This window comes from Nyctereutes procyonoides, unplaced genomic scaffold (genome assembly GCF_905146905.1).
Source record: "Nyctereutes procyonoides isolate TBG_1078 unplaced genomic scaffold, NYPRO_anot_genome, whole genome shotgun sequence".
NCBI classification, from domain to species: domain Eukaryota; kingdom Metazoa; phylum Chordata; class Mammalia; order Carnivora; family Canidae; genus Nyctereutes; species Nyctereutes procyonoides.
In genome coordinates this window covers 54,656,328-54,770,174 of record NW_026575043.1, presented here as the reverse complement: position 1 = coordinate 54,770,174, position 113,847 = coordinate 54,656,328, and the positions used below count along the sequence as shown (strand labels likewise).

At 41.9% G+C, this 113,847-nt stretch overlaps 4 protein-coding genes and 1 long non-coding RNA gene across 6 annotated transcripts; 4 read left to right on the top strand and 1 right to left on the bottom strand.

Moving 5' to 3' along the window:
* Positions 1-18,513: 18,513 nt before the first annotated feature.
* On the bottom strand, positions 18,514-20,598 carry LOC129507710 (uncharacterized). The gene is made up of 3 exons (XR_008664061.1): positions 20,451-20,598; positions 19,962-20,296; positions 18,514-18,678 (listed from the first exon to the last, which is right to left on the bottom strand). It is a non-coding gene; the product is annotated as an uncharacterized LOC129507710 (long non-coding RNA).
* A 94-nt stretch (positions 20,599-20,692) lies between these two features.
* On the top strand, positions 20,693-61,109 carry MAPKAPK5 (MAPK activated protein kinase 5). Of its 2 annotated transcripts, none has more exons than XM_055322311.1 (14): positions 20,693-21,435; positions 34,481-34,554; positions 35,481-35,556; positions 36,114-36,211; positions 37,663-37,771; positions 39,446-39,535; positions 40,281-40,376; positions 50,411-50,491; positions 53,008-53,195; positions 55,207-55,327; positions 58,696-58,826; positions 59,086-59,201; positions 60,216-60,320; positions 60,658-61,109. In XM_055322311.1, the coding sequence occupies exons 1-14, from the start codon at positions 21,400-21,402 to the stop codon at positions 60,750-60,752; spliced, it is 1,416 nt and encodes a 471-aa protein (XP_055178286.1). In that variant the 5' UTR covers positions 20,693-21,399; the 3' UTR covers positions 60,753-61,109. The 2 variants fall into 2 exon arrangements, with proteins under 2 accessions (XP_055178286.1, XP_055178285.1); XM_055322310.1 differs by having other exon boundaries at positions 59,086-59,207.
* A 2,614-nt stretch (positions 61,110-63,723) lies between these two features.
* Positions 63,724-67,769, top strand: LOC129508325 (disintegrin and metalloproteinase domain-containing protein 1a-like). The gene has a single exon (XM_055323280.1). The coding sequence runs from the start codon at positions 65,022-65,024 to the stop codon at positions 67,767-67,769; it is 2,748 nt and encodes a 915-aa protein (XP_055179255.1). The 5' UTR covers positions 63,724-65,021.
* Positions 67,770-88,103: 20,334 nt separating this feature from the next.
* LOC129508083 (disintegrin and metalloproteinase domain-containing protein 1a-like) lies at positions 88,104-100,357 on the top strand. Its single transcript, XM_055322990.1, has 2 exons — positions 88,104-90,544; position 100,357. Coding segments are annotated over exons 1-2 (2,442 nt in total).
* A 10,680-nt stretch (positions 100,358-111,037) lies between these two features.
* On the top strand, positions 111,038-113,569 carry LOC129508324 (disintegrin and metalloproteinase domain-containing protein 1a-like). The gene is made up of 2 exons (XM_055323278.1): positions 111,038-113,437; positions 113,483-113,569. The coding sequence occupies exons 1-2, from the start codon at positions 111,038-111,040 to the stop codon at positions 113,567-113,569; spliced, it is 2,487 nt and encodes an 828-aa protein (XP_055179253.1).
* Positions 113,570-113,847: the final 278 nt, after the last annotated feature.

Here is a 113,847-nt window from a genome sequence, read left to right as displayed (position 1 = left end):
AAATAAAAATTAAAAAAAAAAAAGAAATAAAAGAAGATCCAGGGGGAACCCTGGGTGGCTCAGCGGTTTGGCACCTGCCTTTGGCCCAGGGCATGATCCTGGAGTCCGGTCAGTCCGGGATCGAGTCTCGCGTCGGGCTCCCGGCATGGAGCCTGCTTCTCCCTCTGCCTGTGTCTCTGCCTCTCTCTCTCTCTGTCTATCATAAATAAATAAATAAATCTTTAAAAAAAATAAAAATAAAAGAAGATCCAGGTGGAACATAATTCAGTATTTAAATAATTTTAAGTCTGTTGGTTTAATTAAGATAGATATGCCTCTAGAGTTACAGCATTAAATATGAAACTTTTATTCTACCAAGGTTTACTGAAGGTCAAATAAGCTCATGTTTTCTCTATTCAGGTTGCCAGCAAAAACATGACTTAATAGTTACTTTTGAGGTGTCTGGGTAGCTCGATCTGTTAAACTTCTGCCTTTTGGCTCAGGTCATGATCCCAGGGATTGACCTGGGATTGGCTTTGAGTCAGGCTCTCAGCTGACTCTCCCTCAGTGGGGAGTCTGCTTCTCCCCCTCCCTTTCCGCTCCCCACTGCTTGTGCACCCACGGGTGCTCTCTCTCTCTCTCTCTCTCTCTCTCAAATAAATAAATAAAATCTTAAACAAATAATGGTTAATTTTGTCTGTCTCAAAGTTTTCATGGGTCATTTTTAAGATAGATTTCAAAGTCTTTAGTAACCTGAAATTTTAAAGTTTTGCTTGGATGATAAATGGGATTAAAGTCACTGGACATCTAGGTCTTTTCTAAATAGAATAAAGTGCTAAAGCACTGATTATAGAAAGTAGATTTGAGCTTTTGACTTAGTACAGAGAAACAATATCTGAGTTTGTTGGAAAAAATGCTTTGTGCTTGATTTGCATCTAAAGAATTCTGGTGTACCAGTTTACAATCCGTTACTACTTAGTTTTCACTGGAGACTAAGTTTTCAAGACTTACAATTCTGCTACATATACTTAGGAGTGATGGAAATAAGGGAAGCAACTCTGTAGATAGGAAAGCAAGGGATATGTAAGAAAGATATAAGAAATTGGAATACTTTTTTGTTGACAATAAAAGGTAACTGGTTGTTGGGAGAGAAATGGCTTGGGATAAAATCTATATACAAAAGAAAGTTGGGGATCCCTGGGTGGCTCAGCGGTTTAGCGCCTGCCTTTGGCCCAGGGCGCAATCCTGGAGTCCCAGAATCGAGTCCCACGTCAGGCTCCCAGCATGGAGCCTGCTTCTTCCTTCTCCTGTGTCTCTGCCTCTCTCTCTCTCTCTCTCTCTCTCTCTCATAAATAAATAAATAAATCTTAAAAAAAAAACAAAAGAAAGTTGTAGAAGATTTGTGAAGGGAACTCTTTGGAAAGGAATTTTATGTGCATTCAGGACACAGTAAAGTTAATGGTTTTTAAAAAGTACACTGTGGGGTGCCTGGGTGTCTCAGTGGGGTGGCAGCTGTTCTCTGAGGTTAATATACATATACAGCTCAGCGGGGAGTCTGCTTAAGGTTTTCTCTCCCATTCTCCCACCCCACCACTCATGCATGTGTGCAAGCTCTCTTTCAAATAAATAAATCTTTTTTTTAAAAAGTACACTGGTAAGATTAAAAGTCTGCTTTTCTCTCTGTTCAAAAGACAAAGTTCTTGTATTATTGGTCTGCTTTCAAAAAGAAAATGTAAACAAAGGTGGCTTTTTTTTCCATTTATCTGCCCAGAAAAACCAGTTTCTATGTTTTGTCTTTATCAGGTCTTTGATTACTTAAAGTTTCTCAATATTAAAGGAGCTAAGCTTTGCTAACGACTATGTAATCCTACATATTTGCCTTTAGAATCTCTTATTGTCACCTTGGTTAAATAGATTTTTATAATGATCTGTAATCTTATTTAGGCATGTGCTATAAAACTTAAGGAGGGGTTTAATGGAACTTACCCAGGATTTAAACCATAAATGAAGTTTTGATCAACTGGGCTTGTTTATTTGGTATGTTATATTACTTGGAAAGTACTGTCAAACAACGATAAACCTTAGGTTACATTTGGGTAAATGCTGTAACTATTCTAGAGATTGTGTGCAATTTTCTAAAGTTTTTCATATGTTCTGGTCTTGAGGGGCACCTGGATGGCTCAGCAGTTGAGCATCTGCCTTAGGCTCAGGTTGTGATCCCAGAGTCCTGGGATGGAGTCCCGAACTGGGCTCCCTATGGGGAGCCTACTTCTCCCTCTGCCTATGTCTCTACCTCTCTCTCTGTGTGGTCTCTCATGGATAAATAAATAAAATCTTTTTTAAAAAGTCATCACTTGATACTCTGATTATTGAAGTATTGTGTGTCATAGAAATAGTTGGATTTCTTTGCCAGCTATATTATAACCGCTCATCAGATCTTTAACCATGTTCATTTTTGTTCTTATTCTCTTGTGAAACATATTTCATTTTCAAGGAGATTCATAAAAAAGGCCTCTGACAATTACAGGTATTAGGTATCTTTAAAATTATAAAACTGTTGGGCAGCCCAGGTAGCTCAGCAGTTTAGCGTTGCCTTCAGCTGAGGGTGTGATCCTGGAGACCCAGGATCAAGTCCCATGTTGGCTCCCTGCATGAAGTCTGCTTCTCCCTCTGCCTGTGTCTCTTCCTCTCTCTCTGTGTGTCTCTCATGAATGAATAAATAAAATCTTTAAAAAAATTATAAAACTGTTAAATTCTAGAACTAAACTGAGGACTATTATAATTTTTGACTTTTGTTTGAAACATTGTTGGTTCTCTAATGTTTGCTTTTCCATATTAAGGAAACTTTCTCCTAAGAATTCCATGATATACAAAAATAAGATAAAATAGTTCTCTGTGAACAAATTGAAGCCTTTAAGTTTTTTATCTACCTGAATCCTCTGAATTTCAAAAGGTCTCAGGAAGTATTCTTTCTTCTATGGCAATCATAGTCATTTGCATAAGTTCAATAATCTATTCTGCTTGTAACAGGACACCATTGGAAACACTGATTATTTTACCAGGCTTTGACTGGAATGTCATATTTGAGGGACATGCATACACTTAGATATGACCAAACAGCTTTAAGCAACTGAGGTTAACTTTATGAAACATAGAGCCACAAACTCCTTTGGAAAAGCTGGCCTGATATCTTGCTTACAGAGTTCCCAGGAGCCTTACCAGGTGAGTAAAGAATGTCACAACCTGGCCGGTTGCTGGGACCTCGAGAAGATGAATTCCCCAACATCTACAGGTTTATATATATATATATATATGTATATGTATGTATGTGTATATATGTATGTATTTAAACATTACATTTATTTATTTATTTATTTATTTATTTATTTATTTATTTATGAGAGACACAGAAAGAGAGAGGCAGAGACACAGGCAGAGGGAGAAGCAGGCTGCATGCAGGGATTCTATCCCGGGACTCCAGGATCATGCCCTGGGCTGAAGGCAGGAGTTAACCGCTGAGCCACCCACTTGTCCTCTATCAGAGATCTTTTATTCAGGCTTCTCTTTCTCATTATAACAATAGTCTTATTTTGTTGTCTTTCTGGTGTCTCCTTGGCTGCTGCCTGAACTCCTTCAGTGCCTTAACAATCCTTTCTAGTCAAGGAGAATTCATATATGTTGTCTGCTTTGGATTGGTGACCTTGGCCTTTGGCAACTCCTATATATAATGATCCCCCAATTGGCCAATGTGGACCCTTAGGTAGGGACTTCTCTATGCCCCTATTCTGCAGGAAGTTATAGAAGACCTTCCACCCTCAGCAACCTTGAAGATTTTATTTTTAAAAATATATTATTTATTTATTTTAGAGAGAGAGAGCACACAAGCAGAGGGGAGAGGCAGAGGAAGAAGCAGACTCCCCACTGAGCAGGGAGCCCAATGTGGGGTTCAACCCCAGGACCCTGGGATCATAACTTGCACCAAAGGCAGACGTTTAACTGACTAAACTACCTAGGTGCCCCAACCTGAAAGATTTAAGGGTAAAACTATTCACGGGGTAATGACGTGGGAAACAAACACAGAAGGAAATGCAGATACAAGTAAATGTCCTTATAACCTGCAGCCCACTGACAAAAAACAGGGCAGGCAAAGTGTAACATCCCTCCAGGAAGCTCCCTACTCTCTTAACGTTCAGTTGTCCCTCATAATCCCGGGGCAGCAGCTCTTCCTGCCCAGGGGTCCTGTCACTGTGCTTTGGTTTTTGCACCAAAGTTGTCTCAAGGATTCTTTGTTAGCCTTCAGCTCTGGACCCCAACAACACACTCCCAAAACTACATCAAAACTCTGATTTTCACAAGTTAAAAACATGACTCCTGAACAAATATAAATTAATATAGGTCAGCTTTAATGAAGGCACCAGTAAGATGAAGTTGGTTTGAGGAACTGGCTGTTTGTGGCATTTTACTACTAAAATGTGAGAGTGAATCTCACATTCACTACTAGGAATGTGAGAGTAAAATTGCTGGGTTAGATACAAACTTGGTAAAAAAAAAAAAAAAAAAAGAAAAAAGAAAGAAAGAAAAAGATACAAACCTGGTTAAAATCTTCCAGAGCAAGAAATAAGCAACCACAAACATTTTGGTTTTACCAGCTAGAAATTATCTGCATAAATCTACATGTTGCAGGTCACTTCACAGAGTATGAGCTCTTTTTAAAAAAATTTATTTGAGAGGGCAGCCCTGGGTGGCTGAGCGGTTTAGCACTACCTTCAGCCCAGGACCTGATCCTGAAGACCTGGGATCGAGTCCCATATCAGGCTCCCTGCATGGAACCTGCCTCTCCCTCTGCCTGTGTCTCTCTCTCTCTCTCTCTCTCTTTCTCTCTCTGTCTCTCATGAATAAATAAATAAAATCTTTAAAAAAATTTTTGAGAGAGAGAAAGCACAAGCAGGGGGAGAGGGAGAAGCTGACCCCCTGCTGAGCAAGGAGCCTGACATGGGTCTTGATCCCAGGACCCTGGGATTAGGACCCGAGCTGAGGGCAGACACCTAACTGACTGAGCCACTCAGGTGCCCCTAGAGTGTGAGCTTTTTTTTTTTTTTTTTAAGATTTTATTTATTTATTCATGAGAGATACAGAGAGAGAGACACACACAGAGAGAGGCAGAGACACAGGCAGAGAGAGAAGCAGGCTCCATGCAGGGAGCCGGACGTGGGACTCGATCTCAGGTCTCCAGCAGGACACCCTGGGCTGAAGGTGGCACTAAACCATTGGACGACCCGGGCTGCCCAGAGTGTGAGCTCTTAATTAGTAAAGAGCAAGTTTAAAAAATGCTATAATCTTCTAGAGCAGAGGTGGCAAGCTTTTTCTATAAAAGGCCAAGATGAACATGCTAGACTCTGCAGGCTATGTAATATCTTTGTTATATATTCTTTTATTTTTGTCTTTCACAAGCCTTTAAAAATGGAAAACTTGTTGTTAGCTTAAGGTCTCTACAAAACTTTTTTTTTTTAAGTAATATCAACTATGTATGTTTATTTGTAAAATTTCCCATAGTGAAACATGTTATAGTTACCTATAAACATTCATTTTCACTATTTACAATTTTGAATAATCATGGAATGTTTGTATAATGCAACCAGTTGTTATAGAAAAGTCACATAAACAATATAAATCTGATACCCAATCCTTTACACATACGAAATTACTTTCACTTGGTTTTCAAACTGTCAAGTATAAATAGGATAAGGTCAGCAATACTTAAGATGAGGCACTTTAACTATTACCCAAAAAGGTTAAGTGTACAAAAGTGTAAAACAAAACTCTTGATATTAATCATACCCCAAACTTCAGACGTGATTAATCTGAGATGGTCTATATTAAGGAATGTTATGAACTTTTATTTCTTGCCCTTCCCTCTCCATTTGACCCAAGGCAAGTAACTATGAAATACATAAGTATATAGACATCATCACAGGCCAGTTAATGTGCTCACATAGAAAGGAACTAAACACCATGTATTGACACTAAGGGTTTTAGAAAGTGACTATTTTAACACAAATACTTCTGCATAATTTTTCCCATAAACATGTACAAATATATTGGTCTCCCAAAGGCAAAAAGGCAAAAATGCTATCTCAACCATATTCCTAGACAAAAATGCCCTCAAAGGTGTTAAGTGAATCAAAACTAATAGTCTGTGTACTCTTTTCAAACAGGTTAGATTTGGCCCTTGGCCATAGTTTGCTAACCTTTGTCCTAGAGAATTAGAAGGTCTTTGGGTAAACCTATTAACAGTGTTTTGGCATGATGTTGGTGAAAGAATACGCATTGATCTTCTTGTCCACATTTGCAAGTTTTAGGTAATTTACAAATATGTAATCATCAAAACAAAGCTTGTCTTTATACCAACTGAAATTATCCCTGTGACCCCATTGCTGGGTGAAGCTTACTTTGGGAAACAGGATTACTTGCTACCCTGGGCTCCAAGAGTTTCCCTCCAGCAGTAATGAATCTTTGGTTCATTACTTTACTTATACCTACGATAAGATTTGAGACCTGCCCAAGCCAACGTGGATGGAGATACCTATCCCCTTGCAGGAATACTTTCACAAAGCATGTTGGCAGCTTAAGACCTTTTTTATTTTATAAAGATTTTTATTTATTTATTCATGAGAGACACAGAGAGAGGCAGAGAGCGAGAGGGAGAAGCAGGCTACATGCAAGGAGCCCAATATGGGACTTGATCCCGGAACTCTGGGATCGCGCTCTGAGCTGAAGGCAGATGCTCAACCACTGAGCCACCCAGACAGCCCTAAGATCTTTTTTAAAGTTTAATTTTTCCCATTCATTCATCTATTCCTTGTTTTAGTAAGTCTTCAGTAACACATTTCCTAGGCCAGGTACTGTGCTAGGCACTGCTTCTGCAGCAAGCGAGCTGGGCACATGATCGGGCCCCAGTGTGTACAGTCTAGCCGTGGTGATAATGAAACGAGTGAATGCAACTAAGTGAAGAGTGACAATAGGATGATAGACATCCCCAGATTATTGGATTATACTACATGGGACTTGCATCACCCTCCATGGACTAAACACTCTTAATGTTTGGTTTTACTGCTTAGAAAGAACAATGACTTAGGAACTATGGAAGCAAAGTTAATGTTTATTTAGCTACTTTGGTCTCTCACTGAGTTACAAAGCTCTGTCTCTTCCACTCCTTGTAATTTTGTTTCCAGTCCACATGTGTAGCAAAAATAGTTCAAACAAGGATAAAAGTTAATTTTCCTCTCAAGTAAAAAAAATGTAAATATAGGCAGTGAAGAGCTGTTAAAGCTAAACTCAGGAACCCTGGGCTCCTGCTATTGCAGTGTTCCATCATCCGTAGGGCATCCTCAAGGTTTAATGTGGCTCCTAAGCATTCTAGCCATCACATCAACATTCCAGGTAGCAGGATGGTGAAAAGGATAAAGAAAGAGGGTAGCCTCTTCCCTATAAGGAGAGTTCCCCGAGGTTACACACAATACTTTCATTTATATGTTTTTAGAGAAGATTTAGACATGTGGCCACATCTAGCTGTTTTTTAGCTGGGTATCTGTGTGCCTAGGTAAAATTGAAGTTTTTCATTCTAAAGAAGAAAAGGCGGATGGATTAGGGGCAAATAGCAGCCCCTACCCTGTCATGAAACACCACCCTATGATTTAACAGTCATCAAGATAATGTCTTTTCAATGTTCTCGAGGCTAAAGAAAATTCCTTTTTAGAGTGATTTCTCGAGGCCAAAGAAAATTCCTTTTTAGAGTGATACCTTCCAGTGCCTGAATTTACCACCAATTTACGCCAAATCTCATGATGTATGGTGAGATTACTTCTGGGAAGGTTTTCTGTACAGTATACAGTACACTATTTTCTGGATAATATTTAGTTGCAAGTGTCAGAAAACCAAATCCCAACTAGTGTAAAAAATATTCCAAATATTCCAAAATCTTGGAATCATGGCTTGATTCAGAAGTTTTTGAAAAGTTTCCACCTCTTGGCTCCACCTTTGCCACATGGGCTTCATTTTCAGGCCATACCCATTTTAGTTCTGGTGGGTCTGGATCCTTGGAGCCAAGTGCCCTCAAGAACTCTAGCCTCACACTGCCCGCTCAAATCCACTGGCTAGGAGAAAGCTCCTTTTTGCTAGCTCCTGCAAAGACCCTGAAGATCATGTTGATTGGTTCTACTGATTTGACATCCCAAATGTCTCCCCTGACCAAACCAATCTGTCGTCAGAAGGAGGAGATGCGGCGATTCACTGAGACCTGAGTCATAATAGTCCATCCTTTTAACATGGAGTAGACACCCTCCAGTCCAACCTGGGCTAAGAAGGAAAGACCTCCAAAAGAAATTTGTGTAAGTAGGGGACACAGAGACTGGCAAATTCCCTTCTGAGTTATCATCAACCTTTTATTATTCCAAACATTGCTGCCAAGAGCCCTTTTAGGAATATATTGAAAAAAGAGAAATGTAGAGTTTCTTGCCTCTGGGGTCCTGTGAATCAAACTTATTGTAATTTTAAGAGCATCTGCTCTTTAAACCAATGAAATACAAGGAAATGCTAACTATGAAAACCTGTCTATAATGATGAGGGAGCAGAAGGCAAGCTGAGGACAAAGCACAAGCTGACAACCCACACCTTTCCCCCCACTCCTGGGTAGGACCTGTGTGACCTTCCTCAGGCATACTTGGCTGCCTAAAGCTAAGGGAAGGAAAAACTAAGGAAAAGCTAAGGGAAGAAAAAAAAGGTTAACTATTAGAGATCACAGTCCTGCAAGACATGAGTCTCCCTCAGTTTACAAAATATCTTAGTAATTTAAAAGAACAAAACATTCTTATCAATAACTTAACTTCCAGAAGGAAATGTAGATAAATTTTAAAGTTCTTATAACCTGCAGCCCATTGACAAGTACTTGAGTCAGGGAGAGTATAATGTTCCTCCAAGAAGCTCCCAAGTGTCTTAATGTTAATGCCTTGCTAGAAGGAAAAACAATCTTAGCTTGACAATGGCAATGCCTCCAGTATCTTGCAGGTCCTCCTTAGCCTATGAAAGTTCTTTTGAAAATCTCCCTTTTCCTTACCTCCCCTAACTCCCAATTATAGAATCAATCATCCCTCACAACCCTGGGACAGCAGCTCTTTCTGCCCACCGTCTAGTTCCCATGCTTTAATAAAACCACCATTTTGGGTTTGTTGTTGTTGTTGTTGTTTATTTTTTTTAAAGATTTTATTTATTTATTCATGAGAGAGAGAGAGGCAGAGACACAGGCAGAGACAGAAACAGGCTCCATGCAGGGAGCCTGACGTGGGACTGGATCTCTGGACTCCAGGATCACGATCTGAGCCAAAGGCCTATGCTCAACCACTGAGCCATCCAGGTGCCCCCAAGAATTCTTTCTTGGTAGTTGGCTCTGGGCCTCCCCCTGCCAAACCTCACCTATGTTCCAAAACTATATCATATAATGTTGATTTTGATATCCTAGACACTTATCTCCTTGTGTTTTCAGTGTCAGGAACCAATTAGAATTTTAAGTAGCTGTCTTATGAAAAAACAAAGTTCTCGGGTTATGAACAACCTAATCTCTACGGGTATCTGGATATGGGTCAGTCACAGGAGTATTGGGTGTAAAGCTGCTGTTTCTGCCTTTAGTTTTGCTGAGTGTCCAAGAGGAAATGCCCTGCTTTTGGCTAAAGGACACACGGAACTTTTCGGGTAGGCTGGAGAACTGGCTTGATGAGGCGGGTTTTTTTAAGTGTAGGCGCCGCCTCGTGGGCAATAAGTACAACTACAGCGCCATCCTCTCCTAGAGGGAATAGGAGAGACCCACCGGTCGGGGTCTTTCAAAGGTGTTACAAAGGTGTTTTTTTTTTTTTTTTTTTAAATGAAATGCTCAATTTTTATTTAATTCTGATTCCATATGATATGGTTGATTCTTTGTCCAGGCAACATTAGAAAGTACATCCGGAAAACACAAAATTGTGCTTAGCTGAATAGTAACAGTATCCTAAAAAATAAGGGCAATAAATTTGCAATGTTACTTATTCTTAGGAAGAAAAGTCACTGTTTTACAGACGAATGAAGCATTTGTTAACAATTTTGTCAAAGCCAGATCATTGATATTTTACCGGAGAGTTTGGTGCATGCAATGTTCACATGCACTGAAAAAGCAAAGGAGAATAGTATGGCCGTTCCTCAAAAAAAAAAAAAAAAAAAAAAAAAGAAACCTAGAATTACCACGTGGTGGAGCAATCCTATTTGTGGGTATATACTCAAAAGAACTGAAGTCAAGGCTTCAAACAGATATTTGTACATCCATGTTCATAGCGGCATGGGTCACACAACAGTCAAAAGTGGAGGCAAACGTTGGATGGAACAAGAGCACCGACAAGAATGGGTAAACAGAAGGCTGTATCATACAAGGGAATATTATTCTGACCTGCACACAAGGGGCCTGGAAGACACGCTGAGTGAATATGCTAGTCCCCAAACTCTACACCGCTTACATCCGGCAGGCAATGAATGCAATGAGGGAATCAAGAGTTCAGAGTCACATACCCCAAATAACTAAAAAGAGGGACTCTAGCAAAAACTGATACATGAAGGACGCCTGGGTGGCTCAGCTGTTGGGAGTCTGCCTTCCCCCCAGGGCATGATCCTGGGACCCCAGGATTGAGTCCCACATTGGGCTCCGTGCGTGGCGCCTGCTTCTCCCTCCGCCTGTCTCTGCCTCTCTCTCTCTCTCTCTGTGTCTCTCATGAATAAATAAATAAAATCTTAAAAAAAAAAACCCTGATACACGAATGTTCACAGCGGTAATATTCACAGTAGCCAAAAGGTGTAAACAATTCACATGTCCATCACCAGATAAAAGGGTAAACAGAATGTGGTCTATCCACATAATGGAATATATTCAACCATGAAAAGACGTGAAGCCACCGACCCATGGTGCAACATAGAAGAGCCTCAAAGACATGATACTGACAGAAAGAAGCCAGGCACAGAAGACCACATAGTGTATGATTCCATGTATATGAAATGTCCAGAACAGGCAAATCCACAGAGATGGAGAGTAGACTGGACATTACCAGAGGCTGGGGCTTGGAGGAATGCCTACTCAATGGGCATGGGGTTTCCTTTTGGGATGATAAAAATGTTTTGGAGCTAGACAGTGATGATTGCTGCACATCACTGTAATAAATGCTACAGAATTGTTTACCTTAAAAAGGCCAATTTATGTTATGTGAATTTCACATCAATTTAAAAAAATAAAGCAGCCAGAGTCACAGAGCTGTTTGGGGTAACTCAGGCAAGCCACATAACCCCTATAGTCATTTCCAGCTTTCATTCAGCAATTTGTGTGAAGGATAAAAGGGAACTAATATTTACTGATTCATATTGACTTTATTAACCTTTTTTTCAAAAGGAAATACACACATAGTAAAAAAAAAAAAACAGTGAAACATAAATCTGGCTCCCAATCTCATGACCCCAAGAAGAAATATTTAATGTGTACCTACTAAGTGCCAGGTGATGCTGCTAAATGCTGGTCTGGGGTTGCGCTTGATAAGAGAGGGGTTAGAACTTCCTTCACAAAGATTTGTGGGTTTTTAAAAAGATTTTATTTATTTATTCATGAGAGACAGAGAGAGACACACACAGAAAGAGGCAGAGACACAGGCAGAGGGAGAAGCAGGCTCCACGCAGGAAGCCTGACGTGGTACTCCATCCCGGGTCTCCAGGATCATGCCCTGGGCTGAAGGTGGCGCTAAACTGCTGGGCCACCGGGGCTGCCAAGAAAGATTTGTGTTTGCTTGTTTTTTTTTTTTTTGCTTTTTATTCTGAAGTTGTTTCAGACTCAGAAGTTTTAGCATAGTACAAGCTCCCGTATACTTTTTACCAAGATTCAACCACATGTAGCATTTTCACCATTTGCTCTACCTCTCCTCCTTAACTTCTCTCCTATATGTATTTCCTTTGTTACTGGATCTTCTAGGAGTAGGTTGCAGGCATCATGCCCATTTACCTATTAATACTTTTTGTGTTTGAATTTTTATCTTGGATATTCTCTTACATAACCACAGTTAAGTTATGTACTATTTGGGGAATTTAATTAGATGCTCATTGATACAACATTTGTGAGAGCTTATGACAATACACTGGAAACATCTGAGGATTATACTGGGGGAAGCAGATGACATTTCCTGATCCTGGTCTGCCTCCTTGGACACTCATATTCTAGCTATGAACCAAGAAGAGAGCCCTCATCCAACCATACTGGCTTCTCTGATCTCTTCCAACTTCCAGTACTATAAGAAATAAATTTCCATTGTTTGTAATCCACATAGTCTGTGGTATTTCGTTACAGCAGCCAGAACAGACTAAGAAAGCACATGACCACTCATTCTGACTCCTACTTATTTCTCTCTTTAATCCCATTGCTAGGGATGGGGGAAAGGATGTCAGTTCTGTATATTACCTGGTGATGATGATGACTGATGTAGTTCTGGAATATAGGTGAGGTTTGGTGGAGTGAGGTCCAGAGCCAATGACCAAGAAAGAATTCTTGGGACATCTTTGGTGCAAAATGGTTTTATTAAAGCATGGAGAAGGGACCATGGGCAGAAAGAACTGCTGTCCTGGGGTTGTGAGGGATGATTAATTATATACTTGGGAGTTGGAGGAGGTAAGGAAAAGAGGGAAAAGGGAGGTTTTCAAAAGAACTTTCACAGGCTAAAGGGGACCTACAAGATAGTGGAGGCATTGCTATTGTCAAGCTAAGATTGTTTTTCCTTCTAGCAAGGCATTAAGACATTTGGGAGTTGGGCAGCCTGGGTGGCTCAGCCGTTTAGCGCTGCCTTTGGCCCAGGGTGTGATCCTGGAGACCCGGGACCAAGTCCCATGTTGCATGGAGCTTGTTTGTGTCTCTGTCTCTGTGTCTCTCATGAATAAATAAAATCTTAAAAAAAATAAAATGCTTTCTTTTAAATTACTAAGACAGGGACGCCTGGGTTGCTCAGTGGTTGAGCGTCTGCCTTCGGCTCAGGGCGGGATCCCAGAGTTCCAGGATTGAGTCCCACATCAGGCTCCCTGCATGGAGCCTTCTTCTCCCTCTGCCTATGTTTGTGCCTTCTCTCTGTGTCTCTCATGAATAAATAAATAACATCATTAAAAAAATAAATAAATTACTAAGACATTTGTAAACTTGAGGGAGACTCATGTCTTGCGGGATTGTGATGTCTATGAGTTAACTATTTGTGTTTTCTTTCCTTAGCTTTAGGGCAGCCAGGAATGACGAAGGAATGTCACACAGGTCCCACCTGGGGGCCAAAGGGGGATGTTGCAGGGTATCAGCCTGTGCTCTGTCCTCAGCTAGCCTTCTGTTCCCTCATCAATGATGATGATAAAAATGGAGAGTTTAACTATTTTTAAGCAATATCAAAGTGTTATATACCTGCACTTTTGTTTTTTGTTTTTTTAAATTTTTATTTATTTATTCATGAGAGACACAGGGAGAGAGAGAGAGGCAGAGACACAGGCAGAGGGAGAAGCAGGCTTCACGCAGGGAGCCCAACGTGGGACTTGATCCGGGTCTCCAGGATCAGGCCCTGGGCTGAAGGTGGCGCTAAACTGCTGAGCCACCCGGGCTGCCCTATACTTGCACTTTTGAAGTAACCTCTATGTCTTGTTTCTCATCTGGAAAGTGGAAATCACAGCTGTCAAGTGAGATACTATAATTCTTTAGGAAGTGTGCCCTTTCCGAATCCACTTTTCCATTTGGGTTTCAAGAGGCTACCAAGTGAAGCTGTTATTTAATAAGTATGGAGTTTCTGTTTTGTGGGATGAGAAAGCTGTGAAGACTATACAACAATGCAAATATACTTAAATTTCCTAAACTATACACTTAGAAATGGTTATGGTGGTAGATTTTGTTATGTTTTTTTACGACAGTAAGAAAGTAGTTTTTTAAAAAGGCTACCAAGAGAGACATCTGAAAAGCTGTCCCAGGAGAGGGATGATGTTTCTGTAGCTCCTAAAGGAGAGACCCAGGCCATTGGCAAGCAGTGAGAGAAGCCAGTGGGAGTCCTCTTGCAATGGGCAGAAAAGGTTGCATAAGGGATGGTTCAGACCAGGTCAAGGGAAGAATTCCAGCAGGGACACTGTGGAAATGCAGGGGAGGACTATGGGCACAGGGCTGGCCTTGATGATTGCTAGGGTTCCTTCCAACTTTGAGAGGCTGGATTGGAGCTGAGTCAAGTTCAGCAAATGCTAGAATTTTCCATTCACAGACTATAAAATCTTATGATGATATATTTGAAGAACAGAAGTTTATAAAAACAACAACAACGGTGTGTGCTTTCACACTGTAGGAGAATATAACCTGGTCAACATTTCTGGTTGGAATCCACTGCTAAAAATGTATCCAAGAAAACATCTGGACAAGTGTAAAAAGCATGTCATTGCTCTTCGTAATAGCAGAAAACGTCAAACAACCTAAAATGTCCATTAAAAAAAGTGGCCACTTGATGACATTCAGAGGGAGGAGACACCACTACTCTAAGCAAAAGGGAGATGTCTGGGGAAGGATGTGAGACAGGAAGTGCAGTGAGCCGGAATACTGCTCCTTTCTGCTTCTCTCCACAGCTTTCTCCACTTTAAAATTCATGGGACAGACAATGACTGCCTCAGCCTAGACAACATGACCCCTGACTGGCTTCATGTTCCAGTCTCAATTCCCAGAAGCTGAGGGCTCAGCTTGGGTCAGATATCCATTCCTGAGCCAGTCAGCTCTGGGTGGAGGATGGGGTCACATGGCCCTTGCTTGTAGTTAGGCCCATCACCTACACAGGGGCTATTGAGTGATGGGCACCCTGGAGGTGTCTATACTCGCTTATCAGAGTCATCTAGGACCAGCTAGAAGCAACTACATCACCAGGCAGCTCTGAAGCTATGCAGAACCCACCCCACACCTAGGAATCATTTTAACAAGGTCTTCAGTGGTCGGTATGTTCATTAAAATTTGACAGACACTGGTTTATCACAAGAAAGGAAGGTTGGCTCTCTTTTGTTTGTTTCCTTCTTTCCTTCCTTCCCTCCCTTCTTCAAACAACTTTATCCCATACAGTTCACCTATTTAAAGTGCATAATTAGAATTTTTAGTTATGTTCACAGAATTGTGCATCTATCACCACAGCTGATTGTAGACACTTTCATTGTCCAAAAAAGAAACCACACTCTTTGGCTTTCATCTCCCAATTCTACCCCCCCAATCACCCGCCTTCCTGGCAATCATAATCCGGACATTTCAGATTTGCCTGTTCTGGACATTGCATGTAAGTGGAGTCATAGGGTATGTGGCCTCTTCTGTCCGGCTTCTTTCACTTAATGGAATATTTTCAAGATTTGTGCACAGTGTAGCATGTGTCAATACTTCATGCCTTTGTATGGCTAATACTATTCCAACATCAGGGCAGATCACATTTTGTTTATCCATTCATCTGCCTGTTCCACTTCTTGGCTATTATGAATCATGCTGCTAGGAGGATTCATGCACAATTCATGAGAGTGATCCCAAGCCACCATGGGAAAAGAAAAAGAACATGCTTTCCTGGCAATTACTCAAGCAGATTATCCAGTAAGTGAGATGACTAAACATGTCAGACTCACAAGTTCACTACCCTTATTCTAAGCACTTAGAAAATTCATCTAGTACCTTGGGTCTCTTCATATTCTAAGTGACCTTTTAGCTGTGTTATGAAATAATTCAGTTTAAAAAGGAAACATCCTTTTGAGAGTAATGGAACTAATTGTCACACTGGTTTTTAAATTAAGGTCAAATTCACAGAACATAAAATGGACTATTCTAAACTGTACAGCTCAGTATGCATTCAGCACATTCTCAGTGCTGTACAATCACTTTTATCTAATTTCAAAACATTTCCCTCACCCCAAAAGGGAATTCTGTGTCAATGAAACAGTTACTCTCAATTCCCTTCTCCACCTAGGTCCTGCCAATCACTGGTCTGCATTTTGTCTCTACGGTTTTGCCTATTCTGGAAATTTCATATAAATGAAATCCTACAAGAACCTTTTGTTCTTGTTCAACATAATGTCTTTGATGTTTATCCATGTGGTAGCATGAATCAGTGCTTCTTTCCTTTTTACGACTGAATAATATTCCATCATGTGGATATACCACATTTTGTTTATCCACTCACATGTTGATAGATGTATGGGATGTTTCCATCTTCTGCCGCTGTGAATGGTGCTGCTATGAACATCTGTTTACTAGTATTTGTTTGAATACCTATTTTTGATTCTTTAGGGTATATATCTAGGATAGAATTGCTGGAGTACATGGTAATTCTTTAGTGTCCTAAAAACATTTTTCAGTTTCCGTGTGTCAGGAATCTGGGCATAGCTTAGCTGAGTGCCTCTTCCTGGCATAGAAGGCTGCAATTATCTCAAGGTTCAACTGGGGGAGGATCTGTTCTAAGGTCATTTATGTGGCCTTGGCAGGCCTCAGGTTCTCACTGGCAGTTGGCAAGAGATCAGATCTTTGACATGTGGGCCCTTCTACTTGGCAACTAGAGTGGGCTGATTAGTATCCTTCCCTTCAAATTCACATCCACATGGAACTCAGAATGTGACCTTATTTAGAAACAGCATTTATAAAGATGTAATTAGGATAATATCATACTGGATGAGGGTGGGCCCTAAATACAATGATAGTGTCTTCATAAAAGGAGAGGACGCAGTGAAGAAGGCCATGTGAAGACAGAGGCAGAGATTGGAGTAATGCACTCCTTTGGGCTAAGGAATGCCAAGGACTGCTGGGAGCCACCAGAAGCTAGAAGAGGTAAGGAAGGATTCTCTCCTAGAGAGAATTCTCTTCTTCAGAAGGAGCAAAGCCCAGTAAACACTTGGATTTCAGACCTTTGGTCTCCAGATCAGTGAGAAAATAAATTTCTGTTGTTTTAAGTCACCCAGTTTATGATAATTTATTATGGTAGCCTCCAGGAAACTAACAAAGTACTTCACATTTGAATTGGCTTCCTTCACAGCAAATGAGGAAGAGAGTTAAGAGAGGTGCCCAAGATGGAAGACTAAGTCTTTCTGTCATGTAATTTCAGATATGACATCTCATCAAGCAAATCCCTAGATCAGCCCACCAGGTGGGTGAGGTGATTACATAAGATCATGAATACAAAGAGGTGGGCATCATCGATGGCTATCTTACAGGCTGCCTGCCACAGCCACCGCCCCAGCAAAAAACGGAGGAAACTTCTTCTCTGGGCTCTGCCTTCTCCATTCATCGATTCCATCAGCAAATATTAAACACGGGCAGTAGGCTGAGTGTTGAGGATATGGCCAATAATACAGATAAGATTCAGGGCACCTGGGTGGCTCAGTGGTTGAATGTCTGCCTTTGGCTCAAGTCTTGATCCCGGGATCGAGTCCCATGTTGGGCTCCCTGCGTGGAGCCTGCTTCTCCCTCTGCCTGTGTCTGCCTCTCTCTCTCATGAATAAATAAAACAAAAATCGTAAAAAATATATATATAGGCAAGATTCTTTCCCTTAAGATTAGTCTAGTTAGGGAGAGAACACTAAAGAATAATAAACAATATATAAATAAAAACTGTGATAAATACAAGAAAGTTAGTTATGAGACAATAGGAATATCTGACTTAGATTGGGGATAAGAATTAGGCAGGTTTTTTTTTTTTAAAGATTTTATTTATTTATTCATGAGACAGACACACACACACACACACACACACAGGCAGAGACACAGGCAGAGGGAGAAGCAGGCCCCATGCAGGGAGCCTGAGGTAGGACTCGATCCCAGGTCTCCATGATCAGGCCCAGGGCTGAAGGCAGGCGCCAAACTGCTGAGCCACGCGGGCTGCCCTAGGCATGTCTTTCTGATAAAATGTTGGTTTTTAAAATCTTTAAAAAAGATTTTATTTTTGAGATAAAGTGTGAGCTAGAGGAGACAGAATCTCAAGCCTAACACAGGGCTCCATCCCATGACCTTGAGATCATGACCTGAGCTGAAACCAAGAGTCAGCCACTCAACCGAGTCACTCAGGCACCCCTAAAATGGTATTTAGAGTGTGGTTGAAGAACATGTGGAAATTAGGTGGTGTGTGTGTGTGTGTGTGTGTGTGTGTGTGTGTGTTGGGAGGGGAGATTGTTTCTAGGTAAAGGGAAAGCACATGCAGATAACAATCAGTAAGTTGAGCTGCCAGACTCAGAGTGTAGGAGTTCTTCATCACTGCGTTTCTATTATATAACACAGTGCCTGGCACAGAGAGACACCTGATAAATTATTACTGAATTAGTGAATGGATACATCCAAGTCACCTTCTATTTCCTAATTGTTATGGATAATGTCAATTCATTTAGAAATTTTCTCCCAAAGTTCACTGCTGGATCACTGTTCTCATTTGTAGTAGACAGCACAGGCAAAGCTATTACAAAAAGACTCAAATACATAAAAGCTCAAAAACAATAAAGGTTTATTTTTTTCCTCAACAGTCCTGGGTGGATATACAGGCCAATGGAGCAGAGGTTCTCCTCTACTCAGGAGTCTTCTATCTTGAGGCCTTGCCTTTGCTAGAACCTTCTCATCGTCTTCCAGCCAGCTGGCAGAGTACATAAGAGCACCTGTTGACAATAGCATAGGCACGTGGCCACACCTACTTTAAGGGAGCTGAGGAACATACTGTAGGTGAACGGCCAACAAAGAGGATGAAAATGTCTGCAGCACAACATATATCCAATTACTTGACTTATCCTCTGGAATAGTGCACAAAATCCTCAAATTAACCTCGACAGAAAAAAGTTCTGGATTTCCCACCTTTACTTGCATCAAGGCTTTCATTCACTGAATGGCACCATCATCCCTCCAATTGCTGAGGCCAGACTCCTGGAAGTTACTCTTGATTCATTTCTCTTACCTTCCACATCGAATCCTTCAGGAAATAATGCCACCTGTACTCCCAAAACGTATCATAAATCCCTCTACTCCATCTTTGCTGCCACTTCCTTAGTTCAAGCATCAAAATAATCTCTCCTCTGGATTTTTCCTTTTTTTAAAAAAAAGGATTTTATTTATTTATTCATGAGAGACACAGAAAGAGAGGCAGAGACACAGGCAGAGAGAGAGGAGAAGCAGGCTCCATGCAAGGAGCCCGATGCGGGACCCAATCCCAGGAATCTGGGATCAGGCCCTGAGCCAAAGGCAGATGCTGAACCGCTGAACCACCCAGACATCCCTCTCATCTGGATTTTTCCAATAGCCTCTTAATAGCTCTCCGTGTCTCCACTCTTGGTTGCACATGTTTCTCTATCTAGCAGAATGAGCTTTCATTTTTTTTTAAACTTTTTTATTTATTTATGATAGTCACAGAGAGAGAGAGAGAGAGAGAGAGAGAGAGGCAGAGACACAGGCAGAGGGAGAAGCAGGCTCCATGCACCGGGAGCCCGACGTGGGATTCGATCCCGGGTCTCCAGGATCGCGCCCTGGGCCAAAGGCAGGCGCCAAATTGCTGTGCCACCCAGGGATCCCCAGAATGAGCTTTCAAAACATAACTTTGATCCCATCACTCTTTAGTCTAAAACCTTCCAATGACACAGAATAAAATCTAAAGTCATTACCATGACCCTAGGGTGTATGATACAGCCCCTCTCCAACCTCATTCTTTGTCATTATTTCCTACTTGCTCTGCTCCAGCTACACTGAACATCTTGCAGCTCCTTGAACATATTTAGCTTATTCCCACCTTGAGATTTTTTTTTTTTTTTTTTTTTTTTGTTCCATCCGCCCAGAAATCTCCTCCTCAGATTTCCAAAAGTCGGCTCGTTCTCTTTCCTCAGAGGTCTCCGCTTCAATGTTACCTCCCGGGAGCCCTTCCCTGAAAAGTCCCTGCATCCAGTTATTCTCTTACCTCATTATCCTGTTCGCGGTCTTCTTACCGTCTACAAACTCTGTGTTTCCTCCTATTTGCAGCTTAGCTTTCCTGAAAGCCAGCTCCACCGAGTAGGTACAGACTCCTGTCCTACTATTCCCCACGTGTCGAGTAGGCCTGGTACACGGTGGTGCCCACCACAGGATTGGACGAATGAAGCCCCACCAAGAGGCGATCTGCCCTAAGCTCCTTCGAGGTCCTCGCACAGGTTGTTGGTGTCGTGGAAGGAGCCCAAACGCGGGTTTCAACTCTGATTTGACCACGTCTCAGCTGTGCCCAACTGAGTTGGGCTCTCAGAGCCTTGATTACCTAATCTGTGAACGGGAGAATAAGAACATGCTCACCTCGCAGCGCCAAATGCCCCCTTTGTAAAGAAGAAACTGCTGCGGGGAAAGAGCCTCACGCAAAATCGACCCTCCTGATAGAGAATTACCGCTGCTGTTACTACACACAAGTCTGTTCTCTTACCGTTAGACCCGCCCGGGACCTCCGTTTCCTCTTCCTCATCACGAGCTGCAACCCCCGGGTCCTTCTCCCCCGGGTGTGTCTGGCGGCAGGAACCTCCCTCCGCGACCCCGGAGGAGAAAAGAGGCCCTCACCCCGCGGGAGCCGGGGAGCTTTAGTCCGGGGCCCCGCCCCGCCCCGCCCCCGCCCCCGCCCCGTCGGGGGCCGGACGCAGTACGTCATCAGCGCGGCGCCAGCACTGCGGAGGGCCCCGGGGCCTGTCCCGAGTGTGGCGCACCCTGAGGAGGCCCTGGCTTACGCCTGCCAACCAACCGCGTGGTTTGGGGGCGCTCGGAAACCCCAGCGGACGGCGGCGAGGGGCGCGTGGAGCCGTGGGGCCACGGAGTCGGGCGGCAGGAGGGGCGACCCGGCGCTCAGGCGGCACACAGCGCCGGCGGGCGGGCGGGCGGCCGGCGGGGCTGCCCCGCGCGGGTGTCCCGGCGATGTGTGGCGCTGAAGCGGCATCGGGAGCAGCAGCGGCGGTGGGTTCGGCCTCGGCTTCGCAGCGGTGCCGGCGGCGGAGACGGAGGCGCAGGTTCCTTATTAGGACCTGGCGAGCCCGGGCCTAATCGGCGGCCCCGCGAGGCCTCCGCATAGCGCCTTAGACAGGGACCCTCCCCGCCTCGCCCTGCCCCGGGAGCCTGCCTCCCCGGCCGGGGATGAAGCCGGGAGGCGGCCGCGCGGGGCCCAGCACAAAGGCTTGTCCCCGGGGGCCGCCGCCGCCAGCCTAGAGCTGCCCGCCGAAGCGCAGCCGGCGCCGGGGCCCCCATCCCCGGCGGTCCCAGGGGGCGGCTGCTGCCGGTCTCCCCGAGGCCCAGGGGCCCGAGCTCCGAGCCCCTTGCTCCCTCGGCTGCGGTGGGACCCGGCAGCTGCGCAGCCCCCGCCGCTCCCGGCCGTAGAGGCCCTACGGAGCATGTCCGAGGAGAGCGACATGGAGAAAGCCATCAAGGTAAGGGGGAGATGCCCCCTTCCTCCCCTCTTTGTCCCTGTGACATTCCTCTCGGCTCAGCCTCAGAAAGCGGAGAGAACTTGGAAGTGGGAGATTCCAGCGACTCCGGGTTTCGGGCTTCCCAGATTCGGTGGACTGCGTTGTACAGCCCTGGGGCGAATGGTGTGTGTCTGTGTAGGGAGGGATGTCCGAGTTCCTCTGACTCCCTCGGCTAAAGCAGGGATGTGATTTGTGCTCTTCTAAAACGGAAGGCGAGTGGCGTGGAGATAGGCTATGAGTGGGCCGGAGGGGGCCCGACTGCTCCACTCGCGATCACTGCCCCGGCGCCGCCAGTGTTTGCTCCCGGACGATCGGCAGCAGTACGTGGAGAGTTGGACTTTACCCATCGCTTTCCGTTTGAAACCAGCCTCCTGGAAACCTGCAGTTTCTGACGGAGTGGTTCGCCTTCTTACAAAACCTGTCTTTTGGCAAATGGTGTTCTTACTTTTGCACATGTTCCTCTTCCCCTTTTCCTTTTTCCTCTCCTAGGGAGCATTGAATTTATTGGGGAAGAGCTGATGGTGTTCTGTGACTTCTCTGTTAACAACCACAAAGCAAATATGTGTTCCAAAGTGACCCGAATAAAGTGAAAAGTTTTTAAAAGTCTGCTTTTTTGCCTTTTTTTTTTTTTTTAAACAGGCAAACTTTGAGCTTTACTAACAGAAAGTTGTCTAGCTGTGGCTAGCAGATTAGCGTCTTATGTAAGTTGAGCCCGAAATTTGATATGTATTATTTACTCATTTTGCAGTATTAAGTCAGTGCATTTAAGAATTTCATTTTCGCTTGCGGGGCAGGCATCCTTTGGCAACTTGGGCTTATTTTCCCCATCCAGGCATGGTTAAGAAGTTACGCTTCTAGGGATCCCTGGGTGGCGCAGCGGTTTGGCGCCTGCCTTTGGCCCAGGGCGCGATCCTGGAGACTCGGGATCGAGTCCCACATCGGGCTCCCGGTGCATGGAGCCTGGTTCTCCCTCTGCCTGTGTCTCTGCCTCTCTCTCTCTGTGACTATCATAAAAAAAAAAAAAAAAAAAAAAAAGTTACGCTTCTAACAATTTTTTGTATAGTAAAGTTTATAGAAATCATCAGTCATTCCAAAGAAACTTCACCTTTTAAAGGAGGCGTAAAAATACAACCTACATATTAAGGAAGATTAAATTTTAAATAATAGAAAGGTTCTAAAAGACTACTTGTTTTTTTTTTTTTTTCTTTTGGTTTGGATTTTATTGGTATGGGTCATGAATTGTTACCTAAAGTTTTATGACTGGGTTTTGAATCAGAGGATATGTGGCAGATTTTTAAGTTTAGGGATTGTCTGTGTTTTGCCAGGTGCTATCTTAGGCACTGAGGGTGCAAAGCCAAACTCCTAGATGTCCCTTCTCTCATGGAGCTTATATTCTAGATGGTGGAGTTAGGTAATAAACATTGCCAGGTGGTTACAATTAAGTATAAAAAGGATGAGTACTATTTTAGGAAGAGAGTCAGGGAAGGCCTCCCTGAACAGGTGACATATTGCAGAGGTCTGAAGAGAATGAGGGAGCAAACCACTGTCTCAGAGAAGAGAATTACAGGCAGTAGGAACAGCAGATACAAAGGCTCTGATGTAGGTACAAGTCTTGTGTGATCCAGGAACAGCAAAGTGAATGCAGTGGGTCCGTGTAGATTATGTTTTAGGGAGGTGATGAGAAGCTAGAGCACATAGGGACTTGTAGACTATTGTAGGAACTTTGGCTTTGACTTTGAGTAGCAGAGGAACTCTAGGGAGCTTTGAACAGAAGAGGGACAGTTTTTGTGGGTAAATATATGAATTGAGAGGCAATGTTACATTGTGGTTACCATAGTTTCTCCAGGTAGACTCTGGTTACAATCTCAGCCTTGCCATTCGTTAATTGTGTCCCTGAGTAAGTCACTTCACTTCTTTGCCCCGTAGTTTCCTCACTCATAGAAAGGAGAGAAAAACACTCCACAGCTCATAGGGTTTTTTGAGGATTTAATGAACAAATATATCTAAATGTGCTTACAATAATACCTAACATTTAATAAGAACTTGATGAATGTTAGCTCATAGCAACTGGAGAGTCATTTAAGAAAGTCATAATTTCTTCATTTGGTCATTATTGCCCAATCTGATTTACTTAAAATTTTTTTAGCTCTCCTTCATGTACTTGACAGGTGAGGCTTCCTCCTAGTTTGGGTGTGCTCAATCAGTACAAATTAGTGGAGTTGAAAATATCTGATCTGACAACCAGTACTGAATAGGCAGTGCTCCCTTGGAAGCAAACCAACATCATATCACATCGCATCGCATCACATCAAATAAAACTTCTCTTCTGTGGCATTGTATCGTATTCGTTATTTTGCTTTCTTGAGGATGTCCCTCCATGGAGAAGTCAGACCACTGGAGTTCAGCTGGAAAAGCTGTTTTCCTGGGCTCTAGTCAGCCCATTTAAACTTCTGTTGCCTGACTACCTAAGAACAACCTGATTAGACTTTAACATCTCATCCTACTACTCTTTAAAATTATTAGGATAGGGCCAAGGCAACAACCATAGGCTCTGTCTTCTCATTTCTGTCTCTTCTCCCATAGACCCATGACTTCACTATTCCTAAGGCACTTAGCTAAACATGGAGAGTGAGCATTTTGGGATTAGGGATTGTCTTACATATTCATCTTCTATTGTATATGCAGAGTTCTTAATATTTGATGAACTTAGTGAAACTTCATTTCCTTAGTTTTAAAAAATACTTTTAGAATTGCAGTATAATTTACATACCATAAAATTTACTCATAAGTGTATAAATATACAGAGTTGTGCAACTATCATCACAATCCAGTTTTAGAATATTTCCATCCTGGGCTTCTTTCTGCGTGGTTCAGTGGGCTGGGCATCCTATTCCAGGTTTCGGCTCAGGTTGTGATCTCAAGTTGTAAGGTTGAACTCCGCATTGGTCTCTGTGTTGGATGTGGAGCCTGCTTGAGATTCTCTCTCTCCTTTTTTTTTTAATAAATTAATTTTTTATTGGTCTTCAATTTACCAACATACAGAATAACACCCAGTGCTCATCCCATCAAGTGTCCCCCTCAGTGCCCGTCACCCATTCACCCCCACCCCCCGCCCTCCTCCCCTTCCACCACCCCTAGTTCATTTCCCAGAGTTAGGAGTCTTTATGTTCTGTCTCCCTTTCTGATATTTCCCCACACATTTTTTCTCCCTTCCCTTATATTCCCTTTCACTATTATTTATATTCCCCAAATGAATGAGAACATACACTGTTTGTCCTTCTCCGATTGACTTACTTCACTGCTTGAGATTCTCTATCTCTCTGCCCTCCCCCTCACATTCCATCTCTCTGTCTTAAATAAATAAATGGATAAAATCTTAAAAAATTTTTTTTCCATCCCCCCTAGAAAGTTCCTTTTGCTTCTTTGTCATCTGCCTTTATTCCCACTCCCCACTCCAGACAATCAGTGATCTGGTTTCTGTCACTAGTTTTGTCTCTGGAAATTCCAAATTAATGGAATTGTATAATACATAGTCATATGTGTTTGGCTTCTTTTGCTTATAATACTTTGAGGTTCATCTACGTTAGTGCATATATTAGGAGTTTATTTTTTATTGAGTAATGTTTTTATTGTTTATTCACCCCAGTTGATGGACATTTAGATGTTTCCAGTTTTTAATTATTATAAACAAAGTGATAAAACTTAACTGTAAAAAAAAAACTTGACTGTATAAGTTTTTGTAGAAATATTAATTTCTCCTGGATAAATACCTAGGTTTGGAATTACTGGGTATTACAGTAAGTTTGTGTTTAATTTTTTTTAAGAACCTACAAAACTTTCCAAAGTAGCTCTACCATTATTCAAACAAACCAGTAGTGTTTGAGGGGACTTTCTTTTGTTTTTTGCTTTTGTTTTTGTTTTCTCCTTTTTTTTTTTTTTTTAAAGATTTTCTTTATTTATTCATGAGAGAGACACAGAGAGAGAGAGGCAGAGACACAGGCAGAGGGAGAAGCAGGCTCCACGCAGGGAGCCTGACGTGGTACTCGATCTTGGGTCTCCAGGATCACACCCTGGGCCGAAGGCAGGCGCCAAACCGCTGAGCCACCCGGGCTGCCCTTGTTTTTGTTTTCTCCTGACAAATATTTGGTATTGTTAATCTTTCTATTTTAGCCGTCCTAGTGGCTGTGTAGTTTTATCTGATTGTGGTTTTAATGTGCATTTCCCTAAGGAGTAATATTGTTGGGCAACTTTTCATGTGCTTACTTGCCATTTGTGTATCTTTTCTGGTGAAATGTCTATTTGAATCATTTGCCCATTTTTAAGTTGGGTTATTTGTCTTATTGAGTTGTAAGGGTTTTTTTTATATACTCTGAGTAAAAACTGATTCTAATGCCATTGAGCATCTTTTCATGTATTTGCCATTCATGTATTTTTTTTCCTGGTATTTATTAAAATCTTTTACTCATTTTTAAATTGAGTTGTCTTATTGAGTTGTAAGGGTTCTCTCTAAACTCTGAATAAAAGTGATTTATCGGATATAAGATCTGCAAATGTTTTTCCCAGTCTGTGGCTTATCTTATCACTTTTTAATGGTTTTAATTTTGAAGAAGTCCAGTTGATCTTTCTTATTTTTCTTTTATGGATTATGCTTATGGTGTCATAGCTAAGAAATCTTTGCTTAGTCTCAGGTTATAAGATTTTTCAACTATATTTTCTTGTAGAAATTTTGCAGTTTTTAGTTCTTTATTTAGGTCTAATATCCATTTGGAGTTAACTTTTGCATATGGTGTTACATAAAGGTCTAAGGTTTTGTTTGTCTTTAATATGGATATCCAGTTGTTCAAGGACAGTTTGTTGAAAACACCATCTTTTGCCTATTGAATTACTTTGTTACCTTTTGTGAGAATCAGTCGATCATAAGAGTGTGAATTTATTTCTGGATTCTCTGTTCTGTTGATCAATATGACTATTCTTATACTAGTATCATAGTTTGATGACTGAAACTTTATAGTAAAATTTCAAAATTGAGTAGTATGAGAACAAACATGGTTTCTCTTTTTCAAAATTATATTGGCTCTTCAAGTTCTTTGTATTTCCAAATAAATTTTAGAATCAGCTGTCTATTTCTCCAAAAACTGTCCTGGAATTTTGACAGGGGTTCCATTGAATCTATAGGTCAATATGGGGACAGTTGCCATCTTAACAATATTGTCTTCTAATCCATGAACATGGTATAGCTCTCCATTTTGTTAGGGCTTTCCTGTTTCTCTTAGCAATGTATTTGTAGTTTTTAGTATATAGATCTTGTACTCTTTAAATTTATTCTTAATATTTTACTCCTTCTGATGCTATTAAGAATTGTTTAATTTCATTTTTGGGTTGTTTGTCACTAGTGTGTAGAAATACAGTTCATTTCTGTATTTTGATATTATGTTTTGCATCCTTATCACATTTGCTAAGTTCTAGATATTTTTGTTGTTTTGTAGGTTCTTTAGGATTTTCTACATATAAAAATCATGTCTTCAGTGAATAAATACCGTTTTACTTCTTCCTTTACAGGATGTATCTTCTTAATTTTGTTTTCTTGCCTTATTCCGTGGGTAGAACCTCAGGTACAATGTTGAGTGAAAGTGGCAAAAGTGGACATCTTGCCTTGTTCCTGATCTCAGGGGGAAAGCATTAAAGACTAAGTAAGTGGTTTTGTAGATGTCCTTTGTCCAATTGAGGAGTTTCTTTCTATTCCTTGTTTGCTGAGAGTTTTTATCAGGAATAGGTGTTGAATTTTTGTTACATGCTTTTTCTTTATTTATTGAGTTGATCATATAGTTTTTGTTCTTTAGTCTTAATGTGGTATACAGTAACATTAATTGATTTTCAGATATTAAACCAATCTTGCATTCTTGGTATAAAACCTATTTAGTCTGATGTAAAATTATTCCTATATGTTTCTGTATTCAGTTTGCTAATAATTTTGCTGAGGATTTTTGCATCTGTATTCATGAGAGATATATATCTGTAGTTTTCTTGTGATGCCATTGTCTAGCTATGATATGAAGGTAATATTTGCCTCAGAATGAGTTGGGAAGTATACCCGCCTTTATTTTCTGGAATTTGTGTGGAGGTTTGGTATTATTTCTTTAAATCAATAGCTCTCAATAGGGGTCAATTTTTGCCTCTCACAAGACATTTGGCAATGTTTGGAGACATAGTTATTCAGTGCAGGTAGGGGCCAGGAATGCTCCTGAACATCTTAATGCACAGGACAACCTCAAACAAAAAACTATCTGCTTCAAAATGTCAGTGATGCTGAGCTTGAGAAACTGCACTTTAAATGATTTGGTAGAATTTACCACTAAAGCTATGTGGGCCAAGGCTTTGCTTTGTGGGAAGATTTTGTTGTTGTTGTTATTAATTCAGTATCTTGCTATAGATTTACTCAGATTTTCTATTTCTTCATGAGTGAGTTTTGGTCATTTATATATCTTTCTAAAATTTGTCCATTTCATCCAGAAGTCTAATTCCTTGGCATAAAGTTGTTTGTAGTGATCCTTTATAATGCTTTGATTCCTCTAAGGTCACTTGTGATGCTCCCTCTCTAATTTCTTTTTCTTTCTTTCTTTCTTTCTTTCTTTCTTTCTTTCTTTCTTTCTTTCTTTCTAAGATTTTATGTATTTATTCATGAGACACAGACACACAGAGAGAGAGAGAGAGAGAGAGAGAGAGAGAGAGAGGCAGAGACACAGGCAGGGAGAAGCAGGCTCCATGCAGGGAGCCCAATGTGGGACTCAATCCTGGGTCCCCAGGATCAGGCCCTGGGCTGAAGTCGGCGCTAAACTGCTGAGCCACCTGGGCTGCCCTCTCTAATTTCTAATAATAATTTGTATCTTTTTTTCTGTCAGTCTAGCAAAGGTTGTTAATTTGGTTATTTTGAAGACTCAACTTTTGGTTTTGAGTTTTCTGTCTTGTATTTTATTGATTTCTGCTTTAGTGTTTATTATTTCTGCTTACCTTGAGTATTTCTTTTTTTCTCTAGTTTTTCAAGGTAGAAGCTTACGTTATTGATTTGTGATCTTCCTTATATTTATCATAGACATGTATATATAGGAAAAACAGTATATATAGGATTTGGTACTCTCTCTGGTTTCAGGCATCCCCTGGGAGTCTTGGGAGGTAGCCCCCACAGACAAGGGGGACTACTGTATTGAGTTTTTATTTTCATTCAGATCAAAATATTTTCTGTTAGTAATTTCCCTGTTTCTTCTTTGACCTGTTGGTTATTTAGAAGTATTATGCAATTTTTAAAAAGATTTTATTTTTATTTATTCATGAGAGAGACAGAGAGGCAGAGACATAGGCAGAGACATAGGCTCCCGCGGGGAGCCCAGTGCAGGACTCCATCCCTTAACCCTGGGATCCTGACTTGAGCTGAAGTCAGATAGATGCTCAACTGCTGAGCCACCATGAGCCACCAGGTGTCCTGTCCTGTATTATGTAATTTTTAAATTTTTGTTGATTTCTAGCTTAATTCAATTGGTTGAAGAACTATATATAATTTCAGTTTTTAAAAATTTGTTGAGACTTATGATCCAGCATATGGTTTATCCTAAAGAATATTCCATATTTACTTGGGAGGAATGTATATTCCTTTGTTGTTGGATATAGTGTTCTTTTTTTTTTTTTAAGATTTTACTTATTTATTCATGAGAGAGAGAGACAGAGAAAGAGAGAGGCAGAGACACTGGCAGAGGAAGGAGGCTCCATGCTGGAAACCCAACTTGGGACTCGATTCCGGGTCTCCAGGATCACGCCCCGGGACATAGGCAGTGCTAAACCACTGAGCCACCTAGGCTGTCCGATATAGTGTTCTATAGATGTCAAGTCAAGTTGACATGTTATCTTGACATGTTATCTTCTACATACAGTTGACAGTGTTATTGTCTACATCTTGCTGATTTTCTGTCTGGCTTTTCTATTATTGAGGGTGGCAGTATTGGAATCCATAAATAATAATAATAATAATGATAAATTATTTAGGATTCCAATAATATTAAATATTATTAATATTAATAATTATATTTATAATATTAATGTTATAGTTAATAACATTAAATTATTATTTAGGGATTCCAATATTATTAAATATTATTATTATTATTATTATTAGGATTTTACTTAATTTTTAGAGAGCACAAGCAGGCAGAGTGGCAGTCAGAAGGAGAGGGGGAAGTAGGCTACTTGCTGAGCAGGGAGCTGGATGTGGGCCTCAATCTCAGGATTTTGAGATTCTGACCTGAGTGGAAGGCAGACAACCGACTAAGTCACCCAGGTGCTCCTCCAACTATTATTATTATTTTTAAAGATTTTATTTATTCATGAGAGACAGAGAGAGAGAGAGGCAGAGACACAGGCAGAGGAAGAAGCAGGCTCCATGCAGGGAGCCTGACGTGGGACTTGATCCTGGGTCTCTAGGATCAGGCCCTGGGCTGAAGGCTGTGCTAAACCACTGAGTCACCCGGGCAGCTCCCAACTATTATTTTTGAATTATCTATTTTCCTCCTATATTCTGTTAATTTTTGCTTCATGTATTTTTGAACTCTGTTGTTTGGTACCTGCATATATGTTTATAATCATATCTTCCTGGTGAATTGACCTTATCTTTTTAAAAAGTGCCTCTCTATTAACATCTTTTTTTTTTTTTCAAGATTTTATTTATTTATTCATGAGAGATACACAGAGAGAGGCAGAGGGAGAAGCAGGCTCCGATGTGGGACTTGATCCCGGGACTGGGATCACACCCTGAGCTGAAGGCAGGCGCTCAAGTGCTGAGCCACCCCAGGTGTCCCAACAGTTTGTTTTAAAGTCTTATTTTGTGTATTGTCTGTATAGTTTCTTCAGCTCTCCTGTGGTTACTCATTGTATATCTTTTCCATCCTCTTCTTTTTCCATTTAATAAGTTGTAATAAAATTACTTGAAACAAAATTTACCATTTTAACCATTTTTATTTTTAATTTTTATTTTTTAAATTTATTCATGAGAGACAGAGAGAGAGAGAGAGAGGCAGAGACAGAGGCAGAGGGAGAAGCAGGCTTCATGCAGGGAGCCCGATGTGGGACACGATCCCGTGACTCTAGGATCACGCCCTGGGCCAAAGGCAGCACTAAACCGCTGAGCCATGGGGGCTGCCCAATTAACCATTTTTAAGTGTATGCTTCACTGGTATTAGATTTATTTATAATGTTGCACAACCATCCACCATCCATCCATATAATTTTTTTGATCTTGTAAAATTGAAACTCTGTACCCATTAAATGGTAACTCCCTTGGTCCCTTTCCCCCAGTCTCTACCAGCCACCTTTCTACTTTCTGTCTCTATAATACTGACTACTCTAAGCACCTTAGAAAAATGGAGTTATATAGTATTTGTCTTTTTGTGACTGAATTATTTCACTTAGCATAATATTCTCGAGATTCTTCCATATTATAGCATATTTCTGAATATCCTTACTTTTTAAGGCTGAATAATATTCCATCATATGTATACAGGCACTTAGGTCCTTTCCATGTTTTAGCTATTGTGAATAGTGTTGTTATGAATATAGATTTACAAATATCTTAAAGATGCTGTTTTCAGTTCTTTGGGGTATATACTCACAGTTAGAATTGCTGAATCATATGGTAATTCTATCTTTAATTTTTTTGAGGAACTGCCATACTGTTTTCTATGGCTTTGGAAATATACCATTGTATATTACCACCAGCAGTGCACAAGGGTTCCAATTTCTCCATATCCTCACCAACACTTGTTATTTTCTGTTTGTTTTTTAAGCAGTCTTCACACCTAGTGTGGAGCCCAGTGTGGGCCTTGAACACACAACGCTTGAGATCAAGACCTAAGCTGAGATCAAAATCTGATTCCTAACTGACTGAGCCACTCAGGCATCCCTGTTTGTTTTTTGATAGTAGCTATGCTAATGAGTGTGAGGTTGTATCTCATTGGAGTTTTGATTTGCATTTTCTTCACGATTAGTGATGCTGAACATCTTTTCCTGTGTTTATTGGCTGTTTGTATATTTTTGGGAAAATGTCTATTCAAGTTTTTTCTTTTTTAAGATTTTATTTATTTGAGAGAGAGTGAACAAGAGAGAGAGAAGGAACAGGGAGGGGGCAGAAGGAGAGGGAGAAACAGACTCCCCGCTCAGCACAGAGCCTGATGCGGGGCTTGATCCCAGGCTAGGTCATGACCTGAGCTGAAAGCAGATGCCCAACCAACTGAGCCACCCAGGTGCCCCTCTATTCAAGTTCTTTGGCCAGTTTTGAATCAGGTGGTTTGGGTTTTTTTGTTGAGTTTTAGGAATTCTTGTATATTCTGGGTATTAATCCCTTATTAGATACTTGATCTGCAAATATTTTCTTCCCATTATATGGGTTGCCTTTTTTACTGTTAATAGTGTTTTATGATGCACAAAATTTTTAAATTTTCATCTTCATCTTATCTGGTTTTTCTTTCATTTCCTGTTCCTTTGGTGTCTTATCCAAGAAATCATTGCCAAATACAATGTTATGAAACTTGTGTCTTATGTTTTCTTCTGAGAATTTTATTGTTTTAGGTCTTACAGTAAGGTCTTTGATCCATTTTCGGTTTTTGTATATAGGATTAAGGGTCCACCTTTGTTTTTTGCATGTGGATAGTCTACCCAGCACCATTTGTTGAAATCTTTTTAACTCGTTTGCTTGTCTGAATCTAAAGTATAAGTCTTACCGACAGCTGTAGTTGGACCTTTTTTGTATTTGTCACAAATATTCCTATTATTTGCAAAAACAGACAATGGATAGTTTTGTCTGTGGATCGTGATTTCCTGACCCTTGGAAGGATTCAGAAGAATTACTTCATTCCATGTATTTATATCCTTATTAATTTAAGGTAGTATTTGTATTTCTTTAGCAGAATTCAGTGTTTGTCTTTGCCGCCTTTGAAGTAGTATATAATTTACTTCAGTGAATTATGCCTTCCTACATTCTCCTTTGTCATTAAAATATGTGAGAAAATAGGCCATCTACACATATAAGAGTTGACAGATGTGAGAGTGTTACTTCTCCTCCCCAGTTGGGCTTCTTGAAGACTTAGATGGGTTAATGTTTATGGCACCATCACCAAAAGTGAGAACTAAACCTGGAAAAGAGGACAAGAGGTGTAAGGAAAACAGGGTTCAGAAATCAGAGCTGTAGGGAGGCCTGGTAGTGCCTCTCTTACTTCCCGTAAAGTCAAGTGTTAAAACTCTTGTCAGAACCTCTACAAGTTGAATAGTCTTGGCTGTGTATCAGGTAAAGTACCATCTGAATAAGCACCAGCACAGTGACTTTGGTCTAACATTATTTTCACATCCCAGGAACTGTGCAAATGAATAGTCCCTTGATCTGTTTATGACAGATAATTCCATGGAAAAAACCTCTCTTTCCCCTGAATCTCCTATGAATGTACGTATTCATTAGAGTTGAGAGGAAGGAGAGGTCTAGCAAATTATTTTACTCTACAATGAAACTTAGACTATACTCCCAACTCCCTCTTTCCCAATCCTTGTATTCCTCCTGTCTTCTCAAACAGTCCATTCATGGAAACATGAAGGAGGAGGCAAGTTAAGTGGGAAGGTTTGAATTCTGTTTAGGAGGTAGTGACTGGGGCAGAGCCTGGGACCTCCCTGAGTGGGCAAGATTTGTCCCTAATCTTCAGTGTAAAGCAGTTACCTTTAATAGCTAGAATGGTGCTAGGGAAGAAGCCAAAGCTTAGATTCTAGTCTTACTAGTGCTTGTAACTCACTGTGTGACCTTGACAAGCTCCTTAACCCTGAAGTACAGTTTTTCAGAAGGGAGTTTGTGTAATGATCTTACTGATCTTTCCCAAATTAATACCCCTCTCTCATTTGGCTTTAGTCTACCTTTCTGGTCTTTCATTCCAGTTATTGAGCATTTATTATATAATGAGAACTTTTATCAAGAACTGGGCATCAGAAAAGTGGAGATGATGACCAGTCCAAGCTTATTTTGTATTTTTGCATATTGAGCAGAAGTTCTGTTTTTGTCTCTGAACTTAGTCTGGTGTCTGGCACACACCAATTGCTCAATGAGTGTGTGTTACAGGGACAGATATCCTGTTCCCATATACTGGGAATCAGGATTCTACTAGATTTTGCAGGAAAACAATTTGAAAGTGTCATGAGTCCCAGTCTACTTTCTCAAGGTCTCCATTTGGTTTCCTTTTCTTCCTGTGGAACCCTGAAAAATGAATTTTAGCCTGTCACAACTTAAATATATGGATGGCTTTCATGCCTGAAAGCCTATGGCAACAGAAGTTCAACCTACAGTGTTTAGACAGGAATTCCATAAAAACTTCCACTAAACCATAGAGACAATACCTGGAACTATTGAAAGCTATTAAAATTGTAAATAAACAATTGAAAACTATAAAAAAAAACAGTTAATGAATACAGCACTTGAAAATTAGATAAACTTATTATATTCACTACTACCTTATTTGGACTTTTAAGATTAAAATCATTTAGTTATTCCAATAATTTGATCAGCTTGTTCAAGGGTTTAAGCCTCAGTATCATAGAAGCATGTATGAGACCAGTCTTTCTGGAACCTCAGAAAATATACTGACCATTTTAGTAAGTGAATATTCAGTAGTGAAGCATTTTAAAAGAATATCTTCCTCTCACACTCTGTACCCTCCCCGAAAAACACTGAGTATCTATTCAAATGGACCTGTAGATGAGCTGAAGAATTTCTTCTTTTCCGAAAGTGTTTGCTTTCTCTTGTGTTGGAAAACAGTGCCTAAGTCATTTAGACAAAATACCTAATTATAAAGCCAAAAGAATGCAAAACCCTAGTTATCAGTTTCTTTTAGAAGATGAGATATTGAGTGGTAAGGTTGTCTCACCCTGCTCAATTATTTGTTTTTTTAATTGGAGAATCATTGTCTGCCCCTCCCTTTTTTTGTTTTAATAGGAAACCTCTATTTTAGAGGAATACAATATCAATTGGACTCAGAAGCTGGGAGCTGGAATTAGTGGTCCAGTTAGGTAAGAGACCCACATGCAAACTATGGCAGAATTACTCTGCAAAGGGCCATTTGACGTACATTGTACATTAGAAGCATCAGCTGTGCCAGATTTGTGAAATAGCTTTAATTTTAACAAGTGGAGGTATTAATGTTAGGCTTTTTCTCATCCATTTAGAAATATATTTAAGTGACTGAGTCGCATGGTCTGTGACATAGGCTCATTTAAGATATCAAGACTGAGGCACCTGGGTGGCCAAGTTGGTTAAATGTTTGACTCTTGATTTCAGCTCAGGTCATGATCTCAGGGTTGTGAAATTGAGCCCTGTGTTGGGCTTGCACTAGGCATAGAGCCTGCTTAAGATTCTCTCCTCCCTCTGCGGTCCCACCCCCCTCATTCTCTCTCTCTCTCTCTCTTTTTTTTTAAGATTTCATTTATTTATTCATGAGAGACACAGAGAGAAGGCAGAGACATAGGGAGAGAGAAAAGCAGGCACCTCACAGGGAGCCCGATGTGGGACTCGATCCCAGAACCCTGGGATCATGCCCTGAGCCAAAGATAGACGCTCAACCGCTGAGCCACCCAGGAGTCCCGTCTCTCTCTCTTAAAAAAAACAGAAAAGAAAAGAAAAAAAAAAGTCTCACACACACATATACATAGTGAGACTGCAGAGCTACTGTGAGAGTCACCTGTCGTGAGTAGAGGCCATTCTTGGCCATCCATCCTCAGGATGCTTCCTCATGGCTCAGGAGCTGAGGCCTGTGCAGGGTGGGTGGGTAAAGATGGCTTTTCTGCCTCTCCACCTGCTAGCTCTAGGGGCAAATTTGTTTGGATGCACCTGGATATATTCTTGATTAGAAGTGCAATTCTAAAAGAACAAACTTGTTAAATTAGTTTGCACTGTAACATAGATGATTTCTGATTGAATTTTTTTCCTCCAAATCTAGAGTCTGTGTAAAGAAATCTACTCAAGAACGGTTTGCACTGAAAATTCTTTTTGATCGTCCAAAAGCTAGAAATGAGGTATGGCCCTTTATTGCCTTGATTTGCCTAAATATTGGAAGTGCCTAAGAATTATTTTTTTTACAAGGCAGCTTCCAGGAGGGAATACAGAGATGCATACAGAATTTTATTTACCCCTTTTCCTATTGCTTTATCATTATAAAGCAGTCCCACATCTACCAGTACCAAAGCCTGTCAATCTTACTTCTTTCAACCACCTCTTGTTCTTTAATTAATGTGGTTCTTATACCTTGAAGTATTTAGGTTTACCTCAGCTTATACTTATTGGACAGGGTCCTCGAAGAGCAGAGAATGGTGGCTAGTGTCCTGTAAGTGTGTGCAGGAGGGCTATAAGGATATGTTTCTAGTTCTAAAAAATATACATTTGTTTTAAATCATCTGAGTGTGGTGATGACATACTAGTGACATGTGCAATGGAAAATGTATTCTTTCGCTTAGGGGTATATGAAAATTTCTGAGACAAATGAGTTATTTGCCATATTTTTCATTTGCTAATGGGGGGGCAGCAGAAAGTAAATCTGTCGGTGAGGTGAAATGTTTCATCTGTTCTCTTTAAGGTACGTCTGCACATGATGTGTGCCACACACCCAAATATAGTCCAAATTATTGAAGTGTTTGCTAACAGTGTACAGTTTCCTCATGAGTCCAGCCCCAGGTAAGACCACATGGAGGTCAGCACCACATGTCCACCTCTCCACGTGTAGGCCAAGGTATAGTGGGGTTTTCCTCTCTTTTGTGCTCTTTTCCCCACCCCCTTTTCTCGCCATCCCTCCTTCCCTCCCTGCCTCCCTCCCTCTTTCTCTCTTCTTTTGATTTTGGAAAGTCTCAAACATTTGTAAAAGCAGACAGAATTATGAAATGAATTCTCAGGTACCCATCACTGAACCTCAATAGTTACCCACTCATTGCCAGTCTTGTTTCAGCTATGCCCCATGTACTCTCTGGGACCCTGATTATTGTGATTACTTTCTCTTTAAAGAAAAAAAAAGTATGTAATATGGAATTAAAACAGATTCTATTTCAAATTAGTGAAAGGGGACCAAATATTATTAGGCACTGGCTTAGGTTGATATGGCAAAAAGCCCTTATTTAGCCTGACATTCCTTTTAAAGAAGGAAATCAATATTATTCTTTTAGCTGCCAAATGGGTGGCATTCCAGGGAGTAATTCAAGGTTAAATAAGGTATGATTTCTATTGGGGACTGAGATGTAAATCTATCATCATAGCAATGTGATAGGCAGCAAGGAGAGGCATCCATAAAATATCTTGAGCTTATAAAGGAGAGGAGAGCTGCTCACTGTAGGCTGGGGAGACGAGGTACCTCACAGAGTGGTAATGTGGGTGCTAGGATTTGAAGGGGATGGGTAGGAGTCTTTGGGTGGAAAAAGAAGATGGATTTGTAAAAACAAATGGGAAATCAAATGACTGTTTCTTACAACTGTGCTCTGTTGGTGAAAGCATTTGGATAGAAACTGGAAGCATTTGTATAAAAGAATGATAACCAGAATTCTGATTTTTTTTTAAACAACATGAAAATTTTTGCTTTTCTTTAGTAGCTGTGTAACCCTGTCCGGCTGTCTTGCTGGGTATGCTGTGGCTTACATGGAAAACTAGTGTAGTGGGGGAAGGAGTGGAGAGAGACACACAGACATAGACACAGAAACAGACAGATGCGGAATGAGAGTGAATAACCAGGCTAGCCCAACACCAGCCAGCTGACTTGAAATTCGTATCCTGTACAGCCGTATTCCGTTTTCAATATACTTTCCATCTAGCTGCCCTAAATGCAGTACAAAACATCACTTAAAAAATCACTCCTCTTTAACATCTAGTAATAACTAAGTACAGTGTCTTCAAGAGGATCATTGTCTTCAAAACTTATTTTATTTCTATTTTAGCTTCTTAGAAAGTTCTAAGTAAAGGATATTCCTTGTCTGTAGCATCCAGTTGGTAGTGACAAGGGGTCCAACTCCAAGGGGCATGGTAGGGCTAGACTTAGGAAGTAGTTACACACTTTGTAGATGAGGTATCTTTAGGTTAGCTATTTGATGTTTCAGGGTTTTTTTTTTTTTTTTAACTTAACAAAATCAAATGCTTTCAAACAGGGCTCGACTCTTAATTGTAATGGAGATGATGGAAGGGGGAGAGCTATTTCACAGAATCAGCCAGCACCGGCACTTTACAGAGAAGCAAGCCAGCCAAGTAACAAAGCAGGCAAGTTAACCCCGGGTACCAATCAAACTGCCAACAATGTTGGTTAACAAGCACAATTTCATTGGGGGGAATAAAAGAAAGCTTGAAGAAAAGCTCTATTTGATCTCTCATTGCCTGCTTTGTTATGTAATCAGAAAAGATGCTTTGACAGGAGAATTGTGACCCCTTTTATGCTTTGGGGGGGACTGTACTTTTAAGTGGTTGTCAATTGCTTGCCTACTACAAGATTTAAATAAACTCTGGAAGGAAGGTAATCTTTTAGTTCCTTTGTAGACCGTAGATATCTTTAAACATGTGGTGTCCAAGCACTGTTGCTGGACTTTGAGATAAATTGCTGCTGATAACACCTGAAAGATTGTATGGGATAAAAATATGTTCTGGGACAATTGTATACAAGATGCTTTATGCTTATGAGTCACCTCATGAGATTTTAATAGAATTCTTGGGTCTTTGTAATTCTGGGTTATTCCTGATTATAGTCTCTGTATTGTGTGTGTGGAGTTTTTTTTTTTTTTTTTTTTTTTTTATAGTCTCTGTATTTTGACATCACATTGGATTACTAGAAAAATGATTTATGTCACAAACAGTACTGGGAATCTAACTGGAAATAACCTCTTGAGGAGGTGAAAAGCTAACTCTGCAAGGCTTATCTTCAGGCCAAGCAAGCAAGGCAAAAAGCAGGAATCAGAGCACAACTGGTTCTAAATAGAAAATTCTTCCAAATTTTCCATGAACCTCAAGCATTTTTTTTCCACTTATATTGAGAATTACTATCAAAGTCTACTTGATTGGGTCAGAGCCCCTTGTCATGTTAACAGAAGACCTGCCCCTCAGGTAGTACACTGCCTGCACTTGCACGGCAGCTGGTGGCCTTAGCTTTGGGTGCTAACAATGTGCAGGTACCTCAAGCATTTTGTGATGCCTCCTTTCTGGTAGGGAGGAACTGATATTTGGAATGCCAGGGCAATTTCATGCTGAGAGTTGAAGAACGGATAGAATTTGTTCTATTTAATTTTCAAAATTACATCTTATATTTTTCAAATATTTCAAATATTAGGATGTGCTCAGGGGATCTTGTATAAAACAAAAACCCTTCAAACCCACCTAACCAGGTGACATTTCATTTCAGCAAATGGGATGAGCAAATTGGAACATAAGGTAGAAAAAATGCAGTTAGCGACTTTCTATTTTTCTTGAAGGCAGAACCTGGCATTGAGCCCCCCGGACAGTGCAGTTGTCTTCGGAGCCAGGTGTGAGTGCCCACTGCCCCGTGGGGGGAAACCCAGGCCTGCTGAAGGCTGCCTGGCACAGCGCTTACTCTGCAGTGCTGGTTGCATCTCAGATGACTGGAATTGGAAACATTTCATTCTTTCCATTTTGTACAGGATTTAACTTTGACAAAGAAGTGTTTTACTGTTTTATTTTTCTTTTTGTTTAATGAAACACAGGTTGCAGCTAAACTAAGCTGAATTCATTTCTATTTCTTGGTACTCAAAGTCTTACTCAATTTCTGCTGTAAAACTGAAAGCCAGCCACAGTCTTAATTGACTTAATTAAGGATATATATATATATATATATATATATATATATATATATATCCTATATCTCTAAGCCAGGGGTGTTAAAGAGCTATCTTTTCTAAGATATGGTTGCTCCATTATGTCCTTTTCCAGATAGCTTTGGCTCTACAGCACTGTCACTTGTTAAACATCGCTCACAGAGACCTCAAGCCTGAAAATCTGCTTTTCAAGGATAACTCTTTGGTGAGATGACTTGTTTTTCTGCATTTTAGTGTTGTCACTCTCAACACAGTTCAGGAATGGGTGTGTAGGTGTAGATTCAGAGTGCTCTGAATTCATGGTGAAGAAGCGTTAAGCCAAAGTGCTTCCAGCAGCTTACTTTCCCCACTTCCTTGCTAGAGGCTCAAGGACATTCTGTTATACCCCTTGCACTGATAATTTTGGATGGTACTGATATACATTTGTAAGACTTAAGATTTTGGATATGATTTGGAAGTGATGTTAAAAAGGCAGGAATCTATATGCTGTTAAGTATTCCCTTGAAGTGTAATAGTTGTATTTGTCATTAATGCTGATAAGGTGTTTTTTCCTCTCCAGTCTCACCCCCTGCCCCATGTACCATGTCCCACCGAATAAGTTGCTCTGGCAACCATGAAGCTGATGCTGAAAGTGAAGTTGCACCCTGGATTGAAGAGAGATGATGGGCCAGTAGATAGAGTCAGGGGGTACTTTTAGTATTGCATATACAGGTCACAAAACAAGGCTAACTGTGAGTGGGTAAAAATGCTTTACCTCTGTGTTACTAAGAAAAATTCCTCAGTATGAATAATTGTGAGGAATCCAGATGTGAAGACTTGCTATTCATAGGCTCAAGGTGTCAGCCAGAACCTCGTGAGAGACAGCTTAAGGTAACTTGTCTTCCACCTGGATTTTCCTTTAGTGTTTACTGACAACTCTGGAGCAAGGACTCCCATTTGTTTTATTTCAGGATGCCCCAGTGAAGTTGTGTGACTTTGGATTTGCCAAAATTGACCAAGGTGACTTGATGACACCCCAATTCACCCCTTATTATGTTGCACCTCAGGTAAGCATTTCTGTTTCTGCCACAGGATGTGTCACCAGGCTGTCTATAGACAAGTTTCTTCTCTTCGACAGCACAAGTGAGTGTGTATTACCAATGGGAAGGGGAGAAGTCAGCTTCAGAAATCTACAGTCTGCTTAATTAGGAGCAGGCATTTTATTTTATTTTATTTTATTTTTTTAAAGATTTTATTTATTTATTCATGAGAGAGACAGGCAGAGACACAGGTAGAGGGAGAAGCAGGCTCCATGCAGGGAGCCTGACATGGGACTCAATCCCCGGTCTCCAGGATCAGGCCCTGGGCTGAAGGCAGCGCTAACCCGCTGAGCCACCTGGGCTGCCCACGCATTTTATTTTAAAATCAACTTCTTTTAAAAACAATGTATGATTTATGTATAATAAAATACTACTTTTAGTGTAGTTTGATGAATTTTGACAGACAGATACTCCTGCATGGTCACCACCACAGTCAAGATATGAAACCTTTCCATCATTCCAGAAGCTCTCCTGGACTTTGTAGTTATTCTGCTCCCCACGTAGTCCCTGGCTGCAGGCAACCACTTATCGACTTTCTGTTGTTATGGGGTAGTTTTGCCTTTTGTAGAAAATCATATGAATGGAACTCATTATACTTGTTGTATTTCACTTCTTTTGCTCAGTATGTGTTTGAAATTCATCCATGTTGCTGTGTCTTTCAGCGGCTAATTCCTTTTTTTTTTTTTTTTAAAAGATTTTATTCATTTATCCATGAGAGGCACAGGGAGAGAGAGAGAGAGAGAGGAGGAGCAGGCTCCATGCAGGGAGCCCGACGCGAGACCTGATCCGATGACCTCGGGATCACGACCTGGGCATGAAGGCAGGCGCTAAACCGCTGAGCCACCCAGGCTGCCCTCCTTTTTGTTGTTAAGTAGTATTCTGTCACAGAGGACTAATATTTGTTTATCCTTTGACCGATGGCCATTTTGGCTTTTTCATTTTTGGCTATTATGAATAAAGCTCGTAGGAACATTCATTTATGTGTTTTGGGGGACATCTTTTCCAAAATGGTTGTACCATTTTACATATTCCCCAGTAATATCTAAGAGTTGCAGTTGCTTCATGGTTCTTACCATCAACTCATGTTTGTTAGTATTTATAATCTTAGTCTATTAGGTCCATAGTGTTATTTAATTATGGATTTAATTATAACGTTTTCTTAATTATACAACTATTGAATATTTTCTCATGCGTTTATTAGACATTCAGTTGTGAAATATGAGTACCTTCTCTTGTGAAGTATGGGTGTAAATCTTTTGCCTGTTTTTTGGTTGTTGGTTTTATAATTGTGAGGTATAAAAAGTTATTATTTTCTGGATACAAATTTTTTGTTGTATATGTGCATTACTTTTTATTGCTACTGCATGAATTGCCACAAACATAGTGCCTTAAAACAACAGTTTATTACCTCATGGTTTTAGAGGTTAGAAGTCTGAAATGGTTTCAGTGTGTTGGCAGGACTGTGTTCCTTCTGGAAGCTCTGGGAGAGAATCCATTCCCTTACCTTTTCCACCTTTGAGAGGTGCCTGCATTCTTTGGTTGGTGGCCTCTTTCTTCATTTACAAAGCCAGTACTATAGTATCTTCCAGTATCTTGGACTCTGACCCTCTGGCTTCATTTTCACAGTTATGATTACATTAGATATATCCAGACAATCCAGGATAGTTCCCCATCTCAAGATCCTTCATTTAATAAAATCTGCAAAGTCCCTTTTCTGTGTAGGGTAACATATTTACAGGTCCCAGGGATTAGAACATGGACATCTTTGGGAAGCCATTATTCTGCCCATCACATATATATTATGAATATCTCTTTCAGACTGTGGCTTGCTTTTTAGAGTGACAGCAGTTTTTTATTTTTTTAAATTATATTTTTGTTTATTTATTTATTTAAGAAATCTCCATCCGCAGTGTGGGGCTTGAGCTCACAACCTGGAGGTCAAGAGTTTCATGCTTCACTGACTGAACCAGCCAGGCACCCCAGAAGTTTTTTATTTTGATCAGGTCAAAGTCATTCTTTTTTGGGGGGGGAGGGGAAAAGGGAGAGAGGGGGAGAGGGGAGGGACACAGGGAGAGAGAGAATCCCAAGCAGGCTCCATGTGCAGCATGGAGCCAGACATATGGCTTGATCTCAATCCTGAGATCATGATCTGAGCTGAAAACAAGAGTTGGATGCTTAACTGACTGAGCCATCCAGACACCCCTCACCCATTTTTTTTTTAATTTTAATTTTTTTTTTAAAGATTTTATTTTGGGATCCCTGGGTGGCGCAGCGGTTTGGCGCCTGCCTTTGGCCCAGGGCGCGATCCTGGAGACCCGGGATCGAATCCCACGTCGGGCTCCCGGTGCATGGAGCCTGCTTCTCCCTCTGCCTGTGTCTCTGCCTCTCTCTCTCTCTGTGTGTGTGACTATCATAAATAAATAAAAATTAAAAAAAAAATAAAGATTTTATTTTTATTTATTCATGAGAAACACAGAGAGGAAAGAGAGAGAGAGAGAGAGGCAGAGACACAGGCAGAGGGAGAAGCAGGCTCCATGCAGGGAGCCTGATTGACATGGGACTTGATCCCGGGTCCTCAGGATCATGCCCCAGGCTGAAAGCAGCACTAAACTGCTGAGCCACCCGGGCTGCCCTCATTTTTTTTTTTTTTTAAATGGTTGGTGGTTTTGTTCCTAAGAGGTTTTTCTGTACCCATGTACATAATTTTTCTCATGTTTTCTTATTAAAGGTTATAGTTTTAGCTTTTTTTTTTTTAAAAAAGATTTTATTTATTTATTTATGAGAGACACAGAAAGAGAGAGAGAGAGGCAGAGACACAGGCAGAGGGAGAAGCAGGCTCCATGAAGGTAGCCTGTCCTGAGACTCAGTCCCAGGTCTCCAGGATCACGCCCTGGGCTGAAGGCGGCGCTAAACTGCTGAGCCACCCGGGCTGCCCCAGCTTTTCTTTATAAGATTTATTTATTTATTTTAGAGAGAGCATGAGGGAGGGAGGGGGAAGGAGTCAGATGCTTAAGTAGGGGGAGGGGCAAAGGGAGAAGGAGAGAAGCCAGCTCCCTGCTGAGCATAGAGCTTGCCTTGGGGTTTGATCCCATGATTCTGAAATTATGACCTGAACCGAGATCAAGAGTTGGATGCTTAACCAACTGAGCCACCTGGGGTGCCCCCCACCCGTTAATTAGGCTCCATGCATAGCACGTAGCCCAGTGCAGGGCTTAAACTCAAAATCATGAAATCAAGAACTGAGCTGAGATCAAGAGTCAGGTACTTAACCAGTTGAGCCCTCCAGGTACTTCTATAGTTTTATTTAGCTTTTACCTTTTGGACTATGATTCATTTGAGGTGTGTGGTGTGGGTGTGTGTAGAATAAAGGTCAAGGGTTTTTTTTCCTTATAATTGTCAAGTTTCCACATTATTTGTTGAAAAGAATAACCTTATATCATCGAATTACCTTACAATTTTGTCAAACTGAATTATCTTGCTGTTTTGTCAAAAATCAATTGACCAGGGGCACCTGGGTGGCTCAGTCACTTAAGCATCTGACTTGATTTTGGCTCAAGGTCACAATCTCAGGGTCGTGGGATGGAACCCTGTGTCAGGCTTTGGGCTTAGCACAGTCTGCTTGAGATTCTCTTTCTCCCTCTCCTTTGGCCCCCTCCTCCTTCAAATAAATAAATAAATAAGTAAATATCTTAAAAGAAATCAATTGACCATATGTGTTAGTCTGTTCTAGTCTATTTTGATTGTCTATCCTTGCAGCAATATCATGTGGATTACTATAGGTTTATATTAAGTTTTGACCTCAGATATCAGATAGTATAAGAAGTCCTTCAATTTTATTCTTTTTTAAAAATATTTTATTTATTTGATCAAGAGCAAGCGAGAGAGAGAGAGAGAGAGAGAGAGAGAGCAAGAGCAAGGGAGGGGGTAGACAGAGAGGAAGAAGCAGACTTTCCACTGAGCAGGGAGTCTGATGTAGGATAGGATTCAATCCCAGGATGCTGGGATCATGACCTGAACGAAAGGCAGATGCTCAACTGACTGAACCACCCAGGTGCCCCAAATTTATTCTTTTTTCAAAATTATTATGATTATTCTGAATCTTTTGTACTTCTCTATGTTTTATTTTTTAAAGATTTTATTTATTTATTTGACAAAGGGCGCACACAGCAGAGGGAATGGCAGAGGGAAAGGGAGAAGCAGGCTCCCCACTGAGCAGGGAGTCCGATGTGGGGCTTGATCCTAGGATCCCTGGATCATGACCTGAGCCAAAGGCAGATATTTAATCGACTGAGCCACCCAGGCACCCTACTTTTCTTTTTCTTTCTTTCTTTTCCTTCCTTCCTTTCTTTTCCTTCCTTCCTTCCTTCTCCTTCCTTCCTTCCTTCCTTCCTCCCTTCCTTCCTCCCTTCCTCCCTTCCTTCCTTCCTTCCTTCCTTCCTTCCTTCCTTCCTTCCTTCCTTCCTTCCTTCCTTTCGATTTTATTTATTTATTTATGAGACCCACAGAGAGAGGCAGAGGGAGAAGAGGGCTCCATGCAGGGAGCCCGATGTGGGACTCGATCCCTGGACTCCAAGATCACTCCCTGAGCCAAATGCAGATGCTCAACCACTGAGCCACCCAGGCATCCCCTTACTTTTCTATAAATTTTAAAATTCACTTTTCTAAAACGGAAAAGTCTCCTGGGATTTGATTTGGATTGTGTTTAATTAATCTGTTGATGAATATGGAGAGAGTTGACGTCTTAACAATATTAAGTCTTCCAATCAGTAAACATGATAGATCTTTTTATTTAGGTCTTTAATTTTTCTCAGAAGTGTTTGTATGTCTTAGTGTATAGGCTTTATACATATTTTTTAGGTTTATTCCTAGATTTTATATTTTTGGATGCTGTTGGAAATTATATTTTTAATAATTTCATTTTCCAGTTGTTTGTTGTGCTTGCAGAAGTACAAATGACTTTTGATCCCTTATATCTTGCTAAATTCACTTATCATTTATAGTAGATTTTTGTAGATTTGTTAAGATTTTCTACATATAAAATCATGTTTTCTGTGAATAATAACAGTTTTACTTTGCTCTTTCCAGTACATTTGCCTTTTTTCCCTTTTCCTTGCCTTATTGTACTGGCTAGGCCCACTAGCTGAATATAAGTGATTAGAGCTGGGGGATCCTTGGGTGGCTTAGCAGTTTGCCGCCTGCCTTTGGCCCAGGGCGTGATGCTGGAGTTCCTGGATCGAGTCCCACATCTGGCTCCTTGTGTGGAGGCTGCTTTTCCCTCTGCCTGTGTCTCTGCCTCTCTCTCTCTCTCTCTCTTTTTGTGTCTCTCATGAATAAATAAAAAAAATCTTTTAAAAAAATAAGTAATTAGAGCAGACATCCTTGCCTTATTCCTGATCTTAGAAAAAAATGTTCAGTCTTTTCCCATTAAGCATATTAATGGTGTTGTAGATGCCCTATTTTGGATTGAGGAAGTTTCCTTCTATTCCTAGTTTACTGAAAGGGAATGTGTTAAATTTTGTCCAATGCTTTTTTTGCATCTGTTGGGCTGATGATATATTTTTCTTCTTTCTTTTGTTAATGTGATGAATTCATTGATTTTTTAATGTTATACCAATTTTACATTCCTGGGACAGACTCTGCTCAGTCATGATATATTTATCTTCTTGCTTGATTTGATTTGCTAGTATTTTGTTAATGATTTCTAACAAGAGAGATGTTGGTCTATAATATTTTTTTATAATGTGTTTGCTTGTTTTCAGAGTATTAGGGTAATGCTAACCTTAGTTAGTTGGAAAATGTATCCTGGTTTATTTGCTGAAACAGTTTTGCAATTGCTGAAACAGTTTGGAGTCTTCATTGAAAGTTTTAAATGATTTAATCCATTTTTTTAAAGATTTATTTATTTATTCATGAGAGGCACAGAGAGAGAGGCAGAGACATAGGCAGAGGGAGAAGCAGGCTCCCTGCAGGGAGCCCGATGTGGGACTTGATCCCTGGACCCCAGGATCACACCCTGAGCCAAAGTCAGGTGCTTAACCACTGAACCACCTAGGCGTCCCTGATTTAATCAATTTTAAAATAGGTATATAGATTAGTTGAATTTTTTATTTCTTTAGCCGTTTTTCAAGAAATTTGACTACTTGTTGAATTTATTGGCATAAAATTATGGTAATTTGTTATTAATTTTTGAAATATCTTTAGAATCTGTAGAGACAGATGTGAATAGTAGTTATGCCTTGAAGTGGGCTTGCTGTACCTGCTGTTAGTCATTTAGTGTAGGGGGTAGGTGGCTGAGTCAGTCTGCTCAGAAGTTGAGCTGAGTTTGAGCTTTCTTGTTGCTATGGTTCTGTTCAGTGCACCACTGGCATCCCTCTCGTTGCCTTGTGCCTAGTGTGGGGGCTGGGAGTACCACCGGGCATTATTTATTTATTTAATTTTCATGTTCCTTTTCCACTGTTAGCTTTGGCCGCACCTGTGTGCCTATGCATGCACCTGTGCACCTGTGCCTCAGAGGGGCTCTCGAGTCACAATCTTTCTCCTCCCCTAGCAGTAGATTATGCTTGCCTGCCTGGCAGAGGATGACAACAGCTAAGGATGGGGAGGTACATGTTTTCTGAACCAGCCCCAGTCTTCTTGTGCAGGGGTCCTGTTGAGCATGTGGCAGAAGTCTGTGTGGAAGAATCTGTGAGGGGTGCAGATTCCCCTTGTTTCTGTGATTCCTACAGAGTCTGCCAACCCCTCATGGTAGCCCACACTTTGCCTTTAGCAGTTTGCTGAAAATTTAGCTGAATTCTTTTTACTCGTGTGGCGTGCTGTAGTGCTTACTCCCAGGCTCTGTCATAGATGAGCCATTTTTCACATCTTGCCTCTTCCTGGAAGGGCCTTTCTTTAGATTGCAGGGTACTTCATTGCCTCGAGACCTCTGATCTGTAGGGTTCAAGAAAAGTGAGAGTTTGTAGTTTAGCTTTTCCTTGCTGTTACAGTGGGAGTAACACTCCAGCTTTCTACATTCTAAACAGAAACAAGTCCTAGCAGTTTGACTAGGGTGTAGGTATTTGTTTTTCCTGCTAGGGGTTTGTTGAGTTCCTTGGATCTGTTAGTTTATGGTGTTTATCAATTCAGAAAAATTTTCAGACATTTCTTTAAATATTTTTCTGCTTGTCCTCTTTGCCTTTTTTCTGAGACTCCAATTACGTGTGTTAGATCATACAGAGTACTGAAGTTCTGATCTTTTTTTTTTTTTTTAAGATTTTATTTTTAAGTAATGTGCATCTAATGTGGGGCTCAAACTCAAGACCCTGAGATCAAGAGTCTCATGTTCTACCAACTGAGCCAGCCAGGCACTCCCATGATTTTTTTTCCCCCATCTTTTTTTCTATCTGCTTCACTTTGGCCAAGTTCTATTGCTAGGTTTTTAATTTCACTACTCTTTTCTTCTGCACTAATTTGTGAATTTCATCATTTCACATTTATATCATGTTTCCCTTCTCATTTTGTTCATGTTTACCTTTAAGTATCTCAACATATTTAATAACATATTTAAATCCTTGTATGCTGATTGTATCAGCTCTGCCATTTCTGAGTCTGCTTATTGACTGATTTCTTTCCTTCCTGGTTATAGATCACATTTCCTGGTTATGGATTACATTTTCCTGCTTCTTTGAATATCTTAAATTTTGATTGGATGCTGGATGCTGTAATATTATCTTGGTAAATGTTGGGGTTTTGTTGTCATTTTAAAGTATTAAAGATTGTTTTGGTGAGTGGTAAGTTACATGCAGATTGACTTCGTTGTCTTGAAACTTGCTGCTCAGTTCTGCCAGGGCAAGTCTAGATTAGGCTTGATCCTAGGGCTACCTCAGTCCTGCTATCTAGAGGAAAATTTCTGGTCTCCTATTGATGCCCCAATGATCAATAAGGTCTCTTTACTTTGGCTAGTTGGACCTCACATATCTCCTAGACTTTTATAACATTAGAATTACTCTCAGCTTAGAGATCCCTGGTGGTGGTTCTAATAGCTGGTTGTTTGTTGGCCTCATGGAATCTTATTCTATTATGTGCAACTTACTATATTTAGTCAAATATCAAAGGGTTCCTTATGCAGATTTTTGGGTACCTTCCCTATAGCTGGTATTCTCCATAAATTTCATCCACACTGCTGAACTCCTTTGAGCCCTATGTACACTGCTTAGATTCTCTTTCTCTGCATTGCTCTTGAATCTTTGTCAAAGATCAATCGAATGTATATGTGTGGGTTTAATTTGGATTTTCTGTTCTGTTCCAGTGACCTTCGTGTCTGTCTTTATACCCATACCGTACTGGTTTGATTACTGTGGCTTTATTATAACTATTGAGATAAGGTAGTGTTAGCTTTCCAACTTAGTTCTTATTCATAGTTGTTTCTAATTTCTTTGCATTTCCATATGACCTTTATTTTATTTTTTTAAGGATTGTATTTATTTTTTTTTTTTGAGAGAGAGCAGAGTGAGAGAGAGAAAGAGCAAGCACAAGCTGGGATAAGGGGTAGAGGGAGATCGAGAAGCAGGCTCTCCACTGAGCAGGGAGCCCAATGTGGGGCTCCATCCCAGGACCCTGGGGTCATGACCTGAGCCAAAGGCAGATGCTTAACTGACTGAGCCACCCAGGTGGCCCTCCATATAAACTTTAGAATCAGCTGTTAATTTCTACAAAAAACCCTGCTGGGATTTTGACTGGGGTTGTTTTAGAGGTATGGTTCAATATGGGAACACAGATATCTGAACAACAATGAGCATTTTAGCCCACGAACAAGCTGTATTGCTCCATTTATTTTTGCCTTTAGTTTTTCTCAGCAATACTTGTGTGGTTTTCAGTGTATAGATCTTTCTCATCTTTATTAGGTTTATTCTTACTATGTTTTATGCTGTTATAAATGGCATTTTCTTTTTTCAGGTTTTTTTAAAAAAAATATTTATTCATGAGAAACAGAGAGAGAAAGGCAGAAACATAGGCAGAGGGAGAAGCAGGCTCCCTGCAGGGAGCCTGATGTGGATTCGATCCCAGGACCCCAGGATCATGTCCTGAGCCGAAGGCAGACGCTCATCCACTGAGCCACCCAGGTGTCCCTCTTTTTTCAGGTTTAATTAATTCACCTTATTCTTGTATAAAAACACTATGTGGTGGTCATAGTTGGAGCCTGGGTCCTCCACATGGAGACTTTGATGTAGGTCTTTACAAGGTGATCAGTAAATTCCTGACATGGAGACTTGGTGAACAGTCTCTTTCCGGAGTGTCGGAGTGAGGCTGCTGTAAGTCTTGGAGATGGCACTGAAGGTCGCTCTGGCAAAGTTGGCCCAGGTGATAATGAAGCTCCTAGCTGAGGTGTGGCAGCTGTCAACATCTGCCATCAACAGCTTCATGGGCACAGGGCTAAGATAGTAGTGTGGGTCTGGGTGTGAGGAGGAAGCAAACTAGTGCAGAGTCACAGCATCCTGTCACCTTGCAAGGAATCTGGGGGTATGCCAGCATTGCTCCCCTAGGGGTCTCACTGCACAGGACAGTTGAGAGCTCGGCCAGGATGATGGTCTCATGGATGGCAGTGGTTGCGTCCTGAGCACTTAACACCCAGACCAACATGACTGTTATAGTCCTTGATGGCAGCAGGTACCTTGAACCTGATCCACTGGCCAGCACTGTTCTGCTTTTATACACATGTAAGGGACATCCATGTCTCCAAGAAAAAGTCCATGATCTCAGATGCCTTGATGGGCAGGAAGAAGAGCTAAATCTCTTCCAAGGACTTGATCCTCTTGTCCTTGACCTGGGCAAACACTGATATGCTGGTTGTAAGAGGGAAAAAAGGTTTTTGAAAGTTTGTGTTTTCTGGAGGGTTTTTTTTTTTTTTTAATTGTTAACTGCTAGTGTCTACCCTCTTTCAGCATTCTTTTTCAGCATTCTTTCTCAAGTTTTAGGTTATTGGTGTTGTTTTCAGTAAATTGTCCCCTTTGGTCTGTCTCTGACAGGTATTGGAGGCACAGAGAAGGCATCAGAAGGAGAAATCTGGCATCATACCTACCTCGCCAACACCCTACACTTATAACAAGGTAGGGGAAAAGACACTTACCTGCAGCCTTCAGGTGTAGCCTCTATTCTCCTGTGAGGTGTTTGTGGTTCTTTGGGAATGTGACTAATTCCATTCTTATCTTTTAATATTCCTACCCAAAAGGCTGGCAGCAGCCACACATGCAGAAGAGTACTTGGAATTCAGGTTTTTGTGTCTGATGAAATATGAAATAAGGTTCATAACAATTGAGGTTTTGCAGCAGGAACCAAGGGCAATGGTCACTTGTAGGTTATTTATTTGGATAGTTTATAGTCCACTGACCACATTTAAAAGATGTGGTTGTCTTGCTTTTTTAAGGTAGAGGCCATTTCTCAGAACATTCCATGGTCATTTATGGTATCAGTCTTTCTTCCCATAAAATACCCAACTTAGAATAGTGTCTGCGACATACAGCAGGTGTTCCTGGTCTTACAGTTCTCAGTCTGTGGCCTACACATCAAATATCTCTATTCTAAAACAAAGAGGATTAGGACCTCTTAAAGCAGGCCCTGGAGTCGCTGAGTAGATCAGAAAAATAATGATGCTGCTTGGGGACTCAGGGCTGAATATAGATGACAGAGGGACCCGAGGGTGGTAAAAAGGCAGTAGGTCAGCTCTTCTTGGGTCCCACATATTTCTAAGCATGTGCACACATGCACACACATAAACACAGGCTCCTCTGCCACTCAGGACCCTGTTCTTTGCACTGTCACTGTCACAGTGTGACCAGAACCCTAAACATCTACTTTCATTGCCATTCTTACCCTACAAACTCAAAACCATGGTCAGCTCTCTTATGTAGTGAAGGTTTGAGGACTATGCTGATTACGGCATCAGAGTCAGAAACTGCTTCCTGCTTCTTAATGCACACAGGAAACGAGTGGTAGAAGCACTTAAATGATATTAATTTACTCACTAAAATTTTCTCAGCATGAATGCAATGGATTCTTGTGTGATATATTATTTTCCACAAGTATTTTTGTCTTCTTTTCCTATTGCATTTTGTGAACCTAGTGGTGCTCATGCATTAGCATGGCGTTCATAAAAATTACACATTGCAGATGAGTAGCATGTTGAAATAAACAACTCCTTTATTTTTGAGTATATATATATAGTTTAGAGATAATCCTCTTTATATTGGCAGCTAAATGAACACTGCTACATTTGCAAATAATTTTTAACAAAATACATAATAGGATGTAATTAAGTTTTTAGAAGTTAAATACATCAATCTTCATAAAAACGAAAAGTAGTATCAGTTTTCTCGTCTGGAAAGTGAGGGATTTGAACTATTTTTAAGATTCCTTTTACTTCTGTAATTTTTTTTTTTAACATTTCATTTATTTGATAGTATGAGCATGGTGAGGAGCAGAGGGAGAAGGAGAAGCAGACTCCCCCTGAGCAGGGATCCCAACTCAGGGCTCTGTCCCAGGATCTCCAGATTATGACGTGAGCTGAAGGCAGATGCTTAACTGACTGAGCCACTCAGGCGCCTCACCTCTATAATTTTATAATTATGGTCTGTAGCATAGGTCATGTCATCTACAAATACTGATTAGTATGATGCCAAAACATAGGTGGGAGTAGCTGACATCCCATTTTCTAGGCTTCTCTCATCAGGACACTGTGTGGTATGAAAATAGCATGTGGCTGCAATGACAGACTCCCTTGGCTTCCTTTCTCAAGCAGACAGACACTGCTTTGTCCTGTGACTCAAGATAGGCTTGAATTGAAACCTCTGAAGACCCAGTATCGAGGCAGGTGGAGCTGCATTTAACTAAATTACGAGTCTATGAGTCTGTTACTAATAATCATGCTGTGACTGTAGCCCATGAAGGCACCTTAATACCCACAGACAAAATAGTTGGTGGCAGTTTCCTTTCTTTCAGAGTATCTTCTCCAGGAATGGTGTATGGTCCTGCAGATGGGTACAGTGAGTCATCTGTGGCCAGAGGAGTGCTTTTCGACCTCCTATTCTTCCCTCTAGTGCCTCTTCCTGATCTGTGTCAAACTGCTTTGGGCCTTTTACAAAATGACTTGTGCTGTTTTATGGGGTCAGCCTGCCTGTGTCTTAACTGCTTTGTGCTTGCAGCCTCAACCTTGCTCAGGTTGACAGCGTACATGTTTCCCAACCAGTTGACTTATCTCTGTTATTTCTCTGGCTGGAGGTGAAGTATCTTACACCTGTACCCAAGGATCAGCTACTAGCTTGGGCCTGAGCAGTGAGAATAAAAGTGACTGTTTATTTCACATTAGACTGGCCTTGTGTGCTGGTGTGTATATATATATATATATATATATATATATATATATATATATAGTGTTGGTGGCATAGAAAACATATGATGGAGAGAAAGGTTAGTTCCCTTAAGACTTCCTGAAACTTTTCCAGTCTCTGTGAGGTGATTTTTAGAGATATCAGCCTGGGTATGTCAGGGGCTATTTCTGGGCTGGTCCTGCGGGCTTTATTTTGGGGCTGTGCCTCTGCCATAAGTGACAATTTTCATTTCCTTTCAGAGCTGTGACTTGTGGTCCCTGGGGGTGATTATCTACGTGATGTTGTGCGGATACCCTCCTTTTTACTCCAAACACCACAGCCGGACTATTCCAAAGGATATGCGGAGAAAGATCATGACAGGCAGTTTTGAGTTCCCAGAAGAAGAGTGGAGCCAGATCTCAGAGATGGCCAAAGATGTTGTGAGGAAGTGAGTCCCCAGGCTGGGGAGTGGGGAGGCCAAGGAGGCTTTAAGGTGGTGAAGCACAAGGGAAAAGTTACTGGCATGTTCCTTCCCATTGGAACATTGTAGAAATCTATACCTGGAGCCTGAGATGAGAGCTCTTCATGTCCACACCTTGGTGAAAATGGAGCTTTGCTCTCTCCTGTTGTATTCTTAGAATTTGTCCCCAGGGTTGTGAACTTGGGTCCCTCAGAGCATTAATTTAGGACCTGAAATGGAAGCCCCTTGCTGTGTCCTTCCTGCATATTAGCCAGTCATGTGGAATAGACATGGCATCAGGAACTGAACTCGGGCTAAGATGATAATGACATTTTGGCTTTTCATTCCTTTGCTGCTGTGGGGGTAGGTGGCTGCTCTAGCCTCCCCACTGCTAAGATAGATTTAGAAGATTTTGTGCTAGTGAGTAAATGAGGCAGAGTTGACAGAGACCTTTGGTACCTGAAGCACTAAGCAAGAAGTCAGACCTAAATTTGACGTATATTTGTTTTTCCTGCCCACCTGTGTGGGAAGCTTAGCTGCCTGGGATTTTGGGCACTCTTCTGGTATTCCTACTGCTTGGTGTTCACCAAGTAATTTTTCCTCTTTTGGTTTGTTTCTTCATCTGTAATGTGATGAGGAGCTTTAAAGAGGCAGTGCCTGGGAGCTTTCTCCTGACAGTACAGCCATATCTCTATAGAGATTCCTCCTTTTCAATAGTGAGCTTGTTCTGTTGGTTAAGGAGATACACACACACACACACACACACACACATTTTAAGATTTTATTTACTCATTCATGAGAGACACACAAAAAGAGGCAGAGACACAGGCAGAGGGAGAAGCAAGCTCCATGCAGGGAGCCCGATGCTGGACTCAGTCCTGGGACTCCAGGATCACATCCTGTGCTGAAGGCAGGCGCTAAACCGCTGAGCCACCCAGGGATCCCCAAAGATCTATATATATAAAGACAGACTAGTTTCTAAAATATACAAGTAAAAGTTTTTAGGAGTGTGGAGGCAATGTTTAAAGCTTCATTTGTCTTCTCATGCTGTTTCCATACCATATTCTCAGCTATTTAACCAAAACATCAATATCCTCTAAGTGGTTCTTTGTCAATTCTATAGAATGTATTTCCTGTCCTTAGAGTGACATTATCTTCTTTCAGCTTTGGGATTCTTTTCTAAATAATACTTTCTTTAGAATTTGAAGCTGTTTGTTCAGAATGATCCAGAAGGTTGCAGAGTATCTGAAAGAGCAAGTGTGCATGTTGTCCTGACTCTGACGTTTACAGTGGGAGGATACATAGTTAGAAGGAGGGACTAAAAAGCCCAGGGAACATGCTGAGATGAGCCAAGAATTACATCAAAACATCAGTATGAGTGGACAAGATGTGAAGAAGTAGGATCAAAAAGCAGATGGTATAGAGCAATACATTTGGCTTAGAAGGAAATGCCATCTCCCTTATCAGAGACTCTAGATTTTTGGCTTTTGAATGTTTCTGGAATAAAAGGTTCATGTCCTGCCATATGGTGACATCTAATAGCTTTATCACAAGTAGCAACCTGGATTTTCATAACCACATGACCCCTCAACTAATTTTGTAGTCACTGTCAGCCAAAAGAGCACTTTGAATCCCTTTTGGAAATTGGAGCCCACTGTCCTAAAAAAAAATGCATGTGGAGATTCAAGTGCCAAGAACAAGAAGTTGTATGTAGGCTTACCGAGCCTAGAACTCAGTCTGAAGTATCACTGGATTAAGCCTTTTTCTACCATTTTTATTTCACTCTGCCTAGTGTAGAAAGGACTACTAAAGGACACAGTGCCCTCACCACTAGGGATTAGGGACTAGATCTCCACCCCTACCTGCAGATGGAAAACCTTAACTTATAGGAGTTGGTGGAAAATCAGAAGTTGGAGCTGGTTAAAACCAGACCCAGAACTTCCTGGCCTTTTGGAAGCAACTATGCACAGCAGCCCTGTTGGCCTTTTTTTCCCCACAGGCTCTTGAAGGTCAAACCAGAGGAAAGACTCACCATCGAAGGAGTATTGGACCACCCGTGGCTCAACTCGACTGAGGCCTTGGATAATGTGTTACCCTCCGCTCAACTAATGATGGATAAGGTTTTGAGTGATGCTTATTTTGTTTACCAAAAAGGCTGTGTTGAGAAGGAGTGCTGACAAGGCTCAGGGAGGGGTCAAAGGCAGAGTAATGCAGAGAACTCAGTCTTTCCCAGAGAGATATCCCTACTTTCCTGAAAATCAGGGTCTGAAATTAAAGCTTCTTGGAGTAAAAGACCAGATCAAGGCCTGGTAAATATACACTAAGTAAAAACTCCAATTCTCCATATTTGTGCTATGAGGTTGGGGGGCACAGAGTACTAAGAGACAACCTCCTTCCCCAGGGGCTTAAATAAGACAATTGGAAAGACCAATTTATGTGAAACAAGGAAGGAACATTGCAGACATCTTAGCTTCGCATGCTACATTTTCTATGAACGCTCTAGGAATTCAGAAAAAGAGAATATCTTTGAAGGGCTGTAATTAGGGAAAGGTTCCCAAAGAGAAGGCAAAACCCCACATATTTATTAATTACTGCATGGCAGTTTTTAACCTCTTCCCATGTTTAGGCATGAGCTGCCTTAAGGAATTTAAATAGACAACATAAGTGCCCAAGTATAGTTTTTTGTTTTTTTTGTTTTTTTTTTTTTAAAGATTTTGTATTTATTCATGAGAGACACACAGAGAGAGGCAGAGACACAAGCAGAGGGAGAAGCAGGCTCCATGCAGGGAGCCCGATGTGGGACTTGATCCCAGGACTCCAGGATCACGACCTGAGCCAAAGGCAGACGCTTAACTGCTGAGCCACCCAGGCGTCCCAGTGCCCAAGTATAGTGAACAACAGGAGCAATCAACTGTAGACTGAAGTGCGTCTGTGGATACATTAATGGGAAGTCAGTAAAATATATGTGGTAGTGCCAGGTTTTGAAAGTACACAGGGGGGGTTAAGTCTTGGTAGGACATAACTGAGAGGTAGTTGTTAATTTTTGGGAAGAGATTGGCCACACGGAAGGTATTTATTTATTTATTTATTTTAAAGATTTTATTTATTTATTCATGAGAATACACAGAGAGGAGAGAGAGAAGCAGAGACACAGGCAGAGGGAGAAGCAGGCTCCATGCAGGAAGCCTGATGTGGGACTCGATCCCAAGTCTCCAGGATCACACCCTGGGCTGAAGGCAGCGCTAAACCGCTGAGCCACTGGGGCTGCCCGCCACACAGAAGGTATTTAGAGATGGTCAGCCAGACTTGCAGACTTGCCAGCCTAAGACTTCTGCAGTAATCTGTAAGCTCAGGAGCAGTTCTAGGAGCAGAGAAGTAGAGTTGAATAAATAGGTTCAATCTTTTGGAAGACAAATTTCTATAATTTTTGGTGACTTAGTAAATAATAAGCCACAGTGTGGCTGAGAGTTTATAAAGGCAGTGACACAGGGATGCGTTTTACCCACTTAAAAGGAAGGAGGGTTGAAGTGTGAGAAAAAGTAAGAGAATAGGAAAAGACCATTCTTTTATTTTTTTTAAGATTTTATTTATTTATGAGAGACAGAGAGAGAGAGAGAGAGAGACAGGCAGAGACACAGGCAGAGGGAGAAGCAGGCTCCATGCAGGGAGCCCGATGTAGGATTCTATCCTGGGTCTCCAGAATCACACCCTGGGCTGAAGGCGGTGCTAAACCGCTGAGCCACCCAGGCTGCCCACCATTCTTTTTTAAAAAGGGATTTTATTTGTTTATTCGAGGGTGAGCAGAGCAGGAGCTGGGGGCAGGTGGGGAGGAGCAGAGGGAGAAGGATAAGCAGACTCCCTGCTGTCTGGGGAGCCCACCATGGGGCTCAGTCCTAGGACCCTGAGATCATGACCTGAGCTGAAGTCAGATGCTTAACTGACTGAGCTACCCAGATGTCCCAGGAAAAAAGAATTCTAAGACGTCCCTTGGTTTTGCTGGAGTATGGGAAAGACCTGAAAGGAACAGAATTCTCTGCCATCTCTGATTTGTGTGTTTTTCTTCTCCTGGTTTAAACATGCCTAGTAGTCCAGAATTGGTTTGATCAGTCCAAAATCCTAAGGGATTACTTAGATCAGCACATGGGGGTTACAGAATGGCTTTCCTTAAGACCTTGGAATTGCAGAAAAAAGATTGCTTTCTGGAGTTACTGTAGAATTAGTGTATAATGAAGCCAAATATGAATATGCAGGATCTTAATGAGAAAGAGTGGGCCCTAGGCCTATAAGGTGTAACTGCAAGGTGACAGTATATTCCCATTTTTAAAGAAATGATGGGGTCATGATGTGGGTTGGCTAACTTTGAAGTGTAGAAAAATGGCCACATATGCAGATGTTGAATAGTGTCTATTCTAAGCCCTGCCTAGCAGATGAAGCCTGAGCTCATAACCTTGAGCTATTCTACTCTTTTTGGTTGGGCCATCACTGATAAGGGTGATGTGAAGATTCAGTAGAGTATAGTCAGGGCCAGCTATTATAGTTCCTTTAAACGAATTCCGACTCTACCTAAATCTACTACTTGCATGCTTAACAGGGAACTACTTTTTAAAATTGTCAAATTTTATTGTTGAAATTAAAACAAAAAAAATATATATAATTATATAAATAATGTAACATGCGCATATATATATATATATATATATATATATATATATATATAAAGCATAAATTCTTTTTCATTTCTCTGCCTTAATCTCACCCCTCAGAGATGAGGTAATATCTGGCGTAATATATCCTTCCTGATCTTTTTCTGGGGAGACACACTTACACTCACAGTTTTTTTTTAAATATAAACATGGGATCATCTTGTTCTTAGAAAGCTTTCTGCTGATTATTTACCTTCCTTAATTGGTCTACCCATAATAAGGGCCTGCTTTGGTCATAAAGATACATACTTCAAAAGTTCTGGACCCCATAAAGTTATTTCTCATTGTAAATTAATTGGCTGACTTGTAGATGAGTTCCTGAGAACCTACTTATTTACCATATGAAGTGGTTGGGGTTCTGAGCCACCGGGCTGTCTACCAAGGGGTAGGGGGAAAGGTGGGGGGAGAGGCAGTGAATAAATGCCACTGTGGAAGGCTTCTCAGGCAGCAGCTTGCCAGCCTTTTCCCTGATGTACATAAACGCCTCTCTTTAGACTTGCTCTTGCCAATGATGGTGAACGTGAGTCTTAGTATTTCTTACTTGCATTTCTGTCCCTGTGCAGGGAAGAAGGTGCTAGCTGTTGTATGGCCCTTGGTTTGCCTGGTATTCCCTGGGCTTGCTGAGCCTTCGAAAAGATTGCTCTGGCTATTCAAAATTTGTATATTGCCAGTGTAAAAGTGCAATTGTCTTTTTAGTTCTTGGAGCTTCTCCTTCACAGTCTCTTAGATTTGCTTTTTTGGTGCCCTGAAATGAGGTGAAAACTGATCATAGTGTTTCCATTCAGGCGGTGGTTGCGGGAATCCAGCAGGCTCACGCAGAACAGTTGGCCAACATGAGAATCCAGGATCTGAAAGTCAGCCTCAAACCCCTGCACTCTGTGAACAATCCTATTCTGAGAAAAAGGAAATTACTCGGGTAACTGAGCTTATTCTATGGATTCTCCTTCATGGTCCGTGTAGTTAAGCGCAGGGTTCTGAAAGAACAGCCAGTGGTTTGCCCTTTTGCTACTTAAGAGGGTAGAAAGGGTAAGCCCCTTTAAATAGCATCAGAAGTTAGAGACACTCAATAGTTAATTATTTATCTGAAAAATGTGCTGCCTTATGTTTAGAGTTAACTGTGGAGAATTGGTTTTTGAGGTTTCACCTTGTTGTTCCTCTCTCCCAAACTTTTAAAGCACCAAGCCAAAGGACTGTGTTTATATCCATGACCGTGAGAATGGAGCTGAGGATTCAAATGTTGCCTTGGAAAAGCTCCGAGATGTGATTGCTCAGTGTATTCTCCCCCAGGCTGGTAAAGGTCACGCCATTTATGAATGTTCCGTGTGTGGGGTGTGTGTGTGTGTGTGTGTGTGTGTGTGCACGTGTGCACATGACAGAAGGAGCAGTTTAATTTAAGGCTTTCTTTTTCATTTTTGTGTTATAAGAAAATAAGTACATTATATAAATTACTCTGTGCCCACTAAAATAAGAGAGGGCAGCGGGAGCTCAGAAAGGTGGTTAAATTGTGCCCCTCCTTTGGTTTTCTTTGAAACTGCTAGTTAAGGTTTAATTGCCTGTGTCTGGTGCAGCATGCAGTTTTATGTTTTCTTAATTTGGTAACGAAGGCACAGGATAGAAGATGAAGAATGGAAAATGTGGACAGGATCAGCGTGTGAAGAACAGGAAGCATTTCCAGAGCCTTTAGAGTGCAAGGCTATCATTAACTTGTGAATATAAAGAGAGTACCTCCCAAGTTCAGAGAGCACCTCCCAAGTTGTATCATGGCCAGAGTGTGACTTGTACACGTCTCCTTTTAGTGAGAACTTTGTTTTAGTGTGGTCTCTCTCCACTTGGTGGAGTGTAATGGGCTCTTCTCAGCAGATGAATGAGATGCTTCAAGTAGGAAGCCAGAAGGCTGTCTAGATTTCCTTGGGTTTTTAGAGAATTCACATAGTGTACTTAGATAGCTTCCAAAGAAATGAGCTTAGGATAAAGAAGGTGGTCCACTCAGCCTTGTTCTGTCCTCTCCTGGTCTGTTAGGTTAACATCTGTTTTTAATCAGCAGCAGAGTCTGACTCTGTTTACTTCCCAGACTCTAGTGCTAAGACCCTAGGTACATCAGAGGATTTGTGTGAGGCTATCTGAGTAGAAGAGTACAAAGCCCAGAAGTGGCCTACGTGTAGTGTAGGAACTAGTAGTAACAACATTGCTAAAGTTTGCACTTTTACTCATCACTTCTCAACAAGTTAGACATGTCCTTCCATCTCTGACCCTTAAAATCCCATGATGCCACAGGAAGACACAACTTCTTCATCTTTATCAATAGGAGAGAATGAAGATGAAAAGCTGAATGAAGTAATGCAGGAGGCTTGGAAGTATAACCGGGAATGCAAACTCCTAAGAGATACTCTGCAAAGCTTCAGCTGGAACGGTAGGAACCTTCTTTCTTTCTCCGTGGATGCAGAAAAGTGATTATTTGTAGAACATGGAGGATATCTGGGGGCTGGCTGGGGTTGTTTTGAGGTGAAGTGAGGCTAGAGAGTGAGCGGAGTATTATGGGACGGGGGTTAGTCCTACATTAGCTGCACAGGTGTATCTAGATGTCTGGCTCTTTCACTTGTTGAGTTTCAGAGTTCAGATAAACTGTGTGCTGCAAATTCAATCCTGCAGATCCCCTGTCATACATCACATGATTCTGTTATTGGGTTCTTGTCAAGAATCTCCCTTCCAAACATTTGGAGACTGACTTTTTCTTTTTTGCATTTCAGGTCGTGGATTCACAGATAAAGTCGATAGACTAAAACTGGCAGAAATTGTGAAGCAGGTGATAGAAGAACAAACCATGTCCCATGAATCCCAATAATGACAGCTTCAGACTTTGTTTTTTTTAACAATTTGAAAAATTATTCTTTAATGTATAAAGTAATTTTTATGTAAATTAATAAATCATAATTTCATTTCCACATTACTTAAAGACACTGTATAGATTTAGATACAGGACTTACTCATAGTATAGTTCATTTGTTTGTTTTTAAGAAAAGCTCAGTTCTTAGATATACACTATTACTCTAGGACTGTTTTCTCATATGTTTGTAAGATGACAGATGGTATTGTCAAACAAGATTGTTTTATTTGTAATAAAATGTACAAAAACCATTTGCCAGTGGTAGACAAAGGACTGACTATACTGACCTGTCTGTTAGTAAACAGTTGAACCAAGTACTGTGGAATCTGGTTTCACTTGCCCTGTGTATTTGCTTTCTGCACTATTGGTAGATTACCTCTGGTGCCAAAAAACTTCTGTGGATCCATACTGCAGACTGCCTGCTGAAATCCACAGGATACAAACTCCCATAATGGAAGAGACAGGGAGATGAGCCCTCATTTCTCTTGTTCCTAATTATTTTGGGCAAAGTGGTAACATTTCTTTTTTGTCATATCTTTTAAAAGGTATTGGTGTGTTTCTTAAACCTAATGGGATTTTGAGTTTGTTCTTTTCATGCAGAACCAGAGCTTCATTCCATTCATCTGAGGTCCCGCTCAGTCCTCTCCCCTTCCCTGCAGCCCCACCAAGCTCTGTTGCTTCTTTTTTTTCTTTTCTTTTTCTTTTTCTCTGTTCTCCTGGCTCTATTTATTGGATGATTTTTCTGAGAAAGTTACATATCATGTAAACTGGACTTTTGGGTTAGCATCTAAGGTGGTCCAGTTTTTTTCTCTTAAAGCTTCCCTTGTACTGTCAAATGTTTTGGCTTGCATTTTACATTGACATCCTGGGCTACATTTATTTTGATCTGTACCCTTCATTTTCAGGAAGGGTGGTTTTGGCCCAGAGATCAGCTGTTTGAATGGAAAACAAGGCTGGATGCTTTTTTAAAGTTTTCTGTTGTGCACATGGGCTTCCATAAACCATTTTTATTTACTGATTTATTGTAGCAGTTTTTGGTGGGTACCTGTGTTGGTAAATAGAAGGGCTAGCAGGCAAATTTCCAATTTACAGAGCAGAGGAAGATGATCTGTTGACACAGTTCTTCACTTTCATCCCGTCACATTCTCTTCAATTAAAATTGATCTCACAGAGCTCGCTTTGTAACTCCTCCACTTTACTCAGCATGTCTTCAGGATGACATTTGGTTAGTATGCCCCATATGTATGTGACTGGATATGTAGGATAAAAATACAAAGTATCTTGTAAGAATTACCTTATTACATTGAATAATAAATATTTTTTGAGGGAAGGCTTCCTAATCTTAGGTGATGAATTAATTATAAATAGATACCCTGTATATTATGCTGAGTGAAATAAGTCAATCGGAGAAGGACAAACATTATATAGTCTCATTCATTTGGAGAATATAAAAAATAGTGAAAGGGAATAAAGGGAAAAGGAGAAAAAATAAGTGGGAAATATCAGAAAGGGAGACAGAATATGAAAGACTCCTAACCCTGGGAAACGAACTAGGGGTGGTGGAAAGGGAAGTGAGCGGGGGGTGGGGGTGACTGGGTGACAGGCACTGAAGTGAGCACTTGACGAGATGAGCACTGGGTGTTACTCTATATGCTGGCAAATTGAACACCAATAAAAAATAAATTTATTAAAAAAATAAAATATTGGCTAACAAATCTATGAAACCTGAGTAAGCTTCTGGAATAAAAATCATTAATGGAAAAAAAAATAGATACCCTGTAAAGATAATTCAGTAGTTTTTTTTTTTTTTAAGATTTTATTTATTTATTTGAGAGAGTGTACAAACGGGGAGGAACAGAGGGAGAGGGACAGCAGACTCTGTGCTGAGCATGGAGTCCAAGGGGCTGGATGGATCCCATGATCCTGAGATCATGACCTGAGCAGAAATCAAGAGTCAGATGCTTAACCAACTAAGCTATGCAGATGCCCCAGTTTTCAGCTTTTCAAAGCTAAAAATAGATATGTAATTTTTTAGGGGCACCTGGCTAGCTCAGTTGGTAGAGCTTGTGACTTGATCTCAGGGTTATGAGTTTGAACCCTATGATGGGCATAGAGCTTACTTAAGAAATTTTAATTTTTTAAAAAATTAAAAAGATAGCTTTTTAAAAAGCTTATAAGGATGCCTGGGTGGCTTAGCGGTTGAGAGTCTGCTTTCGGCTCAGGGCATGATCCCAGGATCCGGGATTGAATCCCTCATCGGGTTCCTTGTAGGGAGCCTGCTTCTCCTTCTGCCTATGTCTCTGCCTCTCTCTCTCTCTCTCTCTCTCTCTCTCTCTCTCTCTCTGTGTCTTTCATGAATAAATAAATAAATCTTTTTAAAAAAATAGAAAGCTTATATTCATGTGAGAACAAATAGAAGGAATTATTGGTTAAAGAACTTAGATGTTCTAAATCACATCTTGTGTGTGAATCAAGCAATGTGTTTCAATTTGAGAATTGGAAAATTGGATATACTTAGTTATAATTATATTTTTATTTATTTAAAAAATAGAAGTGTTCTTACATTTCTGATTATTTTATCCTACAAAATGACAACCTAATTTGCCCTGCCTGTTTGGTTAAAATAAGGGAAATATCTTAAATCTGTGATAATTTCCAAATTATTTAATTGTAAGAGGCCTTCTCTCATATAAAATACGAGAAGAAATTCAGCTAAAAATCATTTTACCTTTTTTGCTATACATTTTTTATATTATTTTTTTATTGGAGTTCGATTTGCCAACATATAACACCCAGTGCTCATCCTGTCAAGTTGCTATACATTTTTAAAATGGACTTGTGATATGACAGTACAAATTTCTTGCCAGATGCTAAAGATTAAGTTTTTAAATCTGTATTAGGAATTAAATATTACTGAGTTGATCTGCTCTCTTGCTCATATCTGAGATCTTATGGTACTGTACCATTCCCTTTTTTTGTTTTGTTTTAAGATTTATTTATTTGAGAGAGCAAGCACAAGTGCAGGGAGGGGCAGGAGAGAAAGAGAATCTCAAGCAGACTCCTCACTGAGCATGGAGCCTCACAGAGGGCTTGGTCTTACAACTCTGAGATCATGACTTGAGCCCAAACCAGGAGTCAGGATGCCCAATGGACTGAGCTACCCAGGTACCCCTGTACCATTACTTTTTGAATTAGATGATATATCCCTATTTTTGAGTGTTACTTGCAGTTATAACCCTTTTTTAAGAAGGTTTTGTATTGTAAATATTTGACTTGATAAAATATTTTCATGCAGGATAAAAGATGTACAGTTTTATTTTAGTTCATCATAGAATGTACAGGAGAACAACTGCAAGGAATGTGGATAGTGCTTTTTTTCCCTTTTGAAAGTACTGGTAAATATGTCAGGAAATTGACACAAAACCAAACCCAAGGACTTACACATTTCAATTTTAGTTATAAGAGTGAAGAAATCTACAAAAATTCTTACACAGTCCATTTTTTATTTTCTTAATGGAATGGTAACAAGATAGCTAGTTAATCAGTTTGTTTTTATGTTGGGGCAGTTGGGAGGAATTGAATGTTGGTCATGATCACTTGTATACTTCCATGGTAAAACTAAGCTCATTTCATTTATCACTTAATATGTTAATTAGTAAAACTTCAAGTAGGGAAGAATTATGTTTATATTCAGACACCATGCAAAGTATCTAAACATCTGTTATGAACAAAGGCTGAAAAAGGAGGGTTGAGCTGCAAACAATGTCCTGAATACTACGGATATGAGGAAAGGAAGCAGTGGATACAGAGAACTTTGTCCTGCTTAGAGATCCCCAAAGAATCGCTGTCCCCTCCCCCTACCGCCTGCCAGAATGTTGGGTTTCAAAGAATGAGCAGATTAACGGATATCAGGTGTAGTGTGGCCTGGGCTGAGAATAAGGATAATTTGCCTGAATTATAGTACTGTCTGAATCATTACAGTCCACCTATGTGGCATAACGGTGAAGATAAAGGGAACTTACCCAAGGAACGTTAGAGCTTCTGCTGTTGGAAGGAAGTCATATCGTAAGGGAACTACCAAAGGCCAAGAGCGAATAGAAATAGAGCCCCGAAGCCTGTATTACTCAAACTGCGCAGCAGTCACCCCTTAGGGAGCCAGCCAATATCCGGGGCATGTCAAGAACTGTTGCCTTGAGACATAGGCCACGCAGCATCAACTGATTCAAAATGGCCATATCTATGGCAGCCTCTTTGAGACACTCTGCGTCTATACTGCCTTCACTATGGAAAAACCAAGGGGCCTTGAAAGAGGGTAAGATAAAGTTTCAGACTTGGGCTCAGCAAAAGAGGGACTTCAGGCTGGGACCAGTGCCACAATTGTCCTCTGTCAGGTTGGGGATTTTGTTGCTGTTGGTACTGATTTTCTTGCCAAGCTTGTACTGTGACCCTGGATCTGTATATTACTCTTCTTATGAAACAGTCATCCCCAAGAGTCTGACAGCCAAGGGAAGGGAAGGCCCAGGGGAAAAGGCATCCTATGTACTATTAATGCAGGGCCAGAAACAGGTGATTCACCTGAAGGTGAAGAGAGACTATTTTGTGAGTAACTTTCCAGTCTTCAGCTACCACAGTGGTGTCCTGGGGCAAGAAATGCCTTTCATCTCGCATGACTGTCACTACGAAGGCTACATAGAAGGAGTCCCAGGTTCTTTTGTTTCTCTCAACACCTGTTCGGGCCTCAGGGGCATCCTGATTAGGGAGGGAAAACCCTATGGCATTGAGCCCATGGACACTTCAAAACGGTTTGAACATGTGCTGTACACCATGGCACACCAAGCTCGAGTCTCCTGTAATGTCACTTCCAAAGGCAGCCAAGTGGTGTCCACCAGCCGGCAACAAGGGAGCAGGAAGCCTCGCAGTCTACAGGCACCGTCCTCCTTTTGGTCACACACCAAGTACGTGGAGATGTTTGTCGTGGTCAACCACCAGCGGTTCCAAATGTGGGGCAGTAACGTCAATGAGACAGTCCAGAGAGTAATGGACATCACCGCCCTGGCCAACATCTTCACTAGGGGAATAAACACAGAGGTGGTGTTGGCTGGAATGGAGATCTGGACCGAGGGGGACCTCATAGAAGTCCCAGCGGACTTGCGAGTTACACTCAGGAATTTCAATAGCTGGAGACAGGAGAAGCTGTTCCATCGTGTGGAGCACGATGTTGCCCACATGATCGTTGGACATCATCCTGAAGGGGATGCGGGGCAGGCATTTCTCAATGGTGCCTGTTCGGGAGGCTTTGCAACAGCCGTTGAATCCTTCCATCATGAAGATGTCCTCCTGTTTGCAGCGCTCATGGTCCATGAGCTCGGGCACAACTTGGGTATTCAGCACGACCACTCAGCCTGCATTTGTAAAGATAAACACTTTTGCCTCATGCATGAAAATATCACTAAGGAAAGTGGCTTCAGCAACTGCAGCTCTGACTACTTCTACAAGTTCCTCCGGGAACATAAAGGGGCCTGCCTATTTAACAAGCCTCGGCCCAAAGGTCGCCTGCGTAGGCAAGCCACGTGTGGAAATGGTGTGTTGGACTACAACGAGGAATGTGACTGTGGACCTGACTGTGGTAATAACCTTTGCTGTGACCAAACATGTCGGTTGAAGGAGCAGGCACAGTGTAATGATGGACTATGCTGTTTTAATTGCCAGTTCAGACATAAAGGATTCATGTGTCGTTCTGCTTTGGGAGAGTGTGACCTCCCAGAGTATTGTGATGGTTCTTCTGGTAAATGCCCCACAGACCTCTATAAGCAAGATGGTACACTGTGTGATATAATTCACTATTGCTTTAGAGGCCGGTGTAAGAACCCTGATATTCAGTGCATGGATATATATGGTTCCCCTGCAGTGTCTGCTCCAGAAGACTGTTATATTTCTATGAACAGCAAAGGTAACCGGTTTGGGAACTGTGGCTTTGGGGCCTCACCTAGGTCAAAATATGTTAAGTGCTTTGATGAGAATATATTTTGTGGGAAACTGGTTTGTACAAATATTAGACGGATACCAGTAATCAAACCCTATCATACACTGATCCAGGTCCCTTATGAAAAAGACTTCTGCTGGAGCATGGATGCCTACAACATCAGTGATAACCCTGACGATGGAGATGTGCACACTGGCACTCTCTGTGCCCCACACAAAGTCTGCATGAATTACTCTTGCACTGATCATGTCGTGCTCAAGTACGACTGTGAACCAAAAGAAATGTGTAATGGGAGAGGAGTTTGCAACAATTTAAGGCACTGCCATTGTGAGGCTGGCTATGCCCCACCTGACTGCAAAGCTCCAGGAAATGGTGGTAGTGTGGACAGTGGTCCCCCCAGCAAATCACCTAATAATGAAAATCTAAGTGCAGGAGGAATTGCCATTCCTACTAAACGTACAAGTGAAATGAAGATTCTTGGCAAGGTAATTTTCATACTCCCCGCATTTCTTTTACTATTATTGTTGATTTCAATATTTTTCATTAGCCTTAGGGCTGGAATTGAGTCAATAGAGACTCCAGGGGGATCCTCAGAGGTGACCTCAGAGACCACAACGACTACTGAGGCAACAGAGTTCCTAACACAGGACTTAGGAAAGAACGTTGCAAATGTTTCAGAGATGGGTCCAGAGAAGGAGCCACAGGAAGCCCAACCACCAGAGGAGCCCTCCCCACCGCAGGAGGAGCTGTCGCCACAGGAGGCGCCCCCACCCCAGGAGGCCCCCCAACCACAGAATACACCCGAACCACAGGAGACCCCCGAACCAAAGGAAGCCTCACCCCCAGAGGCCTCTGCAACCCTGGACACCCCACCCCCGGATGCCCCTCCACCCCCGGATGCCCCTCTACCCCCCGACACCTCTCCACCCCCGGATATCCCTCCACCCCCCGAGGCCCCACTGCCTGAAGTCCCAGGAGAGCCTGTACCATAGAGGTAGCAGGTGAAGGACAGGAAAAATCAAAGGCAGAAGAATAGTGGAGGAAGAAACTAAATACATAAAATACGTCACGCACTGAATGGGAATGAGAGGCTCATAGAGGCAAAGGTGAAGTGAGAATTGATGGCTCCAGTAGCTCTAACTGGACTATATAGTTTAGAGAAACACAGTACTCTGGGAGGAGGGGATCTAGCTTTCAATATTTATATTAGCAATTTGGTTATACATTGATACATGAAATCATAAAAAATACTGTGTAGCTTTTCCCATTTCCTGAAACCATTTTATTTAAGCTCTTCTCATGAATCATTGCTATAAATATCTTGCGTCACTTGGGTCAATTTCTGAGCTAAAATTATTTTTCAGGGCATACCATCTTCCATCTACATTGTTTGACACAATTATTGTACCTATATTATTACTATCCTGGGATTATTCAACCAAGTTACATAAATGCATTATTTTAGGAACATTATCTTTTGAGTACTCTAATTTGCCATGACAGTTTCTATTCATGAAATAGAGGTAAGCTGAAATAAATAAAAGACAATGTTTGGATGAAACATCACTTCAGATCGGATGCCGCTTAGTAATTGGGGATTTTTCTATATTGAGGCTCACTGGAACAGGCTGCAGCTGAATCAGGGATCCAGCTGTATGGGGTAGTCGGGGCAACAGAGGCCAGGGGACATACACAGTGTTGAATTCATGTTTGACTTTTGTTTATTCTCTTGGTTTCTTAATTTCTATATTAAAGGTGATATATATTCACTGGTAAATCATGGGAAACCCAAATTAAAGGTAACACATAAAATTGGTAAATCTATGTAGAGAGATCATAAAGCATATATAACAATAAGAATTCCATTCTATCCAAGACACTGTGAAAAACACTTCACATTTGTTGTCTTAATTTTATCCTCCCATCTGTCCTCTGAGACCTCCATCTTCTAAAAGAGGAAACAGACCCCAAAGAGTTCTGCTCTAGAGTTAGCAACAGGTGGAACCTGTGTCTTGCCCAATGTACAACTGAATCTACATTCCCCACTGCTTCATGAGCCCTTCCTTCAATTAAAAAGAAAAAAGGTGACCACTTTAAAGACAATCGATATGTCCTTTATGTGCCCAGGACATGGCTTCTTCCTCAGTGACTCTGAGGAAACTAAAGCCATACCAGATGGGTGCTTGATCACTATCGTGAACCTACCAGACTGTGTACTTGTTACCAATGAAAGTGCCTTTCCCCCTATTACGTCCTGACGTCATGGAGTGTCAGGTTTTATCTTATTCAGCTCTGAGGTCCCAGCTCACTGTAGGTGCTCAGTAAATGTTGACCACGTGAAGGACTTTAAAATAGGAGGGTAACTTCTATGAATGCCACTTGCCAAAACCTTGCTCGGGTGCAGTGTTGCTTCAGGTTGAGTGTTCTGAGTCTCGGGGAAGTTCCTGAGCATCAGTCCCTGATGATACACTTGCTGAGTCCCTCTTCTAATGCCTGACACACATGCGCAGAAGAGAACAGAAAAAAAAAATTCCGTTAAGACGTGATTTCTGCCTTCAAGAAGCTTCTGTTAATTACTTTTGCTGGAACAAAACTAAACTTCAGGGCAAAATCCAAACTCAGGACTTCGTTATGTAAGATTCCAGGTCATGGGATTTGCTGCTAACCAAATCTCAGCGTGTTTTGTGCCAGAAGATCAGGATGCATGGTGAAAAGACACCATTAGTTGGTAGTCAGCCGAGAGTTGTGACGACAAGGACGACAAGGGTGAAACTGAGTAAGTGAAGGTCTCCACTTGTAAACTTACACATGTGATTTGGGACTTTTGAAAAAGATGTGGAGGATTTCTGCTGAGAAGCACTTCAGTGGAGAGCAGGAGGGGTGACTTTCCTAACTGCACATGTGATGGTGACTATGTTAAGAGTTAAAAAGCATCACATATTTTTACTAGCTTCTCAAGCATAAGGGAATCATGATTTAGATAGGGGGTAATTATGCTTAGCTAATTTAATGGTGTTCTTTAAAGACCAAAAGTCAGATAGATAATTGGGAAACTATCAGTAAAACCTATTTAAACTCCACAACATGAATACCTGGGTGGCTCAGTCAGTTAAGCATCTGCCCTCGGCTCAGGTCATGATCTTGGGTCCTGGGATCCCAGCCCCTGGTTGGACTCCCTGCTCAGCGAGGAGTCTGCTTCTCTGTCTTCCTCTGCCTCCACCCCTACGCTACCCGCACTCACCCTCTCTCTCTCTCTCTCTCTCTCTCATTAGTAAATGGAATATATATATATATATATATATATATATATATATATATATATATATATTTTAGTAAATGGAATCTTAAAAAAAAAACCCAAACCAAAAAACTTCACAATATTTACATCAAACTTTACAAAAATTTAGCAAATATGCAAGTTGTAAGTTGAATAAACTTTTTTAGTTGCTGTCCTATGACTGCAAGATGAGGTTGAAGGCAGGAAACAAAGGTCAGGACAGGCTATTTGAATGAAGTTCCTCTAAAAAAGTGATAGAAAATTGGACGTATTTATAAACTGTCAGATGAATCTATTTTTTAAAGATTTTATTGATTTATTTGAGAGAGAGAGAGAGAGGAAGGAGAGAGAGCACAAGCAGGGGGAGCGGCAGAGGGAGAGGTAAAAGCAGGCTCCCTGTTGAGCAGGAAGCCTGATGCGGGGCCCAATCCCAGGACCCTGAGATCATGACTTGAGCCAAAGGCAGATGCTCAACCGACTGAGCCACCCAGGCACCCGTGTCAGGTAGATCTTAAAGTGTGTGGAAACCCTAAATCTCAGGGATTGAAGGTTGAAGTTCTTTAGCATATGCTATGGCAGGGAGGAGACCAATTTTAGTGTGGGCACAAGAAGGGAGGTAGGGTAACTTGGGTTCCAGGTTCAGCGTTCTGCATTTTGTGTGACTGCTTCTACAAAGCACACTCTTTTGTCTGATCCTCCGCCCCCCCACCCCATTACGTTTGGGGTATTCTGAGGCGTTCTTGCTTCCTTGTTCCAATAACCTGTGTGAGTAGTCACTAATGACTCAGCCAGCTGCACCTAAGAGATTCTGACAGTGACTCCTTGCCGTCCTTTGCCCCGCCTTCCCTGAGTGGTTATTGTCCTCTCTCTGCTCCCTAAGGCTGGTGGAGACCGAGGCCCTTCCCTTAGTTTCCCAAAGCACAGCCAAGTCCAGGCTCTAGATTTTTATCCAGGTTTAGAGGGAACAAAGGGAAACTACAGTGTGGAAAATAAAGTATTTGGCTGTGGCCAATATTAAAGTTCTTGGAGTCCAGACGTCTTGCCCCTCCCTCGGAGACTTGGACAGGTCCTCTCTTTCTTTGGACGTCCCCAACGTGACATCTTTCCTTGTCCATGCAGGAGTACTTTGGGAATGTCCTCAAAACTTGGAGCCAAACACCAACCTCCCTTCTGGGGCTCAGTTGAAGGAAAGTAAAAGATTTATGTTAAACACAGGTGACCTCATCAACCCCATAGGGGTGCAGTTCTGCACTAAATAAAGTTTTGCACTCATCACCAAAAATTTTTTTCATCTGCAAAATTTCTTGACACCATGTTAAAAGTTAAAATTAAAACTTAATGGTATTTACAAACTTCAGAATTTTAGTGTTTCCTTTGGGCAAATATGCTCACTGAAATGTTTTCTCAAAACCAAGAGCAGACTTCCTTCAAGAATGTTTGCAAAGTGCCGACTCTTTAAAATTACTATTGCCCCTGCTTCTGGACATAAGGCTTTAAAACTTCTTGGACCAGGGAAGAATGGGGGGAGAAAAAGGTCCAATACCACTTTTGTTATTTAATATAATTATGGCAGTCTTACATGAGGAGGTCATGTGTAAGGACATGTATGAGGACCAAGAAGGCATTGGATTAGTTTGTGAGGCAGAAAGCCATGGGTGAGTCTTCCCACAGTTAGAAAACAATTTTCCAAATACTTACAAAGGAAACATCGGAGGCGGAATTATGACCAAGTGTTTGCAAACAAATGCCTGTTTTACTGCTGGAAACTACCTAACCGGGCTCTCTAGTGACCTTCCTGAGGTTCTCCAGACACCGACTGTGTCACCACAGCCTGGAGTTCAGGAACGTCCACTGCTCTCTCGTTATCTAGGGTAGTAAACCTGGTGAGGCATTAAAGGGCTCCGACAACTGGGTCCTCCTGTCCACTTCCAGCCATTATCTCCTATGACTTTTGAAAACAAGCATGTCCTCATTTCTCCTATTCGTATGTCTGACAGGGAGGACCTGTGTTCTCGCTATATGCCACGGCCACTTGTCCCTCTGGGCTTTTGATTCTATCAAATGACCTTACTCTTCCCTATGCTCACTTGGTTCAACCTTCCCAGCTCCAGCGAGGCTCTTGAAATTGCTCCAGCATACCTTTCTCTACTTTTTTGAAGGACACATGGGTTCTCTTTGAGAATACTCACGGAAAGAACCTATAGGGCAGTCAGTCTGAAACAGACCATCAAGGGATTGTTTTCTACAGAACAAGGGAGCATCCATCATCCTTGTCCTTGAGTGAAATGACTGGGTGACGGGCACTGAGGAGGGCACTTGATGGGATGAGCACTGGGTGTTATACTCTATGTTGGCAAACCGAACTTCTACATATATATATATATATATATATATATATATATATATTCAATATTCATATTGAATATACAATATTCAATATTGTATATATATATTTTTAAAAAGAAATCTCCAATTAGTACGTTGAAAGTGAGAAATGTGTGTACCCATGCAACATGTTCTCAGAACCTCAAAGTCTGAAGGTACTCATGCTTTGGTGGAGAAATGGAAAGAAAGCTTCTCAAGACACAGGAGGAGTGAGCTGCGAAGCCACAACTTTTCTTCTAGTAATGCATTTTTGGTCACCTACTAATCACGAACTAGGTGTGAGTGCAAACAGTTTCCCATGAAAAAGGGAAATAATAAAAGGCACAGTGTCAGTGCCAGGGGACGGGAGAGAAGGCTCTCCCTCATGCTTATCCACCTAAAGCCCTCCTTTAGGGTTCCCCAGGTAAGGTAGGTCATCAGGAAACTACGGAAATGCAAACAAAGATGCCAAATAAAGCAAAGGCTACCAATTAATCCTATGCTTTGGAAAAATGACAGTGGATCCCAACTTTGAGGTAACTGATGTGTCATGGTTTAAGGGAAGCCTACAGACAGGAATCTCTTTATAAAACTGTTGCAACAAAAAGATGCCAGTACATTAGATCTCCCAGCTATTCAGGGGAACTCTATTGCAGAATTTACATTTTTATGTAACAATGCATATATATATATATATATATATATATGTATACACACACACATATATATATAAAAGAAACACTTGGTTATATTCACAATTTTTTCCAAAACAGATACAATTTTTAATCATCTTTATTGTCGCGTTAGCTGTTTTTATGACCAATGTCAATGTCTAGTAGTGTTTTACAAAACAATTAAAGCGTAAGAGGAAACAATCAGCTACCTTTCCTAAACACCGTGAGAGCTCTTTTCTTCTCCTTGGATGATGCTAAGAGCATGAATGGTGTGTAAGCTTGGAGTCATGTGTTCTGATAGCCCAAAAAATCCTGCCAGAAAGGATTTTCTGAGAGCAAACAACCTTATTTAAAAGAAGAAAGTCACCTTTCTTCTGATTGAGGGGGCTTTCATATTCCCTGTCTCTAAATCCCAGGCGTTACTTTCTGGCTGATTGGTCTTAGACATCGAACTCCACTTCCTTGGGCCTAGGTTTCTGCTTCAGTAAGATGGCCACGCTAAGGATGCCCCTCACATAGTGGGTTGAGAGATTAAGTTAGGTAATGCCTGTGCTCGTATCAGGTGCACTGCTTGGCTTACAGCGGGTGCCCACATAAACACTGAGAAGATCTAAAGTCACCTGTGTCTATGGATGTCAGATTGTATGAATTCTATGTTGTTCAGCAATGGTAAGATCTATCACTACCTAGTCGTAATACTGAATTTCCTTTATACCAATGGCATTCTGGCCTATCATACACATGGGCATTTGCAAACATGTTTCTACTTCCCCTACTGAATTGAAAATCTCTGGGGTTGAGGAGGAGTAAGATTTGATTGATGTGGCAATCACTGCCTCGGGCCCAGTTACGGGTAAGACTGGTAAGGGCTTTATTCTCTTCCTTAGAGCCCCTCTCAAGAACCATGGTGGCATTGAAAGCAACGCTGCTGTTTGGGTCCTAAGTCAAGATTCTAGTTTCCTCCCTCTTCTGACTGTACCTTTAATCCTGAACGTGCAAATGGCTCAGGAGAGGTCAATTTGCACATTTGAGGCTTGCCGCCCAACCTTGATGCCTTTTTACAGAGTCTAATTTGACTATGAAACTGACACATGTCACCTTGTCTCATTCACTCACTCATTCATTCATTCATTCATTCATTCATTCCACCACTATCGAGTCCTTACCTATGAACTATTGAAATAGTACTAGGGACATGGTAGAAAATAAGACAAAGCCTCTGATCCCATGAAAGTTAAAAAAAAAAATCACAAACCTGGCAGAAACAAAAAGATAACTGTATGATGTGCCAGGGTATAATACGTGTGTGATGGAAAAGAATGGAGCACTGCAAGGGGAACAAGAGTGATGTTAGGGTGGAGTGCTATTTGAAGGCCATGGTCAGAGAAGGGGAAGAGCAGACCAGGGAGAGGGAAGTCTAAGTGGAAAAGTCCTGAGACGGGAACATGCTTGGCAATGTCTGAAGAACAGCCAAGAGGTCAGCATCATCTGGACAGAGTGGGCATCGTGTGTAGCAGTTGAGGGCTGTGAGTGGAGACAGGTCACATGAAGACTTGGTAAGGATCGTAAAGGAATTATGTTTCTATCTCAGTGGAGATGGGAAACACGGGAGGGCTTTAGCAAAGGAGTGACCAGAGCTGAGAAGTACTGAAGGATCACTCCATCTGCTACATGATCAATGAACAGGCAGGGGTAGGGCGATGGGCCATTGCATAAATAGAGAATCCTTAGAGACCTTGTGATCTGTCAAGTGGGAGATGTTGGAAGCATTGAGGAGGGTGGCTGAAGTGGTAGTGGTGAGAAGAAGCTAGATTCTGGGTACACTGTGAGGTAGAGCTCAAAGGGTTGCTGACAGAGCAGATGTAGAGTGTGAGAGAAAGGCGGCAAAGAAGGATGACTCCAGTGGCTCTGACCTGAGCAACTGCAAGGACAGAACTACCATTTACTGAGGTGCAGATGAGTGTGGAAAGAGCAGGCGTTGGACATGGTTAGTTTGAGATGCCTGTTAAACACCTATGTGGGCATGCTGGCTAGGCAGCAAGTTGACTGAGTCTGGAATTCAGGAGAGAAGTCAGCCACAGATGTCTATTTGAGAGTTGCCAGTCTGGAGATGATATCCAAGCCACGGGATTGGTTGACACTGCCTAGGGAGCAGAGTGAGCAGCTAGAGAAAGGAACAGACCTGAGGGCTGGGTGAGGATGTAGCTCCAGGGTGTTTCACGTGTAAGTGTTGATAAGATTGAGGGCTCAGGAAAGAAGTGGGAAGGAGTGGCTGGTATGGTATCACCAAGAGAGTGTTGTCCTGAAAACCAAGAAAGGAAAGTGTTTTTAGAAGAGCGTTACACTACAGACTCAGTCCCAACAGCAAATTCTCTTGGCTCTACTTTCAACACATACCCAGGCTGTGACCTCTTATCTCCACTGCCCCCGACCCCCCACTGTCCAGCACACGGCCAGCCAACATCAACTCCCTCTTCTCTTCGCCAACCACATAAGTCTCTAACTGGTCTCTCTGCTTCCACCCTGGCTCTCCCAACAGCCTATTTTCTACCCAGCAGGCAGAGTGATTATTTTAAAAGGTAAGTCAGAACATACTGATCATCTTTTAAGTGCTGCCAATAGGTCCACGGTGAGGACTGAGTGTTGATCATTTGATTTGACAACAGAGACATATCCATTGGTATCCTGGAGCAGAGCAGTTTGGATGGATGGGTGGGAATGAAACTTATTCTACTGGCATCAAAAGGTAAAGGATGAGTCAAGCAAACATCTCTGAGGGTGTTCAGTGTCATCAGTATTCAGAGAAATAGAGATTGTATAGCTACAAAGAGATGTCACTACACACCCACAAGACTGGCTGTATGAAACGGAAAATTCCAAGTATTGCTATGGAGCAGTGGAAGGTCTCCTAAACTGCTTCAGGAACATAAAGTGGCATGCCACTTTGAAATAGCACTCTTAATTTTCCAGTTAAATTTATTTTCTCAAGTACCCTATAACAGCTCTTTGACTCTTAGCCCTATACACTTCTGTTTATTTGCATCATGTTACTGGACAATAATGGTCAGAGAAGCACTCTTCATAGTATTTGAAAAGAAAAGAACCCTGTGTTCACTGATCCACAGTAGAGTGTTGTGACTGATCCACACAGAGAAAGACAGGGGTAGAACAACATGGAAAGGAATGAACTATGGTGGCCCCCAAGAGAGTAAGTGTAAACTTAAATACCATGTGGAACAAAAGAGGCCACATCGCATTCGTATGAATTCATAGGAAGTTAAGAGGTAAAATGGGAAACGTTTCCAAAATGTTAAAATAAGGTCCTCTAGAAACTCCCTCCTCCACATGAGCAGTTACGACACAGGCAAATAGAGTCAAAGTCCACTTTTTGGAAGTATGGAAATTAATCAAAGACAAGGAACCATGTGAAGCTTGTTTGTTCAAACACAGAAACAGTAAAACAGCTGAATCTTGCTTGATAAGAGCAGCAAGCTACGGGAAGTTTTAGTTGCCCTAGTCCCGTATCCCACTTCCTCAGGCCCTCACTATCCTTGAAAAACAGCATCATAGCTACTCGGGTAGCTGTGAAAACAGGCAGCCTAGCACCCAGTGGACCGGGCAGAACAGTTTGAAGCCCCCCCAAAAGCTTGGGGGCCATCGAACTGTCAGTAATTTTACGTCTAGCAGTTGCCCAGAAAATCCCCATTCACAGGACGTGCCTTGCTATAAACTCTTAGAAGAAAACATAAGGCAAAAGTGTCATGGCACTGGATTTGGCCAAGATCCTTCTGATGCACGACACCAAATGTGCAGGCAACAGAAAATAGACAAAACAGGCTTCAACAAAACTTTAAAAATTTTGTGCATCAAAAAACACTATCAACACAGTAAAAAGGCTACCCACAGAACAGGAGAATATATTTGCAAATCAAGTGTCTGATAAGGGACTAATACACAGAGACACTCCTACAACTCAACAACAACAAAATAACCTGATTAAAAATATGGGCAAAGGACTCAAGGAGACACGGCTGCAAAGAGGATACACAAATGACCCATGAGCAGCACTTAAAAAGATGCTCACCGTCACTCATCATTAGGGAAATGCAAATCAAAACTACAGTGAGACACCACCACCCACCCATAAAGATGGCTTCTGTCAAAAAAAAAAAAAAAAAACCAGGAAATAACATGTCCCGTGTCGGAGAGGACATGGAGGAAACTGGAGCCCATGTGTGCTGCTGCTGAAAGTGAAAAATGGTACAGCTGCTGTGGAATACGGTGTCACGATTCCTCACAAGATCAAAAATAGACTTGTCATAAGAAACAGCAATTCCAATTCTGGGTATACACCCAAAAGAACTGAAAGCAGGGTCTTGAAGAGATATTTGCATGTCCATGTTCACAGCAGCACTATTCACAATAGCTGAAACATGGAAGCAACCTAAGTGTCCATTGATGGATGATGAACAGATAAGCAAAATGAGGCATATACATACAATGAAACATTGCTCACCTTTAGAAAGAAAAGAAATCTGACACGTGCCACAACACAGATGAACCTTTAGGACATCACGCGGAACAAAATGAGCCAGTCCCCAAAAGAAGTATCTTGTAGGATTCCACTTAGGGAGGCACTCATAGTAGTCACAGTCATAGAGATAGAAAGTAGAATGGTGGTTCTTACGGGTACGGGCTGAAGGCAAGGAGGCAATGGGGATTTACAGCTTAATGACTATAGAGTGTCAGTTATAAGTTATAAGAGGAAAAGGAGTCCTGGGGATTGGTAGTGGTGACGGTAGCACAACATTAAGAATCTATCTAATGCCACTGAACTGTGCACTTAAAAACGGCGACGATGGTAAGTTTTATGCTATGTGTGTTTCAACCCAATAAAAAAGAAAATAGGGAGAACAAAAATGAAATACTTCTTCATTCTGAGAGAAACACTAGCACTGGGAAAGTGAAAAGACAGCCCACAGGATGGGAGAAAATATTAGCAGATCATGTATCTGATAGGGACTAGTACCCCAAAAATATTAAGAACCCTTATAACTCAACAAGAAAAAGACACCCAATTTTAAAAGGGTACAGGATGTGAATAGACGTTTCTCCAAAGAAGAAATAAAGAATCAGTAAGACTGTGAAAGGATGTGCAATATCATGAATTACCAGAAAAGTGCACATCAAAACTATAATGAGATACCCCGTTATATGCGCTGGGATGGCTAAAACAAAAAGACAGGCAAGTATCAAATGTCGGTGAGGATGTGGAGAAGTTGGAATCCTCATTCACCGCTGGCAGGAATGTGAAATTACGAGGCTGCTTCAGAAAACAGTTGGGCAGTTCCTCAAAAGGCCAAACATAGAGTTAACACATGACTGAGCAATTCCACTCCCAAGTACCTACCCAAGGGAAATGAAAACATATGTCCAAGCAAAAACTTTTTTTTTTTTAAATTTATTTATTTACGATAGTCACAGAGGGGGGCGGGCAGTGACACAGGCAGAGGGAGAAACAGGCTCCATGCACCGGGAGCCCGATGTGGGATTCGATCCCGGGTCTCCAGGATCGCGCCCTGGGCCAAAGGCAGGCGCCAAACCGCTGCGCCACCCAGGGATCCCTCCAAGCAAAAACTTGTACTCAAACTTCCACGGCATATTATTCACAATAGCCAAAAAGTGGAAACAACCAAAATGGTCGACTGCTGGATCAAAAAAATAAAAATAACATGTGGTTCATTCATTCATTCAAAAAGAATCTATTATTTGGCCCCAAGGAAATGAGGTACTGGCACATGCTACACAGCTCATCCTTGAAAACATATGATGTGAAATAAGGCAGTCACAGAAGACTATGACATGTAGGAGTGCATTGCTATGAAATACCTGGAACAGACAAAGTCCTAGAGCTAGAAAGTACACTGGTGATGGCCAGGGGCTCGGGGAGGGGAGAATGAAGAGGGACTGGTAATGAACATGAGAATTTTCTTGAGAGGGTGGGGAAAAGCTTCTAAAATCGACCGATGTGATGGTTACATAATTCCCAGAACATGCTACAAACCACTGACCTGGACTCTTGGTATGTGAATTGTATCTCAACAAAGGTGTACTGTTGACAAGCTAAAATAAAAGTACACAATTACACTGGCGTGCATATTTAGGAAGCAAGGCACTTTTTTAAAAAGTGAGAAAGTAGTTACCATAAGAGACAGGATCATGATTATCTCTGAAGCAGGAGGCTTTGTGACTGGCAATGGCACACAGGTGATTTCTACGGAGAAATTGATGATTACTGCACTGGTGCTGCACATATACAGCTGTTTTGCTCCCTCAGTAAAATATACATAACATAAAACTAACCATCCTGGCCATTTTTAAGTGTACAGGTCGGTGGCATTATGTACATTCACACTGTTGTGTGGTCATCAGCACCATCCATTTCCAGAACCTGTCATCATCCCAAACTGAAACTCTGTACCCATTAGACAATAACTTCCCCGTTACTCTTTCCCCCAGCTCTATTCTAGTAGAGCTCTATTCTACTCTGCCTCCATGAACTTGACTATTTGAGGAACCTCATCCAAAGGAAATCACAGAGGAGGAGGAGTTAAGATGGCAGAGGAGTAGGGGACCTTAATTTTTGTCTGGTCCCTGGAATTCAGCTAGATAGTTACCAAATCATTCTGAACACCTGCAAAATCAACCAGAGATCTGAGAAAAGAATTGCTGCAATTCTACAAACAGAAAAGTGACCACTTTTTGGAAGGTAAGAGGTGAGGAGACGTGATCCGGGGCAATACATGGGAAGATATAGGGCAGAGGGGTGGGAACTTGCGTGAGGAGGCTACCGCAAAGTATTATGAGCAGTAGAGCACAAAATCAGAACTTTTAGAAGTCTGCTACAATAGAGGACACCCCTGGCTTGAGGGTGCTCAGGTGGAGAAGCAGGGTGGAAAACCAGGTCGGACAGCATGGCCTCAGGATCCCCAGGGTCACCAGAAGAACGGAGGCGCCTGAGTGTGGCAGAGTTTCCAGGCATGGGAGCTCGGAAGCTGGCTGAAAGCAGCGAGTCCAGGAGCTGGCTTTCTGCTGTGTGTTGTCATAAACTGTGAACTGCTGCACGGTCCTACTATTGTGCCCTGGGCAGGGGCCCAGCAAAAGGCGGAAGCTGGGCCAGACACCCCCGCCCCTTTCTTGGGAGGAACGGTGTGGGTCTGTGCCATGGGAGTCCATGACATTTGGAGACTCAAAACTGGGTCATGTGCCTGAGATAAAACAGTCGGTCACAGGCTGGGTGAACAAAGAGTTCAGATGAAAACCAGGGAGACAAGAGTGATTGACTGCTTTTCTGTGAGGGCTCACTGAAGAGCGGGGGGTGCGAACTTCAGGCTAGAGATCAGTTTGCCACCATTTTCTACCGCCCCCCCCCCTGCCCCCGCCATAGCTCCTGAAAGCCTTTGGGAGCAAAACAGAGTCACATAGTGTAATCCAGAGTTGCTTATGCTGAGCCCAGCCCCCTGGTAAGGGGGGTGCAATTCTACCCAGGCAAGGACACCTGAGAATCAGTGCAATAGGCCCCTCCCCCAGAAGACCAGCAGGAACAACTCATTAGCACCAAGTTTACCGATCATAGAGATTGCAAAAGTTCAGCTTTTGCGGAAAACAGGATATATCATTCATGGTTTTAAAAAATTATTCTTTAATCTTTTGCTTTTATTGTTTTTCAGCTAGTTTCTTATTTTTTCAATTCTCTGTTCAATTCTTTAAAATTTTTTTAATACATACATTTTTAATTTTTGTTTTCCTTTCATTGTATTTTACTGTATGTTAGAGCCTGTATGTATAAACATATATACTTATATGTTTTCCTTTCTTTCCTATTTTGAGATCTAGTTTCTCTTAACAAACAAGCCAAAACATACCCAGGATCTAGTTTATTGTTTTGTTTGTTTTACTTCTTGTTTGATTTCTTATTTCGTTTTGTTTCTGTTTTCTTCTGGTTAGTCCTGTTTGTATTTTCTGGTGCTGCTGTTGTTATTTTTGTCTTTCTCTCTCTTTCTTCTATTCTTTTTGGACATAATTTTGAGATGGAGAAACTCACTCACCCCAAAAGAAAGGACAGGAGAAAGTACTACTTGCTGCCAGGGATTTAATCAATATGGATATAAGTAAGATGTTGCAGTGAAATTCAAGACAATGATTATTAAGAAATATGCTTGGAAAAAAAGCATAGAAGACAGCAGAGAATCCCTTATTGTAGAAATAAAATAATTAAAATCTAATCGGGTGAATATAAAAAATGCTATTACTGAGATGCAGTTAAAAAGAGAAGGTCTCACAGCCTGGATAAACAAGGCAGAAGAGAGTGTCAGTGATATAGAAGATCAAATGATGGAAAACAAGGAAGCTGAGAAAAAGAGAGAAACTAGTACTGGATCACAAAGGGAGACTTTGAGAAATCAGTGATACCACAGAGTGAAATAATGTTCAAATAATACGGGTCCCAGAAGATGAAGGGGGGCAGGAGGCTTATTTGAACAAATTACAGCTGAGAACTTCCCTAATCTGGGGAAGGAAACAGGCATTCAAGTCCAGGAGGCACAGAGAACCCCCCTCAAAATCAATAAAATAGGTCAACACCCCAACACAGAATAGTGAAGCTTGCAAATTTCAGAGATAAAGAGAAAATCCTGAAAGTAGCCTGAGACAAGAGGTCTTTAACCTATAAGGGTAGAAACATAAGGCTGGCAACAGACTTGTCCACAGAGACCTGGCAGATCAGAAAGGACTGGCATGATATATTCAATGTGCTAAAGGGGGAAAAAATGCAGCCCAGAATACTTTATCCAGCAAAGCTGCCATTCAGAATAGAAGGAGAGATAAAAAGTTTCCAGGACAAAGAAAAATTAAAAGAATTCATGAACACTAAACCAGCCCCACAAGAAATATTAAAGGGGATCCTTTGAGTGAAAAGAGAGCCCCAAAGTAACAAAGCTCAGGAAGGAACAGAGATAATCTACAGAAACAGCAGTGTTACAGGTAATACAATGGCACTAAATTCATATCTTACAATAGTTACTCTGAACATAATGCTCCAACCAAAAGACACAGGGTATCAGATTGGATTAAAAAAAAAAAACAACAAGACTCATCTTGCTGTCTACAAGAGACTCATTTTAGACCCCCAAAACAGGGGATCCCTGGGTGGCGCAGCGGTTTGGCGCCTGCCTTTGGCCCAGGGCCCGATCCTGGAGACCCGGGATCGAATCCCACATCAGGCTCCTGGTGCGTGGAGCCTGCTTCTCCCTCTGCCTGTGTCTCTGCCTCTCTCTCTCTCTCTCTGTGTGACTATCATAAATAAAAAAAAAAAAATAGACCCAAAAACACCTCCAGATTGAAAGTGAGGGGGTGGAGAACCACTTGTCATGCTAGTGGACATCAAAAGAAAGCTGGAGTGGCAATCTTTCTATCAGACGAACTAGATATTAATAAGAGATGAAGAAGGACATGATATAATAAAAAGGTCTATCCAACAAGAAGATCTAGCAATTATAAACGTTTATGCCTCTACCTTGGGGGCAACCCACTATATAAACCAATTAATAACAAAATTAAAGAAACATGTTGACAATAGTAGCAGACTTTAATACCCCACTCATGGCAATGGACAGATAATCTGAGCAGAAGATCAATAAGGGAACAAGGGCTCTGGATGACACCGTGGACCAGATGGACTTCACAGATATATTCAGAGCATTTTTTTCTTCTTTAGGTTTTATTTATTTGGGAGAGGGACAGAGAGACAGAGACAGACAGACAGAGACAGAGACAGAGAGAGAGCACATGAGTGGGACGGAGGTGGGGGAGGAGCAGAGGGAGAAGCAGATCCTCAACTGAGCAGGGAGCCTGCTGCGGAGCTCGATCCCAGGACCCCGAGATCATGACCTGAGCTGAAAAGAGCTACTTAACCGACTGAGCCTATTCAGAGCATTTCATCCTAAAGCAAGAGAATGGACATTCTTCTCAAGTGCACATGGAACATTCTCTAGAAGAGATAGATCATACACTGGGTCACAAATCAGATCTCAACTGGTACAAAAAATTGAGCTCACACCATGCATATTTTCAGAACACGATGCTTTAAAACTTGAGTTCAATCACAAGAGAAAATTTGGAAGGGACACAAATACATGGAGGTTAAAGAGCATCCTACTAAAGAATGAATGGGTCAACCAGGAAATTAAAGAAGAATTTAAAAAATACATGGAAAGAAATGAAAATGGAAACACAATAGTTAAGAATCTTTGGGCTGCAGCAAAGGCAGCCCTAAGAGGGAAGTATATAGCAATACAGGCACCTTCCTCAAGAAACAAGAAATGTCTCAAATACACAGCCTGAACATACACATAAAGGAGCTGGAAACAGAACAGCAAATAAAGCATAAATCCAGCAGGAGAAGAGAAATAATAAAGATGAGAGTAGAAATCAATGACATAGAAATAAAAAAACAACAACAGTAGAACAGATCACAAGGAAACTAGGAGCTGGTTCTTTGAAAGAATTAATATGATCGACAAACCCCTAGCCAGATTTATCAAAATGGAAAGAGGCCTTCCTCCCAAACAAACAAAATCATGACTGAAAGAGGAGAGACCACAACCAATACTGGAGAAGTACAAGCAATTATAAGAGAATATTATGAGCAATTATATGGCAACAAATTAGGCAATCTGGAGGAAACAGATGCATTCCTAGAAACACATAAACTACCAAAACTGAAACAGGAAGAAATAGAAAACCTGAACAGACCCACAACCAGCAAAGAAATTGAAGCAGTAATCAAAAACCTCCCAACAGACAAGAGTCCAGGGCCAGATGGCCTCCCAGGGGAATTCTACCAAACTTTTCTTTTCTTTTACTCTTTAAAGATTTTTGGCTTATTTATTCATCACACGCACATACACACACACACACAGAGAGAGAGAGAGAGCAGAGAGAGAGTGAGAGAGAGAGAGAGGGAAGCAGAGACATAGGCAGAGGGAGAAGCACATCGGCACGCCCGATGTGGGACTCGATCCCAGGACCCTGGGATCATGACCTGAGCCAAAGACAGATGCTCAACCAACCACTGAGCCACCCAGGCGCCACTCCACCAAACATTTACAGAATAATTAATTCCTTTTCTTCTGAAGCTGTTTCAAAAAGATAGACATGAAAGGACTTCCAAACTCATTCCACGAGGCCAGCAATACCTTGAACTCAAAGCCAGACAAAGACCCCACCAAAAAGGAGAATTACAGACCAATATCCCTGACGAATATGGATGCAAAAATTCTCTCCTAGATACTAGCTAATAGGATCCAAGAGTACATTAAAAGAATTATTCACCATGACCAAGTGAGATTTGTTCCTGGGATGCAAGGGTGGTTCAACATTTATTTTTATTTTTATTTTTTTAAAGATTTTATTTATTTATTCATGAGAGACACAGAGAGAAAAAGAGGCACAGACACAGGCAGAGGGAGAAGCAGGCTCCATGCAGGGAGCCCAACGTGGGACTCATCCCAGTTCTCCGGGATCATACCCTGGGCTGAAGGTGGCGCTAAACTGCTGAGCCACCCGGGCTGCCCTCAACATTTATTTTTAACAACAGCTTTTAACACCAGCTTTGTTGATATATAACTCACACTGGACAGCCACATGCAGAAGAATGAAACAGGACCACTTTCTTACACCATACACAAAAATAAACTCAAAATCAATGAAAGACCTAAATGTGTGGCAGATATCCATCAAAATCCTAGAGAAGAACACAGGCAGCAATCTCTTTGACCTCAGCTGCAGCAACTTCTTGCTAGACACGTCTTCAAAGGCAAGGGAAACAAAAGCAAAAATGAACTGTTGAGATTTCATCAAGATAAAAAGCTTTTGCACAGCAAAGGAAACAGCAAAACTAAAAGGCAACCTATGGAACAGAAGATATTTACAATTGACATATCAGATAAAGGGCTAATATCCGAAGTCTATAAAGAACTTTCAAACTCCAATACCCCCGAACCAAAAACTGCAGTCAAGAAATGGGCAGAAGACATGAATAGACATTTCCCAAAGAAGACGTACAAATGGCTAATAGGCAGGTAAAAACAAAACAAAACAAAATAAAACAAAACAAAACAAAAACCTCAACATCACTCGGCATCAGGGAAACACAAATCAAAACCACAATGGGATACCACCTCCCAGCTGGTCAGAATGGCTAAAATTAACAACTCAGGAAACAGCAGATGTTGGCGAGATGCGGAGAAAGAAGAACCCTCTCACACTGTGGGTGGGAATGAAAACTGGTGTAGCTGCTCTGGAACACAGTGTGGAGGTTCCTCAAAAAGTCAAAAATCAAGCTACCCTACAACCCAGCAATGGCACTACTAGGTATTTATGCAAAGGCTACAAACATAGTGGTCCAAGGGGGCATCTGGACCCCAATGTTTACAGCAGCAATGTCCATAGTAGCTAAACTATGGAACAAGCCCAGATGTTCACTGACAGATGAATGGATAAAGAAGACGTGGTGTGTGGACACACACCCCCACACACCCACACACAGATGGAATACTATTCATCCATCTAAAAGAATGAAATCTTGCCATTTGGAATGACGTGGATGAAACTAGAGGGTATTATGCTAAGTGAAATAAGAGTCAGAGAAAGACAAATACAAGATCTGACTCCTATGTGGAATTTAAGAAACCAAACAGATGGACACAGGAGAAAGGAAGGAAAAATAAAATAAGATGGAAACAGAGAGGGAGACAAACCATAAGAGACTCGACTATAGGAAACAAACTGAGGGTTGCTGGAGGGGAGGTGGGCTGGGCAGGGGGGACCGGGTAACTGGGTGATGGGCCGGCCGTAAGGAGGGCACCTGATGGAATGAGCACTGGGTGTTATATACGCAACTGCTGAATCCCTAAATTCTGTCTCTGAAACTAATAATACACTATATATTAATTACATTGAGTTTGAATAAAAATTTTTTTAAATAAATGAAATCATAAAATATTTGTCCTTTTGTGTCTGGCTCGGCTGTTCTCTTTCAAATAACTCACTGTAAAATACATTTACATTTTATGCATGCTTTGTGTTTGTGCTGTGATTCAAAGTAAAACATTTCAGAAAAGAAAAAAGTAGCGGTGCAAACTGGAACAGAATGTTTATACACTCTTTCAAAGAGTTTCATTTTGAAATGGAAAAGAGAAATTGGATGCAACTGGAGAGTGATATAGGCTGAGAAGGATGGTTTCATAAGGGCGAGATATTACAGCATATGATGAGACTGGATCCAATGGACAAACAGATGTTTAAGATGTCAAAGGGAGGGACGCCTGGGTGGCTCAGCGGTTGAGTGCCTGCCTTCGGCCCAGGTCGTGATCTCCGGATCCGGGATCCAGTCCTGCATCGGGCTCCCTGCGAGGAGCCTGCTTCTCCTTCTGCCTATGTCTCTGCCTCTCTCTCTCTCTCTCTCTCTCTCTGTGTGTGTGTCTCTCATGAATAAATAAATAAATCTTAAAAAAAAAGATGTCAAAGGGAGAAGGGAGAACTGGAAGAGTGAACAAAGTCCATGAGCAACTGAATGGGAAGGAGACTCTGCATACAAGCAGAAGGATCGGCCTTAGATTGGAGCATGGACAACTTATCCACTACAGTGGAGGAGACTCTAGATACAGGTGGGCTCACCTGGCATCTACATGTAGAAGTACTCATCGGATTGCTTCCATTTTTCTCAGTGAAAGATGAGGCAGGAAGAAATCAGGAGAGTGAACTTCTGGTAAAATATAGGAAGAGGTATACACACACCGAAATCACAAATATGCCATTAGTCAGCATGGTTGTGGGTTTCCCAGAAGACACTTTTAGCCATTCAGGGCAGGCATTCAAGCAAGTACAAACAAATAACACACAACAGATGAGACATCACCGTACCCATACCAGGGTTCACTTGATAAATAATTCTTGTTCATCTACTCTTGGACAAGCCCTCTTCTAGACCCAGGGGTATAAAGATGAACAGACAGAAGAGGTCGCTGAACCCCCAGAGGCCATATTCTAACACAAGGGAGACTTTTATCAGGATTATCTAGTTCACAACAGGCACAATCTTAGTGTACCAGTATGTCAGGGCCATCTCGAGAAGGCTGTGGGCCTCTACGCACCCACCAACATGGCCATGATACTCATGCATAAGAGGAGACCGCTCTATTAGCATCCCCAGACACATGTTTGGACTGTGTTATAAACAGAACTCGAGAAACCAAACTTTGGTGATGTCAAAACAGAGAGGACTATTGGCCCTTGCCCCGTGAGTCACCAGCCCACGTGGGTCTGTCTTGTGGCCACAGTGCCACCACTCCATCTGCCTTAGCTAACAGACCAGCCTGTGAGGTGTGCATATCACTATAATGCCATCGAGGGATAAAGAACAATCTGAATTATGATGTCTGTGTATCACAGAGCAAGAGTTTTAGAAGAGGGGAAGTGAGCGACAGAGTGTGCCCACCAAAGATGTCCAATCCCCCTGGTCTGGAACACTTGGAGTTAGCCAAGCAACGGACGACCAGAGGGGTGGGGGTGGGGCATTCTGTGTGGCACAGTTGAGAAGGCATGGAGGTTTTGTTTCCACTCTCAAGGTAGGGTCTTGCATTTTAGAGTTTGCAGTCCTTCATGATTATATCAGCCTATGATGTCGGAAGGACTTTAGCCAAGGTGCACTGAAGCTGATGCTGTGGAAAGAAGTCACAGAGAAAGGACACTATCTGAAAGATAACAGATCAGAAAGACTGGAAAGGACACAGCCAGAGGCTGTGCCTCTCACAGGTAGACAGTAGCCACCCTTTATGCAGCCAGCAGAGATCTGGAGCTAATGCCTGTGACTGAGGGTCTGTGTGTCAGGGAGAGCTGCTGCTGATGGACGCAGGCCACCCACCATCAGCTGATTCACAATGGCCATATCCATGGCAGCTTCTTTGAGACACTCTGCCTCCTTCTTGTCTTCTCTGCAGAAATACCAAGTGGTTACCTACGAGGCTGGCCAAGTGTTTCAGACTTGGGCTCCCCACATGAAGGACTTGAGGCGGGCACTGGTAGCACCAGGACCTCTGTGTGTCAGGTTGGGGATTTTGTTGCTGTTGGTACTGATTTTCTTGCCAAGCTTGTACTGTGACCCTGGAACTGTATATTACTCTTCTTATGAAACAGTCATCCCCAAGAGTCTGACAGCCAAGGGAAGGGAAGGCCCAGGGGAAAAGGCATCCTATGTACTATTAATGCAGGGCCAGAAACAGGTGATTCACCTGAAGGTGAAGAGAGACTATTTTGTGAGTAACTTTCCAGTCTTCAGCTACCACAGTGGTGTCCTGGGGCAAGAAATGCCTTTCATCTCGCATGACTGTCACTACGAAGGCTACATAGAAGGAGTCCCAGGTTCTTTTGTTTCTCTCAACACCTGTTCGGGCCTCAGGGGCATCCTGATTAGGGAGGGAAAACCCTATGGCATTGAGCCCATGGACACTTCAAAACGGTTTGAACATGTGCTGTACACCATGGCACACCAAGCTCGAGTCTCCTGTAATGTCACTTCCAAAGGCAGCCAAGTGGTGTCCACCAGCCGGCAACAAGGGAGCAGGAAGCCTCGCAGTCTACAGGCACCGTCCTCCTTTTGGTCACACACCAAGTACGTGGAGATGTTTGTCGTGGTCAACCACCAGCGGTTCCAAATGTGGGGCAGTAACGTCAATGAGACAGTCCAGAGAGTAATGGACATCACCGCCCTGGCCAACATCTTCACTAGGGGAATAAACACAGAGGTGGTGTTGGCTGGAATGGAGATCTGGACCGAGGGGGACCTCATAGAAGTCCCAGCGGACTTGCGAGTTACACTCAGGAATTTCAATAGCTGGAGACAGGAGAAGCTGTTCCATCGTGTGGAGCACGATGTTGCCCACATGATCGTTGGACATCATCCTGAAGGGGATGCGGGGCAGGCATTTCTCAATGGTGCCTGTTCGGGAGGCTTTGCAACAGCCGTTGAATCCTTCCATCATGAAGATGTCCTCCTGTTTGCAGCGCTCATGGTCCATGAGCTCGGGCACAACTTGGGTATTCAGCACGACCACTCAGCCTGCATTTGTAAAGATAAACACTTTTGCCTCATGCATGAAAATATCACTAAGGAAAGTGGCTTCAGCAACTGCAGCTCTGACTACTTCTACAAGTTCCTCCGGGAACATAAAGGGGCCTGCCTATTTAACAAGCCTCGGCCCAAAGGTCGCCTGCGTAGGCAAGCCACGTGTGGAAATGGTGTGTTGGACTACAACGAGGAATGTGACTGTGGACCTGACTGTGGTAATAACCTTTGCTGTGACCAAACATGTCGGTTGAAGGAGCAGGCACAGTGTAATGATGGACTATGCTGTTTTAATTGCCAGTTCAGACATAAAGGATTCATGTGTCGCTCTGCTTTGGGAGAGTGTGACCTCCCAGAGTATTGTGATGGTTCTTCTGGTAAATGCCCCACAGACCTCTATAAGCAAGATGGTACACTGTGTGATATAATTCACTATTGCTTTAGAGGCCGGTGTAAGAACCCTGATATTCAGTGCATGGATATATATGGTTCCCCTGCAGTGTCTGCTCCAGAAGACTGTTATATTTCTATGAACAGCAAAGGTAACCGGTTTGGGAACTGTGGCTGTCCTACTGCAGTTGTCCCAAGATATGTTAAGTGCTTTGATGAGAATATATTTTGTGGGAAACTTGTATGTACAAATATTACCCAGGTACCACCAATAAAACCTTACCATACTGTGATCCAGGTAGCTCACAAAGATGACTGGTGTTGGAGCATGGATGCCTACAACATCAGTGATATCCCTGACGATGGAGATGTGCACACTGGCACTCTCTGTGCCCCACACAAAGTCTGCATGAATTACTCTTGCACTGATCATGTCGTGCTCAAGTACGACTGTGAACCAAAAGAAATGTGTAATGGGAGAGGAGTTTGCAACAATTTAAGGCACTGCCATTGTGAGGCTGGCTATGCCCCACCTGACTGCAAAGCTCCAGGAAATGGTGGTAGTGTGGACAGTGGCCCTCCTGGCAACCTAGATGATGGAATTCCACGTGAAGATAAAAGAAAAAGTCGTAGTTTTGATCGTGGTAATTTTGGTAAAGGTGGTGAGAATGCAGATGAAAGCCAAAGCCTTGGCAACTTACTGTACATATTTCCCTTATTTCTTGTAGCAATATTTTTAAGTCTGATTATTGCTGCCAGTGTTGGGGCTAGAAAGGAGATATCACAGTGCTCACAAGAGGCTCTAGAAGAAACTGAAGAAGTAACTGTACAAGAAGAAGTAGGCAGATTAGAGGAAGATGTAGAGGGAAAAAATGAGTAGTGATAGGAAGAAGTCTAATATAGCAAATACCAGAATACTTGGTGGAATGCAGGTTCAGAACATGAAGTCCACACTGATGGTTGCAATGGCCCTATAAATAGGGACTCTATAGTTTGTAGACATGTACATCTGGGCAAGGAGGGCTTTTCTCATTCAATTTAGTCATGGATTATATATACATATATCTAAAATATTTTGTTAAAGTATTTTAATACTTTCATTATCACATTTTATTAAACATTTAATTTAAACTTTTCTCATGAAACATTCAGATCAATATCTTATGTTAGTAGGCCTAATTTTGAGATACCTGATGTTTAGAGAATGTCATCTTCCATCTACTATGCGGACATACAGATAATATGTCCACACATATATGTCCCTATATATATTGGGGTCCCAGGTTTTTCACCTCATTCATAACTACACATTACATTGTTTCTATGTTGGTTGTTCTAATTGCTCTGTGAAGTGTATCCATGAAATGAAAAGATTTTAAATTAAAAAGTAAATAAATATCTCTTTTCAAATGAAACATCACTTCAGGCTTTATGTGGCCTGTGATCTGGGTCTCCTTCCATTTTGTGGTTCTCCATTTAATTCAGGTTGGTATGATCACCCTGGTTCGGGGTGAAAGAGGCAGGGATGGGGAAAAAGGACAAGAGGTGACCTTGACTGGTGCTCATTTTACATTTTTCTATTTTCTATTTTAATTTTGTTTAAACCTCAATTCCTTTTCTAAGTTAAATACTGTTGAGAGAATGTCTGAAAGGTACAGAGATTTGGAAGGTAGTTATTTAAAAAGACATAACAAGGGAGTGTTATGGCTTAGCAGTTCAGTGCCTGCTTTCGGTCCAGGGCCTGATCCTGGAATCCCGGGATCGAGTCCCACGCTGGGCTCCCAGCATGGAGCCTAATTCTCCCTCTGCCTGCCTGTCTCTCTCTCTCTCTCTCTCTCTCTCTCTCTCTATGTCTATCATGAAAAAATAAATAAATAAAATCTTAAAAAAAAAGACATAACAAGCACCTATATAACATTATCCATTGGTACAAGGAATTAAACACTTCACATTTGTTGTCTTAATTTTATCCTCCCATCTGTCCTCTGAGACCTCCATCTTCTAAAAGAGGAAACAGACCCCAAAGAGTTCTGCTCTAGAGTTAGCAACAGGTGGAACCTGTGTCTTGCCCAATGTACAACTGAATCTACATTCCCCACTGCTTCATGAGCCCTTCCTTCAATTAAAAAGAAAAAAGGTGACCACTTTAAAGACAATCGATATGTCCTTTATGTGCCCAGGACATGGCTTCTTCCTCAGTGACTCTGAGGAAACTAAAGCCATACCAGATGGGTGCTTGATCACTATCGTGAACCTACCAGACTGTGTACTTGTTACCAATGAAAGTGCCTTTCCCCCTATTACGTCCTGACGTCATGGAGTGTCAGGTTTTATCTTATTCAGCTCTGAGGTCCCAGCTCACTGTAGGTGCTCAGTAAATGTTGACCACGTGAAGGACTTTAAAATAGGAGGGTAACTTCTATGAATGCCACTTGCCAAAACCTTGCTCGGGTGCAGTGTTGCTTCAGGTTGAGTGTTCTGAGTCTCGGGGAAGTTCCTGAGCATCAGTCCCTGATGATACACTTGCTGAGTCCCTCTTCTAATGCCTGACACACATGCGCAGAAGAGAACAGAAAAAAAAAATTCCGTTAAGACGTGATTTCTGCCTTCAAGAAGCTTCTGTTAATTACTTTTGCTGGAACAAAACTAAACTTCAGGGCAAAATCCAAACTCAGGACTTCGTTATGTAAGATTCCAGGTCATGGGATTTGCTGCTAACCAAATCTCAGCGTGTTTTGTGCCAGAAGATCAGGATGCATGGTGAAAAGACACCATTAGTTGGTAGTCAGCCGAGAGTTGTGACGACAAGGACGACAAGGGTGAAACTGAGTAAGTGAAGGTCTCCACTTGTAAACTTACACATGTGATTTGGGACTTTTGAAAAAGATGTGGAGGATTTCTGCTGAGAAGCACTTCAGTGGAGAGCAGGAGGGGTGACTTTCCTAACTGCACATGTGATGGTGACTATGTTAAGAGTTAAAAAGCATCACATATTTTTACTAGCTTCTCAAGCATAAGGGAATCATGATTTAGATAGGGGGTAATTATGCTTAGCTAATTTAATGGTGTTCTTTAAAGACCAAAAGTCAGATAGATAATTGGGAAACTATCAGTAAAACCTATTTAAACTCCACAACATGAATACCTGGGTGGCTCAGTCAGTTAAGCATCTGCCCTCGGCTCAGGTCATGATCTTGGGTCCTGGGATCCCAGCCCCTGGTTGGACTCCCTGCTCAGCGAGGAGTCTGCTTCTCTGTCTTCCTCTGCCTCCACCCCTACGCTACCCGCACTCACCCTCTCTCTCTCTCTCTCTCTCTCTCATTAGTAAATGGAATATATATATATATATATATATATATATATATATATATATATTTTAGTAAATGGAATCTTAAAAAAAAAACCCAAACCAAAAAATTTCACAATATTTACATCAAACTTTACAAAAATTTAGCAAATATGCAAGTTGTAAGTTGAATAAACTTTTTTAGTTGCTGTCCTATGACTGCAAGATGAGGTTGAAGGCAGGAAACAAAGGTCAGGACAGGCTATTTGAATGAAGTTCCTCTAAAAAAGTGATAGAAAATTGGACGTATTTATAAACTGTCAGATGAATCTATTTTTTAAAGATTTTATTGATTTATTTGAGAGAGAGAGAGAGGAAGGAGAGAGAGCACAAGCAGGGGGAGCGGCAGAGGGAGAGGTAAAAGCAGGCTCCCTGTTGAGCAGGAAGCCTGATGCGGGGCCCAATCCCAGGACCCTGAGATCATGACTTGAGCCAAAGGCAGATGCTCAACCGACTGAGCCACCCAGGCACCCGTGTCAGGTAGATCTTAAAGTGTGTGGAAACCCTAAATCTCAGGGATTGAAGGTTGAAGTTCTTTAGCATATGCTATGGCAGGGAGGAGACCAATTTTAGTGTGGGCACAAGAAGGGAGGTAGGGTAACTTGGGTTCCAGGTTCAGCGTTCTGCATTTTGTGTGACTGCTTCTACAAAGCACACTCTTTTGTCTGATCCTCCGCCCCCCCACCCCATTACGTTTGGGGTATTCTGAGGCGTTCTTGCTTCCTTGTTCCAATAACCTGTGTGAGTAGTCACTAATGACTCAGCCAGCTGCACCTAAGAGATTCTGACAGTGACTCCTTGCCGTCCTTTGCCCCGCCTTCCCTGAGTGGTTATTGTCCTCTCTCTGCTCCCTAAGGCTGGTGGAGACCGAGGCCCTTCCCTTAGTTTCCCAAAGCACAGCCAAGTCCAGGCTCTAGATTTTTATCCAGGTTTAGAGGGAACAAAGGGAAACTACAGTGTGGAAAATAAAGTATTTGGCTGTGGCCAATATTAAAGTTCTTGGAGTCCAGACGTCTTGCCCCTCCCTCGGAGACTTGGACAGGTCCTCTCTTTCTTTGGACGTCCCCAACGTGACATCTTTCCTTGTCCATGCAGGAGTACTTTGGGAATGTCCTCAAAACTTGGAGCCAAACACCAACCTCCCTTCTGGGGCTCAGTTGAAGGAAAGTAAAAGATTTATGTTAAATACAGGTGACCTCATCAACCCCATAGGGGTGCAGTTCTGCACTAAATAAAGTTTTGCACTCATCACCAAAAATTTTTTTCATCTGCAAAATTTCTTGACACCATGTTAAAAGTTAAAATTAAAACTTAATGGTATTTACAAACTTCAGAATTTTAGTGTTTCCTTTGGGCAAATATGCTCACTGAAATGTTTTCTCAAAACCAAGAGCAGACTTCCTTCAAGAATGTTTGCAAAGTGCCGACTCTTTAAAATTACTATTGCCCCTGCTTCTGGACATAAGGCTTTAAAACTTCTTGGACCAGGGAAGAATGGGGGGAGAAAAAGGTCCAATACCACTTTTGTTATTTAATATAATTATGGCAGTCTTACATGAGGAGGTCATGTGTAAGGACATGTATGAGGACCAAGAAGGCATTGGATTAGTTTGTGAGGCAGAAAGCCATGGGTGAGTCTTCCCACAGTTAGAAAACAATTTTCCAAATACTTACAAAGGAAACATCGGAGGCGGAATTATGACCAAGTGTTTGCAAACAAATGCCTGTTTTACTGCTGGAAACTACCTAACCGGGCTCTCTAGTGACCTTCCTGAGGTTCTCCAGACACCGACTGTGTCACCACAGCCTGGAGTTCAGGAACGTCCACTGCTCTCTCGTTATCTAGGGTAGTAAACCTGGTGAGGCATTAAAGGGCTCTGACAACTGGGTCCTCCTGTCCACTTCCAGCCATTATCTCCTATGACTTTTGAAAACAAGCATGTCCTCATTTCTCCTATTCGTATGTCTGACAGGGAGGACCTGTGTTCTCGCTATATGCCATGGCCACTTGTCCCTCTGGGCTTTTGATTCTATCAAATGACCTTACTCTTCCCTATGCTCACTTGGTTCAACCTTCCCAGCTCCAGCGAGGCTCTTGAAATTGCTCCAGCATACCTTTCTCTACTTTTTTGAAGGACACATGGGTTCTCTTTGAGAATACTCACGGAAAGAACCTATAGGGCAGTCAGTCTGAAACAGACCATCAAGGGATTGTTTTCTACAGAACAAGGGAGCATCCATCATCCTTGTCCTTGAGTGAAATGACTGGGTGACGGGCACTGAGGAGGGCACTTGATGGGATGAGCACTGGGTGTTATACTCTATGTTGGCAAACCGAACTTCTACATATATATATATATATATATATATATATATATATATATATATTCAATATTCATATTGAATATACAATATTCAATATTGTATATATATATTTTTAAAAAGAAATCTCCAATTAGTACGTTGAAAGTGAGAAATGTGTGTACCCACGCAACATGTTCTCAGAACCTCAAAGTCTGAAGGTACTCATGCTTTGGTGGAGAAATGGAAAGAAAGCTTCTCAAGACACAGGAGGAGTGAGCTGCGAAGCCACAACTTTTCTTCTAGTAATGCATTTTTGGTCACCTACTAATCACGAACTAGGTGTGAGTGCAAACAGTTTCCCATGAAAAAGGGAAATAATAAAAGGCACAGTGTCAGTGCCAGGGGACGGGAGAGAAGGCTCTCCCTCATGCTTATCCACCTAAAGCCCTCCTTTAGGGTTCCCCAGGTAAGGTAGGTCATCAGGAAACTACGGAAATGCAAACAAAGATGCCAAATAAAGCAAAGGCTACCAATTAATCCTATGCTTTGGAAAAATGACAGTGGATCCCAACTTTGAGGTAACTGATGTGTCATGGTTTAAGGGAAGCCTACAGACAGGAATCTCTTTATAAAACTGTTGCAACAAAAAGATGCCAGTACATTAGATCTCCCAGCTATTCAGGGGAACTCTATTGCAGAATTTACATTTTTATGTAACAATGCATATATATATATATATATATATATATATGTATACACACACACATATATATATAAAAGAAACACTTGGTTATATTCACAATTTTTTCCAAAACAGATACAATTTTTAATCATCTTTATTGTCGCGTTAGCTGTTTTTATGACCAATGTCAATGTCTAGTAGTGTTTTACAAAACAATTAAAGCGTAAGAGGAAACAATCAGCTACCTTTCCTAAACACCGTGAGAGCTCTTTTCTTCTCCTTGGATGATGCTAAGAGCATGAATGGTGTGTAAGCTTGGAGTCATGTGTTCTGATAGCCCAAAAAATCCTGCCAGAAAGGATTTTCTGAGAGCAAACAACCTTATTTAAAAGAAGAAAGTCACCTTTCTTCTGATTGAGGGGGCTTTCATATTCCCTGTCTCTAAATCCCAGGCGTTACTTTCTGGCTGATTGGTCTTAGACATCGAACTCCACTTCCTTGGGCCTAGGTTTCTGCTTCAGTAAGATGGCCACGCTAAGGATGCCCCTCACATAGTGGGTTGAGAGATTAAGTTAGGTAATGCCTGTGCTCGTATCAGGTGCACTGCTTGGCTTACAGCGGGTGCCCACATAAACACTGAGAAGATCTAAAGTCACCTGTGTCTATGGATGTCAGATTGTATGAATTCTATGTTGTTCAGCAATGGTAAGATCTATCACTACCTAGTCGTAATACTGAATTTCCTTTATACCAATGGCATTCTGGCCTATCATACACATGGGCATTTGCAAACATGTTTCTACTTCCCCTACTGAATTGAAAATCTCTGGGGTTGAGGAGGAGTAAGATTTGATTGATGTGGCAATCACTGCCTCGGGCCCAGTTACGGGTAAGACTGGTAAGGGCTTTATTCTCTTCCTTAGAGCCCCTCTCAAGAACCATGGTGGCATTGAAAGCAACGCTGCTGTTTGGGTCCTAAGTCAAGATTCTAGTTTCCTCCCTCTTCTGACTGTACCTTTAATCCTGAACGTGCAAATGGCTCAGGAGAGGTCAATTTGCACATTTGAGGCTTGCCGCCCAACCTTGATGCCTTTTTACAGAGTCTAATTTGACTATGAAACTGACACATGTCACCTTGTCTCATTCACTCACTCATTCATTCATTCATTCATTCATTCCACCACTATCGAGTCCTTACCTATGAACTATTGAAATAGTACTAGGGACATGGTAGAAAATAAGACAAAGCCTCTGATCCCATGAAAGTTAAAAAAAAAAAATCACAAACCTGGCAGAAACAAAAAGATAACTGTATGATGTGCCAGGGTATAATACGTGTGTGATGGAAAAGAATGGAGCACTGCAAGGGGAACAAGAGTGATGTTAGGGTGGAGTGCTATTTGAAGGCCATGGTCAGAGAAGGGGAAGAGCAGACCAGGGAGAGGGAAGTCTAAGTGGAAAAGTCCTGAGACGGGAACATGCTTGGCAATGTCTGAAGAACAGCCAAGAGGTCAGCATCATCTGGACAGAGTGGGCATCGTGTGTAGCAGTTGAGGGCTGTGAGTGGAGACAGGTCACATGAAGACTTGGTAAGGATCGTAAAGGAATTATGTTTCTATCTCAGTGGAGATGGGAAACACGGGAGGGCTTTAGCAAAGGAGTGACCAGAGCTGAGAAGTACTGAAGGATCACTCCATCTGCTACATGATCAATGAACAGGCAGGGGTAGGGCGATGGGCCATTGCATAAATAGAGAATCCTTAGAGACCTTGTGATCTGTCAAGTGGGAGATGTTGGAAGCATTGAGGAGGGTGGCTGAAGTGGTAGTGGTGAGAAGAAGCTAGATTCTGGGTACACTGTGAGGTAGAGCTCAAAGGGTTGCTGACAGAGCAGATGTAGAGTGTGAGAGAAAGGCGGCAAAGAAGGATGACTCCAGTGGCTCTGACCTGAGCAACTGCAAGGACAGAACTACCATTTACTGAGGTGCAGATGAGTGTGGAAAGAGCAGGCGTTGGACATGGTTAGTTTGAGATGCCTGTTAAACACCTATGTGGGCATGCTGGCTAGGCAGCAAGTTGACTGAGTCTGGAATTCAGGAGAGAAGTCAGCCACAGATGTCTATTTGAGAGTTGCCAGTCTGGAGATGATATCCAAGCCACGGGATTGGTTGACACTGCCTAGGGAGCAGAGTGAGCAGCTAGAGAAAGGAACAGACCTGAGGGCTGGGTGAGGATGTAGCTCCAGGGTGTTTCACGTGTAAGTGTTGATAAGATTGAGGGCTCAGGAAAGAAGTGGGAGAAGGAGTGGCTGGTATGGTATCACCAAGAGAGTGTTGTCCTGAAAACCAAGAAAGGAAAGTGTTTTTAGAAGAGCGTTACACTACAGACTCAGTCCCAACAGCAAATTCTCTTGGCTCTACTTTCAACACATACCCAGGCTGTGACCTCTTATCTCCACTGCCCCCGACCCCCCACTGTCCAGCACACGGCCAGCCAACATCAACTCCCTCTTCTCTTCGCCAACCACATAAGTCTCTAACTGGTCTCTCTGCTTCCACCCTGGCTCTCCCAACAGCCTATTTTCTACCCAGCAGGCAGAGTGATTATTTTAAAAGGTAAGTCAGAACATACTGATCATCTTTTAAGTGCTGCCAATAGGTCCACGGTGAGGACTGAGTGTTGATCATTTGATTTGACAACAGAGACATATCCATTGGTATCCTGGAGCAGAGCAGTTTGGATGGATGGGTGGGAATGAAACTTATTCTACTGGCATCAAAAGGTAAAGGATGAGTCAAGCAAACATCTCTGAGGGTGTTCAGTGTCATCAGTATTCAGAGAAATAGAGATTGTATAGCTACAAAGAGATGTCACTACACACCCACAAGACTGGCTGTATGAAACGGAAAATTCCAAGTATTGCTATGGAGCAGTGGAAGGTCTCCTAAACTGCTTCAGGAACATAAAGTGGCATGCCACTTTGAAATAGCACTCTTAATTTTCCAGTTAAATTTATTTTCTCAAGTACCCTATAACAGCTCTTTGACTCTTAGCCCTATACACTTCTGTTTATTTGCATCATGTTACTGGACAATAATGGTCAGAGAAGCACTCTTCATAGTATTTGAAAAGAAAATAACCCTGTGTTCACTGATCCACAGTAGAGTGTTGTGACTGATCCACACAGAGAAAGACAGGGGTAGAACAACATGGAAAGGAATGAACTATGGTGGCCCCCAAGAGAGTAAGTGTAAACTTAAATACCATGTGGAACAAAAGAGGCCACATCGCATTCGTATGAATTCATAGGAAGTTAAGAGGTAAAATGGGAAACGTTTCCAAAATGTTAAAATAAGGTCCTCTAGAAACTCCCTCCTCCACATGAGCAGTTACGACACAGGCAAATAGAGTCAAAGTCCACTTTTTGGAAGTATGGAAATTAATCAAAGACAAGGAACCATGTGAAGCTTGTTTGTTCAAACACAGAAACAGTAAAACAGCTGAATCTTGCTTGATAAGAGCAGCAAGCTACGGGAAGTTTTAGTTGCCCTAGTCCCGTATCCCACTTCCTCAGGCCCTCACTATCCTTGAAAAACAGCATCATAGCTACTCGGGTAGCTGTGAAAACAGGCAGCCTAGCACCCAGTGGACCGGGCAGAACAGTTTGAAGCCCCCCAAAAGCTTGGGGGCCATCGAACTGTCAGTAATTTTACGTCTAGCAGTTGCCCAGAAAATCCCCATTCACAGGACGTGCCTTGCTATAAACTCTTAGAAGAAAACATAAGGCAAAAGTGTCATGGCACTGGATTTGGCCAAGATCCTTCTGATGCACGACACCAAATGTGCAGGCAACAGAAAATAGACAAAACAGGCTTCAACAAAACTTTAAAAATTTTGTGCATCAAAAAACACTATCAACACAGTAAAAAGGCTACCCACAGAACAGGAGAATATATTTGCAAATCAAGTGTCTGATAAGGGACTAATACACAGAGACACTCCTACAACTCAACAACAACAAAATAACCTGATTAAAAATATGGGCAAAGGACTCAAGGAGACACGGCTGCAAAGAGGATACACAAATGACCCATGAGCAGCACTTAAAAAGATGCTCACCGTCACTCATCATTAGGGAAATGCAAATCAAAACTACAGTGAGACACCACCACCCACCCATAAAGATGGCTTCTGTCAAAAAAAAAAAAAAAAAAACCAGGAAATAACATGTCCCGTGTCGGAGAGGACATGGAGGAAACTGGAGCCCATGTGTGCTGCTGCTGAAAATGAAAAATGGTACAGCTGCTGTGGAATACGGTGTCACGATTCCTCACAAGATCAAAAATAGACTTGTCATAAGAAACAGCAATTCCAATTCTGGGTATACACCCAAAAGAACTGAAAGCAGGGTCTTGAAGAGATATTTGCATGTCCATGTTCACAGCAGCACTATTCACAATAGCTGAAACATGGAAGCAACCTAAGTGTCCATTGATGGATGATGAACAGATAAGCAAAATGAGGCATATACATACAATGAAACATTGCTCACCTTTAGAAAGAAAAGAAATCTGACACGTGCCACAACACAGATGAACCTTTAGGACATCACGCGGAACAAAATGAGCCAGTCCCCAAAAGAAGTATCTTGTAGGATTCCACTTAGGGAGGCACTCATAGTAGTCACAGTCATAGAGATAGAAAGTAGAATGGTGGTTCTTACGGGTACGGGCTGAAGGCAAGGAGGCAATGGGGATTTACAGCTTAATGACTATAGAGTGTCAGTTATAAGTTATAAGAGGAAAAGGAGTCCTGGGGATTGGTAGTGGTGACGGTAGCACAACATTAAGAATCTATCTAATGCCACTGAACTGTGCACTTAAAAACGGCGACGATGGTAAGTTTTATGCTATGTGTGTTTCAACCCAATAAAAAAGAAAATAGGGAGAACAAAAATGAAATACTTCTTCATTCTGAGAGAAACACTAGCACTGGGAAAGTGAAAAGACAGCCCACAGGATGGGAGAAAATATTAGCAGATCATGTATCTGATAGGGACTAGTACCCCAAAAATATTAAGAACCCTTATAACTCAACAAGAAAAAGACACCCAATTTTAAAAGGGTACAGGATGTGAATAGACGTTTCTCCAAAGAAGAAATAAAGAATCAGTAAGACTGTGAAAGGATGTGCAATATCATGAATTACCAGAAAAGTGCACATCAAAACTATAATGAGATACCCCTTTATATGCGCTGGGATGGCTAAAACAAAAAGACAGGCAAGTATCAAATGTCGGTGAGGATGTGGAGAAGTTGGAATCCTCATTCACCGCTGGCAGGAATGTGAAATTACGAGGCTGCTTCAGAAAACAGTTGGGCAGTTCCTCAAAAGGCCAAACATAGAGTTAACACATGACTGAGCAATTCCACTCCCAAGTACCTACCCAAGGGAAATGAAAACATATGTCCAAGCAAAAACTTTTTTTTTTTAAATTTATTTATTTACGATAGTCACAGAGGGGGGCGGGCAGTGACACAGGCAGAGGGAGAAACAGGCTCCATGCACCGGGAGCCCGATGTGGGATTCGATCCCGGGTCTCCAGGATCGCGCCCTGGGCCAAAGGCAGGCGCCAAACCGCTGCGCCACCCAGGGATCCCTCCAAGCAAAAACTTGTACTCAAACTTCCACGGCATATTATTCACAATAGCCAAAAAGTGGAAACAACCAAAATGGTCGACTGCTGGATCAAAAAAATAAAAATAACATGTGGTTCATTCATTCATTCAAAAAGAATCTATTATTTGGCCCCAAGGAAATGAGGTACTGGCACATGCTACACAGCTCATCCTTGAAAACATATGATGTGAAATAAGGCAGTCACAGAAGACTATGACATGTAGGAGTGCATTGCTATGAAATACCTGGAACAGACAAAGTCCTAGAGCTAGAAAGTACACTGGTGATGGCCAGGGGCTCGGGGAGGGGAGAATGAAGAGGGACTGGTAATGAACATGAGAATTTTCTTGAGAGGGTGGGGAAAAGCTTCTAAAATCGACCGATGTGATGGTTACATAATTCCCAGAACATGCTACAAACCACTGACCTGGACTCTTGGTATGTGAATTGTATCTCAACAAAGGTGTACTGTTGACAAGCTAAAATAAAAGTACACAATTACACTGGCGTGCATATTTAGGAAGCAAGGCACTTTTTTAAAAAGTGAGAAAGTAGTTACCATAAGAGACAGGATCATGATTATCTCTGAAGCAGGAGGCTTTGTGACTGGCAATGGCACACAGGTGATTTCTACGGAGAAATTGATGATTACTGCACTGGTGCTGCACATATACAGCTGTTTTGCTCCCTCAGTAAAATATACATAACATAAAACTAACCATCCTGGCCATTTTTAAGTGTACAGGTCGGTGGCATTATGTACATTCACACTGTTGTGTGGTCATCAGCACCATCCATTTCCAGAACCTGTCATCATCCCAAACTGAAACTCTGTACCCATTAGACAATAACTTCCCCGTTACTCTTTCCCCCAGCTCTATTCTAGTAGAGCTCTATTCTACTCTGCCTCCATGAACTTGACTATTTGAGGAACCTCATCCAAAGGAAATCACAGAGGAGGAGGAGTTAAGATGGCAGAGGAGTAGGGGACCTTAATTTTTGTCTGGTCCCTGGAATTCAGCTAGATAGTTACCAAATCATTCTGAACACCTGCAAAATCAACCAGAGATCTGAGAAAAGAATTGCTGCAATTCTACAAACAGAAAAGTGACCACTTTTTGGAAGGTAAGAGGTGAGGAGACGTGATCCGGGGCAATACATGGGAAGATATAGGGCAGAGGGGTGGGAACTTGCGTGAGGAGGCTACCGCAAAGTATTATGAGCAGTAGAGCACAAAATCAGAACTTTTAGAAGTCTGCTACAATAGAGGACACCCCTGGCTTGAGGGTGCTCAGGTGGAGAAGCAGGGTGGAAAACCAGGTCGGACAGCATGGCCTCAGGATCCCCAGGGTCACCAGAAGAACGGAGGCGCCTGAGTGTGGCAGAGTTTCCAGGCATGGGAGCTCGGAAGCTGGCTGAAAGCAGCGAGTCCAGGAGCTGGCTTTCTGCTGTGTGTTGTCATAAACTGTGAACTGCTGCACGGTCCTACTATTGTGCCCTGGGCAGGGGCCCAGCAAAAGGCGGAAGCTGGGCCAGACACCCCCGCCCCTTTCTTGGGAGGAACGGTGTGGGTCTGTGCCATGGGAGTCCATGACATTTGGAGACTCAAAACTGGGTCATGTGCCTGAGATAAAACAGTCGGTCACAGGCTGGGTGAACAAAGAGTTCAGATGAAAACCAGGGAGACAAGAGTGATTGACTGCTTTTCTGTGAGGGCTCACTGAAGAGCGGGGGGTGCGAACTTCAGGCTAGAGATCAGTTTGCCACCATTTTCTACCGCCCCCCCCCCTGCCCCCGCCATAGCTCCTGAAAGCCTTTGGGAGCAAAACAGAGTCACATAGTGTAATCCAGAGTTGCTTATGCTGAGCCCAGCCCCCTGGTAAGGGGGGTGCAATTCTACCCAGGCAAGGACACCTGAGAATCAGTGCAATAGGCCCCTCCCCCAGAAGACCAGCAGGAACAACTCATTAGCACCAAGTTTACCGATCATAGAGATTGCAAAAGTTCAGCTTTTGCGGAAAACAGGATATATCATTCATGGTTTTAAAAAATTATTCTTTAATCTTTTGCTTTTATTGTTTTTCAGCTAGTTTCTTATTTTTTCAATTCTCTGTTCAATTCTTTAAAATTTTTTTAATACATACATTTTTAATTTTTGTTTTCCTTTCATTGTATTTTACTGTATTTTGGAGCCTGTATGTATAAACATATATACTTATATGTTTTCCTTTCTTTCCTATTTTGAGATCTAGTTTCTCTTAACAAACAAGCCAAAACATACCCAGGATCTAGTTTATTGTTTTGTTTGTTTTACTTCTTGTTTGATTTCTTATTTCGTTTTGTTTCTGTTTTCTTCTGGTTAGTCCTGTTTGTATTTTCTGGTGCTGCTGTTGTTATTTTTGTCTTTCTCTCTCTTTCTTCTATTCTTTTTGGACATAATTTTGAGATGGAGAAACTCACTCACCCCAAAAGAAAGGACAGGAGAAAGTACTACTTGCTGCCAGGGATTTAATCAATATGGATATAAGTAAGATGTTGCAGTGAAATTCAAGACAATGATTATTAAGAAATATGCTTGGAAAAAAAGCATAGAAGACAGCAGAGAATCCCTTATTGTAGAAATAAAATAATTAAAATCTAATCGGGTGAATATAAAAAATGCTATTACTGAGATGCAGTTAAAAAGAGAAGGTCTCACAGCCTGGATAAACAAGGCAGAAGAGAGTGTCAGTGATATAGAAGATCAAATGATGGAAAACAAGGAAGCTGAGAAAAAGAGAGAAACTAGTACTGGATCACAAAGGGAGACTTTGAGAAATCAGTGATACCACAGAGTGAAATAATGTTCAAATAATACGGGTCCCAGAAGATGAAGGGGGGCAGGAGGCTTATTTGAACAAATTACAGCTGAGAACTTCCCTAATCTGGGGAAGGAAACAGGCATTCAAGTCCAGGAGGCACAGAGAACCCCCCTCAAAATCAATAAAATAGGTCAACACCCCAACACAGAATAGTGAAGCTTGCAAATTTCAGAGATAAAGAGAAAATCCTGAAAGTAGCCTGAGACAAGAGGTCTTTAACCTATAAGGGTAGAAACATAAGGCTGGCAACAGACTTGTCCACAGAGACCTGGCAGATCAGAAAGGACTGGCATGATATATTCAATGTGCTAAAGGGGGAAAAAATGCAGCCCAGAATACTTTATCCAGCAAAGCTGCCATTCAGAATAGAAGGAGAGATAAAAAGTTTCCAGGACAAAGAAAAATTAAAAGAATTCATGAACACTAAACCAGCCCCACAAGAAATATTAAAGGGGATCCTTTGAGTGAAAAGAGAGCCCCAAAGTAACAAAGCTCAGGAAGGAACAGAGATAATCTACAGAAACAGCAGTGTTACAGGTAATACAATGGCACTAAATTCATATCTTACAATAGTTACTCTGAACATAATGCTCCAACCAAAAGACACAGGGTATCAGATTGGATTAAAAAAAAAAAAACAACAAGACTCATCTTGCTGTCTACAAGAGACTCATTTTAGACCCCCAAAACAGGGGATCCCTGGGTGGCGCAGCGGTTTGGCGCCTGCCTTTGGCCCAGGGCCCGATCCTGGAGACCCGGGATCGAATCCCACATCAGGCTCCTGGTGCGTGGAGCCTGCTTCTCCCTCTGCCTGTGTCTCTGCCTCTCTCTCTCTCTCTCTGTGTGACTATCATAAATAAAAAAAAAAATAGACCGAAAAACACCTCCAGATTGAAAGTGAGGGGGTGGAGAACCACTTGTCATGCTAGTGGACATCAAAAGAAAGCTGGAGTGGCAATCTTTCTATCAGACGAACTAGATATTAATAAGAGATGAAGAAGGACATGATATAATAAAAAGGTCTATCCAACAAGAAGATCTAGCAATTATAAACGTTTATGCCTCTACCTTGGGGGCAACCCACTATATAAACCAATTAATAACAAAATTAAAGAAACATGTTGACAATAGTAGCAGACTTTAATACCCCACTCATGGCAATGGACAGATAATCTGAGCAGAAGATCAATAAGGGAACAAGGGCTCTGGATGACACCGTGGACCAGATGGACTTCACAGATATATTCAGAGCATTTTTTTCTTCTTTAGGTTTTATTTATTTGGGAGAGGGACAGAGAGACAGAGACAGACAGACAGAGACAGAGACAGAGAGAGAGCACATGAGTGGGACGGAGGTGGGGGAGGAGCAGAGGGAGAAGCAGATCCTCAACTGAGCAGGGAGCCTGCTGCGGAGCTCGATCCCAGGACCCCGAGATCATGACCTGAGCTGAAAAGAGCTACTTAACCGACTGAGCCTATTCAGAGCATTTCATCCTAAAGCAAGAGAATGGACATTCTTCTCAAGTGCACATGGAACATTCTCTAGAAGAGATAGATCATACACTGGGTCACAAATCAGATCTCAACTGGCACAAAAAATTGAGCTCACACCATGCATATTTTCAGAACACGATGCTTTAAAACTTGAGTTCAATCACAAGAGAAAATTTGGAAGGGACACAAATACATGGAGGTTAAAGAGCATCCTACTAAAGAATGAATGGGTCAACCAGGAAATTAAAGAAGAATTTAAAAAATACATGGAAAGAAATGAAAATGGAAACACAATAGTTAAGAATCTTTGGGCTGCAGCAAAGGCAGCCCTAAGAGGGAAGTATATAGCAATACAGGCACCTTCCTCAAGAAACAAGAAATGTCTCAAATACACAGCCTGAACATACACATAAAGGAGCTGGAAACAGAACAGCAAATAAAGCATAAATCCAGCAGGAGAAGAGAAATAATAAAGATGAGAGTAGAAATCAATGACATAGAAATAAAAAAACAACAACAGTAGAACAGATCACAAGGAAACTAGGAGCTGGTTCTTTGAAAGAATTAATATGATCGACAAACCCCTAGCCAGATTTATCAAAATGGAAAGAGGCCTTCCTCCCAAACAAACAAAATCATGACTGAAAGAGGAGAGACCACAACCAATACTGGAGAAGTACAAGCAATTATAAGAGAATATTATGAGCAATTATATGGCAACAAATTAGGCAATCTGGAGGAAACAGATGCATTCCTAGAAACACATAAACTACCAAAACTGAAACAGGAAGAAATAGAAAACCTGAACAGACCCACAACCAGCAAAGAAATTGAAGCAGTAATCAAAAACCTCCCAACAGACAAGAGTCCAGGGCCAGATGGCCTCCCAGGGGAATTCTACCAAACTTTTCTTTTCTTTTACTCTTTAAAGATTTTTGGCTTATTTATTCATCACACGCACATACACACACACACACACAGAGAGAGAGAGCAGAGAGAGAGTGAGAGAGAGAGAGAGGGAAGCAGAGACATAGGCAGAGGGAGAAGCACATCGGCACGCCCGATGTGGGACTCGATCCCAGGACCCTGGGATCATGACCTGAGCCAAAGACAGATGCTCAACCAACCACTGAGCCACCCAGGCGCCACTCCACCAAACATTTACAGAATAATTAATTCCTTTTCTTCTGAAGCTGTTTCAAAAAGATAGACATGAAAGGACTTCCAAACTCATTCCACGAGGCCAGCAATACCTTGAACTCAAAGCCAGACAAAGACCCCACCAAAAAGGAGAATTACAGACCAATATCCCTGACGAATATGGATGCAAAAATTCTCTCCTAGATACTAGCTAATAGGATCCAAGAGTACATTAAAAGAATTATTCACCATGACCAAGTGAGATTTGTTCCTGGGATGCAAGGGTGGTTCAACATTTATTTTTATTTTTATTTTTTTAAAGATTTTATTTATTTATTCATGAGAGACACAGAGAGAAAAAGAGGCACAGACACAGGCAGAGGGAGAAGCAGGCTCCATGCAGGGAGCCCAACGTGGGACTCATCCCAGTTCTCCGGGATCATACCCTGGGCTGAAGGTGGCGCTAAACTGCTGAGCCACCCGGGCTGCCCTCAACATTTATTTTTAACAACAGCTTTTAACACCAGCTTTGTTGATATATAACTCACACTGGACAGCCACATGCAGAAGAATGAAACAGGACCACTTTCTTACACCATACACAAAAATAAACTCAAAATCAATGAAAGACCTAAATGTGTGGCAGATATCCATCAAAATCCTAGAGAAGAACACAGGCAGCAATCTCTTTGACCTCAGCTGCAGCAACTTCTTGCTAGACACGTCTTCAAAGGCAAGGGAAACAAAAGCAAAAATGAACTGTTGAGATTTCATCAAGATAAAAAGCTTTTGCACAGCAAAGGAAACAGCAAAACTAAAAGGCAACCTATGGAACAGGAGAAGATATTTACAATTGACATATCAGATAAAGGGCTAATATCCGAAGTCTATAAAGAACTTTCAAACTCCAATACCCCCGAACCAAAAACTGCAGTCAAGAAATGGGCAGAAGACATGAATAGACATTTCCCAAAGAAGACGTACAAATGGCTAATAGGCAGGTAAAAACAAAACAAAACAAAACAAAACAAAACAAAACAAAACAAAAACCTCAACATCACTCGGCATCAGGGAAACACAAATCAAAACCACAATGGGATACCACCTCCCAGCTGGTCAGAATGGCTAAAATTAACAACTCAGGAAACAGCAGATGTTGGCGAGATGCGGAGAAAGAAGAACCCTCTCACACTGTGGGTGGGAATGAAAACTGGTGTAGCTGCTCTGGAACACAGTGTGGAGGTTCCTCAAAAAGTCAAAAATCAAGCTACCCTACAACCCAGCAATGGCACTACTAGGTATTTATGCAAAGGCTACAAACATAGTGGTCCAAGGGGGCATCTGGACCCCAATGTTTACAGCAGCAATGTCCATAGTAGCTAAACTATGGAACAAGCCCAGATGTTCACTGACAGATGAATGGATAAAGAAGACGTGGTGTGTGGACACACACCCCCACACACCCACACACAGATGGAATACTATTCATCCATCTAAAAGAATGAAATCTTGCCATTTGGAATGACGTGGATGAAACTAGAGGGTATTATGCTAAGTGAAATAAGAGTCAGAGAAAGACAAATACAAGATCTGACTCCTATGTGGAATTTAAGAAACCAAACAGATGGACACAGGAGAAAGGAAGGAAAAATAAAATAAGATGGAAACAGAGAGGGAGACAAACCATAAGAGACTCGACTATAGGAAACAAACTGAGGGTTGCTGGAGGGGAGGTGGGCTGGGCAGGGGGGACCGGGTAACTGGGTGATGGGCCGGCCGTAAGGAGGGCACCTGATGGAATGAGCACTGGGTGTTATATACGCAACTGCTGAATCCCTAAATTCTGTCTCTGAAACTAATAATACACTATATATTAATTACATTGAGTTTGAATAAAAATTTTTTTAAATAAATGAAATCATAAAATATTTGTCCTTTTGTGTCTGGCTCGGCTGTTCTCTTTCAAATAACTCACTGTAAAATACATTTACATTTTATGCATGCTTTGTGTTTGTGCTGTGATTCAAAGTAAAACATTTCAGAAAAGAAAAAAGTAGCGGTGCAAACTGGAACAGAATGTTTATACACTCTTTCAAAGAGTTTCATTTTGAAATGGAAAAGAGAAATTGGATGCAACTGGAGAGTGATATAGGCTGAGAAGGATGGTTTCATAAGGGCGAGATATTACAGCATATGATGAGACTGGATCCAATGGACAAACAGATGTTTAAGATGTCAAAGGGAGGGACGCCTGGGTGGCTCAGCGGTTGAGTGCCTGCCTTCGGCCCAGGTCGTGATCTCCGGATCCGGGATCCAGTCCTGCATCGGGCTCCCTGCGAGGAGCCTGCTTCTCCTTCTGCCTATGTCTCTGCCTCTCTCTCTCTCTCTCTCTCTCTCTCTGTGTGTGTGTCTCTCATGAATAAATAAATAAATCTTAAAAAAAAAGATGTCAAAGGGAGAAGGGAGAACTGGAAGAGTGAACAAAGTCCATGAGCAACTGAATGGGAAGGAGACTCTGCATACAAGCAGAAGGATCGGCCTTAGATTGGAGCATGGACAACTTATCCACTACAGTGGAGGAGACTCTAGATACAGGTGGGCTCACCTGGCATCTACATGTAGAAGTACTCATCGGATTGCTTCCATTTTTCTCAGTGAAAGATGAGGCAGGAAGAAATCAGGAGAGTGAACTTCTGGTAAAATATAGGAAGAGGTATACACACACCGAAATCACAAATATGCCATTAGTCAGCATGGTTGTGGGTTTCCCAGAAGACACTTTTAGCCATTCAGGGCAGGCATTCAAGCAAGTACAAACAAATAACACACAACAGATGAGACATCACCGTACCCATACCAGGGTTCACTTGATAAATAATTCTTGTTCATCTACTCTTGGACAAGCCCTCTTCTAGACCCAGGGGTATAAAGATGAACAGACAGAAGAGGTCGCTGAACCCCCAGAGGCCATATTCTAACACAAGGGAGACTTTTATCAGGATTATCTAGTTCACAACAGGCACAATCTTAGTGTACCAGTATGTCAGGGCCATCTCGAGAAGGCTGTGGGCCTCTACGCACCCACCAACATGGCCATGATACTCATGCATAAGAGGAGACCGCTCTATTAGCATCCCCAGACACATGTTTGGACTGTGTTATAAACAGAACTCGAGAAACCAAACTTTGGTGATGTCAAAACAGAGAGGACTATTGGCCCTTGCCCCGTGAGTCACCAGCCCACGTGGGTCTGTCTTGTGGCCACAGTGCCACCACTCCATCTGCCTTAGCTAACAGACCAGCCTGTGAGGTGTGCATATCACTATAATGCCATCGAGGGATAAAGAACAATCTGAATTATGATGTCTGTGTATCACAGAGCAAGAGTTTTAGAAGAGGGGAAGTGAGCGACAGAGTGTGCCCACCAAAGATGTCCAATCCCCCTGGTCTGGAACACTTGGAGTTAGCCAAGCAACGGACGACCAGAGGGGTGGGGGTGGGGCATTCTGTGTGGCACAGTTGAGAAGGCATGGAGGTTTTGTTTCCACTCTCAAGGTAGGGTCTTGCATTTTAGAGTTTGCAGTCCTTCATGATTATATCAGCCTATGATGTCGGAAGGACTTTAGCCAAGGTGCACTGAAGCTGATGCTGTGGAAAGAAGTCACAGAGAAAGGACACTATCTGAAAGATAACAGATCAGAAAGACTGGAAAGGACACAGCCAGAGGCTGTGCCTCTCACAGGTAGACAGTAGCCACCCTTTATGCAGCCAGCAGAGATCTGGAGCTAATGCCTGTGACTGAGGGTCTGTGTGTCAGGGAGAGCTGCTGCTGATGGACGCAGGCCACCCACCATCAGCTGATTCACAATGGCCATATCCATGGCAGCTTCTTTGAGACACTCTGCCTCCTTCTTGTCTTCTCTGCAGAAATACCAAGTGGTTACCTACGAGGCTGGCCAAGTGTTTCAGACTTGGGCTCCCCACATGAAGGACTTGAGGCGGGCACTGGTAGCACCAGGACCTCTGTGTGTCAGGTTGGGGATTTTGTTGCTGTTGGTACTGATTTTCTTGCCAAGCTTGTACTGTGACCCTGGAACTGTATATTACTCTTCTTATGAAACAGTCATCCCCAAGAGTCTGACAGCCAAGGGAAGGGAAGGCCCAGGGGAAAAGGCATCCTATGTACTATTAATGCAGGGCCAGAAACAGGTGATTCACCTGAAGGTGAAGAGAGACTATTTTGTGAGTAACTTTCCAGTCTTCAGCTACCACAGTGGTGTCCTGGGGCAAGAAATGCCTTTCATCTCGCATGACTGTCACTACGAAGGCTACATAGAAGGAGTCCCAGGTTCTTTTGTTTCTCTCAACACCTGTTCGGGCCTCAGGGGCATCCTGATTAGGGAGGGAAAACCCTATGGCATTGAGCCCATGGACACTTCAAAACGGTTTGAACATGTGCTGTACACCATGGCACACCAAGCTCGAGTCTCCTGTAATGTCACTTCCAAAGGCAGCCAAGTGGTGTCCACCAGCCGGCAACAAGGGAGCAGGAAGCCTCGCAGTCTACAGGCACCGTCCTCCTTTTGGTCACACACCAAGTACGTGGAGATGTTTGTCGTGGTCAACCACCAGCGGTTCCAAATGTGGGGCAGTAACGTCAATGAGACAGTCCAGAGAGTAATGGACATCACCGCCCTGGCCAACATCTTCACTAGGGGAATAAACACAGAGGTGGTGTTGGCTGGAATGGAGATCTGGACCGAGGGGGACCTCATAGAAGTCCCAGCGGACTTGCGAGTTACACTCAGGAATTTCAATAGCTGGAGACAGGAGAAGCTGTTCCATCGTGTGGAGCACGATGTTGCCCACATGATCGTTGGACATCATCCTGAAGGGGATGCGGGGCAGGCATTTCTCAATGGTGCCTGTTCGGGAGGCTTTGCAACAGCCGTTGAATCCTTCCATCATGAAGATGTCCTCCTGTTTGCAGCGCTCATGGTCCATGAGCTCGGGCACAACTTGGGTATTCAGCACGACCACTCAGCCTGCATTTGTAAAGATAAACACTTTTGCCTCATGCATGAAAATATCACTAAGGAAAGTGGCTTCAGCAACTGCAGCTCTGACTACTTCTACAAGTTCCTCTGGGAACATAAAGGGGCCTGCCTATTTAACAAGCCTCGGCCCAAAGGTCGCCTGCGTAGGCAAGCCACGTGTGGAAATGGTGTGTTGGAGGAGAATGAACAGTGTGATTGTGGACCTGACTGTGGTAATAACCTTTGCTGTGACCCAACATGTCAGCTGAAGCCAAAAGCAAAGTGTAGTCATGGACCCTGCTGTAATGATACATGTGATTATGCAGAACAGGGACTGATGTGTCGCTCTGCTTTGGGAGAGTGTGACCTCCCAGAGTATTGTGATGGTATCTCTGACAGATGCCCCACTAACACATACAAGCAAGATGGTACATCTTGTCAAAGAGTTCACTATTGTGTTCAGGGTCAGTGTAAGACTCTCGATTTTCAATGTGTAAGTGTTTTTGGGTACCCTGCAAGGTCTGCCCCAGAAGACTGTTACATTTCCATGAACACTAAAGGGGATCGGTTTGGAAACTGTGGCCTTCCCACTTCAGATAGCCAACAATATGTTAAGTGCACAGATGAAAACATATATTGCGGGAAAGTTATATGTACAAATATTAAAAATATGCCAGATATCAAACCCATGCATACAATGGTCCAGGTCCCTTATAGAGACGACTGGTGTTGGAGCATGGATGCTTATAATGTTACCGATATCCCTGATGATGGTTACGTGGAAATTGGCACTCTTTGTGCCCCAGAAAAAATTTGTATTAATTTCTCCTGTGTTGATTATGCTGTGCTCAACTATGACTGTGAACCAAAAGAAATGTGTAATGGGAGAGGAGTTTGCAACAATTTAAAGCACTGCCATTGTGAGGCTGGCTATGCCCCACCTAACTGCAAAACTATAGGAACTGGGGGTAGTGTGGATAGTGGCTCTCCTGCTGTAGTAAAGGGACCTGAAACCACTACCACTGTTGAAAAACGTGAGGATGGTTTCTTAGACCAAATTATCATATCAGCTTTGGTATTTTCCTTCCTAATATTATTAGTCCTAATTATTTGTATCATTATCATTTGTAAACGTGCAAGAGGAGCTCCTCCAGAGCCCACAGAAAAGGGTCCAGAAGAGGCTGCAGTAAAGCCCCCAGAAGCAGAGCCTGAAATGGCTGTTCCAGAAGAGGTAGTGGAAGAGGAAAGGCAAGAAGAGGAAGAAGAGGAAGAGGAAGAGGAAGAAGAAGAGGAGGAAGAGGAAGAGGAAGAGGAAGAGGAAGAGGAAGAGGAAGAGGAAGAGGAGGAAGAATCCGAGCCTTAAGAGAAGTAGTGGGAGAAAGAAGCCAAATATGTCAGACATCTCAAGCACTGAATGGGAATGAGAGGCTCAGGGAAGTAAAGATGAAGTTGGAATGACAGCTCCAGTGGCTCTGACTAGAAATACAGTCTATAAAAATATACTAATGTAGGAGGAGGGATTCACCACTCACTTTTTTTTTACTCATTTTAGTATGTAAGGTTTTATTTATTTAATATATTAAATATTCTACTACTTTTTACTTTTCCACATTTCATTTGAACTCTTCACATGCATCTGTA

What these genes read in the sequence shown, in the direction of transcription:
- MAPKAPK5 (XM_055322310.1), top strand. Translation starts at nt 21,400, where the DNA reads ATGTCCGAGGAGAGCGACATGGAGAAAGCCATCAAG. An exon ending in GGAATTAGTGGTCCAGTTAG is followed by an intron (nt 34,555 to 35,480) that starts GTAAGAGACCCA and finishes CTCCAAATCTAG; the next exon opens with AGTCTGTGTAAAGAAATCTA. An exon ending in GCCAAAGATGTTGTGAGGAA is followed by an intron (nt 53,196 to 55,206) that starts GTGAGTCCCCAG and finishes TTTTCCCCACAG; the next exon opens with GCTCTTGAAGGTCAAACCAG.
- LOC129508325 (XM_055323280.1), top strand. Translation starts at nt 65,022, where the DNA reads ATGGCCATATCTATGGCAGCCTCTTTGAGACACTCTGCGTCTATACTG.
- LOC129508083 (XM_055322990.1), top strand. Translation starts at nt 88,104, where the DNA reads ATGGCAGCTTCTTTGAGACACTCTGCCTCCTTCTTGTCTTCTCTGCAG.
- LOC129508324 (XM_055323278.1), top strand. Translation starts at nt 111,038, where the DNA reads ATGGCCATATCCATGGCAGCTTCTTTGAGACACTCTGCCTCCTTCTTG. An exon ending in AAATGGCTGTTCCAGAAGAG is followed by an intron (nt 113,438 to 113,482) that starts GTAGTGGAAGAG and finishes GAGGAAGAGGAA; the next exon opens with GAGGAAGAAGAAGAGGAGGA.